The sequence below is a fragment of the Engystomops pustulosus genome, chromosome 4 (assembly GCF_040894005.1).
Source record: "Engystomops pustulosus chromosome 4, aEngPut4.maternal, whole genome shotgun sequence".
NCBI lineage: Eukaryota > Metazoa > Chordata > Amphibia > Anura > Leptodactylidae > Engystomops > Engystomops pustulosus.
In genome coordinates, this window is record NC_092414.1 from 59,252,960 (window position 1) to 59,370,975 (window position 118,016).

The window sequence follows — 118,016 nt, forward strand, 5'->3', positions numbered from 1 at the left end:
CACAAATATATAGAAGGGGCGTCAGGGAAATGTCACCGCTTGATTTGGCAGCGGGACTTGCTTTTATTTTGTATAGCACAACCTTTATTGCTCCAAAGGGCCACATTGCCATACAGCTCTCATAGAATAGGACAATGGCCCTGCACCCCAATACATCACGACATAGTAGAGACCACAAAAATGATACCTCTTATTACCTTCCTCCTAAATTGTAAGCTCTAGGAAGCAGGATCCTCACACCTATTGTTCTGGGTGACCATGTAATTACTCTGTTTGTAAATGTTCCCCATGATCTATAAAGCTCTGTCATCTAAATAAAACAACATCTCAATAGAACACAAATGTATACACAAATGTGACCTTTATGCAGTGACATACAACTCTCCAATACGTAGTAGTAGCCCGCTATACACAGTGGTATACCACCAAATCATCCCCGATTTCAGGCTCTGACCCAGACAGTGGGAGGTTTGTCCCAGAACTTCAACTCTACCTGCGTTCTCTTGATCCAGAGGGGCCAAAATGTGAAGGGAGAAGGAGAGGGGCTACAATGTGAGAGGATGGAGGAAAGGGACCACAATGTGAGGGGAGAAGGGGGTGGTTAAAATGTGAAAGGGAGGAAGAGAGGGTTCACAATGTGAGAGGGAGGAGAAGGGGGCCACAATGTGAGGGATAGGAAGAAGGGGCCATATTGTGAGAGGGATGGGGAGAAGGGCCACAATGTGAGGTGAGGAAGATGGGGATCACAATTTGAAGGGGAGGAGCAGGGCCCAATGTGATGAGTATAGAAAGCTAGGGCATTATAAGTGGGGGGATATTATAAGAAGTGTGTGCCGAAACTTTTGTCCCTCTTTCCCTATCACAAAATTTGGGAGGTATGCCGTGGTGATTCATCATAGGACCTTAAAGAGAACCCGTCATGTAAAATAACCCCCCTAAACTAAATATATTTTCATAAACTGCCATTAGAGAGCATTGCCTCTATCCCTTCATTGTCCCTCTACATGCCTGTAAACCTAAGCAATGAGGTCCTAAAGCTGTATGCAAATACATATTCAAGCTGTCCACTCTATTCATGAGTGGGAGGTACAGCCACACCCCCAGTGCTTGACTGGCAGCCTGTATAATGATGTGAGGCTGTATAATGATGGGCTTCCTGCTGCTGGTGGCCATGCCCCCTGCAGCCTGTGTGTGCATGTGTGTGTGTGTATAGGAGAGATACAGCAGCTCCAGGCAGCCATGTTACAGCAGCACATGTCAGATTCATGTGTAGCTGATGTCTGTGTCTCTGTGTATTAGGAGGATGCAGCATGTCAGTAGATGCAGCACACACACCAGCCATGCTTTACTATACATTACACACAGACATGAGCAGGGGGAGGAGAGGGGAGGGGTAACAGGGGTGACATCACTGCCTCTGACCAGCCTCATTTACATGATAAAAAATAGATGATTTTACAATGATTAATGTATGAAATAACTAGATAAAGGCTGGGATGGGATCCTTGTGAGCTGCTCCAACAGGTAGAGGTGACAGGACTAGTGACACAGACCTGATGACAGGTGTCCTTTAAATAAAGTTCTACCGATTCACCAATTTAGCGCTGCATCCACTTTACTGTAACTTCCAGCTCTGCCGCCCATAAGGTGAGGGTCTAAGAGGATCTGATTTTTTATAGCGATATGCCAACATTTTATAAGATGTACATTTCTTTCATGCACAGTCTATACAAAGAGGTATACAATATATAAACGTTCCCGACGTACTAAACGTATTTTCACCCATAAACCGTACCAGCCAGCAGGAACCATATAAAACACGCCTGCTTGAGTTCCTTAGCCAGTGGCCAGTCCAGCAGCAGTGAGAGGTTTTGCTTCAATTCACATTTTGGGAAGTGACTGGAAATAACACCGCCTCACTGTAAATGGAACGGATGCTTTTCCGTTTCTCTCCTGTCAGCACAATGATAGCATATCACTAAGCTGAACAGCTGCATCATGTCTGACATTCTGGTTGGTAGGGATACGCAGCCTAACAACTATACTTTTTCATGAAGGTTGTCACTCACTCCAACCCTAGCAACTAATCCATTCCAGGGATACAACAAGAAAGGATTACTTCTGTTTCAAAGATAGATAGGATGCGGGAAAAGGGACATTAGGAATGTCCTTTGATAGGACACTTCACACATTTTTCATAGGATTGTGAACTTTCGAGTATCTATTTGGACAGTGGTGGAAAAACTATGGCACAGGTGCCAGAGGTGGCACTCAGAGCCCCCTCTGTGGGCACCCAGGCCATTGCCCCAGCACAGAGTTAACCAGACAGGACTGGGATTTTCCAGTCCCAGGCAACTTAAGAGATACTGCTCTTGCTATTTTACAGTGACAGCTGTGGAACAGCAGACCCAAGAAAGAAGCTATATTGATAGTCCAAATTTACCCTCCTTCCTTCAACTGTGTTGGTGTCCTCAGGAGGCCGATATGATTGAAAGTTGTGGGGAAACATGAAGCAAAAAGTTATGGTTTTGGTTGTAATTTGGGTCCCTGAAAGGTTCACCATCACTTAGGGCAGTGATGGCTAACCTTTTAGCAGCCGAGTGCCCAAAAACCAACCCAAAACACTGCGTATTTATCGTGAGGTGCCAACCAAAAATTAAAACAGTAACTTATTGCTCCCTGTTCTTCAACAACTTTCAATCATATTGGCCTCCTGAGGACAGCAACACAGTAGAAAGATGGAAAATTTGCATCATTTTAGCTGCTTTGCTGTGTCCTTTTGTGCACAGAGAATTGAGGGGCCGACAAGAGGTCCTCCAAAGATATTTTGGCCCTGTCTATTCATTCTCCCTCTTCCTACAGTCCCAAGTAACAAAGTAAGTATGAAAATATGACCGAAAGCAGCATTTTTTTAATTTGCTTGGAACTACCTGGCATAACTACCTGACCCATGTTGCATCCCATCATACCCTTATTTGGTATAAGGGTAGTGGGGGGGGGGGGGGCTTCCTCGGTGCCCCTGATCAGTAATACATCCCACATAAAAAATTACCTTTAGTACCACTCAATAAGTACAAGTGCACACTATTAAATGAATACTTCACCTTAACCTAAGTCTCAACACAGCAAAAGTGTCTCTTTACCGTCATGTAGAAAAAATTAAGCAAAGGCTGCATTTACACTAACGTGTTCTTACACTAACTCGATCTTCATTTTTATAGTACACAGAAATATGCTTTTGGTGTCGTATTCAAGATCAGAGTCTCATCACATAACTTCATATGACATAACCTGAGATACAGACAGAGACATTGCTGGAAATGTGAGCTTTTTTTCTTTTCTTTACTGAATGTCCCCATACCTTACCATGAAATAACAATGGAGGAATGCCACATTCCCTTGTACAGTTTGTAGCTGCCTATGGGATTCAGTGCAACAGCATCATGGCATTGATAACAGATAGCACAGAGGATGAGAGATCTGCACATGTTGATGGTGTCTGGTCCTAGCAGCAGGAGGATTTAGGTGTAATCTGTACAACAGAAAAGGAAATTGTTGTGTGTAAAATACATTTTGCTTTGCTACGTCTTACAGTCTGGGAATGAAACGGACCCCTTCTCACATCATATCCAGGGGCGTAACTAGAAGCTGATGGGCCCCAGTGCAAAGTCTGTGCCAGGCCCCTGAATAATAGTCTTCTCATATTGAAAAGTGACACCTTATGGGCCCCCTAAACCTCTTGGGCCCGGCTGCCGCCGCACCCCCTCAAGTTACGCCCCAGATCATAACCACGCTGACTACAGAGGAGAGAGTTACTGCTTCTACCTCTATGTCTACATTGACAGGTCTGCTGTAAATGACGGGTCTACCAAATTATACCAAAGGCTTTATCACTATCACGGGTCTACCAAATTATACCAAAGACCTTATCACTATCACGGGTCTACCAGATTATACCGAGACCTTATCACTACATCCGTACTACAGCGTATATGAATGATGGAGGATTTGTACACTATACACACACCATCTTACTGAATCTGCTTCTCTCTGTAGCTCCTTCCATGATGTCTGTAAGTGAATTGTTAATGGCATGAGTTTTCATTCAGCATCATTTAATGTATAGTAATATAGACGTCATTATGGAAAGCACTCGTGCAGGTGAAGAGCTTTATTAATAATGCTACCAAACTCACAATTCATCCTTCCCATAGATAAAAAAAGAGGTATATAAATATATATTTATGTACGCACACACCAATGTGTGTGCCGCTCTGTTCCCATTATGTTACTATGGCAACAGTTACCAAGGAAAACGAAACCTTACTTGGGAATTCTTTCTCGGGCTCAAAGACAAAGCACAGACACATGTACATGGCAAGTTGGGCTTACAGGAAACCCAGAAATATAACAGTACACAAAGAATAGTGCCCACAGATATGTCTTAAAATACTCACCTTGTCATATATATATATATGTTATAGTAGTACAGCAATCAGAAGCTTTCCTGGGAAATTCAGCTCATACTAGGAAAAGGAATTCTTGACGTAGATTTCCGCATCAGACTGATCTATTTTATAATGAAGAAGATAAAAATTCACTGATTGCATTTATGCTGCTATAAAGTGGCGGATTAGAAACAATCCTGTAAAAGTAGGGGTTCTCCTGGCACATTTCAGTCTATATCAAAATACTCTCTCCCCAGATTACAGACTGTCTAGACATTTATTTTCAAGATTGGTAACAATAGGGAATACCTAATAATGCTGGTAAGCTAAAGGGTGAAGGGTGAAATCCCCTCAGTAATGACCTTTCCTATGGCTTTCCTTTGGCTTTCAGTTGCTGAAAAGTCAAGTTAAAAGTTCATAGTGTGGCACCTGCACATTTACCTTAAAGGGAGTTTACCAACATTGTCAACCATATAAAGATGCAGATCTGTCCTGAGTAAGAGCAGTAGCAAGTTTCTGGTTAGATATTACAGTTGAGTGGAGGGGTTGGGGAGCACTTTGATAGCAGAGATCTCCCCTTGTGTACCTGTTACAATTCTAGAATACAAATTCATTTTTCACAGTCTTGCAGCTACTACCGGGTTTCTCCAAAAATAAGACAGTATCCGGGCCAAAAATGGCTTATTTTCAGAGATTGTCTTATTTAGTAGTGGAATATAATATAGGCAGTTTGGACGGCAGCTCGGGGCCAAAGCCTTCTATGGGGCCCATGGCCTCCGAGACCACACAACAAATTCACCCATGAAATCCTTGTACATCTGTTCATAATCTTAATACACATGTACACAAGCCATTTCAGGAACTTTGAGGGTCCTCCAAAGGTCCTGAAACCGCAGATTGAAAGCAGAAGGACCCCCTTCCTCCATTCTCCAAGAAGCTTGATTCTAGGATCATATGTAGGAATTCCAGACTTGTAGAGGTTATAATAATCATATAACCCAGGGCCCATGGCAGACCTAATCCGCCCCTGGTCTTATTTTGATCCATGAACAATCCACATTTATTCAAATATAGTCATATTTTCATTCTTTTGAAACATCATCATAACTTTACAAACCCTGAATGCTATTGTGAATTTCTTGTGACTCTACGGTCTTTAGAATTATTGGCCCCAATCACAGATGCCTAGCAATGGCACATTCCTTATCTGAACCCCTCTTATCCATGTAAGTGCTTGTAGCCAGGGGAGTAAATAGGAGGGGCAGGGCCCCATTGCAGACTTCTGAATGGTCCCCCCTACCACCCACAGAAAATATACATATTTGTATATTCACACATGTATACACTCATGCATACACATTTATACACTGATATATACATTTATTTGCTTACACAGATCTGCCCCATTAGTTGCTGACCACACGGAGGAGGTAGACGGCAGGAATTAGAGATGAGAGATCCCTAGTCCTGTTGTTCTGCTGTCCCCTCCCTCTCCCCCAACATATCTTATCTGAAATGCCACTTCATGCTGTGTACTGTGGAAGATGTGCACTGTTATTTACATATCATGATGTACAATGTGAAGCATAATATGTGTATAATGGTGCACATCCTCCATTCTTTAGTGGGTCAGATTGGATGTCGGGGCCCACAGTGTCATTGTCAGCAGCTATGGCTGCTACCGCTGTAGTTACACCCTACTTGTAGTAGCACAATGCATCTGTCAACTCCTTCTCCTTGATGCCTGACAGGCTGGAGGGTCAGACTTCAAACAGCTATATCTTCTGAATTTAGAAACACAGTTCTGTTGTCATTTTAAATATACTAGGTGCCAATTAAACAGAGATATCCACAGTTAGTTACAGTCAGGAACCTGTATATGAAAATTACACTCCAGAAACGTTTTTTTAAAGGAAACCTACTACTTTCCAATAGTACTTCTAAGCCTCACATACTGTGCACCAGCTCAGGGTGAGATGGTGCAGGAGCATATCTTCGTTATGTTCATAAAGCGTTGTAATGCTTTTAAACACTTTTGTAATCTTTATATTGGAAGCAGCTTCGGTGCTTGCCTGTCTGTTGTCTGCCTAGGGTACCAAAATGCCTTGTCTTGCTCCTGGTCTTTAGTGGATTTACCTGTTTTATGCCTAAGGGATTGATGTGTACATTTGGAAAACTAGCCCGACACTATTATAAGTATGTCATGTAGTCTTTCAGTCATTTGACTATTTAACATTTGCCATCCAATTACGAGATGGCTTCCAAACCTAAAAAAGACCAATTCCATGTCTTCATGTGAAGTGGCCAAATAAATTGTTGACATCGACAATCAATGGGTGAAATTTTTAGTGCTCAACATGGACTTTTTAACCCAAAAAGCATTTACAGTTCACCTCCAGCCCATAGCCATATATAAAAATGGAAATGAATCCTCATTTTTGGACAGACTTTTTGCCTTTAGCGACCAAGTATGTATCCTGAAACACTGGTGTATAGTGCAAGCACACAACCTATGAGGAGGGATGTATTTACAACTCAGTCTTTACACATCGGCATTGAAAGCCCATGATAAGCTTCTTTCTGGGCAATCATTATGATAATAGGCCCTTCACAAAGATCAATGTTTCTTATCAATTTGACTGTTATCTGCAGTGTATTCAGTAATTGTACAGTAACTTCTCCTCAAGCTTGATAATAACTAATACTATCACAATGTCTGGTATAATACCACTATATTTTTTCTAGTTAAATGGAAATTTCGACAGATATTGAGGTTTTGGGACCCCCCCATGTGAATGGATGGCCGTATATTTTAACCCCCAGAACAGTTACCAGTTGACACCCAGATGCAGCAGTGATGACAAAAGCAAGACCAGACATAGAGCATTAACCAAGGACATGGAACAGTGAATTTTCCACCCCCAGCCTCTGGAAAAAAAAAAAACTTAGATTTACCAATAAATGATATTTACTCCAACTGATTCTGCAATAAACAAGACCTCACAAACCTACTTTGCTGGAAGACTATTACAGCTAGTAGCAGGGTTAATTCCTGAGCTTTGCTTAGTTTTTCCATATAAAGCCATTGCTTATAATTGCTTTGTTTAGTGAAAGTTGCAAACACAAAACCCTCTATAATCAATCCCAGCGGAATTTCATTTCCTGTTGCTGTTTTACTGAGCAAATCAATCCCCAAAAGAACTACAATATTGTTCCATATATCCATTTTTACAGCATGCTAAATGCGTTCCATATACCTAGAGAGGGTCGGGTAGAAGTAGGAACAGAGTATCCCCTGCCTGTATTTGCTTTATGGCTTTAGTTTTTGTATAACGGATTAAAAAACCTTCACTTTCATGCAAGATGCAGTTTAATCAAACCCAACCCATAATCCTATATCGTTGATCCAGAGGAAGGCAAAAAAATCCTATAAGGCTATGCAACATCCCCCACCGGGGCCTAGCCTTTTCTTGGGGCCTGTGGGCAGCCAGGACCAGGAATACCGGAGTGGCTGGCAATTGCGGCCTAGGCACACTGATGTTACGGCGCTTGGTATGGGGACCTGAGGGCTGTCCTACAGCCTGGCAGGTCTCCAGCAGATGGGGTGTGCAAGAAATATGGAGGGAGAGGCTGAGGACTGAGTTCCCTGGGGCAACCCCTTAGTGTCCGTAGTAAATGTCCCTGGGTAATGGATGGGGAGTCCGTGGTGGTAACAGCCGTATCCAGGGATCAGACGGAGGCAACGTTGTGCAAAATAACTCACGGTTCTTTATTAGAACAATTGCAAGCAATGGGTATAAACAATCTCACAGCAGAACTGGTACTGGAGTGGTCATGGAAAGTGGTCCTCAGGAATGGTTCACCAGCCTGGTAGTAGATGCAGGCTGGGATGGAGCTGTGTCCAGTTGTGGAAGCTGCAGCTCTGAGTCTTCAGACTGGTCCTGGATTAGCTAAGTGTCAGCCCTGATGGTGGACTGAAACTGGGTCTGTCTTCACTCTGTATGTGGTGTTCTGGCTGACTGGACTGACCATGAGGTCTGGACCTAAAGCACTCTAGCCCCTCCCTGTCCAGGGGTTCCATTATCCCGGTCAGGTGGTGGCTAACTCTCCAATCACACGCCAGTGTACATGGTGAAATACAATTGGCTGATAACTCACACCCAATTAACCATTGCCTTTCCAGGCAGGATCTACAGCTGCTAATTACCTCAGACTTACTGCACTACCCCTTAGGCGAGTTGCGCAGGCTCACCTGCTGGGGAGAGACAGATAGAGGGCCATAGCACAATTACCCCCTTGCCTATACATTGGCAGGCGTGTTGCAGCTACATTCACACGACTCCATTTGTACGTATGTACATACGCCCCCAATGCATGTGCAACACCCCTGCCACTGCGTAAGGCAAAGTGTTTGCGAATAAGCCCCCTGTATTATTCGTTACATCTAGAGGTAATTAGCAGCTGTAGTTACTGCCTGGACAGGCAAGGGTTAACCTTATTAAATGTTATTATCCAATAACGTTCCACCTTTGTAACTGGAGTGTGATTGGAGAGTGAGACCACCTGACCAGGGAATGACAACCTCTGGACAGGAAATGACATGCTCTCTTAAGATCCAGCCTCTGACAGAGGAACATCTCTTAGAGCACATGCTCTTACTACAGGCCTCCTAGGCCTCACCTCTCACTATAGAGCTTACAGAGTATCAGTGCACCACTAGCACAGACATACAGAACACCCAGGACAAAGCTGCAGCTTCCAGCATTGGACACTGCTACATCCCAGCCTGCATCTGCATCCAGGCTGGTGACCCAACTCCTGAGGTTCCTCTCCAAAATCACTTCCAGTAATCCGGCATCTGTACGGAATCGTTTGGCCTGTTGCTGCTGGGCATCTATCCCCAGCACCCCGCTCTCATGGCCTGAGCATTTAGGTATCCAACTTTCTTATTTGTTCATGGTTCTGTGCTGATCCTTGAATTGTGTGTCCATCCATTATTGTGTTTCACCCCTCTTTTTGTTGTTATCCTGCATTTGTATGGACTTGTCTAAAGATTTATTTCTGTACATTGTTGTATACTATATTGTGGCCAGTAGGGGGAGCTGGAGTTCCGGGAACAGTGCACATTATCACGTGTTGAGCACTTTCCCGAGGATGTCATTCATTTGTGACTTCGTTCACCATTTTTAAAGGTTTTTAAGCATGTTTTGTAGTGTATTTTTCTATTAATAAAGATATTATTTGTTTGATCTATTTTTCATGCCTCTGTTCTTTTTGTGGCTTTTGATCAAACAAGATTTGGCTCCCCAAACAAGTGATATTTTTGTTTTCAAGAAAGACATCCAGGCCCTACTTGAACATGTACAACGTATCAGCCATCACAACCTCCTGTTCGTCCTGTGCACATAAATATACCTCCTAGCCCAAATTCTGCAGAGCCCACAGCTAGAGGAGCATCCAATGATTAACAGCATAATATCCAAGCCATAATTATGAAGATACATCACAGATTTTGTGCCAGTTTTTCTATATATTTTCAGCTGGGATAACTTAGTGGCTCCTTTTCAAAGGTTGCATGTAATTTGTCATTGTCAGTGTCATTGGGGCTTATTTACTAAGGGTCCAGTGGGCGCATTTTTGTTGGGTTTCCAGACTTTTCGGGAAAAGCGCCGGGGATTGTGTCGCACGCGACTGGATTTTGGCACATCAGCGCCAGCTTTCATGCGTCAGAAATCGGAGGGAGGGCCGTCGGACAATCTGCAGGATTTAACATTTAAATTCTGTCGCAAGCCAAGCACTTACATGCACCCGGAAGAAAAAGGTAAACTCCGGGGGACCTGATCGGGGAAGTGATAGATGCACGATTCTCGGCGGGGAACACACCGGTCTCCAGGAGACTACTTTTAGGCACTCCCCCAGTCCCCAAAGACCATAGTACATACACTGCCAAAGAATTTTTGTATAAAAAAATAGTTTATATAGTACCTTTCAATGCCATGTGCTCTGTGACTAGGTACTTGTCCCCTGGGAGTGGCTATATTGGGGAATTACTCCTCCATGTGTCCTTTTCAAATATATGAACGCCCATCACTTGTCCTGCTCCTCTATAGCCATTTCTATTATAATATATTTGAAATGGACACAAATATAAAGTGGTGTGTTATCACTGAAGGTAACTCTAGAGGCAAAGTTCTTCTTTTCTCATCTAGAAAATGATTAGCATATTCCTTTACAATTCCTAGTGGGACATGTATGACATTAAAGAGGACCTCTGTATACCTGCATAGGTGGGCTGAAAAGAAAGTCACCTCAAGGAGACTTATGAACCTTACTGACCGATGTTGGACTGACCGAGTGAGTCAAAGTTAACGTAACAGAGGCATACTTGTGCGTAAAACAATGGAATGACAAATGTTTTTCAGCAGGTGATAAGGTTCTTATGTTACTGCCAACTTTTGATAACAAATTGCTTGCCCGGTGGAAGGTCTTGCATAAAACTGGTCCCGTAGAATATAAACTTTCTATGCCTGGCAGAGATCAGGAAAAAGATTTCCTGGGCAGTCGATGTCAAAAATCAATTGAGAGAATAGTACGAGCAACATTCTGTCAATCAAAATGTGAGCCAAATGTTCTTGAAGAGCCCCACACTTTCCTCCCACTTGTTCACCAATTTCCAGAGGTATAAGGTTGCACTACCAGTAGTTCTAGGTTTACGCCAGAATAGTAAAGTGGGAGCAATAGCCATTTGGACTTTTTAGTAGTAAAAAAAATCACAAAAAAATTCTCAATATCACTTTTTTGAGAAAAGCCCAGAAAAACTTGATTATATCCATGGCAATCACTTTTGGATAGGACTGATTGGACCTGAACAACAATGTTTGGGTCCGTGCTGAACACTGCGGGCTAGGGTCCCCAAACCCAAACTTCAGCCAAAAGTTCAGGTTGGGGCTCACCCAGAAAAGCTGGTTGGCTTTTCACCTTAAGTTAAAGATGTTTAAGCCGGGCTCACAGGCTGAACCCTCTTTAGACACCCACAGGTAACACCCACAGTCAGTACTAGCAGCGGATGCAGGTGTTCACCTTATAAATGCATTTTCCTTATGACGGTCGTTTTCCGATGCTGCACCCATGACAGCCTGGAGTATGTACAAGACCCCAGATGTTTCCTTTTGCACAATCTGTAACAGTGTGCTAGTTGCACACATTTACATGTAGGTTGGAAGTTCACCATGGACAATACAGTAGTATTGCAGTATATGGTAGGAGCAAACAGATGCCTGGGTTTTGCAGAACTCGGGTCCACTTATCACTCCTTTTGTAATATGGCAAAAAAAAAAAAAAAAAAAAAATGAAAGAGAAAAGAGTGTCAGCACTAAATGACTCTGGATATTAGTGCTTTGCCATGTACAATGTAATGAAGTTCCTATAACAAAGATTGGATGTAAGACCTATGGTTCCCCAAGATGTGCTACACCCATGTACTTCTATTTTGCAAATGAATAGAGGTAGAAGAAGTCCCACATTCAGACAAATAAACTGTCACTGCCTTCATAAAGCAAAGTGGAGACCTAATAAGATCTGCATGATGACCTGCTGTAAGCCTCATAATGAATAATGAACTCTAGCAAAGGTGATGATGTATTTCCACTCTGTTAGTGAACTGGAAGTCTAGAGAATTCTAGACATATTCACCTGTTGTCACACCAGCTACTTTACGGTACTCAACATCCAGCTGCCTGAGATGAGGGGAAAAGGTTTGCATATTTACCCAGAAATAGTTTATAGTAGATCAGGTCCAATCTATAATCCCAGAGGAAGGCAAAAAAACTACTTTAAGCCAATTAGCTCAGAGTGGAGAAAGAAATCCAAATATGTCAGGCAAAATAAATCACCAGAAGAATGTTCCATGACAATATTTGGTCAGGTCATCAATATTATTATATAGTGACAAATCATCTTTAAAAAGGTATCGGCTAATTTGCCTGTTTAAATTAGGTAAGAGCCAATGGGTGCAAGGTCTAGATCCCTAGCGACTGGATACTCAAAATGGATAAGTAGTGCAGCACAGTGGCTCAGTGGTTAGCATTACAGCCTTGTAGCACTGGGGACCTGGGTTCAAGTCCCAGGGTCAACATCTGCAGAGAGTTTGTATGTTCTCTCCGTGTTTCTGTGGGTTTCTTCCCACAATCCAAAACATAGTGGTAGGTTGATAAGATTGTGAGCCCCATTGGGGACAAAGACCGATTTGGCAAGCTCTGTGCAGCGTTACGTAAACTGTGTGCGCTATATAAATAAAGGAATTATTAATTATTAGTGGCAAGAAAAACACTTTGTACATAAATCTTGAAAAAAACTTTTGTGCATTCAGTGTTGAAAAAAAACTGCGGTTATGCAAGAGATTCGCCACTAGATGGCAGAACACTGGCACAAATGGAAAGTTCTAAAGAAGCTCAATGTCAGAGTGAAAACCAAAGATCTGTCGCTCTGCATTAACATCTTTGACTAATAAGACTTTCTTATTGTTCAATCAAAAAAAAACACAGACAAGACAAGGCTTATAAGAAAACCAAAATATATAAAATCAACAACATTACAAAGGAAAAAAATAAGACAATTCAGGCAGACTATTCAGCAGTAGTATGGTAAAAGATTACATACACTGACATACAGCCAAACATTCTTGACTAGGACTAGGAGATATAACAGCCCTGGTCAGCTACCAGCCTGCTGGAACAACATGTAGCCAGAAGGCGAGGGGCTAGAGAAGTTCTGCTAGAGAAGTAACAGTGTGTGACCATACTGTGCTACATGAGACTTGTGCTACGTGCCTATAAGTGTGATGGAGTTTACATAACACATATTGTACATTATATGAATGCAATCAAAGAAATTCTCCAGGTTCACAATTCTGAAAGAATTTCCTTGAAGGGGTTGTCCAGTCCAAACAAGTTATCCCCCATCCTTTAGACTAGTGATTAGTTTACATTAGTTTAAATCAAACTTTAAATTAGATTAGAGGGGCACTGACTATTTCTGTCAGTCCCACACAGAGTCCTATTCCAAACCTGTCACACTATTTATTTGGGGTACAACAGACCCACACCAATCAGCAAGTTATCCACCATTTTGTGGATAGGAGATAGAGTGTTGTGAGTGGATACCCCTCACAAAACTTAATATCAGGCCCACACCGCCACTGTACATGAGTATCATCTTTAATCTTCACACTGTTCAGCATATTTGCTGTTCTAAACCCAATAGGATTGCAATAGTAGCCAATCTCACATTTAAAGGGAACCAGTCATCAGAAAATAGCCTATTAAACTATTACCAGTATGTTGTCAGCTATGCGAAGAGCTTCTTGATCATGTTTCTTTCATGGCCCAGCTTGGAGTTATCATCAAGAAAATCACCTTTGAAGTCAGGTGTTTACTGGTTGTAAAAAGTCAGGGAGGTGGAGAGTTTAACACTGAAGTCAAGCCCTCCCTGTCAAGTGCCCCCTCCCCTGTGATCTATATCATGCCCCAGAATTCAGGAGATCTGGTCAATGATGTTCTTGGATGCACCAAATACAATAAAGGGGGCATACTAAGGAAGGGAAAGCTTGTCTTCAGTGTTAAACTCTCCACCTCCTTGACTTCATAAAAGCAATTTACATCTCACTTCAAAGTTGATTTTCTGTGATGTCACCCGCACACTGGGTTATGACGAAACCTGATCTATAAGCTGCTCAGCTGCTTGATAACATACTGGTAGTGGTTTCATTGGCCAATTTCTGATGACAGGTTGGCTTTAAGGCTTATCCTAGAGTACACCAAGGATTGCTAGGGTTGTAAAAGATCCGGGCCCCAATACATATGTAGCGCTCTTTTAGTAATGCTCGCTCCTGTACATAACCCCTCACATAACAACTTTATTGACAGTGTATACAGCTACAGAAACACCAGAGAAATCCCTACTTTTTCCCTCCAGTGACTGCAGGTGACGTCTCCTCCATCTTTTCCATTAGGCATCACCACATCTTATGTTCCTCATTGTCCCTACATCTTGGTTCCCTGGCAGTGTTATCCTGCTGCCGCCCCTAACAATCTCCCCAAATACTGTAAGGGTGAAGACACACATGGCGTTTTTGGGCCGTTTTTGGGCCGTTTTTACTAAGTGCGTTTTCAGATCGTTAAAAACGCATGCGTTAAAAAACGCATGCGGTTTTTAAAAACGCATGCGGTTTTTGAAAACGCATGCGTTTTTGTCCGTTTTTCCGAAATTGCGCAATGAAAAACGGACAAAAACGCATGCGTTTTCAAAAACGCATGCGTTTTCAAAAACGCATGCGTTTTTTAACGCATGCGTTTTTAACTATCTGAAAACGCACTTCGTAAAAACGGCCCAAAAACGCCATGTGTGTCTTCACCCTAAGGCTGCGCTCACACTTTGTCTTGCATTTAAAAAAAACCAGGTGCATGTTACCCATCACGCCCCAACAGTAAGTAATGTGCCCACACAGCCCCAACAGTAAGTAATGTGCCTCACACACAGCCCACCACTAAGTAATGTGCCTCACACACAGCCCACCAGTAAGTAATGTGCCTCACACACAGCCCCCCAGTAAGTAATGTGCCTCACACACAGCCCACCAGTAAGTAATGTGCCTCACACACAGCCCCCCACTAAGTAATGTGCCTCACACACAGCCCACCAGTAAGTAATGTGCCTCACACACAGCCCACCAGTAAGTAATGTGCCTCACACACAGTCCACCAGTAAGTAATGTGCCTCACACAGCCCCCCACTAAGTAATGTGCCTCACACAGCCCCCCAGGAAATAATGTGCCTCACACACAGCCCCCCACTAAGTAATGTGCCTCACACACAGTCCACCAGTAAATAATGTGCCTCACACAGCCCCCCACTAAGTAATGTGCCTCACACAGCCCCCCAGGAAATAATGTGCCTCACACAGCCCCCAGTAAGTAATGTGCCTCACACAGCCCCCCACTAAGTAATGTGCCTCACACACAGCCCCCCACTAAGTAATGTGCCTCACACACAGCCCCCCACTAAGTAATGTGCCTCACACACAGCCCCCCACTAAGTAATGTGCCTCACACACAGCCCCCCACTAAGTAATGTGCCTCACACAGCCCCCCAGTAAGTAATGTGCCTCACACACAGCCCCCCACTAAGTAATGTGCCCCACACACAGCCCCCCACTAAGTAATGTGCCTCACACAGCCCCCCACTAAGTAATGTGCCTCACACAGCCCCCCACTAAGTAATGTGCCTCACACAGCCCCCCCAGTAAGTAATGTGCCTCACACAGCCCCCCACTAAGTAATGTGCTTACACTAACCCCCCTTATTCTCCCCCTTCCCTATCATGTCTCCCCCCTTACCTCACAGATGCAGCTCTCTCTGCACTGCTTTCCCTGGCAGGTCATGTGACCATGACATAATCACAGGTCCTTCAGCCTCTGTGACTATTATTCACCGGAGGCTGAGCTGCTGGGGAAAGCAGTGACAGCAAACGTTCTCATCACGATCCGTGCAGGACACGGATCGCGTTGAGAGAGGGTAGGATGCCTGGGGAGATCCGGGGCACAGGCCAAAAGATCTTTTGATCTAGCGACGCCCCTGGACATACCACTGACATCCTGAAGCAGCTTCCTATTGTCTATTAGATTGTATGTTATTGCCAGAGCCAATGAATGTAATGGCTCATAAGTACTAATAGATTATTAGGACAGAGATCCATAATAAGAAATGGGGGCAAAAAGGGGTCTGGTTTACTGTTCTCCTGTCTGTTTATGCTGCTAGAATACTCCTTCACTCCTGTGAACCCAGGAAACCCCTTTAGTAAATGAATAGAAACTTGCAAAGTGCATGGACTTATGTGCTCTTTGCTACATATCTCAACCATTTCCTGGCTCTCATAACTACCAAACTATTGGTATTAAAACTTTATCATAGTGATGATAAAGGTGCTGGGTACATCATTTTATGTCTGGAGGGGATATCGCACTTTTTGGGTGAAAAGCTGCACAAGAGTCAAAAAATTTGTTGCAACTAGTTACTAAGCTTTTCCTAAACCTGTTTGGGGCTGGGGTGATTTTGCAACTTTTTCAATAGTTGCACTTCATTAATGCATTTACCTGATCTGGATTTACTTGATAAATATGGAGTAAGTTGGCTGGAATGAAAAGTAGAGTTGGATGAAAAAGTCAGAAATTTGGGGAAAGCACAACAATTGTTAGGGACTATAGAGTCCCCCCTCCCCCATGACATGACACAGCATAGTTTTATATGGAGATGGGGGTGATTTATCATATGAAAGAATTTGCGCACCAGCCTTAGAGGCTCATGCGCACATCATTTTTATAATAGTGGCTTAGACTGCTTGATGAACCCAGAATAGTCTGTCAAGGCTGATTCATTGAATTATACCTTATGCAGGGACTGAAGGGAGGAGCATGATTCTAGGTTCCAGCAAGGTTCAAGGAATACAAAGAAAATGAGTAATACTCCTCTCTCCAGGCCCTGCTCCATGGATTATTCAAGCCATTTAAATTAACGCACCCAAAATAAAATTAAATACTATGATGCCCTTATCCCTAAATGGTTCCTTTCCATGGCTGCAGTTTTTTAAAAAAGTTAAAAACCATTTCTAAACTTTTATGCAACTCACCTGATGAATTGGCAACTCACCTAATGCAGTGTTCACGGCACTGCCCTCGTTCTGATTGACAGGTCTCACTGCTACAGAACTTGCTGCTGTGTGAAATGTTGTGAGAGAGCTCTGTTACATCCTTGGGCACTTCATGTCATGTGATCAGGGTGATGTCATCCAAGGTCCTGTTACATCTGAAACCTCTACCTCATATACATTGCCTTGTATTTGGCCCGCTTGAACTTTTCTATCTTTTGCCACATTTCAGGCTACAATAATAAAGATATAAAAATTGTCATTTTTAAGTGAAGAATAAACAATAAGTGGGACACAATTGTGAAGTGTAATGAAATTTATTGTATATTTTAAACTTTTGTAAAAAATAAACTAAAAAGTGGGCGTGCAATGTTATTCAGCTCCCTTAAGTTAATACTTTGTAGCGCCACTTTTTGCTGCAATTACTGCTGCAATTACAGCTGCAAGTTCCTTGGGGTATTAGGTCTCTATCAGTTTTGCTGAAATTCTTGCCCCATTCTTCCTTGGAAAACAACTCAAGCTCAGTGATGTTGGATGGAGAGTGTTTGTGAACAGCAGTTTTCAGCTATGTGTGAACCTTCCATTATAGATTTTGCTTTATGTTTTAGGATCATTGTCTCTTGGGAAGATAAATCTTTGTCCTAGTCTCAGGTCGTTTGCAGACTTCAACAGGTTTTCTTCCAGAATGGTCCTGTATTCCACCAATTTTAACCATCTTCCCTGTCCCTGCTGAAGAAAATCAGGCCAAAACCATGATGCTTCGACCATCATGTGTGACAGTGAGGATGGTGTGTTCAGGTTTGGCATTGTTGCCAAACAATTTGGATTTTGGTTTCATCTGACCAGAGCACCTTCTTCCACATGTTTGGTGTCTCCCAGGTGGCTTGTGGCAAACTTTAAACAAGACTTTTTTATGGATATCTTAGAGAAATAGCTTTTTTTCTAGCCACTCTTCCATAAAGGCCAGATTTGTTCAGTGTACGAATGATTGTTGTCCTATGGACAGACTCTCCCACCTTAGCTGTAGATCTCTGCAGTTAATCCATCGGGACCTTGGGCCTCTTGGCTGCATTTCTGATCAGTCTTCTCCTTGTATGAGATGAAAATTTAGAGACAGCCGGGTCTTGGTAGATTTGCAGTGGTCTGATACTACATCCATTACAATATGATCGCTTGCACAGGGATCCTGGGATGTTTTAAGTTTGTGAAATCTTTTTGTATCCAAATCCATCTTTAAACTACTCCACAAGAGTATCACGGACCTGCCTGGTGTGTTCCTTGCTCTTCATGATGCAGAACCCTGAGACTATCACAGAGCAGATGTTTTTATACGGAGACTTGATGACACACAGGGGGGTTATATTTATCATCAGTCATTTAGGACAACATTGGATCATTCAGAGATCCTCTCTGAACTTCTGGAGTGAGTTTGCTGCACCGAAAGTGAAGGGGCCGAACAATACTATGCGCCCCACTTTTCTGTTTATTATTGTTAACAAAGTTTAAAAATATCCAATAAATTTTGTTCCACTTCACAAGTGTTTCCCACTTGTTGAGGATTGTTCACCAAAAAATTACAATTTTATATCTTTAGGGTTGGAGCCTGAAATATAGCAAAAGGTAGAAAAGTTCAAGGGGGCCGAATACTTTTGCAAGGCACTGTATGTATCCGATCACATGAAATCACAGCATGCCAGTAGAAGTCCATAGAAGCATGCTGTGATTTCATGTGATCAGATAAATACATGGGGTAGACGTTTCAACTGTAACTGGGTAAAGGATCTTAGGTGACATCACCCTGGTCACATGACATGCCAAGATGAGGCATGGGACATAGGGGAGAGTAGATGGGTTGACTGAGCAGGACACACCCCTTCTGATGCCATGTAATACAAGGTGATTTATGTGGATGTAAGGGAAGCAAATTTTAGCTAAAAGAAGGGTGTCAGATAGTTAATAGGACTCTATGGGAACCTGTCGCTAGCTATTTGTGAAAATGTGGTGACAGGTTCCCTTTCAATGAATTACCTTTGACTGGAGTGTTCCTAGTATTAATGTGCATTTGCAACATTTTGGGTGAAAAGTTGCACAAAATATGCAAATTTTGGTGCAACCAGTTCCTCAGTATTTTTTACTGAGTGGGCAGTGGATCTGCCCCTAAATTTGAGACCTTTTGAAAAGCCGTATGTCATCAATCTGACGTGTGCATCTGGATTATCTTCATAGATCTGGCATAAGTTAGGTGCAGTGAAGTGTGGCGTAGTTGCAAAGAAATGTGCAAAATCAGCATATGCAACAACTGGGTGACATTAATACACCTGGAACATGGCGCACCTACAATGATAATTTCCTCCCAATGTGGTCCCTATGGCTATGTATGGAAATGATGCTAGAGTAGACACTCTGTAGGCATTGGGTCGGTAACTGTAGACAGTGATAACATGACTTTACATTGTTTTTCTATAGCGACTTTCATTATCAACTTTATGATGTGCCTGCAGAAAAGACACTGCTTTAAGTATACTACATGTTTATACATATATTTAAAAGTATAAAAAAAAATACATTTTTTTTTCAACAAAATAAAAACATCTCTTAGGACAAAAGATAGAAAGAAGGAGCAGTCAACATTGTGGGATTTCCGTGAGTCCTTCCTGAGAGGCCTGAACAGTCCTTTGGCAGCAAGGAGAGGAGTTACTGAAATTGTGTGAGGGCAAAACATTGAAAATATACATTCCTATATTTATAGATCTTAATTTATACATTACAATAATATATTTAACATATTTTGTATTAGCAGACGATTGAGGCACAATAGAGAGCACTGTGTCGTAATGCCGCTCTGCAAGGAAAGTGTGGACCAATAAATGTGCAAAAAAAAGTGTAAACTCATTCAGCTCTGCTGCCCTATCAGGGCTATAGGCGAGTTGGCTCATCGTCACTGTCACTGCAATTTCCACAACAATCCTGGGGAAAAAAAAAAAAGATAAATGCAACAACATATATTTTACATTACTGTGTTTTTATTACTTTTTATAAGAAAATTTACTTTAAATATCCTGGTTTTGCTGATACTAAGAAGTTAAAGGAAGTGCTGAGCCAATGGAATAAAATAAAAATACTATGGGGCTAGGTTACCATAGCGATTTTTGTTTACATTCAATGTATACGCCAATGAAAGCTCCTGAGGTATACACAGATGTATACTGATGGATGGAAGCAGCCTTTTTGCGTCCTTTTTCCATTAAGGCCCCTTAAGTCTATGGACGGGCGGGTGCAGTAATACTGTATCCGCTCCCTGCCTCCGCCGAGTGTACACTCAGAGAGGACCCCCCTCCTCATGGTAAATATGCCATGTCAACCCAGCCAAAGGCCTCTTGAGCACAAACGTATGTGGCCCGTGATCGGTCCGCACCATTTGCAACCGGATCACAACCCCCATAGAGGTCTATGGCACCTGGCCATGGTGCGGTGATCACACAGTTTCTCACCATGCATGAGCCGGACAGCTGTGCCCCAAGATATAGATAGGGTCTTATATTTTGCCGTTTTAATGGCGCATCCACTCAGCTTTCAATGGAAAAAGAAAAGCCCTCCCCTCTCCTACACCAAGCTGTATGTCTACCCGAGCATACGTTTGTGCGCATGAAGCAGAAGGCTGATGACAATTTGACCATAATGTGGAAAAATGATTTACAGATTTTTAGAATAAATACCAGGATCATGTCACGTTGAAGATTCTAGTTTACATAATGGAATATATTTTGTCTCAAGAAAGGCACCCAGACCCCTCTTAATCGTGTCCAGTGTCTCAGCTATCACAACTTGCCCTAACAATAATAAATCACTGGGGTAAAACCGCACCGAGCAGATGTCTTGTGTCATTGCTACTCGCCTAAGTTCTGCATAAGTGTGGAAGTTTGTAAAGATTGGAAAATCCCTTTTAAGAGGATCTATTATGTTAAACTTGACGTTTAAAACCTGGCAATAAGCTTTGTGCCCGTGTGTAACGTCTGATAAGGACTATTGTCACAAAACTATTTTTAATCCATAAGCAAATTAAGTTGTTTTAATTTCTGGGTGGGTCCTCAGCATAGAACAGTTGCTAAGTGATAGAATTATGCCCATGATACAATGCTGTGGAGTCATGATACTCTTCAATATAAGCTGCTATACGGATTTACTGAACAGGGCTACGCTTCCAATATGGGGCACATGGATGCCGGTTATCTGTACAAAACTAAACCAAATTGTGTAGGATTCTTATGTTTCTGTGTTTTTTTTTAAAGGCTTTTACAATTATGCAAATGAGTCTGTGAGGCTCTGGGCTTCATAGGCGGTAATGGAACCTGGGGCCCCTCAGGGTCATTTGCATAATTCTTTTTTTTTTCTTATAAAGAAGGGCATAGGGGGCTTAAAGAAGACTACCAAAGTATATACTACCAGAGGGGGCGCACACCAGTATGTCAGTGTGCTGGGTGTACAAACCCTAAACCTGGTGGTAGATGTCTTTTAACCCCTTACAGACATGTGACGTAATACTAGGTCACATGCCGTGTGTGGGTGCATGGAGAGGGCTCACGGGCCGACATGTTATAGAAAAAGTTATAGGTTTTTGAAGGTGGGGAGTGAAAAATGAAAAAGCAAAAACGAAAAAGGGCATCGGCGGAAAGGGGTTAAAGAAGGTTGTGGCTTTTCAGAAAGTGGATGTGGACCAAGTTGTGACATTTTGGCACATTTGCTGCCATAAATAGGAATTCATTTATTTAATTCACAATGAGATGCATGGACTTCCACTTCACAAAGATTTGGGTCATCTATGAAAAAAATTCTTCAATGCCGGATGAAGTATAAGAGAAAGGGCAATGAACGTGAAACACAATTTCAGAAATTCCTGAATCTTTCCACGTCACTGACACATAAGGAGAATATAGCTCTGGTTACTGCCTGCCTCCTTCACATCAATGGCAATGTTATGGCACTGGTGTAAAACTTCAAAAAAAGTAAAAAAAGGATTACCTAATTGTAATGAGATTACGATGAAAACAATCACTCAATTAGTGACTTGGGTTCATACAAGAGCCAAGTATTGCCCTGGATGAGAACATGGGCAATGGGATGGGCCCACAAAATTATTCTGCCTCGTCATTCTGCTGCTAGTCAGCTGGGCAGCTAAGGTGCGGTATTGGCTGTGCCTCAGTCTCTAGTCCTGAGGACCATTAGGCTACATTCACATTATAGAAGGCTATGGGGAAGGATGCAATGTACTGCATCCATCCCTTGCCTCCACTAAGCTCACACTCTGAGCAGTCACCAGTGATGGCATTGTCTAAATAAAGACTGTTACATTACTGGGAAACTCTATGAACATCAGAAGCAGCCAATCACTGCTTGCTGCCAATGTTCACTGCTCCTCCTGCTTTCAGGGGAAAAGGCAAGAACAGGAAGTCCTCTGTTGTATGGATTCATCAGGAATTCTACCAAGGCAATAAACGCAATGTGAACCTAGGCTTACACACTGTAAACCTCAGCCATGGCTTGCCTATCCATGAACAGCACCAGTGCCAAGACCCAACAGAAGCCATGCCAAGCAAATCCAAGTTACAGTTATCCGAAGATAAAACACTGACTAAACTGCAGCGAATTCTAACTATTACTAGTCAGGCAGTGAGTATGGTTCATGTTCCTTTAAACTGTCAACAATTTTAAAAGCTGCTGGACAAAAACTCTTAATACCTGCCGCGTGAGCACTCTTTAGGTCAACATCTATTCCTCTCCACCTCCCATGTCAAGTCTGCATGTGTTCTCGATGAGGAAAGGGAAGCAAGCTGATGGCAGAAAGTTAGCAGTGGAACTGAACATGCCCCATCATTCCTCATCTTTCGGGAGGCCCCAATAAACTTAAAAGGTAATCTGTCATAAGCAATTGGTCTAATAAACCACTACTCGTATATTGTAAAACAGAGTAACACCTTCTAGTTTTTGTGTCCTTCATGGTCTAGGGTGGTGGCATCATCCAGAAAATCAAATCTGAAGTGAGATGTCAATTGATGGCACAAAGTCAAGGAAGTGGAGAGTTTAACACTGAAGTCAAGATGGTGAGCTTTGAATGTCTCCTGATTGACATCCTGCATCGGAATTCAGGAGATCTGGTTAGGGATGTCTCTGGATGCAGTCAATTACAGTGACGGGGGCTTTTTGGGGAAGAGAGAGCATGACTTAATTATTAAAATATCCGCCTCCTTGACTTTATAGGACCAATTTACATCTCACTTCAAAGGTGAATTTCTGGATGATGCCACCACACTGCGTCATGACAGAAACATGATCTAGAAGGTGTTCAGCTGCTTGCCAACATACTGGTAGTGCTTTATTAGGTCAATTCCTGCTGACAGGTTCCCTTTAAGTTGACTCCTCTGATGTGTATGGAAGCTTAAACTAATGCAAATTACGACTCCCATCCTTTATTACCCGTCTGCTGAAGAATCGTTGTAGCAGCCCCTTTTTCGGTTGTGGGGAAGGAAGTCCCCTCCAGTCTAAATCTGGCGGGACAGATCCATCCATGGGAATGTTACTCAGTTCCCTAAAGCAGTCTGTCTCGATCATCTAAAATTGGAGATAGATGAACATATATTAAGTCGTGTTTCTCTTGTAAGCTTTGATGTTGGTTGTGATATTTGCTTACAACTAACCTCATTCTGCCAGGGTATAGGCACACATCCAGTGGCAAACTTTCGATAAAAGTCACTGTCTGTCTGCTCAAGCTCCACACCTTTTACTGTCGAGAACTGCTCTATATCCAGAACATCTTTGCAGTAGATTGCCTGAGGCTGAAAAACAGGAAAGTTGCATTACAAACAATTCTACAAATCGTTATACAGTGTAAAACATGTTACTGTACACCATATATATCTGAGCAACGCAGTTGCATTACAAACAATTCTACAAATCGTTATACAGTGTAAAACATGTTACTGTACACCATATATATCTGAGCAACGCTTTTAGTGAACCATCACTGATATTTTCACTTAAAGAGGACCTTGCCACCATTTTCACCAACTCCAATTAATAATCCCACGAGGCTGAGCATGCATGTGTTCTCTAAAGGGAGAGGGGAGTAAACCTCTGCAGGCACCCCTCAGGGTGGCATATAGCCTGAATGCATAAGACATACTGGCAGCGCCCATTATACTCCTTGCTCCATATTACACTAACCCTTCTAGTCAATAAGGTTCATGGACTAAAACCCCATATTCGATCTTTATTGGGGATGCCTTTAAACAGCACATTGAAAAACCCCAATGTTGATGGGCACAAAGACCTCAGCAGCCCTAGTCTGTTATGGTTCCCATACTACTTTCAACACAAGAGGTCGCTCTTACATCTGGCTTAAACGGTGGCTCTAGAATTCCTGCTTCAAGTCTTTTGAAATTTATATGCTTGAAGAGTTCATGTTCTTTCACTTCTTTGGCACCTCCACCGCTGCACCCTAGTCGTTGCTCGGGGTCTTTGCATAGTAACTGTGAAAGGAGAGAAGAAAAGTAAACACCTATGTAATCTCTATCACGTTTGTGTATCTATACAGTACAGACGGCAAAATACTGGCGACTCGTGTAGAAAACCTGTGTTCTATGCTTTATTCGGACATATGGACATCATGGAGAGATATCCTTGTTATGGAGTAACTCTAAGGCCCAGAACATAGAGAAAATTTGAGAGTCCTCAGTTGTTGATCTCAGTTGTTTTATAAGCTAATTAAAAAGGTTGATGATAATTGCAAGCTTTCGAGATACTCAGTATACACTTTTACTTTTTAAGTTAGCCGATAAAGGTAACAACTACTGAGTGCGGTACAAAGAATCTTTTCACTCCAGAACAGATAAACAGACTGAGTAATAATAATAATCTTTATTTGTATAGTGCTATGATGTTCTGCAGCACTTTACAGATCATCGGGTACATTTACATTTAGAATACAGAAATAACATGGCCAGGCAGAACAATAGGAACGCGAGGCCTGCTCACAAGAGCTTGCAATCCAGGAGTGGCCCCTATCTTGTATAGCAGACCTGTCCATGCTACACTCAGCCTGAATTTGAGTAAGGACTTGTCAAGTAGATTTGGAACACTAAACCAATGAGCGGTTCATATGGACCAGTGGTTGGAGTCACAAATCACCCCATATGAGCTCTATCGGTGGGCGCAATAAAGTCTGATCTTGTTGCTGGCATCTAAATCTTGCAAGAGGTTTGGACCGAGGTGTGTATAAATGTTTTTTTTTTTTTAATGTGCCCACAAAGAGGTGATTTGGAACCCTAAACCTCCAGTCCCTAATGGATTGTCAGCATCTTTCTTGTTTTAAATGTTTGGGTTATTCTTCTGGTCTTGTCAACAGTTTATGGTTTTTTATTTGCATGTTTTTTCCTGAAAATTGATTCACTTAAAAAAAAAAAAAAAAATTGAAAAATGTGTATAATTTGCTTCAAAAAACCCTGCAAAAGCCAAAATGCGCCTAAACTTGAAACCAAAGAGCCGCACACATTTTTCCTGCAGTAAAACACTTGATTACTGGGCCACGTTCTGAGAAGTGCTGCCTCTTATAAAACGCTCTATAATTAAATTTTGGCTTTTTCAGAACCATGTTTTTCCACATGATTCAAATGATATGGTAATGACTCTGACAGACAGAAAACATAAGGGCTATTGTATCTTCTGTGCCTACAGAGATTAAGACAGGAATATATGAGCGCAAAGACATAATTCCTCACAATGAACAGCTAAGATTATTGGAACACAGTTTTCATAGTATCACGCAGGTCCTGCATTTCAACCTTTAAAGGAGCACTCCAGTCCCAGCTACTTCATTGGATAATGCCTGGTGCAGGGCCTGGAGGAGGAAGATTTATTTTCATTGTATTCCTAGAACCTAGAATCAGGCTCTTCCCTGCACAAGGTATCATTCAATGAATTCTCTGTGACTGGAGTGTTCCTTTAATCATTCAGTGATAAATACAAAACTACGCAAAAAATGTGTCTATCTCTGATTATACAAGTTTTTTGTGGATCGTGGACCGTAATAATGAAAGTGTCTAAAGTACAACTCCAGCACGAGGAATCTGAAGCAGAATAATATGGGTGGGGGGTCTTTTCTGAGGTTTTAAGCATCCAATGCAAAACCTTTTTTCTACAGGGGAGTGGAGTTTTTTCAGCCATTGAGCAAAAAGGTTTTACTTTTTTTTTTTAATTTTTTTTTTAATTTAAATGCCAACATCTGTATTCCAAAGATAAAAAGATAAATCAAAAACAAAACCAGGTAAAAAAAAGTCACACATTTTTGCACAAATCCAGCAATTGCAATTATTTCTGAATGCCACATGGGCGATGAATGCAGTATCCCTGATGGTCGGGTGTGAATGTGGTGTGCCCCACACCTATGCACTAGCAGTCTGGAGGGGATTTCTTTATATGCTCTCCCTTCGCTCCTGTACTCTGCCCCTCCTCTCCACCCCCTGCTCCTGTGCTCTGCCCCTTCCCCCCCCCTGCTCCTGTGCTCTGCCCCTCCTCCCCCCCCCCGCTCCTGTGCTCTGCCCCTCCTCTCCCCCCCCCCGCTCCTGTGCTCTGCCCCTCCTCTCCACCCCCCGCTCCTGTGCTCTGCTCCTCCTCTCCACCCCCCGCTCCTGTGCTCTGCTCCTCCTCTCCACCCCCCGCTCCTGTGCTCTGCCCCTCCTCTCCACCCCCCGCTCCTGTGCTCTGCCTCTCCTCTCCACCCCCTGCTCCTGTGCTCTGCCTCCAGCCCCCCCCCCCCCGGCTCCTGGACTCTTACATAGACTGTGTGCAGTATATAAAATAAAAATATTGTCAGATCCGGACTATTGACAGTCCTGAAAATAAGCCATCAATATCTGGACCCAGAAAATCCCTTACAAAACACTCTAGTTTGAACTATATATAAAAGTGTACAATATTTGAATCTAGATAAAGGTTACACAGTTGCGTTGTCATCCGGTATCTGTGGTTGTAAAGTGAAACACATAAAGCACGTCATATCTTGCCTGGCTTCCTCTCAGGCAGAGGTTAACCACACTCACTGTACCTACAGTACCTGACAATGCACAGGCCCGATACTGTGCACAGCGGGAGAATACCATCTCCACTTCATACTTCTACTGGAATACGGCTGCTGTGTGTGTGTCACTTGAAGTATTACTTTCAGATAATAATAGCCTGAAAGCACAATGACAGACGGAGTGACACTGCGCCTGCTGCCTAGTTCTGCATATAATGGTCCTACAAAGAGGCAGGAAAAGACTGATTATCAGGTCACTTCCGCCTCCAATCAGTAATGTACTCACCGCAGTACACAGAGACCTTGCTTCTGGAGAAAACTTGCTAGAATATTCTTCTTGGCCCTCTTTAACAAGTCGCTCCACCTCCTCCCGCTTTATCTTTCTCTTCCGTTGCTGGAATGGAGACTGCCCTTCAATCATCTCATAAAGCAGACAACCAAGGGCCCACCAGTCTGGGCTGAACGTGTACCGCTCGTTCCTCACCACTTCTGGTGCTGACAGAGATAGAGGTGTCATAAGGCAATTCTCTGCAAGCATTCCTGCTCTCCATACATCAGAAGCTGTACTCACCCATATATCCCACCGTGCCTACTCTTCCTTTAATGGTTTCCCCCTCCGGAATGTGCACCGCAAGTCCAAGATCGGAGATCCGGATGTGTCCTTCAAAAGCAAACGACACAACAGAGAAAGACGTCCAGTCAATGTTCTGTTCGGTAAAACCATCCTGGATTGATTTTTTTGGCATTTAATAGGTGTCAGAATAAAATATCAAGTAGTCCATTAATCTAAGATTTTAGTCCCTGTAAAAACCACAATACAACCCAAAGGCCACAAGCAAATAACCGTTCATATTGATGCCAGTATTGTGACACAGTTCCGTGCTACAATAATGCATTTACCCTAAAATAAAGAGTTGTTCACTTCTTACCATGATCATCTAGCAAAATGTTTTCTGGTTTCAGGTCCCTATAAAAATACAAATATATATTTATTTCCTGATCAACAAAGCAGTAAGTAAACAACAACAAAGCAAATCATCATTCACAATGCTGAATCTTTCTTAAAGGGGTTGACCACTTTACCTCATGTATTTTGTAATGTGTGTGTAAGTGTGGGGCGCAGGATATTAGATAATTTACCAATATACATCTATTAAAACTTATGCACCATTTTCTTGATATGTTAAGTGAATCCTCCTGTCTTTTACCTCATCAGCCAGACATTCCTGACCATAAAATGGTTGTAGAGGGAGGGTTATGTGATCTCTAACTGTCTATGTACAATCGCCCTGCCAGGACCTTGCTCTCATATTCATGAATACTATCATAAGGTCTTGGCAGGGCAATTGCTCTTGGACACCTAAGATCAGATGACCCTCCATCTGCAGCCATTTTATTTAAAGGCTTTACTTTACGTATCAAGAAAGCAGAACTTTTAAACCCTTTGCACATCAGGATGTACCATTACGTCCTGGTGCTGCAAGGGGTGTATGGAGAGAGCTCACAGGTGACTGTGGCACTTAATGGAGCTGCCGATGGGTAGCGTCGTCTTGGATGGCCGATCGCCCCTCCTCTTCCCCCGTGACATCATCAGACGGTGGCGACTGGTTGGCATGGCAGCCGAAGGACTCATAGGGCAGCCATGTATAATGATCCCCAATAGCCTGCCGATGTCAGGCTGTTAGAGATCAGCAGTAAAATTGCTATAGTATGAGCGATCAGACCCTGTAGGGTTAAAGTACCCGAGAGGGTTTGAAATAATACTAAAATAATATTTAAAAAATGAAAACATTAAAACACCAGCACTTACCGCAAAAAAATGACATCTTGCATAGGTCTATACACGAAAGTGGAAAAGTTATTTGCCTCAGAATTTGGCAAAACGGCATTTTTTTTTTGTACAAGATTTTTTCAAGTTTACCAAAACCTATATAAATAACGTTTAAAAAAAAAAAAAAAAAGGGGGGGGGGGGGGGTGCCAACTTTTATTGCATCACAGGCATATGATCTGGTGCTGCATCTAAGATGGTTAATAGATGTAAATTACCCAATATCCTGCCCTGAATACTTACACATTACAAAAAACTTGAGTAAAAAGTGGTCGACCCCTTTAAAAACTTAACAGGTTTCATTTTGGGCCTTATATTCTCTACAGCTGCCTGAAGGGAAGCTATTTTGCATACCTTTTCCCAGCAGGCATTGCCCAACAAATTCAGCATCCTCTTAGGCATCCAACACTGCAGGATTTCTGTGCTACAGTAGTGCATCTGATTCACTGAAACTTTTTGGATTACCTATATACTATTCTTTCTTCTTGTAGATCTTGAAGTCCGCAGCAGATTTCTGCAGCATAAAACACTGCACGTTCCAGATCGAATCCAGCCTCCCCCATGTGATAAATGTGAAACTTCAGATCTCCACCATTCATTAGTGTTAGCACCAGACATAGAGCGTCTTTTGTCTCATATGCATAGGCCAGACTAACCTGCAGAGAGACAGGATAAGTATTCAATTCTTCATTGTTTACATGCAGAAATACTTCAGTCTGATTATTACCTGTAAGATCTATTTCTGTACAACACTTTAACACCTTTAGAAAGTGTTTAAAGGAAATACCCATCAGGGGGATTTATAGCATATCCACAGCCAATTTCCCCACAGCGAGAGGAGGAATGGTTATTAAGGTCTTAAACTTCCTACTTTTTGCCAACATACACAAATGTATAGGCATATAGTGGTATACATTGCTCACAAAGTTTCCCCAGTACAAAAAAGTAGACCAATATATACTGACCCGACTGCGGCCAAAAAAAGATGCTCTTTTGTCCTTCGTAAAAGGAAATCTACCATTTTTCTTTATGCATTATGAACAAAACATACCTTGAGAATGCTGTAGCTACACTGATGCAGAAACTTATCTTGTTTAGTCCCTGAGTGGTTTGCTAAAAAAAAAAATGTATAATGTATAAAATTATGATAATGAGGCTGCGTCGCTCCTGTGGCTTCCTCGGCACTTCTCATCTTACCCTAATTATGCACTGCTCCAGCCTTGTTCTGCCCAGCATAAGCTGAGAACACTGTATTCACTGTTTTCCCTGACAGGCAGAAATAAGCAAATCACTGCACCAACCCCCTCCTGCTGTGTAGGAGTCATCCAACTCAGGTTGATTAGTCCTGTCTGGGCAGTCCAGGCAGCTCCTGTGCATTAGGAAGTAATGTGTTTATGTACTGCAGCCAGCCTGCACCCAGCTTTCCAAAATCCTGAATTGTATAATTGTTTTTGAGCACAACCACTCAGTTCAGGGATTAAACAAGATATGTTTCTGCATCAGTGTAGCTAAAGCACTCTCAAGGTATGTTTGCATAATGCATAAAAACACATGGTAGATTTCCTTTAAGGTAAAAGAATACTGGGAGATCTTTCTATTGTGTTTCAATGCATTGAATGAAAATTGAATACGGTACATACACAGACTGAGGTCATCCTAAAGGGGTATCCCCTTTAATTAATGTCATTATTTTATTATATAAAGTTACACAATTTTCCAATTTACATTCTGAATCAATTATTTACAGTTTTCTAGATCTCTGCTTGCTGTCATTCTATAGAAAGCTTCTATTTTTAAATACTAGTAGACAGAAATCTGCCATGGTCACATAGGTGCACGACTTGTTATAACACACAGCTCTGATAATTGTCTTGCACCTGTGTGATCCTGGTCAGATTTCTGTCTACTAGTATTTAAAAATAGAAGCTTTCTATAGAATGACAGCAAGCAGAGATCTAGAAATCTGTGAGGAATTGATACAGAGAGTATATTGGAAAATTATATAACTTTTTATCATAAAAACAATACCAATAATTTGCTGAAATGGGAATACCTATTTAAGGTACACTCCAATACAGGTGGTCCCCGACTTCAGTAGACCCGAATTACAGACAACTCCTTGTTACTAATGGATCCCTCTTTTCTCTGTGACCGCTGGTGATGCTCTTTGGATGTCAGTAATTTCCTGAACTTTAGCCCCAGACTGTCATGATCAACTATAAGGTGTATGCAATGAATTTTTGTAGTCAATCCTTGTTCCTCTGACAACTCAACATTTTTAAAATCCAATTATCAGAGTCCAAAAAGTTCTCTCTGTCTGTATGACAATGTAGAAAAAAAACTAGACATAATAATCTGGTGGAACCCTAGGCACAAACCCAAACAGTTCCTCTTGTCCTCAGGCAGCACTGATTGGTTAAAGTGTAGTGCTCCTAATTTGGACAGAAGAAAAAATTTAGTTAATAAATCCATTAAAAACAATTATTGTAACCTCCTGCCCTATAGAAAGAGTCCAAACCCAACAGGTCAGCTACGAAACTACGAAGTCTTATCACATTAGAAATAGAGGCTGTTCAGGCAAAGTCCCACTTCAAACTATTTCAACGTGTCTGGAGCAGGTTCCCAGCAAGTCGGGACAAATCTTTGATCTTGGTGGAAATTTATTAATATTGAGCATGAGAAACCAGAAACACTTAATTATAGCTCCAGGCACCGTGACTGGTAATCTTCTTAAATTTGTTATCCATGGCCTCCTTCTTCCCTAAATCAACTTTTAAAATTATGCTAAGGAAGGAGACCATGGATAACAAATCTAAGAAGATTACCACAGTCACGGTGCCTGGATCTAGGAGCAAGTGTCCCTTGTTTATCATGATGGTAGGTTTCCTTTAAATGGTGGCTTGTAGAAGAAAAGCGGTACAAGTAGCTATCCTTAGACATTTAGTCCATTTGCTTAATCGAAAAAGGGATGCCTATCTTCACCCTCTTTGGGTAGAATATAATAATCAAGACAGATTCTATCCAACATGGGAGAAAAAAAAGCAAATTATATAAGCTTTACAACTCTTACAGTCTCTGCCAATTTATGGATGTGTTAAATTTCATGTGTGGTTTATTATTTCTCCCCTAGCAGCAAAAAAAACTATAAATGGACCACCATGGAATTACGCTCAGGGGTTATAAACTGTGGCTCTCTGCAATCTCCACATTCAGAAAGCCTGCAACCAACCTGATCTTCACAGCTGGTCTCAAAATGAAATCTAAAGAATGGTCCCTAAACTCCCTTATATTCCACTAGATGACCAGTGATTTTGGTTATTCACAAATAGACCTTCTGGCAAGAAAGATTTACCAAAAGCAGTGGATGTTCTTTCCATTTGCTACCATCCCCCCTGTACCAATGACCAACAGCATACAACGCAAACTTAGGGGTTTTCCCGTTAACAACATTTATCCCGAGAATGGGGGAGTCCAGAACTTGTGGGTCCCCATTATGTTAAAGGGAACCTACCACCCCGATTCTACCTATAAAGGTAGAAGGGGTGGTAGGTGGATGGATGGGACGTGAGGATAGCCCTTTTTTGGGCTAATCCTCACGTCCCGGGTGTCTTTTACAAAACTTTATTACATGTATATGCAAATTTTTTTATGCGGCTACTGGGGCGTGGAGTAGCCGGACATGAGGCTACTAGTCGCGGCTACTCCACGCCCCAGTAGCCGTGTTACTCCGCCTACCAGGGAATCTTCGGCGCGCAGCTTCTGGTAGCTGCGCGCCCTCGTCCGGGTCCCCTGCGTTCTAACCATGCGCAGAACGCAGGCCTTCGGCTGCGCGGCCGTGGCCGGAACTACTGCGCATGCGCAGTAGCCGGGGGACTCGGAAGAGGGCGCGCAGCTACCAGGAGCTGCGCGCCGAAGATTCCCTGGTAGGCGGAGTAACGCGGCTACTGGGGCGTGGAGTAGCCGCGACTAGTAGCCTCATGTCCGGCTACTCTACGCCCCAGTAGCCGCATAAAAAAATTTGCATATACATGTAATAAAGTTTTGTAAAAGACACCCGGGACGTGAGGATTAGCCCAAAAAAGGGCTATCCTCATGTCCCATCCATCCACCTCTTCTACCTTTTATAGGTAGAATCGGGGTGGTAGGTGCCCTTTAAGTATGAGTGGGGCAGAAAAAAATGTCAGGCTGCCTTTTAGACCTTATCAAACCACTGCCAGCAGGACAACTCTACTGCTGGCTTGGGTGATGACATTTCATTGCTGTCTACTCCTACTACAAATTGTTACCCAACCCTTTGATTTACTATCTAAGTCCTATCAGTTCTGCCCGAGAATAAGATGAAGAATTAAACTTCCTTTTCTCCAAGCTTCAAATAATTATTTTGATGTATAAAACACAACTTTCTTGTCTCAGGGGATATTTCAGGCAGTCCCGGGTTAAGTACAAGATAGGTTCTGTAGGTTTGTTCTTAAGTTGAGCTTGTATGCAAGTCGGAACTGTATACTTTATTATTGCAACCCCAGTCAAATTTTTTTGGTTCTCTGTGACAATTGGATTTTAAGTTGGATTGTCATAAGAACCAGGAGTAACAATTAGAGATGAGCGAGTATACTCGTCCGAGCTTGATGCTCGTTCGAGTATTAAGGTACTCGAAACGGCTCGTTGCTCGGAGGAGTATTTCCCCTGCTCGAGATCGAGCATTTAATTAAAAAAACACAGTGAAGAACAATGAAGAATAGAATAAAAACAGTGAACACAGGATCATTTAAGTGAAAAACGCAGTGAAAAACACAGTGAAGAATAGATTACAGATGTTCGGCACATCTGCTTACTTGTCGGGAGATACGCGCGGAACAGTGCGAACAAAATAGTATGTGAAGAACACATTGAAGAACACGGGGACCAGCACGGAGACATGGTGGAGCGGCGGCAGCACGGAGACATGGTGGAGCGGCGGCAGCACGGAGACATGGTGGAGCGGCGGCAGCACGGAGACATGGTGGAGCGGCGGCAGCACGGAGACATGGTGGAGCGGCGGCAGCACGGAGACATGGTGGAGCGGCGGCAGCACGGAGAGATCGGGGAGACTTCAGTGGAAGAAGAGCAGTGGATCCCGGGACAGCGTATCTCCAGACAAGTAAGCAGATGTGCCGAACATCTGCAATCTATTCTTCACTGTGTTTTTCACTTAAATGATTCTGTGTTCACTGTTTTTATTCTATTCTTCACTGTTCTTCACATCTGCTAACTTGTCGGGAGATAATATACGCGCGGGACAGTGAGGAATAGATTGCAGATGTTTGCATACATCTGCTAACTTATCAGAAGACATTCTTTTTCAGTTAATTAACACATTTTATTCCCGAACCATGGTCCCTTTGAAAAATGCTCGAGTCTCCCATTGCCTTCAATGGGGCTCGTTATTCGAGACGAGCACTCGAGCATCTGGAAAAGTTCGTCTCGAATAACGAGCACTCGAGCATTTTAGTGCTCGCTCATCTCTAGTAACAATCAATCTTAATTACAGACACCTGTGATAACTGTTATAGATGTTTATTGTAGCCTAGGACTAAAGTACAGGAAATTACCAAAATCCAGAAGTTCGTTTGTAACTAGGGGTCATATGTAAGTCAGGTGTTCTTAAGTAGGGGACCGCCTGTAATAGGATTATTCTTTAATTTACTTGTTTAATTGATTTATTTACTCTGCTTGTTGCTCCCTTATTGTAGTACAGTACTCTAAGGGCCAGTTATTTCATCAGCTTTTGCTCTAGTTATTGTAAACCAGAACGAGAAGTTGTGACTACATGAACTGCTGCAAAGGTGAACTGTGAACTGGCACTAATCCATCAGTGTTACCCTTGGATATCAAGGAGAAGAAATTTTCAAGTATGCAAATTGTAGTTCTTAGGTAATGCTACTAATGCCCTCCCCCGGGCCATACAGATGGATCTGTACTTACTACAAACCTGCTGTTGACTCGCTCTAGGATCTGCTTCTCATTCAATGCCATGGATTCTCCTTTTCTTTTTTTGATACGTTTCTTCTCCAGTTTCTTACACGCATACATTTTTCCCGTCGCCCGCACTTGGCAGGCACAGACCTGGCAAAGAAATTTCATTCAGAACTTTAATATCATCTTATTACTTGCTTGAGAGGAATATATCCCTAGCACAACAGCTGTACAACATGAGGCTGCCTGAAGATATTATCCAGTCCTACATACATGCTAGGTACATTAGAATATATAATTCTATTATTCATCACTTTTCATACAGAAAACTATAGAGCTGGTCCATACAGTGCAGAATATAACTCACAGGTCCACCGATGTAAAAAAAAAGCATCTGAACCTCAGAAATAAATGGAAAATACAGTGATCACAGAACTGGACTCTTAAATCCACAAAGATAGATGATTTGGGATATGAAAAACTGAGTTGGATCATTAGAAGATAATAAGAAACAACAGGAAACCACCCACAAACCGCACGGGGTTAAATGGGACACATTGGCGGTTCCATTGACCCACAATCATAAGTAGCATCATCTGAGCAAAGGTAGATCATAATGCAAACACATAATAAAACATCAGACAACACCACAAAAGGAAAGGGGGACAGAGATAAGCAACAAATAAAAAGGGGAAGATTTAGTAGCATCAGTAAATAGATCCAGAAATAATTGCGTGTCCCGGCAGAGAATCCATGGTTCCCAAATTTGCGGGAACTGCTAGTGGATATATCAAGGACATCTCCTGAGCCCAAAGACAGCAACAGAACACCGGAGTCTGGTGCCATATACATGGCTGTGTTTCCCCTTAAAAGGATTGGCAACATATTTCACCGGATTAAATACAATACTTTTTAGTGTCACCTATATTGTACGAACCTTGGTAAACCTTCCCCTTCAGCCAGAGCCACAGGCAGCAGTTTCCGGGACTTCCCGTACCCTGCAGACTTCCAACATGTCAGGGAAGTGTATGCATGTCCCTCCCAGGCTATCGGTTGAAGGAGTGTGCCAAGGACATCCGCATTCAGTGCATTCTGGGATGTGCACGCTGCCCCATGACCCGTTTGTAGTCTGCAGGACACAGGATGTTACAGGAAATCCGAAAGGAGCTGCCGATGGGTCATGTGACCTGCGGCTCCTCCAGGCAGAAGGGCTAAGTTTACCAGGGGAAGTAAAATATGGTTGATTCTCTTAGGGTATTGTACTTACCCTGGTAAACTTTGTTATTTGTGGCCAACCCCTTTAAAGGATTTTCCCAAGACATGCTATCAATCTCTGCTCGAAAGCATGGAATTGGAAGGAGTTCCCTGTCAGCTGGAAGCAAAATAAAAACCAAAGTAAAATGAAACAGAATTTGGCACCAAAACCTGCCTAACATACATTGCTCCACATCAAAGAGGTGCACTTTTTAGACACATACCAGAAGGGTGTATAAGGGGTGGAGTGTCACTTAAGCAAGATTTTACTTATGCTAATTAAACAGTCATGCTTGGTACCAACGGTACCAATACTTGGTCCCAGTATTGCAGAACAATATTGATATACAAACTTGTCCTGCCTAGAGAAAAGTTAGATTTATTATCACATATTTTTGCCTGCGCAGAACATGTCCCTTTCCATTCCTTCATACATGTGCCCAGAATAAAGCTTTGTATAGAGACCACAAAACCCCAGAAATCTTGAGATGTTGTGGTTGATGCAGAGCAGGCGTCTTAAGATTTGTTTATTTTTAATAAACATGTACTTTACTTTCCTCATTTTAGAGAAATTTTTAGAAGAACCGACACAAGATTGGGTAATGGTTCTCTAAATGAGAACTAGACCATGTGACCACTTCCTCCAATCTCCTCCCAAGTTACAAACTTATGAACTGTTGTTATGTAAGTACATGCCTGTATAGCCATGTTTCAGTTCCCAGAAAAGCTTTATGCATATTGGTAAAAAAAAAAAAAATCAGTTTTTCAAACTTTAGAGGACGCAGCCCTTTCCCCCCCCCCCTATTTTGTTATTCTACTCCATAATGTAATTTTACATTATTTTCATTCATAGAAACATATGAGGGCTTCTTTTACATCAGATGATGAATACATTTTAGAGGCATCATTTTATATTCCTTACAGTGTACTGGGAAGCTGGAAAAAATTCCAAATGCATTGAAATTAAAAAACAAAACAAAAAAAAAAAAAAAACACGAAACTGCACCAGTCTCATGTGCTTTGTTTTTAATATTTTTTTTTAACTCTGTGGTTCAAATGACATCCCCTTTATTCATTGGGTCAATATGATATGAGAATGCTGAAGCAACACTGATGCAGAAACATATCTAGTTTAATCCCTGAACTGAGTGGTTTTGCTCAAAAAACAATTATAAAAATCAGGACCTTGGAAAAGCTGGGTGCAGACTGGCTGCAGTACATAAACACATTACACACAGCTTCCTGAACTGTCCAGACAGGACTAATCATCCTGAGCTGGATGACTCATACACAGCAGCTGGGGGATGGGGCAGCGATCGATTACTTCTGCCTGTCAGGGACAGCACAGTGATTCTCGGTTTATGTTGGGCAGGCCAAGGCTTCGGGTAAGAGGAGATGCGCCAGGGCAGCCACAGAGCCTCATTATCATAATGTTATAATTGTTTTTTCAGTAAAACCACTCAGTTCAGGGATTAGACATGACATGTGTAGCTACAGCATTCTCAAGGTATGTTTGGTTCATAATGCATAAAAGCAAATGGTAGATTTCCTTTAAGACCGGTTGTCGTGTTTTTAAAATAAACTAAGGTTTACCTTTCTGTATGCGGAGCTGTGTCCCAAGGGGAGTGGCCAGGGGGAAGCGATGTGTGTGTGTGTGTGTGGGGGGGGGGGGGGGAGGGTATGGGGGACATGGGAGGTTTTTTAAAATTAGAAATCAATGCATGACAGAGCGTTTTTCCCAAGTGTGAGGGAACCCCTCCTCACTGGCCACTCCCATTAGACTAGGGACACAGCTCTGCATACAGAAAGGTAAACTTTCAACTAACTTATCTTTTTTTTCGGAAAAAGACAGTTTTAATATAGAAACACTTTGGCAATGTGCACACTATTCTCTATGGGGAAGCTAGAAAAAGAGCTCCCGACAGCAGGCTCCATTTAAATAGGAAAAAGGACTATATTTTTAATAAAAAATATTACAAAGTTTACCATCATCTTCTGCACTAGTCATTTATAAAATTTAGTTACACTAAACAAATAAATGCCCCTTGAGAACGCTATTGAACATAAGAAGTGCTGGGCACAGAGCAGAACCTTACCTCACCAAAACCACCTTTACCAAGAACTCGGTACTGACGAAATGTGTTCTTTGTGACAGGCTCCCTGTGAAATAGTGATTAATAATAAGTTATAGATAATAACCAATAAATGCCATTTATTTAATATACTGTAAAATACATTGTACCAAAAAGAAAATTCTGTATATTTAGAAATATAAACACATAGACTCACACCTATATCTAAATATAAGCAGGCAGCACTCCATAAATGGTTAAAAAAGGTGGGAAATGTATTCCCCCATTGCAGGGGACAAAGATTCAGCTCCTATCCAAGAGCCTTTCTCAATTAATCAAAAACAAACAGTCTGATATTTAAATAGTACATAATCCATTTTAGTATACTAAAAGTGCAGTGTTTTAATGAAATGTTTTTATACATCGATGTGTATTATATTTATTAAAGGAGAATTCTCGTCTGGGCATTGACATTTAATTAATTTGCCATATACATATATTTTTTCAATTGGATGTTATTAAAAATATGTTCCTGTGTGAAGACAATGTACCATAAATGTAGTCATGTTGTCCCTTAGAAACCAGATTGGTGTCCTTGGATACAACCACCTCTGCTGGAGTGATTGCACAAAGAAACTTTTTGCATATAAAATGTCCGGGAGTTACTATATGTCCTTTTGCTGTCCTGTGGTAATGAACGCTGAATCCAAGTGGTCGGGTGGCCACCGCTGCTAGGCTGTGGGGGTGGTTATATCCGAGGACAACCATCTCGTTTCTAAGAGACAATATGGCTACGTAGATAAATTCAATTGTATGTCAAGATGAGAATACCCTTTTCACTGGGATTATACAGTTCCCTTGAGAAATGCTCTTAGATAGGAGTGTATGTGTGTGTTTCTACTGATCCTCCTGACCACTGTCCTGGAGATGGGGTGAAGCAATCTCTGAGAAAGCACCACTCTCTCCCTTTCCCTGACCATCCCAACAGGAGTGTAACATGATGGACCTTACAGTGATGTCAGAAGCATGTGACTGATGATACTTCATCACTGTAAGGTCCTTGAACCTTTTCTAGCTGCAGGTCAGGACAGAGCCAGGGGACGTAAGGAACTGCCCCGAGGACTAGGTATGTATATGAAATGAGTGTGTGTGAGAATGGATGTATGTAGCAGGCCTGTGTGTGGATGGAAGTAGCAGAGCTGTGTGTGTAAATGGATGGATGTTGCAGAGATATATGTGTGAATGGAGGAATGCAGCAGAGCTGTGTGTATGTGTATGATACTTGCATACACTGCTGTGCTTGTGTGTACATACTGTAAACAGAATATATGCACACACATAGCGCTCCCTTATTTTTACATATAACCATACACATATGATCACATATAGCACTACCTACTTAAAAGGAATGTATCACCGTTAATCTGTTTTTTTACCAATTCAACCCACATAACAATTTATTATTAATAATATTTTCTAAGATGTTTTGGTAATCTGCTTTTGTTTATTTTAGATTGTAGATTTTTTATATTTCATGTTATCATCTAATTATGTGTGAGCTACTAAAACTTCTAATAACCTAAGATTTATAGCAGGCACCAAGAATAGGACACGTGGAGAGTCAAGATGACGCTACATTAAAGGGGTTTTCCCACAAACATAAGTTGGGCACTATCCACAGGATATGGCCTAACTTGCTGATCGGTGGGGGTCTCAGTGTTGAGACCCCCACGGATACCCAATATGAGGGGTCGGTCACCCTGCTCCATTACGGAGTGACTATCCAGTGGATAGGGCATTACTTATGTTCGTGGGAAAATTCCTTTAAAGACAGAGCTGTCTTCCAGCTCTGTTCATAGTGTAATACAGCCGATTGTTGCATTAATCACCTATTAATGACCTATTTACAGTTTAATTTTAGTTTATATTAGGTTTAACAGCTAAAAACTCCATTACAGCTCCTTTAAAAACATTCTGCAATATGTTTACAGGACCATAGGAAACTCTAGTCTGGGGAGGGTCCACCAACTTATATAAGAGAATATTGTAGACATACATTGTGACCTGTGCAGAGGTCAATTGTCTTAATCTGTGCTACCTATTGTCAAGAGTGTGAGGTACAAAATGTCAGGATTGATTAAAAGGTGGTGACAATTTAACATAAAAACACCAAAATTGGTTGAAAAAAAAAATTCATAAAAAAGTAAATAAGAAATTTGCAGATGACACATTCCCTTTAAAAAGACAATATAGAAAGATCGCTACAGAGCCTAACAGGATCTCACCCTGTCCAAAAAAACAGGAGAAATGTAAGGAGGAATATCGCACATGAAAGGAAAAAAAAAAGAAAAGAAAAAGTATAAAATATTCAGATATAAATAATAACCTACTTGTCAAAGTATACAAAACACGCATAAAAAAAATAAAAAAATAATGAATAAATAAAAATATATAACATGATATACAGCTATATCCCGATTGCTCACCTCTCCAGCCATTTCCACTGTAAGAAGCGGTTGTAATGCTGGCTATCCAGGTAATCGGAAAATGGAGCCATGCTAAGGAAGTCATGGACAAGTCTGCAAGAAACAAAATGTCACAACCACGGAAGGCAATGTCAGGCGCCATCGCCACATGACCACGTTACATATTTGTGTCTAACGCGATTTCATGCATCAGTAAATATCTCTTTTCACGCCTTAATAAATGAAATTACATATAGCTCTGTAACTTACTTAGAACAGTCTTTAAAAAGGTCTTTGCATGGCTTGTTTTCCAAACTGTCCTTGCAATTGCTGAGCAGCTGCTCAGGGACTTCTGTGATGTAGTCTTCACTCTGCGAGAACAAAGGAGTATACTCAGCGGCACAACTACAAAGGCTTTATGTCTACCCTTACAAGTGGACTATACATGATGGAACTGGGTTTTCCAAGTAATTTTTTTTTTTATCTTAGCTGCATGGGTGTAATTTTTGATGATCAGGGACCAGCAGGGTTTACAGGCTTTGCTGATCTTCTGCCAATACATAAATAAGCAATGATGTTCCCCTGACACAGAGGCCAGGAATAAACAGAATTACTTTATTTATATAGGAGACACAGTTATGCAGTTTGCCAAATCAGTCCCTGTCCCAATGGGGCTCACAATCTAATCAACCTACCAGTATGTTTTTGGAGTGTGGGAGGACCCGGAGGAAACCCGAGGACCTGGAGGAAAACCACGCAAACACGGAGAGAACATACACTTTGCAGATGTTGACCTGGATGGAACTTGAACCCAGTTCAGCAATTAGCTCAAACCCCTGATGAAGCCAGTTGTACTGGCGAAACATGTCGGGGGGCTAATGTTTGAAAAATTTTAATTTGCAGTGTGGCATAGTCATTAGCAGGCAGTGCAACTACCATTCTATTGCAATCTGAGATAGGGACAAATAGATCCATACTAGACCTTCCAGCCTATAAACCGCTGTCTATAGGGTTAGAATCTTTATGCAGTATTCACCACAATACAGCCTCGCTGCCATAGCGGCCCCTGCTGGGGCAGTAGAGGCAACACTCTAGTCCACTCGGTCTAGGACTTCAGTTTAGGGCTTTAGTCCACATTATAAACTGCATCACCCTAGCTGACAGCGCTGTGTAGGACAGTCCACGACATTTAGCCAATAGTGGACTTACAGCAGTCAATTTAGATGGGCATAGACCCCCTATTGTGTCCGCTATCTCATACATCTTACTATTGACTGCTTGCAACTGCCTGTGACCTAGTTCACACTGTGTTCTTAACTCACCTTTTGTCCTGTGCACCTAGTGGTCCATGCCACATCAGTCTGAAATATAGCGCAATTACTTTTAATATTCCTAATAAAAGTGATGTTTTATTTTTTCACCTGTCCGGATATGGGTTAATTTTGACTGCCCAGAGGCAGTTTTGTAAAAGAATCCTAGCAGTACCTTTGTCACTAACCAAAGCAGAGATGATGATCTCTTTACGGACATGTAAACTCGGATCGGAATTGGACCGGCCATGTTCAAAGGACCGGCATCAGTCAATGATTTCAGAGGAAAGCCTGGGCACTTGTGGGCATCTGTAGGCAGATCTGGCAGACTGGGCTCGCCCTCATGCATTTGCAGGCTGATTTGCATATCCATTAAGAGACTGATGTGAATAAAAGAAGAAGTCGTTTGTCAACAAAGGCAAACTACCAAAATCTAAATGTGATACATGGGGTGGAGAAATGAAGTTGAATGCATTAAGCTGTGACTCACTTATTGTAAAAAGTTTTATTTGATTGGTGGAGGATCACGTGGACAAGAAAGCTACAAGCTAAATAGCTCCTTCCAAATTTTAGCTTTCAGTGTATAAATGCATGAAATATGGATGACATAACCAGTTAAACAAATATTTACAGGCATTGTACAAAGAGGTTTTGCTTGGGCACTCCACAAAATAAGCAAAGGCTGTTTACACAGCAGTCCAGTTCATCCTCGTATAATCGGACACAAACATGAAGCAACAAAGAAAGGCCAAGGAGAAGATTACTGCAAGAACTACCCAGCCGAGCAAGGAGAGGCAGCGTGTCCATCATAAGTGCAGCATAGCCTAGAAAGGATGGTCATGGTTTCTGTAATATACAGCACTATTTTTAACCCCTTAATGACCAGGCCCCTTTTTGACCAACATCTGCACACATCAGAGTAAGTCCATACATATATGTTGTTTTCCGGCGTTTGCGCCCCAACTTGTAATTGTGGCACATCATAACCATTGTGTTGGCGCATGCATCCTTGTTACTTCACTGTGTGGTATTCAGCTATACACAGTACTAGAAGTTCCAATAAGTATTGTGGCCTCTTACTCATTTATGAGGGATCCATTTCACTATATGTAGATATCAACCCTTCCAATAGTACTTATTTAATTGTTCAATATATTGTGTGTAATGTAACCCCTATTTCTAAACATGCGACCTAAATCAAATATCCTTCACCTGAATAAAGTGTTCAGCATCTGAAAATTCCCGCCAATATGCTGTGAGTCCTATGTCACAAGCAGCAGGACAGCCAGCTATATGCAGGAGTTAATCAGATTCTACAGCAACAAAGTAGCAGGAAATGTTAAACAAGTAAATTAGAAGAAGCCACAGCATCCAATGAAGGGAAAAATATGTCTTTTATTCACCCGCGCATAACAAGCTTCATCAAGATTCATGGAGAATCAAAACATTGCAGATGTTATGCTCAGGTACATAAAAGACATATTATATTCTTCACTTCACTGGATACTTCTTCTAATTTACTTGTGGATGGTGGATCTGGAAACCCAGGATCGACCCAGCATCGACTAGATAAGATTTTTCCTTTGGGATTACAGGTTGCCCTCTTCCCTCTAGGAAATATTAAGCATCATTTATTGAAAAGGTTGCTGAATTATGCATTTAGAAAGCAAGTGAACAGTAAAATAAAAAAAATTAAAAAATCAATGCAAAGGTTTTACACAAGATACCTTATATACTCGAGTATAAGCCTAGTTTTTCAGCACAAAAAAAATGTGCTGAAAACCCAAACTCGGCTTATACTCGAGTAAAAAATATATAGGTTTTACCAGGTTTTTGTGGTAAAATTAGGGGCCTCGGCTTATACTTGGGTCGGCTTATACTCGAGTATATACGGTATTCTTATAATAATGAAGGAGTGAACTGCAAAGCAGATTAAAAAGAGGATGCTTATGTGTTGTTTACATAAAGCCAACGCCCTTTTATCTTAAAATTGTAACATTATATAGAGATACTGATGCAAAAGAGTATTAGATATAGAGAATTCTGGGAAAGGAAGAGGTCAACCTTTGGTTTCTATCTACTTTTCCTAGAATGGTATATCCAGTTACAAAGACTGTTTGATAGCACAACAACTTGTCAACCTCTTAGCGCTCTACATCCGATACAAGCCATCAACCAGCTCTGTAGCCAAAAAAGTAAAAACGTTCTGCCACTTGGAAGACGGCAATGAACAAATGATAGATTTTACCTCACATTAGGATTTTAATTGGCAAATTTAATAAAACGCAAGAAAAAATATTGAATTGTGGTATCCCCAAAATCGTATTGACCCATAGAATAAAGATAACATGATTATTAGTATATACGGTGAACACGCCTGCCCTCAAAAAAAAAAAAAAGTTCATAAATTTTCAACAATAGGAGATATCAACCACAAAATGTTAACACTGGAAAAAGCATCTCATTCCACAAAAAAAATGCCATCAGATGGCCCCTTCCCTTCTGCACCTCGCTGTGCGTCCACCTCCATTTTGATTTAATTACTATGAGGATATCAAGGGGTTAAGAATCTTCCCAAAAGCTGTTTCTGATAGTTTGAGGGGTGCAGGTTTGAAAATGGGTTGATTATATAGGGAGGTTTTTAATGTTAAATATTTAAAATTTCATCAAAACAGAAATTATCCCCAAAATAGTCAATTCTGAAAATACGGAAAAAAAAAATAAATAAATCAATATTCGATTTGTAAGCTGCGTGACATCAAAATAAATTATCCCAACATTTCAAAAACGTAAAGTAGACATATGGGAAATGAAAACACGATGATTTTGTATTTCAAAAATGGCAACATTTTTCCTTATTTTTGTCACTAAACTTATCAGCCAACATTTACCACCAAAATGAAGTACAATATGTGAGGAAAAAAACAAATCTCAGAAACAGTGTTATAACCATATAAAGCGACGCAGGTCAGAATACAAAAAAATGGGTCTGAGCCTTAAGCTATAAACTGTCTGCGTCCTTAAAGAGTGAAATGAATGACTTATTTATAGAATTATATGAATGGTCCATAGAAAAAAATACGGTGGAAAATTAAATCAAATCAAAAGACGAGGGGGCACTGTCTACATCTGGAGAAAACAAGGTTTAATCACCAGAGGCAACAGGGCTTTTTTTTACTATGAGAACTGTCAATCTGTGGAATAGCCTGCCTCAGGCGCTGGTCACAGCAGGGACAGCAGAGAGCTTCAAGAAGGGTCTAGATGCTTTTTTTCACCTAAATAACATTGATGGTTATGTAATATAGAATAGTTTCCCCTAAATCCCTTCCTCATCCAATTCCTTCCTTGGTTGAACATGTGAATTGTGCTTTTCCACAGAGGGCCAAAAACACAGGGTGCAGTGTAATGCACCTACTGGTTACTGCATGCAGGTCTCATGTGTCTCATGTGCACTCCCTGGGAACCATAGAGCATGACCACAAGGGACATAAGTCATGTGAATGAGATTTTTAGCATGCTCAGGATTTTTCCATGAAAATCCATATTCCTCATAACATAGGAACATATCCACATGGTGCAGCCGTCTTCCATACACAATGCTCTACCAAACCATTAGGACTTGTTTTTATGCTCTAGGGGCAATGTGCTATTTACATACATCTATGTTTATGCATGTACACTTCTGACCTGTATTTTGCCAAAAACAAGAAGAAATCTCAGATCTTTTGTGAAAAGGTATGTTCTCTAGTCATGCATGTGTGTGTGTGTGTCTATTCTTTGACCTAGTCATAGGCTATATTACTGACGGCCATCATATGACAACTACTTGGCTAGACTGACTCTCATCAGATTACAATAGTCCGACTGTCATTGATCAGATTGTGATTCCAAAAACATCTGTAGTCCACTCATACTCAATAGTACTCAAAGTTACATTACTAACTACCTTTTATTTACATTAAAAGGTAGTCTACATGCTACTAAATCCCTCTGAAAGAAAAATAATACAGCAAAGGTTGCCTTTTAAAGGGAACATATCAACCAGGCCCCTTAAGTAGGGTATGAAATGATGTTGATAGAATTCCCTCTGTGATTTGAAATCTCGCCTATTTGCTCAAAAGTAATATGCAAATGAGTTGAGAAGAGTCAGTTTTAGAGCCTGCAGGGGGAACGCAATTTCAAATTCCCCCACCTTCATCAGGGTTGGCTCCAGGTTTCAGTAGGCCCCTGGGCGACAGAGCCTCAGTGGGCCCCTTTGCAGTAACATCATATGGCAGCATTAAAAATTCAGAAACTAAAACAAACAAACAAACAAACAAACAAACAGTCTCCTGTTCCCTAAAATATTCCCCAGTTTATACTACCAAACAGCCACATCATAGTTATTCCATATACAGCCCCCTCATGGGTATTTTATATAAAGCCCCCTCATACCCTATGGATTCCTTTAATAAAACCTTATGTGGGCCCCCTCCCCAGCAGCTCTGGGCCCTGGCACTTGCCCAGGTAAGCCCAGTGCCGGCCCTGGCCTTCATCTCTCAAACTGAATCAGGTTTGTTTAACTGTCTGTATCTCCGGTTCTGTAGCTCACAGCTACATACTGGGGAGGTATATTAATGTGTTGGTCTTTAGACAGTTCTCTGCTGCACCAGATTAATCATTGCGTCAGATGCTGGATGATTAATCAAGTGAAGTGCAAGGCTGGCGAGTCCTACTCTGCACCTTCTATTAGTTGGTCAAGTTTGCTGCACCACAACAATGAATTTTTTGGTGCACAAACTGAATTCCCTGGAGAATTGACTATTATCTGTCTGGTCACGCCCTGTAGTTAGCGACGACCCCTTTAACGGACAAATAAAATGGTATAAAACCTTTAATAAATGTGGTGCACAGCATTTTCGTTACAAAAATACTAAATTTTTAGACATCTCCCCTACTGTAATCACGTAACTTTAGAGAAGATTCTATTCCCGTTTTAAATTTGTACAAATGCACAAATGGTTGTCAATGCAACAGGGGGTGTCCATGCCTGGAGTGCACCTGACACTTACGGGAATCTTTCAATTATTGTGTAAAGGGACGGAGTAGAGTACTCATAGGCAACATAGAAAGAAGAATATACTATCCCGACACAACAGCCACACCTATAGTGCACCAACATGCTTATTTCCATAAAGATAAAAATAAGAATTTCTCTGAAACAATAAACCAGTTGGAAACCGAAGGGTATATCTACAAAACTCTTACAGTAAACTTTTTTCGACATCAGACTTGAAATTTACAGATAAACCAAAGATCAGCAACACATTAGTAAATGACAGCACAAGGTCTACGTGTGTAGATAACCATATAAAAGGTTTTCTGTTTTGCTTTTATCTAATAAAATATTTTCACTATGCAACAAAACTGCAATAAATTTCTAACTACATCATTACAGCAGAGAGCTCTGATACACATAAACTCTCCATCTATGAGGCCGTGTTCACACGTTGCGTTTATATTTAGGTTTAAAAACACAATTCAAAGGCTGGTCTAATCGCATTGCATTAACTTTGTATTTTTTATAAAAATTAAAATTGTTAATGCAATGGAGGGGAGGGGGGCATCTCGAACTATGATTAAACTTCTCTCTCTATGAAGTGATATTAAAGGGTGCTTAGACTTACTCGTCCTGCAGCCCCATCATTTAAAGGAAACCTACCACCACAAATCTACCTATAAAGGTAGATTGGGTGGTAGGTGGATCAATGGGACGTGAGGATAGCCCTTTTAAGGTTGCTGCGCGCCCTCGTCCCGCGATCCTGCCCTCTGCGCATGCGCAGAAGAGCAGGCCCGCGCCTGCGCGGTCACTGCTCCGAAACAGGCGCGGGCCTGCTCTTCTGCGCATGCGCAGACGGCAGGATCGCCGGACGAGGGCGCGCAGATGGGTGAGTAGGAGGGGTAAAGTGGCTACCGGGGCGTGGAGTAGCCGCCTCGTGTAACCTCAGATGCGGCTACTCCACGCCCCAGTAGCCGCATAAGTAAATTTGAATATATGTGTAATAAAAGTTATCAAAAAAGTGTGGGGACGTGAGGATTAGCCCTTAAAAGGGCTATCCTCACGTCCCATTGATCCACCTACCACCCAATCTACCTTTATAGGTAGATTTGTGGTGGTAGGTGCCCTTTAAAGGGACAGTTCCATTTTAGCAAATGTAATCATTGATGCAATTTTCCAATATCAATTCCTAAATTGTTTTTCTGGATCGCTGTTTGCTGCCATTCTATAGAAACCTTCACTAAGCTAACATTACCCCCTTATGACCAGTTTTCATTTTTCACTATAAATCTGTAACTTTTTTATTTTTCCATGTTAATAGCTGTGTGAGGGCTTGTTTTCTGCATAACAAATTGCACTTCATAATGACTGTACTATATTCCATGCTGTGTATGGGGAAGTGGATAAAAAATTCCAAATGCAGTGAAATTTGTGAAAAAATGCATCTATGCATCCTTGTGGGCTTTAACTTTACGAACTTCATTGTGAACTGACACGTCTTCTTTATTCTGTGAGTTGGTAGGATCACAGGGATAGAGAGTTTAGCCTTTTAACGCCGTCGGCAGCTTTGTCGGCAAAGATGGCAGGGTTAACACCCACCAATCGCGGATGTCTCTATGCTACAAATAGAACAAATTAATAAAATAACTCACTCCCCTCTATCTTCTGTTTCTAGCACAAGTTGCTCCTTCTCTTTTGTTTACGGGGCATCATCAGATGCCAAAAGTGACCATAAGGAGACAGCCAATCACAGGCCTCATTAGTATAATACCAATCAATCACATGCTGTTAGTGCAAAGGTCATTGTTAATGCTTTCAATTAGCTGCAAAAGTCTCATAGGAAGTCACAGATGACATCAAAACGAAAAGAACTAGCGCTGGGAGAGGCGACTTTCCTTTTTTGTAATTTCATTATAACTTCTTGAAGCACATAGAGAGAATTTTAAAAGGAATCGGACAATCCTTCAAAATTTTTATGTGAAACCCGAGGGTCACTTTAAGCAAAAAAAAAAAAATAAATAAATAAAATCCATGGGAAGGGGAGAAACCTGAAAGCCTACTATGCTGTCCAATAAACTCCAGCTTCAATGGCATATTTCTTCAGCGGTATGACATTCTTGCCTGTAAAGTTTTTCTTGTCAGTTTAACAGAGATTACAAGGACATTGCTGGTCACCGAGTGACAACATACAGTGAACACACATCAAAAACAAGAAACTAGCATTGGAAGGAAAGTAGGCCTTTATTTTCGGGCATATTGGAGAGAAGTGGCCTAGGGACGTAACGGGACGAGCCATGTGCTCATAGGATTGCCTAGATATTACTTTTTATGGATCTGCATGTGTCATGCTGCAACTTTTACTCATTAAATAAATTAAACCGATTTGATCTACCTAGTAAGGGCCACATTTCCATTACCTATACAAGTTGATTGTGTAATAATAGTGTATGAAACATCCAAACAGTTGAATTACTGTTTAAAAAAATTGCACCCCAAGCAGCACACAAACAGACCATGGTCATGTGCTGCTGGCCAAAAGTTTACAGGCCATGAATGATGTAGGCAGTGCTCGTCTTAACATGAGTCACCACATGTAGCAGTCCAAGTTTCTTAGTTTGCATCAAAAAGATTGTACAGGCTAACAAGTATTTCTTTCCTAGTTCTTTGACCAAAAAAGTAGTTTAAGAAAACCTTGACACTACAGCAGCCATGCTATTGGAACCAATTCACATTTTATCAAGTGTTGCGCTCCATAAGTCTTGTGTTAAGAAGTCTGAAGACAACTATTGCATATTTATCCAACTTACTCCACTTCAAAACACCAATTGTGGAAATGGCTGTAGTCACTGTGGTGAGACCATGTTGTAATTTTTTACTCGAGCAGAGAAGTCATGCAGAAAGTGGAGTAATATCAATGGCCAAAATTGTATGACTACACAGACTGCGGTCAAGATGAGTTTATAATTTCCTTCATGATAAATCTACTCCAATGGACTTCAAATTTCACTTAAAAAACATGGGAAACTAATATGTAAATTATAATTTTACTAAAAGTAGGTGCACACTTCCACCGCTATACTGTAAGTATAGATAAAATATATTGAATATACATATTCAAATGTGTCAGCTGAACCCACCAAATAGAATGAAGCTATCCAACCATCCATCTTTTATGTATAATGGTGCTCCAACAGCAAATGTGTGTAGTAAAAGGGTTAAGAATGGTTTTAACCGACCAACTGAAGTGTGAATTTTATTTTGCAAGGCAGCAAGAGAGAGGGTTTGCAATCAACAACTTTAATTTCCTCATAGAACGCCCTAATGTATGGAGGACACTGTTTAAAGGACATATACCACCAGTTTATCAGACTGTCCTATAATGTATGCTTGTTACCTAGAGGGGATGACGAGCCTGTTTACAACTGGATCCCGAGCCACTGTATGATGCAGAAAAGAAGGTTTTAAAATATGCAAATTAGCTCAGGCTCCCATCACCTAAGCGCCTCCAGACTCCTCCTCTACTTAATTTATGCACCCCCCCATCCAGTTCATTAATATGCACCCCTCCCGCAGCTCACTCTGGCCAGACAGCCGGTGACGTCACGCGGCTGTCTGGAAATCTCGCACATCGGCAAGATCTTCTACCTTGCGTAGCCTGAAGGTTTCCAGTGCGACTGCACAAGGAATCCATGTGCGAGATTTCCAGAGAGCCGGATGACTTCACCGTCCGTCTGGCCAGGGCTAGCAGCAGAAGGGGTGCATATTCATGAACCAGAGGGTGTGCGTTAAGTAGTGAAGAAGTCATACGGCGCTCAGTTGACGGGAGCCCAAGCGTGTCAGGTTAATTAGCAAATTTTTAAAACCTCTTTTTTGCATCATTACTGAGCACATTTTCTGTTCAGCATTTTCCTACTTATACTTGATCAGATCTTCATTAGCCTGGAAACTGTGTAATTTCGCCAAAAATTGCAGTTATAAAATAAGCAAATAAGTCGTGGGCGTTCCTGTTTAAGTCAAAAAGACCTGCTTCTTGTACACATCTCCTGCATGCGCTTGTTCACATCTACTCCCTCCCATTCTTCTGCCCCAGAGCCGGCGTATACCCACCTGCAGCGGCTGCCTGCAGGACCCGGAGAAAGTGGCCCACTTTCAGCTCCAAAAGGGGCTGCTGACTGCTAGGAGGACAAGAAGAAGATCAGAAGATGCAACTGCAGTAGAGAAGCTCTCTGACCAGAGAGGAGGGGTAACACTTTATCATTTGCAGCCAGCAGCTCTACTACCTGCTCAAATTTGGCACCCAGCTGGGCATGAAGCAGGCAGCAGGCCACCTTCTCTGTGTCCTGCAGACAGTCCATGAGCCATTGCAGCTGGGTATACACCGGCTCTCAGACACGGGGGGGCAGAGAGAGACAGGAGAGGCAAAACAAATGTTAACTAAGCCTTAGGCCCACTGCAAATAAACTTAGTTTTTGGCTGTGTGCGATCTGTTATTTCAATGGCTAGAACTTGGACCCAAGCATTTAAATGGTCTCTCACACATGGTCAAGGTTTTCTCCACGGCATGCGAATGGACCTCACATACTGACTGCAAACAACTGACCTGGGGTCACGTTGATGTGCAGGTAGGTGGAGCCTTTACGAATAGCTTGTGCATGAATTCCATTATTTCCCAAAGAAATGCCAATTTGCAGCACCAGAAGAAGTTCATGAAGAAGACCTGATAAATGTCGTAATTCATAAAACAGTACTGCTCAGATTTCTTACTGTGCTCACGAAATACTTCTCGATCAGCCGTTGTCCACACTCCTTCCGTTTCTCATCCGGGGACACCTCATACTCAGCCTAAAAACACAAAGAATATGATACAAAAATATGTACAATAATGCAGTATATATGCTATTAAATACCCAGCTCTCCCTTAAGACCTACCACAGCATCAAGAAAGTGGACACATCGCAGAAGCTCCGGCCGCGTTTCACAGAACTGGCGAAAGAGAAGACGACCAATGGGTTGTCGGTCACAAAGACTGTGATAGTCACGCTCTGTTGGACGCAGATCAAAAGAATTTTTTGATAAAATGTCTACTGCTTGAATGACTTACCATATTTTGTCCTTAACACAGAGAATAAATGGATTTAGTAGGGTCCAAAATAACAGGCAGATAGAGAATATGGGCCACTAGGAGGTGTGGGCAGAACAAAAAGGGCAGTGAGACTGTGCATCCAAACAGATGGGACAGTGACATTTGACAATGCAGTTATCAGACAGCATACAAAACTACTGATCACTTTAAATGAAACTATATCAGGTTATCTGCAACCAAAAACATTAATGAGCTATGCTTAGGATAGGTCAATGATATTGAAGATCCGACACTACAGCATTTTGAGTCCTATGACCTTTTCCCTGCTTACCAAGAACAGTATTATACATTATATAACAGCCATGTGGGGTATTACAATTCAAGGTGACCCCCAGGGCCTGGAGGTGCTGAGTTTCAAACCCCTTACATCTAATATTCATTTTGGGAGAGTACACCACATCAACTATTTTTCAGTGTTCCAGTACATCAAAAATTAACAATTACGCAACTGTACAAAATACTGTATTAAAGGGGTTGTCCACTTTCAGCAAATATTGTATATGGTTTGTGTAAGAAACGTTATCCAATTTTACAATATACTTTCTGTATCAATTCCCCACGGTTTTCTAGATCTCTGCTTGCTGCCCTGCTATAGAAAGCTTCTTTGTTTACTCCCAGTGGACAGAAATCTGATCATGTGATGTGATGGACACGCATGTGCACGGACCGTTGTTATCACAGAGAGTAATAGGATCCATCACCTCCATCACATCACATGATGAGATCTACCGGAAGAAATAGAACCTTTTATAGCAGGGCTGCAAGCAGAGATCTAGAAAACCGTGAGGAATTGATACAGAAAGTATATTGGAAAATTTCATAACTTTTCCTTACACAAACCATATCAAATATTTTCTAAAAGTGGACAATCCCTGCAAAGCTGCAGCTTTCAAGTGTCTCTACGATAACAGACTGCAAACACCCGCAGTAAAGTGTGCTCTTGTAGCCATACTCCTTTTTTTCTGTCACCTACTTCTTACTTACACACAGTTTGCTCTCTAACGTGCGGAGTGCAGAGTACTGGCGCACGGTCTTCATTAATCTGGCGCACCCTGCACTGCTTGGGAACTTAATTTCGGCGCACTTTTAACACAATTGTGTAATTTTTAACACTGTGTAACACAATTCTATCGAGTCGCAGTAATAAATGTGACGCAGAGTCTGAATCAGCATCGGAACGCCTCTTTTGGTGCTGAATTTTGTGGCGGTGGTGGACACAGTGCACTGTGTGGTGGCACAAACACTTCATAAATACATGTGCAAGCAGCTTGCACGTTCTTTTCAATGCAAAGTCAGACATAAAACTGGCACAAGCGCTTTAATAAATGTGGGCCATTGGGTAAATAAGCAAGTAAGAAACATAGGATTGAAATAAAACTGCAGCATCAGAATAAGGCTGCATTCACACGACCGTCGGGGGCACATATGTACAGTAGCAAGCTTGCGCCCGTACATAAGTCCCCCAAAGACGGCAATGGTCACACGGAGCAATACATACCACTCCGTACACAGGGGAAAAGATAGGACATATCCTATATTTCCTTGTGTTACGGCCCCGTGCCCCGTCATGCCAGGAAGATGTCCGTAATACATAAAGTGGATACTATTTGTAGCCTTTTGGCTAATACATGAAGAATACATGTTCTATCCATATTACTTTCCTTTGGGTCCTTCACACAACACACAAACATTATCCATATCCCTAACAGAATAAACGTCTGCACATTGCACACGTCAGGAGCATTTTCACGATCGCTGTGACTTGTGAAACGTGCGACACCACACACTTACACATTTGTACAGGAAGTGGTAAGAGCATCGTAAGAGGAAGCGGTGAAATCACATTTGCCAACACTCGCTACAGGGAAGAGGATTCGGGGGGTGACCAGCTGGACTTACCAAGTGTACGCCTCAACTCCTCACACTCACTAATATGTGGAAACTGCAACATTTGCCGCCATTTTTTGCTTTTTCCTTTTCGGTTCCCCCCTCCACCTGTAGACAAATATAAGACACATCAGATAAAATCCCGCAGAACAGATGCCTGGAAATAATCAAGTGTTTAGGCAAATCCGTGGTCGCCTTCCAATGGCTCTGACACGCTTTTCAGGAAAAATATTGTTAACATGCAAATCAATGAAAATGATGGCAGAGTTTGCTGACATTTTCCTTTCTTATTACTGACAACAACATTTACATCAAGACAATGGATGACAAATTGTGCAATTTACATGGAGACACTGGCCACAAAGGGGGCAAAGACAACATACAGGAGGTCCCCTACTTAAGAACACTCGACTTACAGACGACCCCTAGTTACCAACGGACCTCTGGATGTTGGTAATTTACTGTACTTTAGTCCTGATCAGCTGTAACAGTTATTAAAGGTGTCTGTAATGAAGCTTTATTGTTCTGGATCTTATGACATTCCAACATTTTTATAATCCAATTGTCAAAAAAATGTTGTCTGAGGCTACGGATAAAAACTATCATGTTCAAGATTTTTATTCTCTTGACAAGTAATAAATAGAACAGAAATATGTTCTTATATCCTTCTTTTTCCCTCTTTCTTTACAGTCCCTGGCGAGTGTAATCTCCTCAGAGAGCTGAACAATCAAGGGAATTACACACAGAGAAGTAGCTTTACTTTATGAAGTAAAGTAAAGCAATTTATACCTGAAAAATAAACGGTTCAAGGGTTTGGTTACACATTATCAAGTGACATACACACACACATATATATACGTGCGGCACACATGTATGCACCTCACGTGACATATACGGGCGGCACACATGTATGCACATCACGTGACATACACGAGCGCCACACATGTATGCACATCACGTGACATACACGAGCGCCACACATGTATGCACATCACGTGACATACACGAGCGCCACACATGTATGCACATCACGTGACATACACGAGCGCCACACATGTATACACATCACGTGACATTATGCGTGCGGCACACATGTATACACATCACGTGACATTATGCGTGCGGCACACATGTATACACATCACGTGACATATACGTGCGGCACACATGTATACACATCACGTGACATATACATATATATATATATATATATATATATATACGTGGGGCACACATGTATACACATCACGTGACATATACGTGCGGCACACATGTATACACATCACGTGACATATATACATGCGGCACACATGTATACACATCACGTGACATATATACATGCGGCACACATGTATACACATCACATTACATATACGTGAAGCACACATGCATGCACAACATGACGTATACTTGCAGCACACATGTATGCACAACATGACGTATACTTGCAGCACACATGTATGCACAACATGACGTATACTTGCAGCACACATGTATGCACAACATGACGTATACTTGCAGCACACATGTATGCACAACATGACGTATACTTGCAGCACACATGTATGCACAACATGACGTATACTTGCAGCACACATGTATACACATCTCTGCACCTGCATCCATTCTCCCCAATCTCTGCTGCCCAGTGCTCCATGTATGCCCGGGCTCGTACACTAGTGCAGGCAGAGTACCCTACAAGTGATGGCAGATGTAAGTTTCCCGCGCCGCCCCTGGCATGCACATACACACCTTCCCTGGCTTTGAGCAGCACGGTGTTGGCCACTATGTTTTCCAGCTCCATAGGTCGGCCTGGCCGGGGGCTCCGAGCCTCGGGCGGCCACTCACTTTCTGCAAGACTCCCAGCACCCTGCTGCCAATGACAGACCCCACCCACCACAGCCAATCAGCCATCAGCCGCACCCCCGGACACACCGCTCATTGGCTGGATTTTACAATCAGCATTAACTGTGTTCCCGTTCACACGGCTCTCATCGCTTTCAGTAGCTGTCATCCAGCTCTCATGACGATTGGGTGAATAACCTGGAGTGGGCGGAGACTCCGCTGCCACTGCCATTGTCACTTGATGCCGCCTTGATTTGTGGGACCCTCGGGGATACTTGTGCGCTATGTATCTGCTCTCACGGGCGTGTGGTGACGTCACGGGGGTCGCCATATGTTGGCTGGCGGATCCTGAATATGGTTGGCACGCTGACCGAGTAGTACTGTAGCGCCTATAGATACACAGCTCGGAGCGTTATTACATTACATGAAGCACTCGCTCCAGCTGAGAGGAAATGCGCTGTGAATATTACATTAGTGGGAAAGGACATCAACAGATACCTGCAGTTACAAGTGATCTCTGTAAATAATACATTGTACATTAGTGGTGTCCAAATATCTGCTTAATGGAGAAAAAAAAAGACATTTTCTACACACAAAATGCAATTATCAAGCCCATGAAACAGTATACATGCAGCTGTCCCCAGTATACACCAGTGCATGCACACACGGCTGTCCCCAGTATACGCCAGTGCACACGCAGCAGATCCCAGTATACGCCAGTGCACACGCAGCAGATCCCAGTATACGCCAGTGCACACGCAGCAGATCCCAGTATACACGCAGCAGATCCCAGTATACGCCAGTGCACACGCAGCAGATCCCAGTATACGCCAGTGCACACGCAGCAGATCCCAGTATACGCCAGTGCACACGCAGCAGATCCCAGTATACGCCAGTGCACACGCAGCAGATCCCAGTATACGCCAGTGCACACGCAGCAGATCCCAGTATACGCCAGTATACACGCAGCAGATCCCAGTATACACCAGTACTCACACAGCAGATCCCAGTATACGCCAGTACACACACAGCAGATCCCAGTATACGCCAGTGCACACGCAGCAGATCCCAGTATACGCCAGTGCACACGCAGCAGATCCCAGTATACGCCAGTGCACACGCAGCAGATCCCAGTATACGCCAGTGCACACGCAGCAGATCCCAGTATACGCCAGTGCACATGCAGCAGATCCCAGTATACGCCAGTACCCACACAGCAGATCCCAGTATACACCAGTACACACACAGCAGATCCCAGTATACACGCAGCAGATCCCAGTATACACCAGTACTCAAACAGCAGATCCCAGTATACGCCAGTACACACACAGCAGATCCCAGTATACGCCAGTGCACACGCAGCAGATCCCAGTATACGCCAGTGCACACGCAGCAGATCCCAGTATACGCCAGTGCACACGCAGCAGATCCCAGTATACGCCAGTGCACACGCAGCAGATCCCAGTATACGCCAGTGCACACGCAGCAGATCCCAGTATACGCCAGTGCACACGCAGCAGATCCCAGTATACGCCAGTGCACACGCAGCAGATCCCAGTATACGCCAGTGCACACGCAGCAAATCCCAGTATACGCCAGTATCCACGCAGCAGATCCCAGTATACGCCAGTGCACATGCAGCAGATCCCAGTATACGCCAGTGCACACGCAGCAGATCCCAGTATACACCAGTACCCACACAGCAGATCCCAGTATACACCAGTACACACACAGCAGATCCCAGTATACACGCAGCAGATCCCAGTATACACCAGTACTCACACAGCAGATCCCAGTATACGCCAGTACACACACAGCAGATCCCAGTATACGCCAGTGCACACGCAGCAGATCCCAGTATACGCCAGTGCACACGCAACAGATCCCAGTATACGCCAGTGCACACACAGCAGATCCCAGTATACGCCAGTGCACACACAGCAGATCCCGGTATACGCCAGTGCACACACAGCAGATCCCAGTATACGCCAGTACACACACAGCAGATCCCAGTATACGCCAGCACACACACAGCAGATCCCAGTATACGCCAGCACACATGCAGTTGGTCCCCATATACACGCAGCAGATCCCAGTATACACCAGTACTCACACAGCAGATCCCAGTATACCCCAGTACCCACACAGCAGATCCCAGTATACGCCAGTACACATGCAGTTGGTCCCCGTATACACACAGCAGATCCCAGTATACACCAGTACACACACAGCAGATCTCAGTATACACCAGTACACATGCAGCTGGTCCCCGTATACACCAGTATACAGACAGCAGATCCCAGTATACACCAGTATACAGACAGCAGATCCCAGTATACACCAGTCGACACCCAGTTGAAAAGTCTTTGGCCTATTGCCCTTTCTGTTTCATTGTTAGAGGATCCATCATCATAATGTGGAGCAGGTTTTCTGGTAAAATAGTTGGCAACCCTGGCTCTGCCCCTACAGCTGTGCACTCCTTATCAGCTTTGCATTGATATACTAAGACAGTAGTGGCTAACCTATGGCACGGGTGCCAGAGGAGGCACTCAGAGCCATTTCTGTGGGCACTCAGGCCCACAGTGACAGCGCTACTTGGGACCACTGGAGGAGTGGGAAGGTGTGGACTGATCTGGATTATCATTGTAGCTCCTGCTCCGACCCTGACAATTCTTCCTGTTTATGGGACCCTTAGGGTGAAGACACACATGACGTTTTTAGGCCGTTTTCGGGCGTATTTAGTTAGTGCGTTTTCACATCGTTAAAAACGCATGTGTTAAAAACGCGTGCCTTTTTGTCAGTTTTCCGAAATAGCGCAATAAAAACCGGACAAAAACGCATGCATTTTTAAAAGCCGGATGCGTTTTTAACGATGTGAAAACTAGAAACAGCCCAAAAACAGCCTCAAAACGCCACGTGTGTCTTCACCCTTAGAGCGCGTTCACACATTGCGTTTTGGTCGCGTTTTCATTGCGTTTGAAACGCATATACAACAGCTGATGAGAGGGGATTTGCCTAATTACAGTACCGTTTACGTTTGGAAACGCAATGTTAACGTATGCCTTAACATCGCGTTTACGATGCGTTTTGTAAACGGAAATGTTAACAGTGATGTAATTAGGCAAATCACCCCTCCTCAGCTGTTGTATATGCGTTTCAAACGCAATGAAAACGCAGGTTAAAACGCAACGTGTGAACGCGCCCTTAGGGAAGCAACAGTGATCATCCAAATTTCTTCTATTTTCTGCTTTATTGGTGTCCTTAGGGTGCCGGTATCAATGTGACTGAGAAGGGAGTATAAATCAATAATTAAATTTTTGTGTTTGCACTTTGCGACAAATAAGTGGGTCTTGGTTGCCTCTAAAAGGTTCGCCATCACTGTACTAAGATATTGATGACATCCATGTAAGTGGCTGTATGCTAGGCAGTAATTCATAACCCCACTACCCACCACTGCGTAAAAGCAGTAAAGCTAACAATTCTCTGGTCTGAGAAAAAGTTGCATGAATGAATGTTTGTTTAAGTAAAGCATTATCAATGGAAGCAGTCATGATGCAATGGCAAGATAGCCTACCTTGAGCAAACTGCTTATCCAGGGAACTAAGAAAAGCCTAAAAATGGCAAACAAAACACAGATTAGCCATTCCGACTTCCAAGCAATGAGGATTTTAATCCACACACATTGCCCGTCGTGAGTAATGAACAGCTTAAGGGTGGATTTGCATTGTCTGTCATTGTTCTATGATCATAGTACGTTAAAAGTGTCACGGATGGGACTGCTTCCTCAGGGTGCGCTCACACAATGTGTTGCGATTTGTTTTTGATGTGTTTTTGACACATTGTAAAAGCTCCAACTTTGAGCACAAGCTAAGGTTACATTGAGTTTCCACTGCATCTGCTAAAACGCAATGTAACCTCAGCATGTGATCAAGACTGAAGCCTTTGGAATGCGTCAAAAACACATAAAAAAGTGACACAATGCGTCGTGAACGCGCCCTCACTCCTATTGTTCCATATGAATGTTTGTACTCTGTAATGTAATATTATATTTGTATATGTCCCCTATGATCGTAAAGCGTTACGGAATTTGATGGCGCTGTATAAATAAAGATTATTATTATTACAGCGTCCGCTCTACTTCATATTGGAGAAGCAGGAACTCTGTGCATCATATAAGTCCCCGGCAGAGTGATCCATCCGTGACACCGTACTTTTCATGTTCCGTGATCACAGACATTGTGAATACTCCCAGAGGTTGCGTTCACGTGTTCCATCTGGATTGCGTTGCAAAACACAATTCATCTGGAACAAGGAAGGGCTCGGCCCAATTGTAGGCCCACACAGCCGCCTGCCGCATCCCCTTCATGCCGCTCCACACCCACCTTGGCATAGGGGTAATCAAAATCAAAATGCCTGGCAGTTCGCATTACTGCAGGGCTTGTATGCCAGAAAACCGGTGCACAGGCCCTGATAAGCAGTCCGTTAAAAAAACGCCTGAGTTTTTGACCCGTTTAATTAAGATAATTGTTAAAACCTGTTAGAAATGCATGCGTTTTTTAACAGACTGCTTAAAAACAGCCCAAACATGGGTTCAAAACGCCACATGTGCCGCCGGCCTAAATCTCCCCCTATGTGTCCGCTATTGACCCCTAGATGCTCTGAGTCTAGAAAGCCGTTGTAACACAAGGTCAGGTAGAGCATAAAATGAATGAGATGGTTTACCTTCAGAGATATGACCATGGTTTTTTTTTTTACAATAATCTTTAACCCCTTAGTGACACGGCCTCAAAAAGCTCTAGTGCCCCGGGGCATTTTTAGCAAATATTTTAAGTTAAGTAAGTTTAAACATATTTTCATTCATATTTTTATTTGGGGTTAAAAGTGGAAATTGTAATTTATAGGACATGTTTTTATTATGGTACAACTTTTTTATTTTCAAATGAACTTAAAATGAAAATTATTAATGAATTCCCTATTTTGTTTTGGTCGTTTTCATATATAATATATATAGTTTCGGGCAAACGGAGAGACTATGGCAATACATTTTGGAGTGTAGCGGGGGATTTTTTTTTATTACCTGGGAAGTGTGATTGTATTTTTATGAATATTTGTTAATATTTTTGTGTGTGTTTTTACTTTGTATGCCCCCCATGATGTCATAAAAGACCCCTGGGGGACATTTTCACTTTTATTTTTTTTTTAATTTGACTTTATTCTTTTTTTTTTTCAATTTTTCCCCTGTAACTGAGGCATCTACAACAGCCTCCGGTACAGGGGAAAACCACCATCTGTGACTGGTGGTGCTGATCAAAGCTGGACTGGGTCTAATTAGCATAGAGACCTTCAGCGTGATGCTGTGAGAACTGCATCTCCTTCTCCCTAGGGTCACCGGGTGTCTCTGACTGCAAAGTCTTTAGACGTCAGCGGGTGGTCCAAGAGAGGTTAAAGGAAATCTACCATCAAAATAAAGCATATAAAGCAAGGACACTTACTCACAGATCCAGGCACTGTGACCGTGGTAATCTTATATTTTGTATCCATGGCTTCCACCCTTCTATCATCTATTACAATTATGCTAATGAGCCGGAAAGGGCTCTGGGCGACGCCTCGCTCCCACTGTGTGAGATTACAGCTTGGAGGGCTTCTGGTAATGCTCCACAGAGCCCTGGATAACAAGTATAAGTTAATTACCTCAGTAGCAGTGCCTAGATGTATAAGTGACCCCGGTTTGTCATGCCCTTTGATGTTGAAATTACTAAGGCCTCTTGCCCAGGGGCATTTTTCTCGTGCTAGTCCAATGTGATCTGACACAAGCAGAGCATGTTCTTTGATGCCAGTCTGAGGAATAAAACGCCCATAGATAGATTTGGTGTTTGCTGTAACTGTCCTCTTGTCTTGGTGTCAATTTATACTTCAATATATGATATTGCTACTTTTATACTTTTTCATGGCCATTTTTACTTCTCTGGCATACACGTGATGATCTTCCCCTCTCTGCCACCATGGGACCGTCCTACATACTGGGGGTGATGTATTAGACAAGTGCAGAGTAGAACTAGGCAGGTCTCTGCTGCACCAGATTAATCATTGTGTCTGATACTGGATGATTAGTTTGTCTATTTTGCTGCACCACAAGCTATTTCCTGGGAGGCCTCACCCCCTTTTAAAGTGAGGACACATCCATTTCTCGGACAAGTCAGAAAACTGCATAAAAATCACTTTGCTAAATAATATGACGTAAAATCAGCAGCAAAGTTGCATGTCCGAAACTAGGGGTCGGGAACGCCACATATTTTAAAATGTAATTCCGTGAGAGCCAAACAATATGCACATGCCCCACGGTAGATAGGTAGCCACAGCACATGCCCCCGGCAGATAGGTATCCACAGCACTTGCCCCTCAGTAGATAGGTAGCCACAGCACATGCCCCCGGCAGATAGGTATCCACAGCACTTGCCCCTCGATAGATAGGTAGTCACAGCACATGCCCCCGGCAGATAGGTATCCACAGCACTTGCCCCTCAGTAGATAGGTAGTCACAGCACATGCCCGCACCAGTAGATAGGTGGCCACAGTACCCCCCACCCCTCCCCGATTAGATAGGTAGCCACACAGCACATGACCCTCAGTAGATGGGTAGACACAGCACATGCCCCACAGTAGATAGGTGGCCACAGCATATAACCCCAGAGTAGATAGGTAGCCACAGCACATGTCCCCTACAGTAGATAGGTAGCACATACCCCCCCCCCCGTAGATTGGTGGCCACAGCACATGACCCCTACTATATAGCTAGCTACAGCACATACCCCCCAAGTAGACATGTAGCCACAGCACATTAACCCCAGTAGACATGTAGCCACAGCACCCCCCCCCCCAGTAGATAGGTAGCTACAGCACATGCCTCCCAGTAGATAGATAGCCACAGCACATGCCCACCCCACTAGAAAGGTAGCTACAGCACATGCCCACCCCCCCAGTAGACATGTAGCCACAGCATATTCCCCCCCAGTAGATAGGTAGCCACATCACTTCCCCCCCAGTAGATAGTTAGCCACAGCACATGCCCCCCAGTAGATAGGTAGCCACAGCACATTCCCCCCAGTAGATAGGTAGCCACAGCACATCCCCCCCCAGTAGATAGGTAGCCACATCACTTCCCCCCCAGTAGATAGTTAGCTACAGCACATGCCCCCCCAGTAGCTAGGTAGCCACAGCACATTCACCCCAGTAGATAGGTAGCCACAGCACATGCCCCCCCAGTAGCTAGGTAGCCACAGCACATGCCCCCCAGTAGATAGGTAGCCACAGCACATTCCCCCCAGTAGATAGGTAGCCACAGCACATGCCCCCCAGTAGATAGGTAGCCACAGCACATTCCCCCCCGTAGATTGGTGGCCACAGCACATGACCCCTACTATATAGCTAGCTACAGCACATACCCCCCAAGTAGACATGTAGCCACAGCACATTAACCCCAGTAGACATGTAGCCACAGCACCCCCCCCCCAGTAGATAGGAAGCTACAGCACATGCCTCCCAGTAGATAGATAGCCACAGCACATGCCCACCCCACTAGAAAGGTAGCTACAGCACATGCCCACCCCCCCAGTAGACATGTAGCCACAGCATATTCCCCCCCAGTAGATAGGTAGCCACATCACTTCCCCCCCAGTAGATAGTTAGCCACAGCACATGCCCCCCAGTAGATAGGTAGCCACAGCACATTCCCCCCAGTAGATAGGTAGCCACAGCACATCCCCCCCCAGTAGATAGGTAGCCACATCACTTCCCCCCCAGTAGATAGTTAGCCACAGCACATGCCCCCCCAGTAGCTAGGTAGCCACAGCACATTCACCCCAGTAGATAGGTAGCCACAGCACATGCCCCCCCAGTAGCTAGGTAGCCACAGCACATGCCCCCCAGTAGATAGGTAGCCACAGCACATTCCCCCCAGTAGATAGGTAGCCACAGCACATCCCCCCCCAGTAGATAGGTAGCCACATCACTTCCCCCCCAGTAGATAGTTAGCCACAGCACATGCCCCCCCAGTAGCTAGGTAGCCACAGCACATTCACCCCAGTAGACAGGTAGCCACATCACTCCCCCCCCCCCAGTAGATAGGTAGCCACAGCGGATGCCCCCCAGTAGATAGGTAGCCAGAGCAAAAAGTAATGCTCACCTACCTGCGCTCCTTGCAGCCGGCTCCTCGTCGCTTCCATGCTCTTCTCTATGACCCAGACACCACCGCCGCCGTTGTTGCTTAGGCAGTGCCATTCCTCTTTATGATCCACACCTGGGTTACAAAAAGGACACCGGTAGCGATGATCTTAGACGCACTCAGGGACAATCACTATTTATTAAAGATTTCTGTTGTCAAATACCTGGAAACGGCTAAATGATTTTTATGTTTTCCATCCAAAGGCCAGGATTGTATTTTTTTTCTAATACATGAGATGACACTGAGAACAAATAGACCTGCAGTTCAAGACAGAGGTGAAGGGGCAATGCCCTCTATTTACCAGTTCATTCTCCTAACCTTTGATTTTTCCCTCTGAGCCTAGTCACATTTTGTGTAGACACCATGAAGCTTCCCTCTCTGCTCTTCTGCCTCTTTTTCCTAGGATCCATGCAGGCCAAGCCCGTAAGTAACATATACATGTACCACCTAATATGTACCACCTGGGCAGTTAACATATTTGGAGCTTGTGTCCCTAAAACATAAGGTTATGGATTATAACGGATCGAAAGGTCACGTCACTAAACTGTTTATGATATGGCTTTGACATTTGAGAAAGACTACGGAAAGCTATGCTGAGACGCTGAGGTCACATTTGGTGTAAATGCCTTGTGTCTTCTTTTCCTAATCTTAGGAACCTGGACAATCCGGTTTGTTGAGTTCCTATGCTGCTAGAAATGTCAGACCTATAGCTAACAGCTCGGATATTGACACCTCTATTACCTTTTTATGTCATGTTTCCAAGTATTCGGAACAATGACATTTATGATTACAGTAAACAGGTAGGATAACATCCATACACCATGTCATATGTGCTGGAGGAAACAATCTGTTGCTGAATATCAGACACAGGAAATATTGGGTAACACGGGTAATCACGGAAGGAAAGAGCTGACTAAATACAGACAAGAATCATTGGCACCACATGTCACGTGTTAAATTCACTATAGAGTTGCATCAATTTACTGTATCTGAACTGAGTGGAGTGCAAATACTTTTACAAGTATCTTATGTGGACTTAACTAGTATAGACTGTTCAACTTGTTTTTGGAATTTAATGTTTTTATGCAAATTAGACAATACCCGATTTTGAAAACCTCTATGCCAGTGATGGTGTACCTTTTAGAGACTGAGTGCCCAAACTACAATCAAACCCCACTTATTTAAATGCAAAGAGCCAACTTGGCAATTTAAGCAGTAACATTGTTGCTACCTGTTTGTCACAGCTTTTAATTGTATTGGCGTCCTGAGGACGCCAATACAGTTGAACGAAAGATGAGAAATTCAGATTATCATTGTAGCTTCCTTCCAGGTTCCCCTGAACAGGATTGTGGGGCCTAGAGCAGGCGCTCCAATAATAACGCAGCCTTGTCTGCACTTCCTTGCTCCTCCTGTAGACCAAGACAGCTAAGGATGTGTAGCTTTAAAATAGCACTGATCACAGCACATCCTGGGCTGCCTAGGACTGCAGGAGGAGGTTTTGAGTCCTGTCTGGAAACTGGGGTGATGGACTGGGTGCCCACAGAGTGTGCTCCAAGTGCCACATCTGGCAACCGTTCGCCACCACTGCTCTATGCCATATATGTTGTACATATAGAATACAAGTTAGCCCTTTTGGTACCCTTAGATACTGTACTTTGCGGGTGGCAAACCGGGCATTTGCTCAGGGCTCCCTGCATGTTGACTTTTGTGGGCAGAGGTTGTATTGTTCCTTTATACTTGTTGATTGAATGCCTGGTTGAAGATGCTTATCTATCTATCTATCTATCTATCTATCTATCTATCTATCTATCTATCTATATATCATCTGTCTAGTTATCAAATACCAGCTCACATAGTATGTAGCAGTTATACTAGTAGAATCACAGCATGTGGATGACATTTTTACAAATATGCTGTTACTGTACAAACGGGCTATTTTGGGTCGTGTGCTATCCGTTGTTTCACCAGCTCGCACACAGTCCCATGTATTTCAATGGGATCACACACATGGTCATGGGTTTCCATGGCTCTATTTGTCCCCTGCCCAAGCTGCTTGGGAAGTCCTTTTCTACAGTGATTGGCGTGTGGGCTGAAGTTTTAGTTATTAAAGGAAATCTACAAATCTAAATCTCAAAATCAAGCATGATAAACCAAGGACACATAGTTATAGAAACAGGCACAGGTACTCTGGTAATCTCCATATATTTGTTATACATGGGGGCTTGTTTACTAGGGTCCGCGGATCACCCTTTCATTGGATTTACGAAATTTTCATGATTTGCGTCGCTTGACAGGTATTTAACTGGGGATTGTGTTGCACACGATCGGATTGTGACACAATTGTGCTGGCTTTCATGCGACAGAAATCGGGGGGCGGTCCGTCGGATGATCCAACTGCTTCGGACTGAGTGCGGGATTTAATATTCAAATTGTGTCGCATCCAATGCACTTACATGCACCAGGAAGAAGATGGTGAACTCTGGCGGACCAGAGCGGGAAGCGACACATGCAGGAAATCGGGCGCACAATCTTTGCATTGATGTCGGACAATGCACTTCGGGTGAACCCCCGTTGGCCGGGTAAGTTAATGTGCCCCAATGTATCCTTCCTTCTAAAATCATATTGTAAAATTATGCTAATGAACCTGAAGTGCTCTGGGAATGTTACCAGAGCCCCTTAGTGCTATAGCTCCACAGTCTGTTACACTGTACAGGAGCACTTTCCCCTCCCACTGTGTGCTGAAACTTCATTATCATTAGCATAATTTTAAAAGTTGATTTTAGGAGCTAGAAGGCCATGAATAACAAATATAAGAAGATACAATCGCAGTGCCTGAATCTACGAGTAAGTGCCCCTGGTTTATCTTGCTTGAGTATTAAAGGGAGCCAGTGAGCAGAAATTCACCCAATAAACCACTCAGGGTTGTCTGTGCACAACAGGTGGATGTATTCAATGAGTGGTGAGCTGGAACTTTGTTTTATACTATTTGTTGCAATTAACCACTACTAGCAGGTAGCTAAGCACCTTCCAGATCTTCAGTTTCTTTTGTAGACCCGGTATGATGGCATCTTTTTAAAAAAAATCAACTTTGAAGTGATCACTGAGGACAAGCTCTCCCTGCCTTGATTCATGTCATGCACCAGACTAAAGGTGAGCCGGTTAATGACTCCGGGACGTCAACACAATGAAGGGGCGTTGCGAGGCGGGGAGAGCTTGACTTTAGTGCTAGACTTTCCGCCTCTGACTTTTTACAACCAATTTACATCTCACTTAAAAGTTGATTCTTTGGCTCATGTTCTAGAAGGTGTTATGGTACTTTAGGCCAGTGACATGTGTGGAATTCAAGTTTTTTTTTAAATACTTATTTTTGTGTTTTCAAAATGCAATGCTTGATGTATTTTAATTTAATACATCTGTGTCTTTTTGTACTAATCCAGTGGTTTGTTAGATTTTGGTTCTTTTGTTTGGAATTCTTATTCTCCATGCAGCTTCTACAGTTTGCTCTCTAAACGCAGAGCACAAAACACAACCATTTTCAAAGATTACAATAAAAAAGGACATAGCAAACACAAACCTTAGAAATCACAGTAAACAAAATGTCAAGTAAAGGCACTAAGTGAATAAACCAATTAGAAAACAAATGAAGCGAAGATGCTGCTTCCAAGACATAAATAAAAAAAAAACGTCACGTGTGACAGCTGCCTTACAACATACTAATAGCGGTTTAATAGATCAATTTCCCTTTAATATGTGTTTAACCCCTAGAGGCAGGGTTTTTTTGCTAAATTCTCGCTCTCCACCATCAAAAATCCATAACTATTTCATTTTTCCATGTACAGAGCTGTGTGAGGGCTCATTTTGTGCATAACAAATTTTACTTCTCAGTAATGATATTTATTATTCCATGCCATGTACTGGGAAGCTGGAAAAAAATTCCAAATGTGGAAAAATTGGAAAAAAAACCCATTTGCATCACGTTCTTGTGAGTTCAGTTTTTACGACTGTCAATGTGCGCGCCAAATAACACCCTGGCTTTATTCTTTGGTTCAGTATGATCAAAGTGATACCAAATTTATATAGGTTTTATTGTGTTTTAATACATTTTCATAAATTAAACAAATGTGTATGAAAAAGAGCATCATAGCGCTGCGGCGGCAGAGCGTGAGGGGGTTAAAAGCATTTTTCTACTGATGGGTTAATATATATATATACATTAATGTGAAGGATTGTGAGGGAATATTAGCATATTCAGGAGCTATCACCTGGGGATTTGTATTTGGAAAAGTAATTACTCTAATGGCACTAGCTCTTAGGCAGCAGTAGTACTTTCCCTGTATTATTCTGTATTCCATTAGTTATTAATTCCAGTAAATTAACATAAACACATTTATTGTTTCAGAAACACAGAGAAAAGCAGAGACTCAAATCTGGATTAGGTAACTTTTTCTGACCATCACATAAAGTCTTTTTGTTTTTAAAGTGGAATCTGTCATGAGCATTTGGTCCCACAACCCACCACCAATAATCTCGGACAGAGTGGAACCAAAATGATTTCCTCTCATGTTTTGGGATAGTCTTGAATCATGTCTGAAGGCTGGAAATGAATGGGCATAACAAACCTTTGTCTCCTTCATAACTTTACACCGCGATGTGTGAACTTACCGTCCACCACAATGTACAGTTTACCCCCCATTAAAATTCATTTAGTGCTCTGTCCACCTCAAAGTGTGCCAATAAAGCATAATACAGGCGGTCCCCTACTCACCTGACTTACAGACGACCCCCTAGTTACAAACGGACCTCTGGATATTGGTAATTTACTGTACTTTAGCCCTAGTCTACAATAAACAGCTGTAACAGTTATCACAGGCGTCTGTAATGAAGATTTAGTGTTAATCCTGATTCTTATGACAACCCAACATTTTTAAAATCCAATTGTCACAGAGACCAAAAAATGTTTTGCCTGGGGTTACAATAATATAATATACATACAAATTCAACTTAAGATCAAACCTACAGAACCTATCATGTACGTAACCCGGGGACTGCCTGTACTCCTATTAGTGTTACTTCAGCTACCATTTATAATGCACACAGCTGTGGCAAAGGCACAATGGTGATGTGGGGAGCCATCAGCTGCCTGCTTCACCATTGCGAATCTTTTTGAACGGGTCCCACAGCAACTAGTGCTTCTAACTAGGCGCTTCCACCAGTTTATTAAATGTACCCCTACAGTCACACGGTTGGAGAAATGTCCAGCCCACCAAGGTTGAATAATATATGTAGCATATATGGATAAGCCATCCCAACAACACAGTTCTATGACTTCTTACAGGTCATTTGAATACAGTGTTCATATTTTTTCTACATGATGCTCATTATACAGTATAAATGGAGGAGATCATTATGCATCTCTAACTGTTCTGCATAACAGGTTGGTAGCGCTTTGATGGCATAAGTCCTGATAGCAGGTTCCCTGTAGTTTGGTCTAGCTATAACACTGCTAACATATAACATTATATTTTAGTACTGACGGAGAGTGGGGATCTGTGTCATTTCCCTTTTCATCACGCCCGAGAGCTGCACCACACTTGTATCAAAAAAGGAAAGAATGGACCCAAGCTCTGGTAAGGCCATGTTCACACTATATTGTTCCCTGCCATCTATAACTTGCATTCTGTTCTAGTCACCATCAGGTTTTTGTGAAAATATGTTTGTCTTTAAAAATAGTGTTATCCATTGTCTATTATCAGTATGAGAAGTAGAAAGGTGAGGTGGGAACAAGGGATAAGGAGGCTTATTCAGCCACCTCAGGTATTGTAGAGTAAGGACTATCAATAGAAGAATCAAAAGAATAATATGAGAAAATGTTATTCTATAGTCAGTTCTATGCCGTGTGCTAGTAAATCATTAGGTGCTTTTACCTCCTTGTAGTTCATTAGTAGAGCATTAGGAACACTTTGCCTGCCACAGTCAGTATGTATTAGAAATCATAACAATACAAGGAAATTGGGGACAGAAGGTATAAATGATTGGCTAACAGGTACCATCTTAATTTTCAGGTGGTGGGTGGGTTCTGTCAACCCTGCCTTGGGCTGCAAAAAATATATTTCACTTTTATGGCTGAATGTTATACCAAATTTTGGAAAATATTGCCTATAAAAATATTCTGTATTATATTACAGTATCACATGGGGATAGCATTTAGCATATGCTTCCCCTTCAGCTATACAAGGGCCCAGACAAGGGGGGACCCATTCCAGCCCCGGTAAGTTTTCATGCAAGCTTCCCCCTGCTATCACTCCTGATCAATGGGGCAGTTACTATAAAACCCTTTATATCTTACAACTGCCTTGTAGATCTCTTTTATAAAATATCTCTTGAAATGTTATATTTTTATATCTTAAAACTTTTTATCACCATTCTTATAAAAACAGCACAGCTTAATAAAAATGTATGTTGTGTTATATTTACTAGAGCTTCTTTATACCGTATGTTTCTGTGTGACTTTACTAGATACATTAGTGCCAAAACCAGGAAAGACTTCACCCCTCAGAAAACTTTTGACTAGCTCAGCAGTGATGGATTAAATGGGCAATTAGGTTGTATAAAGATGGTGCCCTTGCCAGTCTTTATTTTTAAATTTATAGGTGCTGCCCCCTACCCTGAATCCCAGCTATATCACGGCCACTAAAATTACCAGAGAAACCTTTAAAAAATTACCCTCTAACTTACTAACTAATAACACCCCCACCAGCCGCCCTTTACCCACATTCGCAAGATAGACTTAGATCGCTGACCCTACACAAACTAGGTGGTTAGTCAGTGACTGGCATTCTAGAAGCGGCATCTAGCAACTCACAGGTGATGATCCTGAACTGCATGATGCTTCTCCAAACCCTGCTGCACATGTGGACCAGGAGATAAGTGGCTTGCTTGGGTTGTCCCACACTGTGCTCCAAAAAAATATACATCCCTGACACAACAAGTGGCTGCGCTGTCTTCCCAGCATATATCAAATATGTATCGAGACCCCCACACTAAAAATTGTAATATATACTATACCGTCCAAATAATGAAACCCTGAATAAATAAGATGCCAACCTCATAACTACTATATACAATATATAACCCCCATGAATGAATTATACATAATCACATACATAGATACAGTATGCATTAGAAAAGGGGAAAAGTTGAAAGCAAGAAAGATAAAATATTTTAAAATAAAGCTCTTTAGAACTTTTTAAACACAACTGGGATAAGGTATAATATATAATATATATATATATATATTTGCAGACTAGATAATCCAAGTGGCATAGGATGACCCTTCTGGAACCCTTCTAGAATCCTTTGCTGCTACTGTAGTTTAGAGCATCTGAGACTAGGAGGAGATTGTTCATGGTACGATATATTGGTTGGTTAGTATGTAGTGTTATTTTTAATATGTTTATTGTTATACACTGTTGTATATGGAGCAATGTTGCTAAATATTACCCCTCAATACTATTGCAATTCATATGCGTAATATTCCTCCCAAATGCAATATACACAATGTAGCGCCACTCGTTATTGGAAACCACGATATAAAAGTCCTTCCTGCATCTAATGTCAGCAGAAACTCAAAAGTTGGAAAACAGAAGTTCACAGAGCGACAATTCCTGATCCAGCTGTTCTAGATAAATAAAAAGTTTATATTACCCAGACCAGTAGTTATGTTGATATGTATACCTATGAAGCGCCATGTAATGACTGTATTAAAATAATCTCAATTGTATTGCCCGTAGATGAATTGTTTTGTGAGCTACTTGATTGGGGATCAATATAGGGATAAGATAACCTATCAGTTCCATAATGCTATTAGCTTCCACAGAAATCCCATAAATCACATGAATATGATATTGTAGAACATTGATAATGCCGTGTTTCACATAGTTGCAATCATTGGTAACTTTGTTAAGTGACATGGCTCACACATAAGGTTTATACACACTTTTGCATTATCCTAGTCATTTTTAAAACCGTTTTTTAAAGGATTACAAAGAGCTTTACTTTAAAATATTTCAATGAAAGTTATATCTTATGTTACCCGCTTTATCCTTTTTCCCTTTTCCAAACATATGACTTAGTCATACTGTATTGACTGTTTTAAAGGAATATTCCCATTTCAGCAAATTAATGTTATTGTTGGCATAATAGTTATACAACTTTCCAATGTACTTCCTGTATCAATTCCTCACTGTTTTCTAGAGCTCTGCTTGCTGTCATTATATATAAAGCTTCTACATTTACTTCCAGTGGATAGAAATCTGACCATGGTCACACAGGTGCACAGCTCATTATATCACACAGCTCTGATCACCCTATGTCAGTGGTGGTGAACCTATGGCACGGGTGCCAGAGGTGGCACTCGGAGCCCTCTCTGTGGGCACCCGGTGCCAGTTCAGCATGAAAGAATTCACCTGCAGGCAAAGATAATGTAGATGGTGCTCTCAGCATTATTTTAAAGCAACACATCCTTGGCTTCTTCAGACTGTAGAAAGAGTAAGAAGGTACAGACAGGGGTGGTTTAACGATATAGGTCTTTCTTCTATTTAATTTGTGGTAGAACAGAGAGCAATAAGTTACTGCTTAAATTTTCGTGTTGGCACTTTGCAATAAATAAATGGGATTTAGTTGTAATTTGGGCACTTGGTCTCGAAAAGGTTTGCCATCACTGCCCTATGTAATATAACAAGCCGTGCACCTGTGTGTCCATGTTTAGATTTCTGTTCACTTGTAGTAAACATGGAAGCTTCCTATAGAATGACAGCAAGCAGAGATCTAGAAAACCATAAGGAATTGATACAGAAAGTATATTGGAAAACTGTATAACTATTTATAACACCAACAGTAACATTAATTTGCTGACATGGGAATACTCCTTTAAGTCAGTCTGTTCTGTGTCCATGTTTCATGTGTCAGTGTTTTCACCCCCATATGTTCATCAGTTTTTCTTCACAAAAAAACTGCATTAATTAATTATAAGGTAAAACTTCTGAAAAAACTGACTGAACTCAAATTCAATCAGTGTTTTTTATGTGGACCCATAGGGGTGTCATTTATCAAACTTTTTAATTTTTTTTTCTCTTTTTTGTGACTTTTTAGCATAATTGTGCCTAAACTTGTAACTTTTACAGCCATTTTGTAAAGTTGGCCTCCACAGAGCTTTACACTGCTGCGCCTGATTTATCATAAAAATCCACATGTGGACAGCTGAAATAGTTGGAAATTACTATGAAAAGTCGCAAATAACCTCAAGGCGGGACAGCACAGCCAGCGTCTATATAGAAACATAGGGGGAGATGATAACGGCCATGCCCCCCTCATCACGCTGGATGTATATCTGGGGGGCAGGTGGATTGGCTGGCGAACAAAACTACACCAGGTCGGAACTGGTGTAGTTTGGTGTAAAAAGCAGCATATATTATTTAAAGAAAAATCGTTTCATTATACAGAATTACAGGCGTGGTATAGAGCAGAATTTGTGCAGACTAACATATAGCTCTGTGAGATAATATTCAATATAATTTATTCATTGAAATCTCCCCGACATTAACAGTAAATGAAGACTTCAATATCGGAGCTCTCAGATATAAGATATTAATAAGCATACATAATGAGTAACCATCTAGTAATGCCTCACAGCTACTTCCCTTCCTTGTAAGTTTCCACTTTACAGCAATCTATCTCTGCCATACCTTATGACTCAATGCGGTATAATAGAATTGTGTTCCCTTAGGTGTTCCCTCACAAGGAATTATGACAAAGACAAGCTGTGGTCCTACTGTGTGGAGGGTCATGTGACAGGTACTATTATTAGCTTACAGATTTTACTTTATTTTCCTTATTCTTCTAATGAACTATTCTACAAATAATTATTGCTACCTACAATCTGCAAAGCTTCTCTCTACAATGTTATAAAAATGACTTTTATTGCCATGAAATGGCTCATTTCACAAACCCAAAGGATGATTTCTCAAACCTATTAATGTTCAGGTAAGTTCCCACAGAAGCTTAAAAAGGACACATGTTCAGAGCTAATCAACCATTCTCACAGCGCAAAGGTAATAACACTGCATTATTGAACTGAAAAAAAAGATATTAAAAGACATTGAAAGCATTTTCTGGAATTATGGTAGAAGGACTTATTGATGTCCGCCAAGTTCTTCTGCTGATCCTTACAGTAAAGAGCTGCTGTTTCTGTTAGGAACATGGAAGAATTAAAATAAGGATATTGTAAAACCCTAAATGATCCACCGAACAAGCAACTTCATCCATATCATATCTTTTTATCTATCATCTATCTATATATCTACAAGACAAAAGTCCCAGCATCATAACACTGCATTGTCTACAAGTAGGTGCACGCTAAATGAGCCCCGGATAAGGACCTTTCAATAATTACAGAAGCAAAAAAGCAGCACTCCAAAAGCGATAATATAAGTTGAAAAGGGGGTCCTTTTATTCCTCAACAGAGCCAAAACATCACTTTTCTTAAAGGGGTATTCTCACCAAGGCAAGATTCTTAAATAACATTCTCTTATTCACTGTTATTAACAAAAATACATAATTTCACACATATAATTCCAACCTGTTTCTATACAATTTTGGTTTCCCCGGAATCCGACCTGACTATGGTCGGGCAGGGCAGAGTCTTTTTATGAGTAGCTTCTCTTTCCTGCACACTGCAGTGCTATCTGCCTACAGTCCGTCATCCCTGCATTACAAGACCAGCTCAGACACAGGCACTTCCTGCCAGCAAGCAGAATGCATAGACCTACTCTACAAACTACAGTTAAGATATTTATAGCAGGGGAAGGAGTGGGAGGAAGCAGAGCTGTTTGTGTGTGTTATAGCTGAGTTATGGCAGAGCTGAGAGTTTCATTGTCTTTTATATCCATCTCATGGATCTGATCTCTCATCTCTGAGAGATCATCTAAGCACATTGTCAGCACACAGCATCTCACAGCACTAGAGGAATCATGAAGTGTCTGCTGAGAGAGTCCCAGTCCACACACAGTTATATGAGCTAAAACAGCAATAAAACTTTGTAAACTGAGTAAAATTGTAAAGTAAGGGGTTAAAAATTATCTTTATTGTGTAAACATCACTAGGGGATTAAAATTTGAGAACTTTCTTTCATGGGCAAACCCATTTAGGGCACACACAGAGCCAACATATCACCTGCCATGGAATAAAAGGACACTTTTTCCATTGCTTTTTGAAAAAAATGTAAACTGGCCCCCCGCAGGTCCTTTTCTTACTGTCCTCCTCTTACTTCCAGGAGCGGTGGCTGATGTTATAGTGTGTGCGGCTGGCGCACACAGACCTGCCGCTCCCGGAAGAAGAGGACCTTTGGCGGGGGGCTTGGGAAAGGTGAGTTTTGACTTTATTCTTTTAAATGCTAGGCATACTGGGGGCTGGCTGGATGGCTATATACTAGGGGCTGGCTATATACTTGGGGACAGGGTGCTGGGTATATACTGGGGAGCAGGGGCTGGAGGGCCTGAAATGGCTATATATTGGAGGTCTGGTTATAAACTAGTGGGCATGGGCTGGCTATATACTAGGGGCTGGCTGGCTATATACTCGGGGCAGGGGGCTGGCTATAAACTAGTGGGCATGGGCTTGATATAAACTAGGGGGCATGGGCTAGCTAGCTATGTATTAGAGGGCATGGGCTAGCTGGCTATATACTAGAGCAGTGATGGCAAACCTTTTAGCGACCGGGTGCCCAAACTGAACCCAAAACCCCCCTTATTTATCATGAGGTGCCAACCAAAAATTAAAGCAGTAACTTATTGCTCCCTGTTCAACAACTTCATATTGGCCTCCTGAGGACATCAACACAGTAGAAAGATGGAGAATTTTCATCATTTTAGCTTCTCTCCAGTGTCTCCAGTGTACACAGAGAATTATGGGGCAAGCAGGAGGTCCTCCAAAGATAATCCAGCCCTGTCTACTTATTCTCCCTCTTCCTACAGTCCCAAGTAGGGAAGAAAGTATCAAAATATCACTGAAAGGAGCATCTTTTAAGTTGCTTGGAACTGTAGGAAGATTCTTTGAGTCCTGTCTGGTGTGCTGGGGCGATGGCCCGGGTGCCCACAGAAAGGGATCTGAGTGCCGCCTCTGGCACCCGTGCCATAGGTTTGCCACCACTGTACTAGAGGCTGGCTGGCTATATACTGGAGGGCAGGGGTTAGCTATATACCAGGGGGGCATGAGGCTGGCTAGTTATATACAGGGGGGGGGCAGGAGGTTGGCTAGATATATACTGAGGGGCAGGAGGTTGGCTAGATATATACTAAGGGACATGGGCAGATAGCGGGGGACCTATGTCCTGCATCTTTTGCAGCCTGGGCAGTGCAATCCACTGCTGTGGTAATGAGCCCATAGAAATAAATTGGGACATCGGCAAAGCACACGGCGCAACACAATGGTCATGTAGGTGAGGTCTTCGATTAAAGAGGTATTCCCATTTCAACACGTAATGCATATTGTTTGAATAATGAGTTATACAAATTTCCACTACACTTTCTGTATCAATTCCTCGTGGTTTTCTAGACCTCTAAATCTGCAAGGAATTGATACAGAAAGTATATTGGAAAATTGTATAATAATTTTCATCATACAAATATTAACATTAATTGCCGAAGTGGGAATATTCCTTTAAGTTTACAATAATGCATAATTTTCCATTCTGCTCTACCGTTATATAAGGGTAACATACGGTGCATAAAGGGTTCATTTTGTGTTTTTTTTCTGAAATTATTCAATAAAACATATTCTTGTCCATGGTTGTATCATTAGCAAAACATATAACATAACATTTACATAAAAACAAAACAAAAAAGATCTGATATGTGTCACAAAAAGGCTTCAAAAGAATTGATTAATTTTATTGCAATAAATATCACATGAAAAAAAGTGTACAGGACACAGACAACAATTGGTTGAGGGAAGCAGGTAGCATCACACACCTCCTAATGATCAGTCCTATAAACTCCCATTCCTGTCCATACCTAGTAATACAAAAGACACTGGGGGTCATTTACTAAGTAAAATGGACCGGGTAAGTAAATGTGCCCCACTGTGGTCAGCATCTTACCCCTAAGGTAAGATGCTTACTTTTTGAATACCTTTTTAGTACGCTCTTCTTTATAGTTTATACCTCATGCTTTATTTATGGATAGAGACTGTTTAGGGATTATACATTTTACCAGCTAGGCTTTTGATTGTTACCTACAGACATCTGACCACAGTGTCTTTTGTATTTCTATATATGGACAGACATGGGAGATTTTAGGACTGATCATTAGGAGGTATAAGGTTGAGTGATCCTACCAATAAGCAGGTACCTTATGCAGTGGCTTCTTTATCATTTATATTGACATTACTGAATGTATCATGTCCAATATCACCAGTTTGTCACCCTTCCAATAATATAGGTTTCTTCATGATCTCCTTTATGAACAAATAAAGGTAGGTTGAGTTTTGTGTTGCAGATGGAAACTTATAAATGTTCTCTTCACAGATCACTGTGAGAACAACCCATGTGGGTCAAGAGGTTTATGCGAAAGCAAATTAAGGGGTCATAATTGTATATGCCATGAACCGTACACAGGAAAGGATTGCAAGAAAGGTAAGGTGAAAGGAGGGGAGGGTGCGGAGGGAATTATCTGGATACGTAGAGGAATTATCATTGACACTAATGAGATATACAGGATTACAATGTTTCCGACATTCTCTTGTACTATCAGTTTATCCACTGTTGGATATTGGAGCTATTATTGCTAGGCCCACAGTTACAATAGAAGCATATTGGCACTTTGGCTTGATATTGCCTTTCCCTCTACTAAATTTTTTATGTTCTGTGGTCACATCTTAAGGATTCAATTACAGACTATGACAGATGACACCTTTGCCCATCGTGCCATAGCAATAAGGTGGTTAGATGGTACAATCTGCATGCTATTCTGCATATTGCTATTCTGCTTTCAATCACCATTAGGGGCCAGTTTAAAGGGAACCTGTCAGTTAAACATAGACTGTAAGCTCTTGTGAGCAGGACCCTCACTTCTATTGTTTCATATGACTGTTTGTTCTCTATAATGTAATATTATATTTGTATATGTCTCCTATGATTTGTAAAGCGCTGCAGAATATGATGGCGCTATATGAATAAAGATTATTATTATTAAACTTACACTAACAGAAATCTGGAAACTTCTATTATACAGTAGTACAACTATCCCTATGGTGTTCCTCCCCATGACTGTGAACTTCCGCAGTCCATAAGTAAAGTTTATTCACCATTTTTGCATATTCATGTTCGGTCTGCTCAGCTGCAGCTTCCTGATTGACAAAGAAGCATACTTTCTCATCTTTCTAATACTTTCTCATACTTTCTAAGCCAACTTGCATCTGATACATCATTCCCCCTCCCTTAGGAATGAGAGAGATGTGATTTGCTGAAAAGACAGCAGAAACACAGCAGCTCTCTCATTTTGTTCATTCCCACTCCCTCAGAAATTCTCTTCGTCGAGTCACACAGTCAGCATCTCTATCAGACAGCTACAGGTGTGGCTGGGCTGAAAGAACATGAATATGCCGGACTCGGCTCAAAGGAAAGACGATGATTGGACATGGAGTCATGTGCTGAGATGATGAGTCAACAGGCATGGGTAGGAATATAGGGATAGTTGTACTGCTGTATACTAGAAGTTTATAAAGATATGTTTAGTTAGTGTGGGTTAGTTTAACTGATGTTCCCTTCCAGAGTTAAGCACAGACTATACATTTAGAGTAAACAGTACAAGCCCCAAGCACCATATTTTGCACCAAAATTTCAAAATGAAACTTAAATATAGAGATAACATTTGAAAATGTATTGCCAAAGATAATGGACTTAAATTGGCATATTTTTTTTATTACATGCTAGTAATGGACAAGCACATAAATTAAACACCAATTAAATTAAATAACATTTCTTCATATCACATTTGCCTTCTCTTTAAACCATATGCAAATATGTAATTCTCTTGTCTGAGATGAGATGTGCTTAGAGGCTGGAAGGGGAGCATCACTCCTGATACATTTCTCTTGACTTCTATAGCAACTAGACGCATACTTCTTGTGTCATTTTAAAGATGCAAATCCCAGCACTTCTTTGTGCTATAGGTCTGGAGATCAAATTCCTAACTATGTATATCTGTTTCTTTATCACACAGAACTACTTCCCTGATGCGTTTTGAAAGCAGATATTCTTATCTTTAGAAAAGCACATGTTTCTATTCTATTTTGTTCAAATCAATTTTGTTAAATTCAGGATAATATGTGTTAATAATATTAAGTATCACCGTATATATTTAGTACATTATTGTTTTCCTCATCATTCTCTGAGGGTTATTTTTGCTTTATTTTTCAATCTTTTTGTCTCCTGTTTCAGTAGCTTCACACTCATAAGGGTATATATTCTCACAGGACCAATTTAGTGATCTGTACTTTTTGTTTGAAGAACAGGTTTTTGCCATTAAGGTCCTTTTATATTACTGCTACAGGTGATGCCTGTGTGACTATTGCCAAGTCAAGTGTTTGTATGGCAATAGTCCCCTTTGAATATAAAACTGAAACGTGTTTCCTGTATTTTCTAGACAAGTGCTTTGATGAAAAGCTGCAAGAGTATTTTGAACCCAGAGAAAAGTGGTTAAGATATCTGCCCCCCTTTTTGGAAGAATGTACCTGCAATGAGAAAGGAAAAGTATGTAAAACAACAACTGGAAAACGTGAGTTCATAACATTGTATATGTCCCTTATGATTTGCAAAGTGCTACGAAATTCACTCACCGGCCACTTTATTAGGTACACCATGCTAGTAACGGGTTGGACCCCCTTTTGCCTTCAGAACTGCCTCAATTCTTCGTGGCATAGATTCAACAAGGTGCTGGAAGCATTCATCAGAGATTTTGGTCCATATTGACATGATGGCATCACACCGTTGCCGCAGATTTGTCGGCTGCACATCCATGATGCGAATCTCCCGTTCCACCACATCCCAAAGATGCTCTATTGGATTGAGATCTGGTGACTGTGGAGGCCATTTGAGTACAGTGAACTCATTGTCATGTTCAAGAAACCAGTCTGAGATGATTCCAGCTTTATGACATGGCGCATTATCCTGCTGAAAGTAGCCATCAGATGTTGGGTACATTGTGGTCATAAAGGGATGGACATGGTCAGCAACAATACTCAGGTAGGCTGTGGCGTTGCAGCAATGCTCAATTGGTACCAAGGGGCCCAAAGAGTGCCAAGAAAATATTCCCCACACCATGACACCACCACCACCAGCCTGAACCGTTGATACAAGGCAGGATGGATCCATGCTTTCATGTTGTTGACGCCAAATTCTGACCCTATCATCCGAATGTCGCAGCAGAAATCGAGACTCATCAGACCAGGCAACGTTTTTCCAATCTTCTACTGTCCAATTTCGATGAGCTTGTGCAAATTGTAGCCTCCGTTTCCTGTCCTTAGCTGAAAGGAGTGGCACCCGGTGTGGTCTTCTGCTGCTGTAGCCCATCTGCCTCAAAGTTCGACGTACTGTGCGTTCAGAGATGCTCTTCTGCCTACCTTGGTTGTAACGGGTGGTGATTTGAGTCACGGTTGCCTTTCTATCAGCTCGAACCAGTCTGCCCATTCTCCTCTGACCTCTGGCATCAACAAGGCATTTCCGCCCACAGAACTGCGCTCACTGGATGTTTTTTATTTTTCGGACCATTCTCCGTAAACCCTAGAGATGGTTGTGCGTGAAAATCCCAGTAGATCAGCTATATAAATAAAGATTGTCATTATTCACAAATTATCAAGTGAGGATACGGTAGTATTGTGTATGCATTGAATACAGTCAAGGAAATAAGTATTTGATCCCGGGCCGATTTTGCAAGATTTCCCACCTACAAAGAATGGAGAGGACTGTCATTTTATTGTATGTACATTTCAATTGTCAGAGATAACCTAAAAAAAATCCAGAAAATCACATTGTATGATTTTTTAAATAATTTATTAGCATTTTATTCCATGAAATAACTAGTTGATCCCAAAGGAACACAGAACGTAATACTTGGTCTGACATTTCCTGTATTTCTTGGCCAGGCTTTCAAACACTGAAGCTGGGATTTTGGCCCAGTCTCCTATACAGATCTTCTCTAGATCTTTCAGGGTTTAAGGGCAACATTGGGCAACATTGAGTTTCCGCTCCCTCTAAAGATTTCTAATTCTCTCTAGACCACTCTAGGACCTTGAAATGTTTCATATGGAGCCACTCCTTAGTTGCCTGACTGTGTGTTTTTGGTCATTGTCACACCGGAAGACCCAACTACAACCCATTTTCAATGCTCTTACTGAGAGAAGGAAGTTTTGTCAAAAATCTTGTGATTCATGGGCTCACCCATCCACCCTTCAATGTGGTGCAATCGTCCTGCCCACTGTGCAGAAAGCCACCTCCAAAATATGCTGCCTTTCCCCCCTCATGCTTCACGTTTGGGAAGGTGTACCATCTACCTCCAAACACTGCAAGTGGAGATGATCCTATTTTGGTTTCTTATGACCACACGATCTTCTCCCATGTCTCCTCTGGATCATCCAGATGGTCAGTGGGAAACTTCAAACAGACCTGGACATGTGTTGGCATGAGCAGGAGGACATTGCAAACCCTGCGTTATTTTAATCCATGACGGCGTAGTGTGTTACTACCAGTTCTGGGCTGATTCCTGGCCCCACAAGGTACAATTTTGTCCCTGGGGCCCCTTAGAAAGCTCTCTGGTCTTGCATATTGCAAGAAATTGTGTTTATATTTATGCCTCCTCCAAGCCAGTTGAGCGTCGCCACTGGCACAGGATGTTCCAGCCTTGTGCCTGCATACTTTCTGAAAAACTGGCGTGTGGCATATTCATGAGGGGGCGGTCTGAGGTGCTCCACTCTCCTTAGCTTCTCCCCCGAACCACCCCTCCCTGACTATATGACTGCCAGGCTTCATGCGCCTTCATGCACCTCCTCAGGCGGCACCCTCAACGCTGTAAGCTCGGACCGGCATTCTGAGGGTTATGTAGTGCAGTGTTTGCTAGCTTTATCGGTATGGTCCAATAAAGCTAGCGATTTAACACTGCTACACCTGGGGTAGGGCTAGGGAATATTTACCATTTTTTTGTATGAATTTTAACAAACAAAAAAAACACTTTACAAAATAGCAATTAGTAGCAGATACTGTATATTATACCACTGTCAGGTCCTGACTGTAGTACCAGAGACATACTCCAAGGCTGGCATTGGCTACCAGTGATATAGCAATGTAATATGTATATATATATATATATATATATATCTATCAGTTTTCTGTAATGCTTTCATTTGCACTAATGTATCCGCAATGTATCTCTGGAGCAGCATTGGAATCAGTTATCACATTTTATGACAGGTGTGGCAGCCATCTTTACAGCAGCCACCCAGACCTTATTCACAATAAACTGGAGATAATTAACATATATGGGAAAGTTTTCTAGGCATGCTCTGTGCCCTGTGCAGGGAGGGGAGAAGTGAGTTGTGGGCAGAGGTCACACCACATTTTTGCAGAGTAAAAATACTACTGTTAACATTTTATATATATTGTATATACTTCAGTAATACAAAGAAATACTTCATAGGCATTTATAATGTTAAAAAATGATTCTTTATGCCAGAAAATCATTATTGCCACGATTTTCCATGGTTTTAAGGAAATCTACCATAAAACCAGGGACACCTACTGATAGATCCAGGCACTGTGACTGTGGTAATTTGCTTATATGTATTATCCATGGCCTCCTTCTATGTTACCTCCTTCTAAAATCAACTTTTTAAATGATGTTATTAGGTCTGAGGAGTCTATGATCTGGCTTTACAGAAGGACTTTACAGAAGGTGGCGTTACCAGAGCCCTTTTGTGGTGCAAAATTACAGGTTGCTATACTTTACAAAGAACACTTCCCCCTTCTACCACGTGCAACAATTTTCTCTGCAGCCTGTGAAGCTGCAGCACAGAGGGGCTCTGGTTATACTCCTAGGAGACCTTTAGGCTCATTAATACAATTTTAAAAGTTGATTTTATAAGGAAGGAGGCCATGAATAACATATATAAGAAGATTGCTACAGTCACACTGCTTGGATCTGATTTATCCATGCTTGATGCTTTAATGGTATATTTCCTTTACATCCCAAAATTATAGATAATAGAGATCTCAAACTGGAATCCTCAAGACAAGACAATGGCTGACATTCCCCAGATCAGGCAATACCTGATAACACACTAGACAATGGTTAATAATGCATCTGATTCAGAGACAAGGTTTAGTACAGCGATAACATTTAAAGTTTCTGGCTAGCTGATGGCCATGTCTACAGTGTGCGCCTGCTAAAGCCTCTGGTTGCCGCTTGCAAGCTGTGGTGGGCACACGCACAGTCACAGCATCACAACTTAGCCTCTGTATACCAGCAGAAACCAGTGGTGGCCTATTTTATGTTGATTGATACCCTTTTGGGGCCAATAGTTAAATAGAAGTTAATTTTGGAGAACCCCTCTAAATTGTATTTTTTTGGCATGTGATGGCCCCCCATAGTTTCCTTTTTTTACTGTAGAGGTTTAAAGATGTTCTCCATTTCCAGAGTGTGATCACAACCCATGCCTCCACGGAGGGCACTGCGTCAAACACAGAGAACACACGGTCTGTGGCTGTTCCAGGGGATTTTCCGGAAAGCTCTGTGAAATAAGTAAGTATTAATGTGAGGTACATAGTCACATTTTTATCTATAAGTTTTCTTAAAAATGTTTTTGTTCTTTAAGATCATAAAGAGATTTGCTACCGTGGCAATGGCACCAGCTACAGGGGCACCGCAAATGTCACCGTAATAGGAACGGCCTGCTTAAACTGGGAGTCAGACGTCATCCAACATGAGGTTTCATTGTACAGTGGGAAACACGCACAGAAGCATGGCATAGGGGATCACTCATACTGCAGGTATAAGTAATGTAAACCAAGGCAATGTATTATGGAAATTCTCCAAGGAATATTACACATGCAAAGCCTTTACAGGGAAAAGCTCTTACAGGAACCTGCGAGGGGGGGGGGGGGGGGTTCCATCCTAAACTGTCCTATCCTGTGCAGCTTCAAGGGACCTTTTCAATGGTGCCCCTTATTAACATTTCATGTTATAAGCCTTTAAAGTCCTACATATGCAAACCTACCTTAAAGGGACTCAGTCACCAGCTTTTACCCCAGTAAACTACTAGCACCCCCATGTAGGGTGTGAAATGTCCTTCCTAAAATGTGCTTCTTTTATGTGAAATCTTGCCCATTTACCTATAAAAAAATAATTACATCCAAAATCATGTGAAGAGAAGAGTCATATATTGACTTAGAGGATTCAGGTTTAGAGGCTGCAGGGGGCACCAGTTTGGATACCCATACCTCCAGATAAAGATCTCTGGTTGTGTATGGCAAACAACCAAAACCCTGATGTGATCTGAAAAATGAGATTCTTATCTTTAGTATGACAAGAATGGTTCTTAGTACTATAGAACTGAAGACAGGGTGTCTGCAGTGATGTCCATACACCTGCAGCCTCTAAACATGACTCATCTCAGGCAATAAATGACTGATGACCTTCTGAGCGTCCAGCCTCACCTATTTTAGCTTTGTCCCATTCACTGTACTAGGTAAAGCCACAACATGTAGATCATTGTATGTGGAACACAATACTCTTTGCCTACTCTATCATTATACATTATCATATATGTTATGTTTTCTCGATTGTCAGAAACCCAGATGGAGATTCACAACCCTGGTGTTTCACTATGAAGAATGAGATCCTGAGCTGGGAACATTGTCTTATCTCACCTTGCCACCAGCCACCAGGTATATGAAATAAATGGTCAGACAGATCTGTAGAACAAGAATATATAGAATGAAAAGCCTTTTAAAGCAAAAAGTGCCGTTCTTGTGATTTAGATGTACAACACCCCTGCCAATGTATGGACAGTGCAGTGTTGCGATTGAGGCCCTTTATCTGTATCTCCCCAGCAGGTGAGCCTGCGCCACTCGCCTCAGGGAGAATGCAGTCAGTGTTAGGCCTCAGTAGTTTTAGACCATGCCTGGAAAGCAAGGGTTAACAGGCCCCAGGAAAAGGCTAGGCCCCCGATGGGGCATGTTGCAGATGGTCATATTTATCATTTTGGTCGTTATGGTCCACTGCTAACGTTGCAATTTCCTGTTTATCCATAGCTCCCAACCGTCCCGATTTTGCCGGGAAAGTCCCTTTTTTCTTACCTCTGCCCCGCGTCACGGGCAGCTATGAGATTGTCACGGATTTTCTCCCCAGGTCCCGCTGCTGTGTCCGCATAGTAAATACTTTGAAAGCCAGAACTGATAGTAAAGAATGGCTTCTACAGACATCGGGCAGGGAATCCTTTTCCGAGAAGTGTCGGCTTAGCGGAGAGAGCAGGGACCACGTCATCAGGTTCAGATCTCTATCCATATATGGTCACTGCATCTCCTAGGGTTCCCCAGAGCAGACGTTGGGCAGGGAATCCTTTTCAGAGAAGTGTCGGCTTAGCCGGAGAGCAGGGACCACGTCATCAGGTCAGATCAGTATCTGCCCATATATGGTCACTGCATCTCCTAGGGTTCCCCAGAGCAGACATCGGGCGGGAGAGAGCAGGGACCACGTCATCAGGTCAGATCTCCATCTGTCCATATATGGTCTCCAGGGCTTCCGCAGACACAAGCTCTTTATTTAATTAAATTACATAAAGTTTTGCCCAGGCTGAGATTCGAACCTGGGACCCTCTGCACTGTAGACAGGAGCCTTAACTAACTGAGCTATAAGCCCAGTGATTTTTAGTAACTAAGAAGTGTTATCTGTCAATGTTACACTGTGACACAGACTAATGCACTGATAGAGAGGGTTCTTCTCAGAGGTTATTATTGTAATTATTGAGACTATTATTATAAATTTTATTATTTTTATTATTATGGAGATGATTATTAATAATAGTAAAAATAATAATAATCATCTCAATAATAATAATAATCTCCATAATAATAATAGTCTCAATAATTACAATAATAACCTCTGAGAAGATCCCTCCCTATATACCAAAGCATTAAATCTGTGTCAAAGTGTAACAGTAGTCATAGTTCTTAGTTACCAAAATTCTACACTAGAGATGAGCGAACACTAAAATGCTCGGGTACTCGTTATTCGAGACGAACTTTTCCCGATGCTCGAGTGCTCGTCTCGAATAACGAACCCCATTGAAGTCAATGGGAGACTCGAGCATTTTTCAAGGGGACCAAGGCTCTGCACAGGGAAGCTTGGCCAAACACCTGGGAACCTCAGAAAAGGATGGAAACACCATGGAAATGGACAGGAAACAGCAGGGGCAGCATGCATGGATGCCTCTGAGGCTGCCTAATCGCACCATTATGCCAAAATTATGGGCAACAGCATGGCCATGACAGAGTGACAGAATGAAGCTAGATAGCATCTAAAACATCCAATAATTGACCCTGACACTATAGGGGACGGCATGCAGAGGCAGCGGCAGCAGGCTAGAGAGTGGCATGGCGACATACCCTAATTGGACTCAGGCTTCAAACCAATGGGTGTCAGAGAGGAACCAAAGGAGGTGAGCAAGAAGTGCTCAAATAATATCGGTACATGATAAAAGTTTGCCAGTATATTTTGTGGATTACACAGCAGGGTGGCGACAAAGTTAACATGGAAGCCATGAAAACAACCCAAAATTCTGCCTGACACAGCTCGTTTGATAAGGGGACCATGTATGCTTACAGTTCATGCCAGTCGCTGCACTGGCTGCCAGTCTCCTTTCGAATACAGTTTAAAATAATAATAACCCTCATCCATAAAGCTCTGTATAATGCTGCACCCCCCTACCTCTCCTCTCTTATCTCAGTCTATCGCCCAACCCGTGCTCTTAGATCCGCCAGTGATCTTAGATTAACCTCTACCCTAGTGCGGACCTCCCACTCGCGTCTCCAAGACTTCTCTAGAGCTGCACCAATTCTATGGAATGCTCTGCCCCGGACTATCAGACTAATACCTAACCTCCAAAGTTTCAAACGTGCTCTTAAAACCCATTTCTTTAGGCAAGCCTATAACACTCATTAACTGCATGAAGTTTTAACTCTTCTACTAACCCGTCCTGTGTCGTCCTCCCATCTGTTATCCAGCAACCAACAGGCACCAGACTTCTCTGCAGTCCCATTCACCCTGGACCTGGTATATAAGATGACGGCTGAGTGGTTCAAGCGACAGCAATTCCATTTATTATATTTTTTTCTATTCCCTAAGAAGAATGGCTTGACCATTAAATATTCTTTTACCTCGTGTTACCCCATCATCTTCATAAACCGTAAGCTCTGGCGAGCAGGGACCTCACTCCTGTTGTTCCATACAAATGTTGTGCTCTGTTACATTACATTTGTATTTGTTTCCTATGATTTGTAAAGCGCTACAGAATATGATGACGCTATATAAATAAAGATTATTATTAGAGATGAGCGAACACTAAAATGCTCGGGTACTCGTTATTCGAGACGAACTTTTCCCGATGCTCGAGTGCTCGTCTCGAATAACGAACCCCATTGAAGTCAATGGGAGACTCGAGCATTTTTCAAGGGGACCAAGGCTCTGCACAGGGAAGCTTGGCCAAACACCTGGGAACCTCAGAAAAGGATGGAAACACCACGGAAATGGACAGGAAACAGCAGGGGCAGCATGCATGGATGCCTCTGAGGCTGCCTAATCGCACCATTATGCCAAAATTATGGGCAACAGCATGGCCATGACAGAGTGACAGAATGAAGCTAGATAGCATCTAAAACATCCAATAATTGACCCTGACACTATAGGGGACGGCATGCAGAGGCAGCGGCAGCAGGCTAGAGAGTGTCATGGCGACATACCCTAAATGGACTCAGGCTTCAAACCAATGGGTGGCAGAGAGGAACCAAAGGAGGTGAGCAAGAAGCGCTCAAATAATATCGGTACATGATAAAAGTTTGCCAGTATATTTTGTGGATTACACAGCAGGGTGGCGACAAAGTTAACATGGAAGCCATGAAAACAACCCAAAATTCTGCCTGACACAGCTCGTTTGATAAGGGGACCATGTATGGAGGCAGTGAACTAGTAGTAGATTAAAGGTGCTGCAGTTAAAACTATGTTAGTTGGATCTTGGCATGGAGCTGGCGCTCCGCTGCCAGGCGAGCTTTCGCCAATCCAAGCCCCTGTCTATAGGCTACTCCCCAAACAGCACTTCTAAGAACCTTTTGTATAAGATCAAGTGTAGTAGCGTTCTTATAAGTTTAGGATATGGCGGGTGAGGGGAATGTAAACAGATGCGCAAGAAGCGCTGAAATAATATCCCTAAATGGTAAAAGTTTGCCAGTATATTTTGTGGATAACACAGCAGGGTGGCGACAAAGTTAACAACTTTGATGTGGAATCCATGAAAACAACCCAAATTTCTGCCTGACACACCTCGTTTGATAAAGGGACGATGTATGGAGGCAGCTATATGGACGACTTTTGGAGGTAGCAATGGAGACAACGTGTGGAGGCTGCTATGGAGACAATTTAATTTGGATAGTGCCTGTATGTGGCAGTCCCAAACATTTTTCAAACCAGAGGAGCAGGTAGGTGGCCCTCCAGTAAAATGGGATAGATTGAGTGCCTGTATGTGGCAGTCCCAAAAATGTTTCAAACCAGAGGAGCAGGTAGGTGGCCCTCCAGTAAAATGGAATAGATTGAGTGCCTGTATGTGGCAGTCCCAAAAATGTTTCAAACCAGAGGAGCAGGTAGGTGGCCCTCCAGTAAAATGGAATAGATTGAGTGCCTGTATGTGGCAGTCCCAAAAATTGTTCAAACCAGAGGAGCAGGTAGGTGGCCCTGCAGTAAAATGGAATAGATTGAGTGCCTGTATGTGGCAGTCCCAAAAATTGTTCAAACCAGAGGAGCAGGTAGGTGGTCCTGCAGTAAAATGGAATAGATTGAGTGCCTGTATGTGGCAGTCCCAAAAATGTTTCAAACCAGAGGAGCAGGTAGGTGGCCCTCCAGTAAAATGGAATAGATTGAGTGCCTGTATGTGGCAGTCCCAAAAATTGTTCAAACCAGAGGAGCAGGTAGGTGGCCCTGCAGTAAAATGGAATAGATTGAGTGCCTGTATGTGGCAGTCCCAAAAATGTTTCAAACCAGAGGAGCAGGTAGGTGGCCCTCCAGTAAAATGGAATAGATTGAGTGCCTGTATGTGGCAGTCCCAAAAATGTTTCAAACCAGAGGAGCAGGTAGGTGGCCCTCCAGTAAAATGGAATAGATTGAGTGCCTGTATGTGGCAGTCCCAAAAATTGTTCAAACCAGAGGAGCAGGTAGGTGGCCCTGCAGTAAAATGGAATAGATTGAGTGCCTGTATGTGGCAGTCCCAAAAATGTTTCAAACCAGAGGAGCAGGTAGGTGGCCCTCCAGTAAAATGGAATAGATTGAGTGCCTGTATGTGGCAGTCCCAAAAATTTTTTAAAACAGAGGACCGGGTAGGTGGCCCTCCAGAAAAATGGAATAGATTGAGTGCCTGTATGTGGCACTCACAAAAATTGTTTCAAACAGAGGACCGGGTAGGTGGCCCTCCAGAAAAATTAAATGCATGAAGTACTATAGCAAGAGCCAGTGGGCCCTGTCAAAAAATAGCCATTTTCCTCTGCTTTACTGTACAAAGAGGAGGAGAAGGAGGAAAATGAGGAGGAGGAGGAGGAGTGGATCAATTATTCAGGTTGAGCTTCCTTCACCTGGTGGAGATTGGAAATTCTGAGAAATCCAGCCTTTATTCATTTTAATAAGCGTCAGCCTGTCAGCGCTGTCAGTCGACAGGCGTGTACGCTTATCGGTGATGATGCCACCAGCTGCACTGAAAACCCGCTCGGACAAGACGCTAGCGGCAGGGCAGGCAAGAACCTCCAAGGCGTACAGCGCCAGTTCGTGCCACATGTCCAGCTTTGAAACCCAGTAGTTGTAGGGAGCTGTGTGATCATTTAGGACGATGGTATGGTCAGCTACGTACTCCCTCACCATCTTTCTGTAAAGATCAGCCCTACTCTGCCGAGACTGGGGACAGGTGACAGTGTCTTGCTGGGGTGACATAAAGCTGGCAAAAGCCTTGTAAAGCGTACCCTTGCCAGTGCTGGACAAGCTGCCTGCTCGCCTACTCTCCCTCGCTACTTGTCCCGCAGAACTACGCACTCTGCCGCTAGCGCTGTCAGAAGGGAAATACTGTTTCAGCTTGTGCACCAGGGCCTGCTGGTATTCATGCATTCTCACACTCCTTTCCTCTCCAGGGATGAGAGTGGGAAGATTTTGCTTGTACCGTGGGTCCAGGAGAGTGAACACCCAGTAATCGGTGCTGGAATAAATTCTTTGAACGCGAGGGTCACGGGATAGGCAGCCTAGCATGAAATCTGCCATATGCGCCAGAGTACCAACGCGTAAGAATTCACTCCCCTCACTGGCCTGACTGTCCATTTCCTCCTCCTCCAACTCCTCTTCTTCTGCCCATACACGCTGAAAAGTGAAGGACTCAACAATGGTCCCCTCTTGTGTCTCGCCAACATTCTCCTCCTCTTCCTCCTCATCCTCCTCCACCTCCACCTCCTCCGATATGCGCTGAGAAACAGACCTCAGGGTGCTTTGGCTATCAACAAGGGAATATTCTTCCCCCGTCTCTTGTGACGAGCGCAAAGCTTCCGACTTCATGCTGACCAGAGAGTTTTTCAACAGGCCAAGCAGCGGGATGGTGAGGCTGATGATGGCGGCATCGCCACTGACCATCTGTGTTGACTCCTCAAAGTTACTCAGCACCTGACAGATATCAGACATCCACGTCCACTCCTCATTGTAGACTTGAGGAAGCTGACTGACCTGACTACCAGTTCTGGTGGAAGTTGACATCTGGCAGTCTACAATCGCTCTGCGCTGCTGGTAAACTCTGGATAACATGGTCAGTGTTGAATTCCACCTCGTGGGCACGTCGCACAACAGTCGGTGAGCGGGCAGTTGGAGGCGGCGCTGCGCTGCCCTGAGAGTGGCAGCATCTGGGCTGGACTTCCTGAAATGCGCACAGATGCGGCGCACCTTCGTGAGCAAATCAGACAGATTGGGGTATGTCTTGAGGAAACGCTGCACTATCAGATTTAACACATGGGCCAGGCATGGCACATGTGTCAGTCTGCCGAGTTGCAGAGCCGCCACCAGGTTACGGCCGTTGTCACACACAACCATTCCCGGCTTGAGGTTCAGCGGTGCCAGCCACAGATCAGTCTGCGCCGTGATGCCCTGTAATAGCTCTTGGGCGGTGTGCCTTTTGTCGCCTAGGCTCAGCAGTTTGAGCACCGCCTGCTGTCGCTTAGCGACGGCACTGCTGCTGTGCCTAGAGCTACCGACTGATGGCGCCGTGCCCACGGATGGTAGTTCGGAGGAGGAGGTGGAGGAGGGGTGGGAGGAGGAGGAGGCATAGTAGGCCTGAAACACCTGGACCGAGGTAGGCCCCGCAATCCTCGGCGTCGGCAGTATATGAGCAGCCCCAGGGTCAGACTCGGTCCCAGCCTCCACCAAGTTAACCCAATGTGCCGTCAGCGATATATAGTGGCCCTGCCCGGCAGCACTCGTCCACGTGTCCGTGGTCAGGTGGACCTTGTCAGAAACGGCGTTGGTCAGGGCACGGATGATGTTGTCTGACACGTGCTGGTGCAGGGCTGGGACGGCACATCGGGAAAAGTAGTGGCGGCTGGGGACCGAATACCGAGGGGCGGCCGCCGCCATGAGGTTGCGAAAGGCCTCGGTCTCTACTAGCCTATAGGGCAGCATCTCCAGGCTAAGCAATCTGGAGATGTGCACATTAAGGGCTTGGGCGTGCGGGTGGGTTGCACTATATTTGCGTTTCCGCTCCAGCGTCTGGGGTATGGAGAGCTGAACGCTGGTGGATGCTGTGGAGGATCGTGGAGGCGACGATGGGGTTTTTGTGCCAGGGTCCTGGGCAGGGGGCTGACTAGCAGCTGACACAGGGGAAGGAGCAGTGGTGTGCACGGCCGGAGGTGAACGGGCTTGTTGCCACTGAGTGGGGTGCTTAGCATTCATATGCCTGCGCATACTGGTGGTAGTTAAGCTAGTAGTGGTGGAACCCCTGCTGAGCCTGGTTTGGCAAATGTTGCACATCACAGTCCGTCGGTCATCCGGTGTTTCCTTAAAGAACCTCCACACTTCTGAAGATCTAGCCCTCGCCGCAAGAGCCCTCACCACGGGAGCTTCACTAGTTGACAGTGGCGCTGATGCACCAGCTCTGGCCCTGCCTCTCCGTCTGGCCCCACCACTGCCTCTTCCAACCTGTTCAGGTCGAGGACTCTCCTCCGTCTCAGAAGCACTGTGTTCACCCGGCCTCTCAACCCAGCTTGGGTCTGTCACCTCATCATCCTCCGATCCCTCAGTCTGCTCCCCCCTCGGACTTCCTGCCCTGACAACAACTTCCCCACTGTCTGACAACCGTGTCTCCTCATCGTCGGACACCTCTTTACACACTTCCACTACGTCAAGAAGGTCATCATCACCCACAGACTGTGACTGGTGGAAAACCTGGGCATCGGAAAATTGCTCAGCAGCAACCGGACAAGTGGTTTGTGACTGTGGGAAGGGTCCAGAAAACAGTTCCTCAGAGTATGCCGGTTCAAATGCCAAATTTTCCTGGGAGGGGGCAGACTGGGGGGGAGGAGGCTGAGGTGCAGGAGCTGGAGGAGTGGGGATTTCGGTGACATGGGTGGACTGCATGGAAGACTGACTGGTGGTGGACAAATTGCTCGAAGCATTGTCAGCAATCCACGACATCACCTGTTCGCACTGTTCTGGCCTCAACAGTGCTCTACCACGAGTCCCAGTAACTTCAGACATGAACCTAGGGAGTGTAGCTCTGCGGCGTTCCCCTGCTCCCTCATCAGCAGGTGGTGTCTCACCCCGCCCAGGACCACGGCCTCTGACCCCTGCAGTAGTTGGACGCCCACGTCCCCGCCCTCGTCCTCTACCCCTAGCCCTCGGGTTAAACATTTTTAAAATGAGAGTTATAACTTTTTTTTTTTTTTTTTACTTCTTTTTGTTTTTTTTTGTGTTTTTTTGTGTTTTTTTTTTTTTTTTGTGTTTTTTGTTTTTTTTTGAGTTTTTAAAACCAAACAATCCTATCCTATTGCTATGGCTATTTTCTAGCCAAGTATCAAAGGAAGCACACTACTATGCCAGATGAGATGACACTGAGTTATTGCCTAATAGAAATCCAACCCCTACTGAATTTTGCCACTTCGGCCTTTGCTATGGATATGTGCGCCACTAAGCGCAGAACACAGCGGTCGCAAGTCTCACTACAAATTGCTCAGAATTGGCAAGTACATGCACTGCAGAAACTACAGCCACCAGCAGATCAACCAGAAATCAAATATATAGAACGCTACTGTAGGCTTCAAGAAGCTGTTTGTATTCTCCTATGGCTATTTTCTAGCCAAGTATCAAAGGAAGCACACTACTATGCCAGATGAGATGACACTGAGTTATTGCCTAATAGAAATCCAACCCCTACTGAATTTTGCCACTTCGGCCTTTGCTATGGATATGTGCGCCACTAAGCGCAGAACACAGCGGTCGCAAGTCTCACTACAAATTGCTCAGAATTGGCAAGTACATGCACTGCAGAAACTACAGCCACCAGCAGATCAACCAGAAATCAAATATATAGAACGCTACTGTAGGCTTCAAGAAGCTGTTTGTATTCTCCTATGGCTATTTTCTAGCCAAGTATCAAAGGAAGCACACTACTATGCCAGATGAGATGACACTGAGTTATTGCCTAATAGAAATCCAACCCCTACTGAATTTTGCCACTTCGGCCTTTGCTATGGATATGTGCGCCACTAAGCGCAGAACACAGCGGTCGCAAGTCTCACAACAAATTGCTCAGAATTGGCAAGTACATGCACTGCAGAAACTACAGCCACCAGCAGATCAACCAGAAATCAAATATATAGAACGCTACTGTAGGCTTCAAGAAGCTGTTTGTATTCTCCTATGGCTATTTTCTAGCCAAGTATCAAAGGAAGCACACTACTATGCCAGATGAGATGACACTGAGTTATTGCCTAATAGAAATCCAACCCCTACTGAATTTTGCCACTTCGGCCTTTGCTATGGATATGTGCGCCACTAAGCGCAGAACACAGCGGTCGCAAGTCTCACTACAAATTGCTCAGAATTGGCAAGTACATGCACTGCAGAAACTACAGCCACCAGCAGATCAACCAGAAATCAAATATATAGAACGCTACTGTAGGCTTCAAGAAGCTGTTTGTATTCTCCTATGGCTATTTTCTAGCCAAGTATCAAAGGAAGCACACTACTATGCCAGATGAGATGACACTGAGTTATTGCCTAATAGAAATCCAACCCCTACTGAATTTTCCCACTTCGGTCTTTGCTATGGATATGTGTGCCACTAAGAGCTAAACACAACGGTAGCAAGTCCCCCTGCTAATTCCTCACAAAATGGTAAAAGATGCAAATTAAAATAAAAAAAGTAGAACGTTATTGTAGCCCTAAGAAGGGCTGTTGGGTTCTTTGAGAATCACTCCTGCCTAACAGTAAGCTAATAGAACACCCTAACGCTTTCCCTGACCAGCAGCAGCTCTCTCCCTAGCGGCATCCAGAGACAGAATGATCCGAGCAGCGCGGCCAGCGGCTAGTCTATCCCAGGGTCACCTGATCTGGCCAGCCAACCACTGCTATCGACGTGTAAGGGTACCACGTCATGCTGGGTGGAGTGCAGAGTCTCCTGGCTTGTGATTGGCTCTGTTTCTGGCCGCCAAAAAGCAAAACGGCGGGAGCTGCCATTTTCTCGAGCGGGCGAAGTATTCGTCCGAGTAACGAGCAGTTTCGAGTACCCTAATGCTCGACCGAGCATCAAGCTCGGACGAGCATGTTCGCTCATCTCTAATTATTATTATTATTATTATGGAGGCAGTGAACTAGTAGTAGATTAAAGGTGCTGCAACTATGTTAGTTGGATCTTGGGATGGAGCTGGCGCTCTGCAGCCAGGCGAGCTTTCGCCAATCCAAGCCCCTGTCTCTAGGCTACTCCCCAAACAGCACTTCTAAGAACCTTTTGTATAAGATCAAGTGTAGTAGCGTTCTTATAAGTTTAGGATATGGCGGGTGAGGGGAATGTAAACAGATGCGCAAGAAGCGCTGAAATAATATCCCTAAATGGTAAAAGTTTGCAAGTATATTTTGTGGATTACACAGCAGGGTGGCGACAAAGTTAACAACTTTGATGTGGAATGCCCTGTAATAGCTCTTGGGCGGTGTGCCTTTTATCGCCTAGGCTCAGCAGTTTCAGCACCGCCTGCTGTCGCTTAGCGACGGCACTGCTGCTGTGCCTAGAGCTACCGACTGATGGCGCCATGCCCACGGATGGTAATTCGGAGGAGGAGGAGGTGGAGGAGGGGTGGGAGGAGGTATAGTAGGCCTTTGAGACCTGGACCGAGGTAGGCCCCGCAATTCTCTGCGTCGGCAGTATATGACCAGCCCCAGGGTCAGACTCGGTCCCAGCCTGCACCAAGTTAAGTGTAGTAGCGTTCTTATAAGTTTGGGATATGGCGGGTGAGGGGAATGTAAACAGATGCGCAAGAAGCGCATGATGCGCATGGAGCTGGCGCTCCGCTGCCAGGCGAGCTTTCGCCAATCCAAGCCCCTGTCTCTAGGCTACTCCCCAAACAGCACTTCTAAGAACCTTTTGTATAAGATCAAGTGTAGTAGCGTTCTTATAAGTTTAGGATATGCCGGGTGAGGGGAATGTAAACAGATGCGCAAGAAGCGCTGAAATAATATCCCTAAATGGTAAAAGTTTGCCAGTATATTTTGTGGATAACACAGCAGGGTGGCGACAAAGTTAACAACTTTGATGTGGAATCCATGAAAACAACCCAAATTTCTGCCTGACACACCTCGTTTGATAAAGGGACGATGTATGGAGGCAGCTATATGGACGACTTTTGGAGGTAGCAATGGAGACAACGTGTGGAGGCTGCTATGGAGACAATTTAATTTGGATAGTGCCTGTATGTGGCAGTCCCAAACATTTTTCAAACCAGAGGAGCAGGTAGGTGGCCCTCCAGTAAAATGGAATAGATTGAGTGCCTGTATGTGGCAGTCCCAAAAATGTTTCAAACCAGAGGAGCAGGTAGGTGGCCCTGCAGTAAAATGGAATAGATTGAGTGCCTGTATGTGGCAGTCCCAAAAAATTTTCAAACCAGAGGAGCAGGTAGGTGGCCCTCCAGTAAAATGGAATAGATTGAGTGCCTGTATGTGGCAGTCCCAAACATTTTTCAAACCAGAGGAGAAGGTAGGTGGCCCTCCAGTAAAATGGAATAGATTGAGTGCCTGTATGTGGCAGTCCCAAAAATGTTTCAAACCAGAGGAGCAGGTAGGTGGCCCTGCAGTAAAATGGAATAGATTGAGTGCCTGTATGTGGCAGTCCCAAACATTTTTCAAACCAGAGGAGCAGGTAGGTGGCCCTCCAGTAAAATGGAATAGATTGAGTGCCTGTATGTGGCAGTCCCAAAAATGTTTCAAACCAGAGGAGCAGGTAGGTGGCCCTGCAGTAAAATGGAATAGATTGAGTGCCTGTATGTGGCAGTCCCAAACATTTTTCAAACCAGAGGAGCAGGTAGGTGGCCCTCCAGTAAAATGGAATAGATTGAGTGCCTGTATGTGGCAGTCCCAAACATTTTTCAAACCAGAGGAGCAGGTAGGTGGCCCTCCAGTAAAATGGAATAGATTGAGTGCCTGTATGTGGCAGTCCCAAAAATTTTTTAAAACAGAGGACCGGGTAGGTGGCCCTCCAGAAAAATGGAATAGATTGAGTGCCTGTATGTGGCACTCACAAAAATTGTTTCAAACCGAGGACCGGGTAGGTGGCCCTCCAGAAAAATTAAATGCATGAAGTACTATAGCAAGAGCCAGTGGGCCCTGTCAAAAAATAGCCATTTTCCTCTGCTTTACTGTACAAAGAGGAGGAGAAGGAGGAAAATGAGGAGGAGGAGGAGTGGATCAATTATTCAGGTTGAGCTTCCTTCACCTGGTGGAGATTGGAAATTCTGAGAAATCCAGCCTTTATTCATTTTAATAAGCGTCAGCCTGTCAGCGCTGTCAGTCGACAGGCGTGTACGCTTATCGGTGATGATGCCACCAGCTGCACTGAAAACCCGCTCGGACAAGACGCTAGCGGCAGGGCAGGCAAGAACCTCCAAGGCGTACAGCGCCAGTTCGTGCCACATGTCCAGCTTTGAAACCCAGTAGTTGTAGGGAGCTGTGTGATCATTTAGGACGATGGTATGGTCAGCTACGTACTCCCTCACCATCTTTCTGTAAAGATCCGCCCTACTCTGCCGAGACTGGGGACAGGTGACAGTGTCTTGCTGGGGTGACATAAAGCTGGCAAAAGCCTTGTAAAGCGTACCCTTGCCAGTGCTGGACAAGCTGCCTGCTCGCCTACTCTCCCTCGCTACTTGTCCCGCAGAACTACGCACTCTGCCGCTAGCGCTGTCAGAAGGGAAATACTGTTTCAGCTTGTGCACCAGGGCCTGCTGGTATTCATGCATTCTCACACTCCTTTCCTCTGCAGGGATGAGAGTGGGAAGATTTTGCTTGTACCGTGGGTCCAGGAGAGTGAACACCCAGTAATCGGTGCTGGAATAAATTCTTTGAACGCGAGGGTCACGGGATAGGCAGCCTAGCATGAAATCTGCCATATGCGCCAGAGTACCAACGCGTAAGAATTCACTCCCCTCACTGGCCTGACTGTCCATTTCCTCCTCCTCCAACTCCTCTTCTTCTGCCCATACACGCTGAACAGTGAAGGACTCAACAATGGTCCCCTCTTGTGTCTCGCCAACATTCTCCTCCTCTTCCTCCTCATCCTCCTCCACCTCCACCTCCTCCGATATGCGCTGAGAAACAGACCTGAGGGTGCTTTGGCTATCAACAAGGGAATATTCTTCCCCTGTCTCTTGTGACGAGCGCAAAGCTTCCGACTTCATGCTGACCAGAGAGTTTTTCAACAGGCCAAGCAGCGGGATGGTGAGGCTGATGATGGCGGCATCGCCACTGACCATCTGTGTTGACTCCTCAAAGTTACTCAGCACCTGACAGATATCAGACATCCACGTCCACTCCTCATTGTAGACTTGAGGAAGCTGACTGACCTGACTACCAGTTCTGGTGGAAGTTGACATCTGGCAGTCTACAATCGCTCTGCGCTGCTGGTAAACTCTGGATAACATGGTCAGTGTTGAATTCCACCTCGTGGGCACGTCGCACAACAGTCGGTGAGCGGGCAGTTGGAGGCGGCGCTGCGCTGCCCTGAGAGTGGCAGCATCTGGGCTGGACTTCCTGAAATGCGCACAGATGCGGCGCACCTTCGTGAGCAAATCAGACAGATTGGGGTATGTCTTGAGGAAACGCTGAACTATCAGATTTAACACATGGGCCAGGCATGGCACATGTGTCAGTCTGCCGAGTTGCAGAGCCGCCACCAGGTTACGGCCGTTGTCACACACAACCATTCCCGGCTTGAGGTTCAGCGGTGCCAGCCACAGATCAGTCTGCGCCGTGATGCCCTGTAATAGCTCTTGGGCGGTGTGCCTTTTGTCGCCTAGGCTCAGCAGTTTGAGCACCGCCTGCTGTCGCTTAGCGACGGCACTGCTGCTGTGCCTAGAGCTACCGACTGATGGCGCCGTGCCCACGGATGGTAGTTCGGAGGAGGAGGTGGAGGAGGGGTGGGAGGAGGAGGAGGCATAGTAGGCCTGAAACACCTGGACCGAGGTAGGCCCCGCAATCCTCGGCGTCGGCAGTATATGAGCAGCCCCAGGGTCAGACTCGGTCCCAGCCTCCACCAAGTTAACCCAATGTGCCGTCAGTGATATATAGTGGCCCTGCCCGGCAGCACTCGTCCACGTGTCCGTGGTCAGGTGGACCTTGTCAGAAACGGCGTTGGTCAGGGCACGGATGATGTTGTCTGACACGTGCTGGTGCAGGGCTGGGACGGCACATCGGGAAAAGTAGTGGCGGCTGGGGACCGAATACCGAGGGGCGGCCGCCGCCATGAGGTTGCGAAAGGCCTCGGTCTCTACTAGCCTATAGGGCAGCATCTCCAGGCTAAGCAATCTGGAGATGTGCACATTAAGGGCTTGGGCGTGCGGGTGGGTTGCACTATATTTGCGTTTCCGCTCCAGCGTCTGGGGTATGGAGAGCTGAACGCTGGTGGATGCTGTGGAGGATCGTGGAGGCGACGATGGGGTTTTTGTGGCAGGGTCCTGGGCAGGGGGCTGACTAGCAGCTGACACAGGGGAAGGAGCAGTGGTGTGCACGGCCGGAGGTGAACGGGCTTGTTGCCACTGAGTGGGGTGTTTAGCATTCATATGCCTGCGCATACTGGTGGTAGTTAAGCTAGTAGTGGTGGAACCCCTGCTGAGCCTGGTTTGGCAAATGTTGCACACCACAGTCCGTCGGTCATCCGGTGTTTCCTTAAAGAACCTCCAGACTTCTGAAGATCTAGCCCTCGCCGCAAGAGCCCTCGCCACGGGAGCTTCACTAGTTGACACATTTGGCGCTGATGCACCAGCTCTGGCCCTGCCTCTCCGTCTGGCCCCACCACTGCCTCTTCCAACCTGTTCTGGTCGAGGACTCTCCTCCGTCTCAGAAGCACTGTGTTCACCTGGCCTCTCAACCCAGCTTGGGTCTGTCACCTCATCATCCTCCGAGCCCTCAGTCTGCTCCCCCCTCGGACTTCCTGCCCTGACAACAACTTCCCCACTGTCTGACAACCGTGTCTCCTCATCGTCGGACACCTCTTTACACACTTCCACTACGTCAAGAAGGTCATCATCACCCACAGACTGTGACTGGTGGAAAACCTGGGCATCGGAAAATTGCTCAGCAGCAACCGGACAAGTGGTTTGTGACTGTGGGAAGGGTCCAGAAAACAGTTCCTCAGAGTATGCCGGTTCAAATGCCAAATTTTCCTGGGAGGGGGCAGACTGGGGGGGAGGAGGCTGAGGTGCAGGAGCTGGAGGAGTGGCGATTTCGGTGACATGGGTGGACTGCGTGGAAGACTGACTGGTGGTGGACAAATTGCTCGAAGCATTGTCAGCAATCCACGACATCACCTGTTCGCACTGTTCTGGCCTCAACAGTGCTCTACCACGAGTCCCAGTAACTTCAGACATGAACCTAGGGAGTGTAGCTCTGCGGCGTTCCCCTGCTCCCTCATCAGCAGGTGGTGTCTCACCCCGCCCAGGACCACGGCCTCTGACCCCTGCAGTAGTTGGACGCCCACGTCCCCGCCCTCGTCCTCTACCCCTAGCCCTCGGGTTAAACATTTTTAAAATGAGAGTTATAACTTTTTTTTTTTTTTAACTTTTTTTGGGTTTTTTTTGTGTTTTTTGTTTTTTTTTTGTGTTTTTTGTTTTTTTTTGTGTTTTTTGTTTTTTTTTTGAGTTTTTAAAACCAAACAATGCTATCCTATTGCTATGGCTATTTTCTAGCCAAGTATCAAAGCACACTACTATGCCAGATGAGATGACACTGAGTTAGTGCCTAATTGAAATCCAACCCCTACTAAATTTTCCCACTTCGGTCTTTGCTATGGATATGTGCGTCACTAAGCGCAGAACACAGCAGTCGCAAGTCTCACTACAAATTGCTCAGAATTGGCTAGTACATGCACTGCAGAAAGTACAGCCACCAGCAGATCAACCAGAAATCAAATATATAGAACGCTACTGTAGGCGTAAGTAAGCTCTTTGTATTCTCCTATGGCTATTTTCTAGCCAAGTATCAAAGCACACTACTATGCCAGATGAGATGACACTGAGTTAGTGCCTAATTGAAATCCAACCCCTACTAAATTTTCCCACTTCGGTCTTTGCTATGGATATGTGCGTCACTAAGCGCAGAACACAGCGGTCGCAAGTCTCACTACAAATTGCTCAGAATTGGCTAGTACATGCACTGCAGAAAGTACAGCCACCAGCAGATCAACCAGAAATCAAATATATAGAACGCTACTGTAGGCGTAAGTAAGCTCTTTGTATTCTCCTATGGCTATTTTCTAGCCAAGTATCAAAGCACACTACTATGCCAGATGAGATGACACTGAGTTAGTGCCTAATTGAAATCCAACCCCTACTAAATTTTCCCACTTCGGTCTTTGCTATGGATATGTGCGTCACTAAGCGCAGAACACAGCGGTCGCAAGTCTCACTACAAATTGCTCAGAATTGGCTAGTACATGCACTGCAGAAAGTACAGCCACCAGCAGATCAACCAGAAATCAAATATATAGAACGCTACTGTAGGCGTAAGTAAGCTCTTTGTATTCTCCTATGGCTATTTTCTAGCCAAGTATCAAAGCACACTACTATGCCAGATGAGATGACACTGAGTTAGTGCCTAATTGAAATCCAACCCCTACTAAATTTTCCCACTTCGGTCTTTGCTATGGATATGTGTGCCACTAAGAGCTAAACACAACGGTAGCAAGTCCCCCTGCTAATTCCTCACAAAATGGTACTAGATGCAAATTAAAATAAAAAAAGTAGAACGTTATTGTAGCCCTAAGAAGGGCTGTTGGGTTCTTTGAGAATCACTCCTGCCTAACAGTAAGCTAATAGAACACCCTAACGCTTTCCCTGACCAGCAGCAGCTCTCTCCCTAGCGGCATCCAGACACAGAATGATCCGAGCAGCGCGGGCAGCGGCTAGTCTATCCCAGGGTCACCTGATCTGGCCAGCCAACCACTGCTATCGACGTGTAAGGGTACCACGTCATGCTGGGTGGAGTGCAGAGTCTCCTGGCTTGTGATTGGCTCTGTTTCTGGCCGCCAAAAAGCAAAACGGCGGGAGCTGCCATTTTCTCGAGCGGGCGAAGTATTCGTCCGAGCAACGAGCAGTTTCGAGTACCCTAATGCTCGACCGAGCATCAAGCTCGGACGAGCATGTTCGCTCATCTCTATTCTACACCTTGATAATCACTGAGATTATAGCTGTGGTGCTGTGACATTATTGTACATGGACACTGCAGGTTCTGGGTTCAAATCCCAATGAGGTAAATTTTTTTTTTTTTTTTATTGAGATGATTTTTATTATTATAATATGGCTAAAATTCGGGGCGTGGCCAGGGAGTGATTGGGGGTGTGGCTTAGGGGGATTGCCATTTTGTCCCTCTTTCCCTTTCACAAATGTTGGGAGGTATGGTTTATCTAATGTTCTGCCTAAGACTGCCTATAATTTATTGACATATATATGGCAACTGGAGACATACTGTATGTTTTTCATATACAATGGGGGACATTTACTTTGAAGTTTCCATTTTGCGACCCATTTATTAGTAGTCGGTGCAAGAAAAAATGTGATCTTCTGTGTCATCTGGCTCTGCCCCGAGAGGGGGTGTGGTTTTCATGGTGTGGAAACTACAACAAAATTAAAATCTGTTTCTTCAGCAAACACACAGGCTTATTTACTAAGGGTCTGCAAGTGCACTTTCCTTGGACTTTCCGACATTTTCGGGTTTTGCATGGCTGTGACAGTTATTTAACAGGGGTCTGCGCTGGGATTGTGTCGCACATGATCAGATTTTGGCGCAATTGCGCTGGCCTCCATGCAACAGAAATGGGGGGGGGGGGGACGTGCCATTAAACGTTCGACTGATTCAGACTGAGCGCAGGATTTAACTTTCAAATGGTGTCGCAAGACAATGCACTTACATGCACCAGGAAGAAGAAGGTGAACTCTGGCAGACCTGAGCGGGGAAATGACACATGCAGGATATCAGGCGCACGAACTTAGTGAATCGTGACAGAGTTCATGATCGTCAGACAATGCACTTTTGGGTAACTTGGTCGGACAGGTAAGTAAATGTGCCCCATTGTGTAAATATAATATTTTAATAACTTTATGCATAATACCTTTTCACGTCCATTAGCCATTGCATCACACGTGTAAACATTGCATTACATCTGTGTAACAGATTCGGAAAGATGATCTCTTACTGAACAGTGCAGTGAAGAGTGGACCCGAACCGCAATATTTTGGTCTGTACTAAACTTTGCAGGTTCAGGTCCAAGTTGGGTTGTGCTCACTCCTCCTATGTTAACGTTCGTGATCGATTCTGGCACTGATTGCTGGTGTTAACTGTTTATATACCACCGGCAAAGCCACCGGCGGCATTTAAATGAATCAGTGCTCCCCGATGACGTTGTGCAGAGCGACACTCCTCCCCAAGTTGGTGATCTACAGTGGAGGTATGCGTGGGCCACATAGAGTAAAATGCTGTTTGCAGTTTTGCTGGTGGCATTTAAACATTTCTGATCACTGGTTTTACTTGGGGAATCGAGTCCATTATCAGGACCAGGACTGATTTCTCAGGTTTAACAAGTACGCTAATCACTACCTCCGACGATTTAGGTGTTCACTGTTGCTAAAAACATACTGAAATATTGAAATATTACAAAGGTTTCTGTGAACTGCTGTTGACAATAACTCCACAGAAGTCATATATTTTTGTCTTCACAGCTAGCACATTACATCCACAAACCATCAAACCTACAACCCACCGTGTGCCATCCGTCACTACCACCTCTACCCCAGCCACTTCACCAGCTCCTAAGGACAACACGCGAGGAATACCTGCAGACTGTGGGGTGACATTTCGGAAAAGTCCATCAATAACACCGCGTATTGTGGGTGGATTGGTAGCACTCCCTGCATCCCATCCGTATATGGCAGCTATTTATATTAGGGACAGCTTTTGTGGTGGGACTCTTATCTCCTCCTGCTGGGTTTTAACTGCATCTCATTGTTTGGATCGTAGGTAAGATATAAACTTTCTGTAAAGTTTTAATTATGTCAAAATGTTATCAACATTTCTGTGAATTAAATGAATTGAATTTTTGTGTTTTATAGAGGGGTTTCTCCTTTTTGTGCTCCATATTATTGTCTAATATTCAAAGATGTCCCAGAGCTGGTTGGTGAAAATCAGCTGCTATGATGTTTCCCATTCCCATTTGTGAATAAAGCACTTGGCGGCAGATAAAAACTTTCTAAGCTCCAGCAGCCTTTGTCTCTAACATGTGTCCTGCTCCCTCCTCTCCACTTCCCTCTCCATAGACATCTATGTAATCTGATGCCCCTGTGACTGCAGTCTAACTTGTTAGTGCATGTTAGTCATTATAAAGATATAATATATATTATAAACTCTATTACATTCACTCAGACATCTTTATGCAAGGTTAATGACCATATAAATAATAATGTATTTCATTATTAGGCCTAAAAGTTATATTTCCAGCCCATATTATTGCTAAAACCTTAAATAATCGAAAAAATATCATAACACCATTTTTTTTCTGAAACTCTCATCTGAAACCCAAATTCATTATTTGGGTATTGACCTTCTTCTTTTTATGCATTATTCACATTTAGTTCTCATCTTAATAAATGTGACACACATCTTTTTAAGGGCTCTGGTCAGTTTTTGAAATTTACTGTAGAATAAACTTTCACAGCAATTTGTGTCTCCTATGCTGGATGCAAGTCAGTAAAATCTCTCGGGGCACTCAGCAAAAAATTCGAAAACGTAACCTTTATTAATGCATTACTAATAATATACTAGTTGAGATTAAAAATATATAAAAGCACATGTACAAGTGACTTAGAGAACAGGGCTAGTGTCATTTTTTTTTGTCCTCAAGGAGCATTATTTTTAGCTCCCTATACTTATCACAATACAGATCAGGATCTCTCTATGTTTGCTAGGATATGCTATTATTTGCTCCCTCGCTCTACACTAAAAGTATAGTTAGTTACAATCCTCACGTAGTACCCAGTATTTAATAATTATATACATAATAAAGGAATCCATGACTTGATGTAAAAGCCTATCTTGATATAAACCCTTTAACCCTTTTATAAGCATACACCGGCCGGTGGTGAAGTGGTTTACAGAGAGAGCTCAGACAGAGCCCTCTCCATACATATGGATGTATTTTAAAGCTGATACCTGACGGTAACTGCACAGTTATGATTAGTACCTAACAGAACTTTCAGTGCCTATTGGTGACCCCGTGGCATCAACAGAGGGCGCCGATGGGTTGCAATGACTGCTGAGAGCTTGTTAGAGGCTTCAATAGAGGTCATGCACTTTGTATTACCATCTGCAGTTTTAATACCCCTTATACCAAAGCATGAAAACATTACAGAAACCTGTCAGAATATGGTGACACAATGCATTTTTTAATGCAAGGTTTTTGAATTTGGTATATAACCAAAGGCATAAGACATAACCATACTTTATAAATTTGGTTCCCCAGGATTGCAGAGATGCCAAAGAATAAAGGAGAGGTGTCACCTCGACTGCACATTTCAGACCATAAAAATAAAGCCGAACAGAATATGGCACAACTGTGTTTTTTTGCCAATTCCACCACTTTTTTCAGATTCCTAGAACACGGCACAGAATATCATATGGTGCCAAAATAAAAATAAAAAAAAATTTATGGCTTGTGAAATGACTGGAGAGAAAAACTGAAATGCAAAAACCTGAAAAAAAACCTGGTTGTGAAGGGGTTAAACTTGGCATTAATTCAATTGGTAACAGAACATGGAGACAGAATGTGTATACTTACATGGAGGCAATGTTTTCTACCAATCTTTTCAGACTACGTGTGAAGGACATCACGGTGGTGCTCGGACAAAGTCTGTTCAATACTTCAGATCAGCGGACTGTCAGGTTCCCCGTGCAGAAATACATCATCCATGAAGGGTATTCAGAAGATACATTTAGGAATGACATAGGTATGATATAAGGAAGCAGGTACCTGCTATAAGGAATATACGTCACATTCCTACCTGCCAATTCCTAGCTGCACTTTTTCTAAAGTGCGAAGAAGTAAGAAAGTATGGGGCCATGTGCATCTACCTTATGATTATGTGTGGTGTGTCTGACCCGAGTCAATAGCCTCTCACTCAGCCAAACCAGCTCCCTACACTGTACTAAAGAGACACAACCAGGTGACTACAGCACTGTCTATGCAGTTTGGTTTTAATCCTCCAACATGTCATTAGGCTTCCTGAAAGTCATGCTTGATGTCAAGGGAACTGCTTTACAAGATAGCAAAAGAAAAGTGGTTTTCCTTATCCCATCTTTGAAAACTTATTTGCATATTTTCTCTGGTGTATCCGTGACTTGTGTGTATAAGAGTAGGTGTGATTGTCAGTTATATGTGTGTATCCTATGTATTGGCCTGACTTGTATTTGCACAATGTGTCTGATATGTGCTATTGGGTCTGTTCTGTATGTCCTAGTGCAGTGGTGGCGAACCTATGGCACTGGTGCCAGAGATGGCACTCGGAGGCATCTCTGTGGGCACACGGGCTGTCTCCCAGGCACAGAGTTTGGCAGACATGGCATCTTCCTGCAGTCTCAGGCAGTCCAAGTAGTGCCCTGCTATTGTACAGTGACCCATCCTATGCTGCTTGGTCCTGTCCAAAGAGTGAAAAGGTGTCGGATTGGAGCTCAAAGATTCTGGTAGCAATAAGTTTGTTACTGCCTAAATTGCTGTATTGGCACTTTGGGAAACGCTAATGGTTTTTGGGTCTCACTTTGGGCACTCGATCTCTAAAAGGTTCTCCATCACTGTCCTAGTGTCTTCTGCTCTTGTCTGATATGTCTATGTGAATGATACTTTCATAGTTTTTATCATATGTCGTCTGTATTATGTTGCATGGGACCCATATTATTGTTTGCTCTTTCCTGAGGCCACGTTCACATGTTGCTTTTAACTCCTTCACGCTCTGCGATGGATATATCCTCTGCAGAGCTATGAAGGGTGTATGAAGAGGGCTCACGTGCTGATTCATACAGACATGGGCTTTGCTGCATATTGTAGCAAAGACCCATCGCTATCACCACAGACGGTGCTTCCACCAATCGCGGGTGTTAACCTCTTCTCTGCCGGTGGCATTTAAAATGTGGCGGCGCATGGACTCACCATATGCAGCTCACCATTCTGTGATGCAGTCCTTCCATAGTGTTGGTTCCATGCTGTATACTTTGCTGCTCCTGACCGTTAGATTTAGGCTTGTGGTGCATTCAGAAGCATAGTCATAAAGAGAAGGAAACTTTCTGCAGCACCTCAAGTAAAATATCCAGTCTCTTATTGAGAATCCGATTGCTGGGAGCCCACCGATCATAAGAACAGACCCTTCCAGACATTCACTCATTGAATGAAGCGGCCATCTCCAGCACTCATAAATGGGAGTTCCAGAGAGTGCTACACTCTGCACATTTCAGTAGTCTCAAAAAGTCAAAGATGCAGTAGGTCAAGCATGCTTCACTACTATGGTAGCATAGTAGTGAAGCATGCTTGACCTACTGCATCTTTGACTTTTTGAGAATTGGGTTGGATTCACACAACTTTACAACTTGGTTGTATCAAGATTGGTTGGTATTCTCTATCAATTGGACTCACATTGGCGTTTTTTTCACATCAGTGATTTTTTTCACTGAATCCATTTTGGCCTATGGGCAAAATTTTCTCTTTTTTCTCTTCCTGATTTCAGTGATTTCTCACTCATACCTTAATGAAACAATCTTTTCAGTGGGATATTTTACACCTCAGTTTTTTTTACTGATCAGTGGTCAATTTAGAACCTGCTCTTTTTGTGTTCACTGATCAGTGTGAAAAAGTCCATTGAAGAAAATGGGTCAGTAAGGCATCGGGAAAAATCACTAAAGCCACAAAGAGAAAATGTATGTCTCCTTAAGCCAAAATGGCTTCAGTGAAAAATCACCGATGTGAAAAAAAAAAAAACGCCAATGTGAGACGACCCTTTTTTGTATTGATACAGAGTACTAACCAATCTTGATACAACCAACTTGTAAAGTTACAGAAATACCAAAGCTCGCTCTGCTTCACTACTTCTGTAACTCCAACTTATCTAAGTAGTGAACAGAAATCCAAATCTAACTATAAAGTAAAAATATGACAAAAATTGTTATACCTCAGCTCACCGCTCTGGCACGCCTGACTTCTGTGATATTTTGATGCACAGGACACAGGGCTGGCACGGCTCCAGTTGATATAGTTGTAACAAAGAAAAACAGAGTTGTTCCAGTACCAGATGAGGATTAAAAATATACCATATATACTTGAGTATAAGCCTAGTTTTTCAGCACAAAATTTGTTCTCGAAAAACCCTAACTTGGCTTATACTCGAGTCAAGAAAAAAAAATATGCTTGATTCGATTCTCTGGTGCCGCTGCAGGTCATTCGGATCCTTTTCGGGTTTTTCCCGCTCCTCTTCGGAAGAATCTGCAGAGGACCAAAGGACCCAAGGCAGCATCGGAGACAGACTGGGCAGGCTATATACTACAGGGGCTGGGCAGGCTGTGTACTACAGGGGGCTGGCAGGCTATACACTACAGGGGGCTGGCAGGCTATACACTACAGGGGTCTTGCTGGCTATATACTGGAAGGCTGTAACCAATGCATTTCCCACCCTCGGCTTATAATTGAGTCAATAGGTTTTCCCAGTTTTTTGTGTTGAAATTAGGGTTCTCGGCTTATACTCGTGTCGGCTTATACTTGAGTATATACAGTACTTTTATTCCATGGAGATAAAAATATGAAAAATTCATGACATACATAAAAAATAAAAGCTAAAGTGAGGGGGGGGGGATTAATCCAGCTGTCCTTTGTCATAGCAATACGTAACATTGACTTGTGTAAATGTGCATATGATCCAAATATATAAGACAATATTCTAGCTTGTCATTCACTCTTTGTAAAGAGAGAGAAGTTCTGCTGACAAATGCAACCTGCATTGTTCATTCCCAAAGAGAAGTGAAGATTACTGCTAATGGTGTGGGCATTTATCACTGCTTGATGGTTGAGCTTGTGTAGAAGGACTTCACTTTATTTATATACAGTTTCTATATTTGTGATTACCACTGGGGAGGGGCAGACTAAGACCACCATGGACCCTGGGCTGTATGAATATTATAGTCCCTACATGTCTGACGCTTTTTGGGGAATAGATGATGCGTCCCGTCCCTTCTGCCTGCCTTCTATCTGCGGTTTCATGACCTTTAGAGAACCTTCAAAGGTCTCAAATGGCTCTTGCATATATTTGTATTGAGAGCAGGAACATATGTACGAGGATTTTATGGGTGAAGGTCCTTCTCAGTTTAAAATTTGGTGGGTGGTTTGGGTGGTCATGGGCCACCTAGGAGGCGTGGGCCCTGGGCCCTGGGCCAAAATGTTATAATCCACAACTGGTACTGGGGTGATTTCCTTTTGCTTGGGGTGAATTCCTTAATTGCATAAAATACTAAGAGAATAATCATTTTACACTTTAATAACTTATATTGACTGTATTTTTTCGTATTCAGCTTTACTGAAATTACAGGATGTAAAAGGTACTTGTGCGGAGTTCTCAAAATTTGTGCAGCCTGCCTGTCTACCAGAAGCCGGCAAAAACGCTGCAAGTGCCCAGCATTGCGAAGTGGTTGGCTGGGGCCATCAGTACGAGGGTAAGGAGATGACTGATGTTACAGCCATAAAGCATCTGCAGAATCTCCCTTGTGCTTATGCTTGTTTCCTCTTTTGTATCTGCAGAAGCCGATCATTATGCACTTTTTCTGCAGGAAGCGCACGTTCCAGTCATCCCTAATTCAGTTTGTCAGGCCGCCACTGTCCATGGTGATAAGATATTACCTGGGATGACGTGTGCTGGCTTCCTGGAAGGAGGTGTTGATGCGTGCCAGGTGAGTGAAAAACCCATTCATATAGCTGTGTTTTGGCAGGGAAACACAATTAGTGCCAAATATACAATGGCACAAAATAGTGATGAGTTAAGGATGCATAGCATGACTATATGCAGAGCTTCCTCCATAGTCCTCTTCTTCTGCCAAAAACTTGTGTTAAACATCCCTTAACATGTCACATTGTCTGCACACATTGTCAGATTAGGCAAAAATAGCACAAACTAAGATTTGACAGTAAAACTGTACTAGATTTATCAAAAAATAATCTGGTGTAATTTAAAGGGAACCTGTCAGTAGAAATTGACCTAATAATAAACCACTACCAGTATGTTGTCAAGCAGCGAAGTGAGTATAAATTGGTTGCATAAAGTCAAGGAGGCAGAGATTTTAAAACTTAAGTCAAGCTCTCCTTGCCTCTGAAAGCCTTCTCTTTAATTGATTGTCCTGCACCCAGAGAAATCACTAACCAGCTCCCCAGAAGTCTGATGCATGATGTCAATCACAGAGGAGGAGGCGTTCTGAGACGGGGAGAGCTGAACTTCCATGTTAAACTCTCCACCTGCTTGACTTTATACAACTAATTTACATCTATCTACAAAGTTGATTTGTGGATGATGGAACCATGTCAGGCCATGAAAGAAACCTGATCAGGAAGGTTTAAAGCTGCTAGACATAGTGGTAGTGGTTTATAGACCAACTTCTGATGACAGGTTCCCTTTAAGACATTCTAGTTATTATACATATAGGGGGAGATGTATTAATGTGTCGGTCTTTAGACCAGTGCAGATTAGACAGTTCTCTCTGCGGTAGATGATTAATCTAGTGCAGTATAAGACTGGCGAGTCTGCAACTTCTATTATTTGGTCTAGTTTCTGTCCAGTCACGCTCCCTAGTTACAGGGACACACCCCTTTTTGGACTAGTCGGAAAATTGCCTAAAAATGGGCTTAAGCCTTATATGAATGTGCAAATTACTCCAGTTTTTTTTTTACATAGACAGATTAATAAATCTCCCCCATTAAGTTCCAATATTTGGCTGTCCCCTAGACACTGACAACTCACAGGTCCCCCCGGGAGAAAGAGCAGTTAAGTTTCCATTATTTTTGTATGCTCCCCAGTTTCCACTATTCTTATTGTCTGCTCAGGGGTTTCCACGATTATTATTGTCTGCTCAAGGGTTTCCACGATTATTATTGTCTGCTCAGGGGTTTCCACTATTATTATTACCTGCTCAGGGGTTTCCACTATTCTTATTGTCTGCTCAGGGGTTTCCACTATAATTATTGTCTGCTCAGGGGTTCCCACTATTATTATTGTCTGCTCAGGGGTTCCCACTATTATTATTATTGTCTGCTCAGGGGTTTCCACTATTATTATTGTCTGCTCAGGGGTTTCCACTATTATTATTGTCTGCTCAGGGGTTTCCACTATTATTATTGTCTGCTCAGGGGTTCCCACTATTATTATTATTGTCTGCTCAGGGGTTCCCACTATTATTATTGTCTGCTCAGGGGTTTCTACTATTCTTATTGTCTGCTCAGGGGTTCCCACTATTATTATTGTCTGCTCAGGGGTTCCCACTATTATTATTGTCTGCTCAAGGCTTTCCACTATTCTTATTGTCTGCTCAGGGGTTTCCACTATTATTATTGTCTGCTCAGGGGTTCCCACTATTATTATTATTGTCTGCTCAGAGGTTTCCACTGTTATTATTGTCTGCTCAAGGGTTTCCACTATTATTATTATTGTCTGCTCAGGGGTTTCCACTGTTATTATTGTCTGCTCAAGGGTTTCCACTATTATTATTATTGTCTGCTCAGGGGTTTCCACTATTATTATTGTCTGCTCAGGGGTTTCCACTATTATTATTATTGTCTGCTCAAGGGTTCCCACTATTATTATTATTGTCTGCTCAGGGGTTCCCACTATTATTATTGTCTGCTCAGGGGTTTCTACTATTCTTATTGTCTGCTCAGGGGTTCCCACTATTATTATTATTGTCTGCTCAGGGGTTCCCACTATTATTATTGTCTGCTCAGGGGTTCCCACTATTATTATTGTCTGCTCAGGGGTTTCCACTATTATTATTGTCTGCTCAAGGGTTTCCACTATTCTTATTGTCTGCTCAGGGGTTTCCACTATTATTATTGTCTGCTCAGGGCTTCCCACTATTATTATTGTCTGCTCAGGGGTTTCTACTATTCTTATTGTCTGCTCAGGGGTTCCCACTATTATTATCACCTGCTCAGGGGTTCCCACTATTATTATTGTCTGCTCAAGGGTTTCCACTATTCTTATTACCTGCTCAGGGGTTTCCACTATTCTTATTGTCTGCTCAGGGGTTTCCACTATTATTATTACCTGCTCAGGGGTTTCCACTATTCTTATTGTCTGCTCAGGGGTTTCCACTATTCTTATTGTCTGCTCAGGGGTTCCCACTATTATTATCATTGTCTGCTCAGGGGTTTCCACTATTATTATTACCTGCTCAGGGGTTTCCACTATTCTTATTGTCTGCTCAGGGGTTTCCACTATTCTTATTGTCTGATCAGAGGTTTCCACTGTTATTATTGTCTGCTCAGGGGTTTCTACTATTCTTATTGTCTGCTCAGGGGTTTCCACTATTATTATTATTGTCTGCTCAGGGGTTTCCACTATTATTATTGTCTGCTCAGGGGTTCCCACTATTATTATCACCTGCTCAGGGGTTCCCACTATTATTATTACCTGCTCAGGGGTTTCCACGATTATTATTGTCTGCTCAGGGGTTTCCACTATTATTATTGTCTGCTCAGGGGTTTCCACTATTATTGTTGTCTGCTCAAGGGTTTCCACTATTCTTATTGTCTGCTCAGGGGTTCCCACTATTATTATTACCTGCTCAGGGGTTTCCACGATTATTATTGTCTGCTCAGGGGTTTCCACTATTATTATTGTCTGCTCAGGGGTTTCCACTATTATTGTTGTCTGCTCAAGGGTTTCCACTATTCTTATTGTCTGCTCAGGGGTTTCCACTATCATTATTGTCTGCTCAGGGGTTTCCACTATCATTATTGTCTGCTCAGGGGTTCCCACTATTATTATTACCTGCTCAGGGGTTCCCACTATTATTATTACCTGCTCAGGGGTTTCCACTATTATTATTGTCTTCTCAAGGGTTTCCACTATTCTTATTGTCTGCTCAGGGGTTCCCACTATTATTATTACCTGCTCAGGGGTTCCCACTATTCTTATTGTCTGCTCAGGGGTTTCCACTATCATTATTGTCTGCTCAGGGGTTCCCACTATTCTTATTGTCTGCTCGGGGGTTTCCACTATTCGTACTGTCTGCTCAGGGGTTTCCACTATTATTATTATTGTCTGCTCAGGGGTTTCCACTATTATTCTGTGCTCTGGAGACTCTCTTATATTATAAATCTTAGCTCTGCAGTCTCCCATATTATTATTGTCTGCTCTGGGGTCCCTCTTTTATTATTACAGTCTACTCTGGGGTCCATTATTATTATGTATATTTCTGGATTTGTGTGCTATACTGTGGTTGGTGATGCATCTAGGATTCTAGTTACTAGTTCAGCCTCTTGAAATTTAACACTATGACAATGCAACCCTCAGACCGATAAAGATTATGTACCCTGCCCTTAAAGGAACAGTTTCAATATGTTTATTCATTATGCCTGTAAATTATAGGATAATTACTAACCAAGTTACTTCCGTTTTTCCCTATAGGGAGATTCCGGAGGGCCCCTGGTATGTGAAGTGGATGGCAAAGTTAATGTATTTGGTATTGTAAGCTGGGGAATTGGTTGTGCAGAAGAGAATAAGCCTGGAGTATATACTGATGTATCCAACTACATCAACTGGATCTTAACCAACATCAGCTAAGGGAGAACAACAAGGAGTCACAATTCACAGTAGCTTATTTTTATTCTGCTAATTCAATATATCTCAATCTATATTATTTTGTGTCATATTGAGATTTCTGAAGAACGGAACAAGATTATGTTTCAATAAAAATGAAATATTTGCCTTCTATTGTGTTGTAATGCCTGTGTCCTTCAGTGTATACAGACAGTGGACTATTAACCAATAGTGATCTCAGGGTACAACAGTTTTAACTTTGGATGTTTTCGCAGTTAAAATTTAGACTCTCTAACCTAAAATAATGCAGCATATATTACTTATATACATGAAATGGAATCAGATGCACATGAAAGGAGTATTCTTATATCAACATGATCTAATACAGACGTAATGCACAAACCTGACCTGTCATTGAGCACAGGGGTCATGTTTAAATGCTTGGGCCCAGTTATTTAAGCTTAGACCTGTACCGGGTTATTTCCAGCAGTTCTAGTAGAGCTGATCGGCATCATTATGCACAACCTGCTTCTTCATTCATAATGGGAAAACCTCCAACATCAAACCCTGATGATCATCAAGATAATAATCCATATCTGGAATATAGTAAAATCGTATACATGTAAGTATTGACTGTTGGGTAAGACATGTTCTGTATTTTTTGGACTATAAGGTGCACCGGATTATAAGGCACACCATCAATAAATGCCTGCTGAAACGTCTTGGTTCATATATAAGGCGTCCGGATTATAAGGCGCGCCTGATTATAAGGATGAATGACTAGCAGGTGGCAGACCTGTGCACAGTTCAAGGCAGCTGTTGTCTGTAAGTATGGTTCATATATAAGGCGCACTGGACTATTAGGCGCACCTTTGATTTCTGAGTAAATCAAATTATTTATTGTGTGCGTTATAGTCTGAAAAATACTGTAATAAAAAGCACATGTGTAGTTGAAGGGATAAAAATAAACTATACAACAGTGAACAGGATGCACAGTTCGAGAGATATGTTATTTTAATTTAATCAATTTATTATGAAGAATGTGCAGACGTGGCATCCGTACCTGGCCCCTGGAGGTTAGAGAGCTAACATTTCTTCCAAGATCTTCACAATATTCCTTGAGAGGTTCAAATTCTGCTCATGCTGCTATATTTTCTTCTTAATTCCAAATCCTTCCACTAGGTGGTGCCAAAGCATAACCCTTCTGATTGTAATAAGTTAAGGAATATGTACCCTGCATCCATAATGTTTGCTTCATTTTTAGTAAAACATCCTTTTTTTTTTCAGATCACATTTAAGTATTTTTTTTTTCCTTAACCCCTTACGACCAGGCCCTTTTGCATTCTCCTTTTTCACTCCCCACCTTCAATTGTCTATTACTTTTTTTGTTATTCCATGTAAAGAGCTGTGTATGGGCTTTTTATGCGTAACATATTGCACTGCAAAGCATTTAATATTCCATGCCGTGTACTGGGAAGCGGGAAAAAAAAAATTCAGAATGCAGTGAAAATGATGGAAAAACGCATGTTTTGTTGTGGGCTTGGATTTTATGTCACTGTGCGCCCCAAATGACATGTCTATGTTATTCTTTGGGTCGGTGCGATCACGGAGATACCAGATTTATATAGGTTTTATAATATTTTCATAAATTACAAAAATTAAAACCTCCCGTAGAAAAAACTAATTCTTCATTTTGCCGTCTTCTGGCGCTAATAACTTTTTCATACTTCAGTGTACGGAGCTGTGGGTGGTGTCATTTTTTGTGAGTTCTGATGTCATTTTCAATGCTACCTTTTTTAGACCTATATGGCCTTTTGATCACTTTTTATGAAATTTTTCATATTTTGTCAAATGGCCAAAAAGTGGCATTTTTGACTTTGGGTGCTATTTTCGGTTATAGGGTTAAATGCTGAGAATAACTGTTAATACATTTTGATACATCAGAAATTTTGGGACATGGAAATACCTAACATGGTTATGATTTTTACTGTTTATTTATATTTTTATCAGTTATAGGGAATTTCTGCATAGAAATTTTGTATGTGCACCTTTAGGCTATGAGCACATGGGTTAAATACTGCAGTGTGCAGATAACCTTCGGGTGTGGGTTTTAAAACAACAATCTGTTATTGCTTTATTTTATTTTTTAACAGTTCTTTAATTTTATCTTACAATTAATACTCTTTGGGGAACATGTTATCATTACTTTTTATTTCAATTTTTTTTGTTGCTGATAAACCCTTAACTGGGACTGGCACATAAAGCCTTGGTACATTAAGAATACAGTCCCCTGAGGAACACCTCTCATCTGGGTCTGTTCCTGTATCATAGTATACAGAATTGGAAAAAGACGCAGGTCCATCAAGTCCAATCTATAAAAATTAAACCAATGTTTTTTTCCCCATAAACCGTGATATTTGCCTCTCCTGAATGTACATAGAGTCCATCATCACAACCTCCGGCAGCAGAGTTCCATAGTCTCATTGCTCTTACAGTAAAGACCCAGTGTTGGTTAAAATAAGTGAGTTGTCCTTTTCAGTGGTACCATTTTGGTGCACATAACTTTTTTTGATCACTTTTTGGAACATTTTTGTAAAGGGAATTTACATTTTTGGTGAGTTTTTCGGGTTTTGTTTTTACGGCGTTCACCGTACGGGTCCAATAATGTTTTTGACTTATTGTACTGATTGTTATGGACGCGGAGATACCAAATATGTGGGGGTTTTTTGGTGATTTTCATTTTTTTTTACTTTATTAGATGTGTATAGGGAATGTTTGTGTTTAGGGGACTTTAACTTTATTTAATTAATTCTTTTTATTAAAAAGAATGTTTTTAACTTTTTTTCTTTACTTTTACAGGTTGGCTTGAACAAGCGATCCACTGATCGCTTGTTCAAGCTATTCTTCAACCAATACAGTGTAATACAGATGTATTACACTGTATTATGTGACACACTGAGCATGCTGCTCCTCGGAAGGAGATCGAAGCCAAGGACCCCCCCGGTAAGCGGCGCGGGGGGTCCGATTCCCTGTTAAATGCCCCTGACACGCCACGGTCGCGGGTGTTAGAGGTGGGTGTTGGCTATAATATATAGCCGACACCCGCAGCCTCTGACGCCGGCTTCTTAATGGACGCCAGATGCATGACGTACTATTACTGCATATTGCGGGAACGCACCTCCCACCATGCAGTAATAGTACGTCAAATGTCGGGAAGGGGTTTAGTAGGGGACTGTCTGTATACAGTATTTAGTATCTCTGTGATTGTACCGGCCCAAAGAATAAAGAGGAGGTGTCATTTGGACGCAAAATGAAAGCTGTAAAAACAAAGACATAAAGAAGATGGCGCAAATGTGTTTTTTCATTAGTTTCTCTGGATTTGGAATTTTTTTGCAGTTTCCCAGTACACGGTATGGAATACGTACAAGATAGGTTCCATAGATTTGTTCTTAAGTTGAATTTGTATGTAAGTTGGAACTGTATAGTTTATAATTGTCTCTGTGACAATGTTGGATTGTCATAACAACCAGGATTAACAATAAGGCTTAATTCCAGACACCTTTTATAACTACTTGGAAAATGATGATGTCAAAATTGTAGATTTTTTGCCCTATGGACAGCCCTGGCAGCCCAGCCTTTTTCCCCTGTTGCGATAGCAATGATCGGCACCCCCTTAAAATGCTGTGGGGGCGCTTATCGGAACTCACTCCAACCGTGTTACAGAGCGATGTCAGCAGTAGATTAACGTGATTCCCGATGCTGGCTCAGCCCCGGTGCAAAGCTGAACCAGCATCGGCTCAGTGCCGTACTAGTACTAGGAGTGCTTAGTAAAATCACTGAAACCTAAACTATAAACATAATGCATTGTTTATTCT

The 118,016-nt window shown here is 42.8% G+C and overlaps 2 protein-coding genes across 5 annotated transcripts; one reads left to right on the forward strand and one right to left on the reverse strand.

The window, feature by feature from the left end:
- Window positions 1-19,660: 19,660 nt before the first annotated feature.
- On the reverse strand, window positions 19,661-59,609 carry GRK6 (G protein-coupled receptor kinase 6). Of its 4 annotated transcripts, none has more exons than XM_072146024.1 (16): window positions 59,586-59,609; window positions 54,179-54,274; window positions 52,066-52,178; window positions 51,901-51,978; window positions 41,059-41,159; window positions 40,810-40,902; window positions 38,348-38,411; window positions 35,007-35,147; window positions 29,511-29,701; window positions 28,146-28,183; window positions 27,788-27,877; window positions 27,503-27,711; window positions 24,533-24,670; window positions 23,840-23,977; window positions 23,619-23,753; window positions 19,661-20,114 (listed from the first exon to the last, which is right to left on the reverse strand). In XM_072146024.1, exons 2-16 carry the CDS (start codon window positions 54,228-54,230, stop codon window positions 20,064-20,066), a joined length of 1,632 nt encoding a protein of 543 aa, XP_072002125.1. In that variant the 5' UTR covers window positions 54,231-54,274; window positions 59,586-59,609; the 3' UTR covers window positions 19,661-20,063. The 4 variants fall into 4 exon arrangements, with proteins under 4 accessions (XP_072002125.1, XP_072002124.1, XP_072002122.1 ...); XM_072146023.1 differs by lacking the exon at window positions 59,586-59,609 and adding an exon at window positions 58,534-58,585; XM_072146021.1 differs by lacking the exon at window positions 59,586-59,609 and adding an exon at window positions 56,210-56,357.
- Window positions 59,610-64,561: 4,952 nt separating this feature from the next.
- F12 (coagulation factor XII) lies at window positions 64,562-114,313 on the forward strand. Its single transcript, XM_072146025.1, has 14 exons — window positions 64,562-64,655; window positions 68,632-68,668; window positions 69,760-69,859; window positions 74,017-74,084; window positions 77,812-77,919; window positions 79,931-80,062; window positions 83,972-84,076; window positions 84,150-84,324; window positions 85,124-85,221; window positions 104,032-104,329; window positions 106,175-106,311; window positions 109,910-110,050; window positions 110,136-110,284; window positions 114,010-114,313. The coding sequence occupies exons 1-14, from the start codon at window positions 64,596-64,598 to the stop codon at window positions 114,163-114,165; spliced, it is 1,764 nt and encodes a 587-aa protein (XP_072002126.1). The 5' UTR covers window positions 64,562-64,595; the 3' UTR covers window positions 114,166-114,313.
- The last annotated feature ends 3,703 nt before the right edge of the window (window positions 114,314-118,016 follow it).

Bases quoted from the DNA above. Each gene is read 5' to 3' on its own strand.
- GRK6 (XM_072146021.1), bottom strand. From the start codon at position 56,342: ATGGCGACCCCCGTGACGTCACCACACGCCCGTGAGAGCAGATACATA. The intron at 35,148-38,347 runs GTAAGGTTCTGC...TTTCTTTGCCAG, and splicing joins GTAAAGGTGGTTTTGGTGAG to GTCTGTGCCTGCCAAGTGCG. The intron at 20,115-23,618 runs GTAATAAAGGAT...TTTTTTCCCCAG, and splicing joins AACGATTCTTCAGCAGACGG to GATTGTTGTGGAAATTGCAG.
- F12 (XM_072146025.1), top strand. From the start codon at position 64,596: ATGAAGCTTCCCTCTCTGCTCTTCTGCCTCTTTTTCCTAGGATCCATG. The intron at 74,085-77,811 runs GTACTATTATTA...TTCTCTTCACAG, and splicing joins TGTGGAGGGTCATGTGACAG to ATCACTGTGAGAACAACCCA. The intron at 110,051-110,135 runs GTAAGGAGATGA...TTGTATCTGCAG, and splicing joins CTGGGGCCATCAGTACGAGG to AAGCCGATCATTATGCACTT.